The sequence below is a fragment of the Micropterus salmoides genome, unplaced genomic scaffold (genome assembly GCF_014851395.1).
Source record: "Micropterus salmoides isolate LMB-PRFRI ecotype aquatic unplaced genomic scaffold, ASM1485139v1 Ms_hic_scaffold_21, whole genome shotgun sequence".
Lineage (NCBI taxonomy): Eukaryota > Metazoa > Chordata > Actinopteri > Centrarchiformes > Centrarchidae > Micropterus > Micropterus salmoides.
The window spans coordinates 8,215,616-8,331,060 of NW_024041262.1; the positions used below are offsets into that span (position 1 = coordinate 8,215,616).

General features: G+C 40.2%; 3 protein-coding genes across 5 annotated transcripts; 2 read left to right on the forward strand and 1 right to left on the reverse strand.

Annotated features, from left to right (window-relative positions):
* The first annotated feature begins 3,765 nt into the window (after positions 1 to 3,765).
* On the forward strand, positions 3,766 to 34,833 carry si:dkey-191m6.4 (rho GTPase-activating protein 22). Its single transcript, XM_038735150.1, has 10 exons — positions 3,766 to 3,922; positions 12,916 to 13,115; positions 17,189 to 17,276; positions 27,026 to 27,154; positions 30,468 to 30,675; positions 30,762 to 30,894; positions 31,135 to 31,208; positions 31,291 to 31,412; positions 31,953 to 32,985; positions 33,826 to 34,833. The coding sequence occupies exons 1-10, from the start codon at positions 3,880 to 3,882 to the stop codon at positions 34,046 to 34,048; spliced, it is 2,253 nt and encodes a 750-aa protein (XP_038591078.1). The 5' UTR covers positions 3,766 to 3,879; the 3' UTR covers positions 34,049 to 34,833.
* Positions 34,834 to 39,551: 4,718 nt separating this feature from the next.
* mapk8b (mitogen-activated protein kinase 8b) lies at positions 39,552 to 77,489 on the reverse strand. 3 transcript variants are annotated; one of them, XM_038735151.1, is made up of 12 exons: positions 77,208 to 77,489; positions 67,987 to 68,162; positions 63,761 to 63,890; positions 62,972 to 63,030; positions 60,118 to 60,256; positions 56,679 to 56,844; positions 54,413 to 54,484; positions 51,613 to 51,795; positions 48,377 to 48,501; positions 47,203 to 47,266; positions 45,711 to 45,788; positions 39,552 to 44,544 (listed from the first exon to the last, which is right to left on the reverse strand). In XM_038735151.1, exons 2-12 carry the CDS (start codon positions 68,106 to 68,108, stop codon positions 44,342 to 44,344), a joined length of 1,341 nt encoding a protein of 446 aa, XP_038591079.1. In that variant the 5' UTR covers positions 68,109 to 68,162; positions 77,208 to 77,489; the 3' UTR covers positions 39,552 to 44,341. The 3 variants fall into 3 exon arrangements, with proteins under 3 accessions (XP_038591079.1, XP_038591080.1, XP_038591081.1); XM_038735152.1 differs by lacking the exon at positions 54,413 to 54,484 and adding an exon at positions 55,390 to 55,461; XM_038735153.1 differs by having other exon boundaries at positions 44,383 to 44,549; positions 77,208 to 77,488.
* A 5,688-nt stretch (positions 77,490 to 83,177) lies between these two features.
* On the forward strand, positions 83,178 to 106,337 carry frmpd2 (FERM and PDZ domain containing 2). The gene is made up of 28 exons (XM_038736341.1): positions 83,178 to 83,328; positions 83,521 to 83,678; positions 84,200 to 84,265; positions 84,364 to 84,543; positions 84,678 to 84,753; positions 86,022 to 86,109; positions 86,460 to 86,616; positions 86,715 to 86,786; positions 87,494 to 87,668; positions 88,179 to 88,314; positions 88,423 to 88,561; positions 89,142 to 89,294; positions 89,405 to 89,590; positions 89,707 to 89,866; positions 90,052 to 90,250; positions 90,423 to 90,523; positions 90,931 to 90,993; positions 91,429 to 91,536; positions 91,940 to 92,056; positions 93,975 to 94,156; positions 94,385 to 94,483; positions 94,979 to 95,072; positions 95,769 to 95,854; positions 100,392 to 100,590; positions 103,666 to 103,880; positions 104,380 to 104,446; positions 104,532 to 104,714; positions 105,404 to 106,337. Exons 1-27 carry the CDS (start codon positions 83,208 to 83,210, stop codon positions 104,567 to 104,569), a joined length of 3,435 nt encoding a protein of 1,144 aa, XP_038592269.1. The 5' UTR covers positions 83,178 to 83,207; the 3' UTR covers positions 104,570 to 104,714; positions 105,404 to 106,337.
* The last annotated feature ends 9,108 nt before the right edge of the window (positions 106,338 to 115,445 follow it).

The following is a 115,445-nucleotide window of genomic DNA, read 5'->3' on the forward strand; positions in this document are numbered from 1 at the left end:
GGACTGAGACCCCCTTTACACCTCACATTAAAATGTGTCTTATATCCAGATTGTTTGTAGATATGATTCTAACCTGACAGACTGCGACAAGTACATATTTCTACCTACATAGTTGTTGCAGGGCCAGCTCAAGCCATTTTGCAGCCCTAGCCCCACCCCTCCCCCATCATCCTGCATGCAAATTTGACTTAATTTATTGATATATTTCAATATTGCACTTCCTACTACGTGCTAAATGGCTCATGCCAGCCAGAAAGCTAATGTGCACAGTCACCATGACAATGGAATATTGGCCTCTTGCCTAAGTTATGACTTTACCTCCAAAAAGCTTCTGCCCCAAGTAATCATGTAAAACAGCTGATTTAGCCACATCCAAACGACTGTCTTCATTTTAAAATGGAGCTTTAAAACGAAAATGATCGTCGTCAATACAGTATTTTAGCTTCATATCCGATTTCATCTCGTCTGTACTAAAACGACTGAAAATGTCATCAAGACCATTCACACATAACACATGACCATTCATGTACACTGGGCATGCATGTGCCGATGTAAACAGGAAGCAGATTGTCTACTCCGCAGTTGCAGTAAAAGCTGCAAGCAAAGACATCAAGGTCAGTAACGCTTGTAATTCGTTATCCATTTTGCATTCGCTACTGTTAGTCCAGGCTTATGTTGTACGTTTTCTTCCCGGGGAGGGGTCATGTGAGAGGAGCCTGACGAATCAGGGTAGGATTCGGCATGACCCAATCAGGAAGCCAAATGTGAGTGTCCGCCTCATCGTTTTTAAAGTCTTTCAACAAAAACAGGGTCAGCAGTGTTTAGTAAACAACATAGCAAGAGAAGATGTAGTAGTGTGGATGTAGCCTTAGTTACAAATGAGCTAGAAGTTACTAAGCTTTAACTGTATTTTAGACCGTACACATAGCTGCAAGTAAACACACTATTGATATAGTGTTACAGCCATTAACACTGACATTTGTCAGCATTGCCTTATATTCTAGGAAAGTACAGTTATCCAGACAGCTGGCTAGCCATTGAGATTCCTATCATTCAATATCATCTGAGTCTAGCAGATGCCAGAGATGGAAAGAGTAACTTATTATTAGGCTATCCTCAAGTAAATGCTCCGTATTTGTATAGCGCCTTTCTAGTCTTTTCGATCACTCAAAGTGCTTTTTACACCAGTCACACACATCCAGGGGCAACATCTTGCCCACTTCAACATGCAACGACTGCCGGGGATTGAACCGCCGACCTTCCAATTAACAGCCAACGCGCTCTATCTCCTGAGCCGCCTGTACTGTTACTTTTACTCTAAGTACTAATTTTACTCAAGTAAAAGTATAGTACTATTTGTGTAAAAAAACTCAGATAAAAGTTAAAATGTACTCTGAGTAAACTTTACTGTGTTGCATTTTGGAAATTATTTGTGATATATATGATTCTACTGTTAAATTGAAGAACACAGCATACCACTGCATTAAATCCCAATCCAAAAACACTGGTGGAACAACATCACAGCCACCTTCCGATTGCAATCCAATCATGCAAGATGCATTTTTAGTAGGAAATTTCTACATCAGATATGGAAAATGCAAATTAACAGTAGAATTTCATGCAGGAAACTTATGCCAGGAAATACTCAGATTTGAAAACTGAACATCCCCAGGACAAAATATTATTTTATCTTAAAAGGTGGTGTATGGTTGTTACAATAAAGACATGTAAACATCTAAACCAGTACTGGTGTGATAACAGTTCACATTTTCTGGTTCGCCCTCTTTTTTAAAAAAACAATTTGATATTCTGGATTTGGACTGTTAATTTTGTCAATGAAAAATGTGACAAAAAATGTGATGACGACCTAAAAACAACAACTATGACTAAATGTAGGCTATTATATTTTTGCCAACAAATAAAAATGAAACAATAATGTGAAAGATGGACGGGTAACAAATTAGTACAGTCTTATACAACAACCTTGTGTGGATTCACTGTAGATCTTGATTAACATTAGCTAATCTTACTCACTCTTGGAATGAAAAAGGGAGCAGATATGCAGACAGCGGTATCTACAGAAGTAGAGAAAGAAAGTATTTAAGTTTTAAGTCAAGTGTGTAACATTTGTTTAAGTTGCAAAACCTTGATTTAGTGGCTTGTTAGTTAGATTAGTTAGACAGTGTACTCGATGTTTGGATAATCTAAAGGACATCTTTAGGAAGCTAGGCTAGTTATCTTTTAGCAAGGCTGTTGTATCTATGTTAACTTATTTTCAACATTATGCTTTGATTTAACTACTGCCTTATTTATGTGGTATAAAAAACACAGTTACTAACATGTTGGTGCATCATAATAGATTTTTCAATTTCGGGTCCGAAAAAATCTGAAAATTAGCTTCAGGCTAGTTGAGGCTAGCTGGAGCGCAGTTAAAGATAGCACATGCTCACAGCTAGTGCATGCCAACATGATCAAAGGCTGTGGATGTAATGTTAACGTTGCTATCCTATCATCTGTTGGCTATCATCAGTGTTTCTATCTTGAGTTCAGGATTCATGTAGGCTGGCAACCAAAGTAAATGTTTGCTAATGGAATATCACTGGGTTAATGTTAACCAATATCTTAGCTGCTCCTCCCAAGCTAAACCCACACAGTAAACAATATTTTGGTGAACGATCAGGCTTTGCAAAAGACAACACGTGTAACCATGGTGAAAGCACAACAAACATGGTGACAGCTGGAGTCTTGGGATTCTCAGAAGACATCCACATTTAAAATGACCAAAAATTTACTTACACGAATTCCACAAAAGTAGCAACAACCTAAAATGTGGCTAAAACAAATCACAGTTGTGCAACTAAATCAAAATCAGGTGCCAAAATGAACACTGGTGACATTTTTCCTCTTAAATTTAAATTTCCCTTGCCACCAGTGACACACTCCTACACACTTTATTGTGTTAATTGCAGGCCACTGTAGCTCGGGGCATCATGACATTGTCTGTTCGATAGGGAATAGTATTTTTTCTCCCCTGTGTTTTTGAGTTGTGCCACTGGAATGCCTAGAGGATGTAATTACGACCTACTGTACGAGCTGGGAATTTCCCACGTCTGATTTGAATTGAAGACAGCATCGTTCTTAGACAGCCAAGAGTGGCAAAGACAAAAATGGTTAAGGAAAGTAATTAAGGGGAAAAGAAAAGAGAGCAGAGACTGACGGATGTGTAGCAGAATTAGAAGGGAATTGTGGTGAGAGAGGTGGAAGGACAGGGAAGAGAAGAGATTTTTTTAAATGAGTTGATGCAGCAAAGGAGGCAGGAAGAAAATAAGAAAGAAAGCAGAGGAAGGATGGAGAGAAAAGAGTGATTAAGGAAAGGAAGTGGAGACAAGCTGAGGACCTCTACAGCTTAATTATATGCAGAACACCCAACCCCCCCTCCTTATTTTTTTTTCTCCTTTACGAACATGCAGATCCTTATTAAAAATCACTCAGTGCAGAACAGGACACTTAAAACCAGGCATCTGTTAGCTGGTCAGGTCTGTGCTCTGCCGGTGAGAGACCCTGCCCAAAAACCTTGTCATCCATCTACCCTAGGCTGATGTACCGCTATGAATAATGTAACAGGGACGGGTGGAGGCCACTGGGCGTGTGCGCAGGAAAAGAAAAGGGGTAGTTCCTCCTCCTCCTTCACCACCCTCATCTCTTTCCATTCTCCTCCCCTCCCCTGTTCACCCAACCCCCTAGCTGCCGGCTGCACTGCAGAAGGTCAGAAGGAGAAGAAGAGGAGAGAGGCAAAGACCCAGAAAGGCAGAGGGAAAGACAGGGGTGGGGTGCTTGGATGTTCATGAACATGCCGAGAGGAGAGCGTGTGGATGAGCGATGACAGCCATGCTAAGCCCAAAGATCAGACAGACCAGGAGAGGTAGGACACGTTTTTTTTTGCTCTGCCTTCACATCTACAATACCTGCCAGCTGCACTAGCCCCTTATTCATCTATAAACTATGTGGTGACATATTATGTCATATCTGACAGGGACTATGATGGGAGTTTATCAGATCAGAGGATGTATTAGTGATGTAGTGGCTTTATCTGGACATTTTCCTACACTTTCTCAAATACATTGCATTTTTAAAAGTTCTTTTTTTTGCCTATAATTCAGATTTTACTCAAGAAGATGTCTATAGAAACACTTTTTTCTCCACTCCATCTATTTTTCTGCTGCAGCCGCATATTACTGAATGAAACGGAAAGTCTGCCCACGCAGGGAAGCTCTCGCGTACATTAGCATTCTACTACAGCTGGCCGATGCTGCCAGTGTGAATTCTATTAAGAGGAGCAAGCAGCATCTCTAGTTTCATCACTGTAACGCTCAGCATTATCACGCTGCCGTCAGCTGCTGCTGCCGAGTGTGTGTATGTGTGTGTGCTCACACTATTACATGTACTGTATGTGTGTGTGTCTTCGTGGGTGGATGTATTAATATGTCCATGTGTACCAGTGTGTGTCCTTCCTTCCTTGGCACTAATCTCCATGACTGCAATTATACAGCTGGATCTGATTAAGAGGAAATGAATAGCTCCCAAGAATGGGAGAGTGATGTGTATGAAATTGGCAGCAAAGTGGATTAAATCTGTGTTCGCATATATTAAAACAGCAGAACAGATTCAACTGGCCTGAGGAGTAAAGTGTGATTCACTGTACATCTTGTCAACTATATCTTAATTGATTACATACCGTTTAGGCAAAATCAAGTAATTTTAACCAACGTGATGTTTTAGCACTAGTAGCATGAAGTGAGAAAGGAGGACTCAAATACAGAAAACTTAATAAAAATGCAAAATGCAGCAGTCTTGTTACATTTGAGGAGGTGGAAATACCACTCGTCCTTGCGTTTCTGTTAAGACAGTGGAAAATTGAAGAGATTAAAGCGACTGTGTGATTCTGCGTGAGAAGCATTCTCTGCATGTCCTCTGTAAATCAGCGCTCCGCCGCTGACGGCATCACATTTGTTGCATGAAGCCCATGAATAAACGGGTATGTGACAGATGTAGCAGTGTAGTACAGGGTCAGCTGAGGTTAAAGTAGGTTGAGAAGGCGACACCACGCTAACAAGTGAACAAATCTGACTGGCAAGCTAGAATGTCAAGGATGACACTCAAAATATGAATCAATAATATAAACGTGATTGACTTATATTCTATTGATCATTCATGGCTGCTGCATTCATGATGCGAGAAGGTCAGTCGACAAGCTAACTAGCAAGATATAAGCTGGCACGTTTGACTTTGGAAGGTCATTTAACAACTTCTTCTAATCTAAAATGGCTAAATTGCATTGACTATTCAATTAATAGACCACAAAGTTAACAAGGTCTCACTAAGTTGTCCTCCTCTTCTCTTGCCTCTTTAGTCAAAGAGCTCCACTTAAAAGAATTCTTCAATATTCTGGGAAATACTTTCTTAGCATTAAGAGTTAGATGAGAAGATTGTCTGTACGCTAAATATGAAGCTAGAGCCAGGAGACGGTTAACTTAGCTTAACATAAAGACTGGAAGTTGGGGGCACCTCTAAAGCTCCCTGATTGGCACATTGTATTTTGTTTATTTTTTCCATGCAAAACTTGTACTTTAATTTTTCTTTGGATAGGGTCCAGTGAGGTTCTCCAATCATAGACCGTAATGCAATACAATCAAGCTCACTAACATCTCCCCATTGCTCCTAACTGCCTTCTTATGATGAACTCAGAAAGATACAATAAATGAGATCTCTTCCATTTCTCCTATTGTAATCTCAATTCAGTATCCATTTGTCTTACCCAAGTCTCAAAAACTCAATCTCTCCTTATCTCATCTTTTCTCCAAAGGGGGTTTTAGGAGCAACAATTCAAACTGAAGTGATCTCAAAAAAAGATACAGTTGAGATATAAGTGCTTTCTCAAGAGTTAAAAAAAAAACTATTCTGAGCAAAAGATTTTTCCTTTGGGTAGCTGTTTCCACCTATGCGCTGTCTTTGTGCAAATCTAAGCTAATCCTCTGCTGGCTCTAGCCTCATATTCAATGTACAGACGTGAGAGTAGAATAAATTTTCCCATTTAACAAATAAAAGGCAAAAAAGCTTATTTCCCAAAATGTCTTCTTAAACATTATTCACCCAACTAATTATTTGGATCTGCCCCCTGAGGTCTAATTAAATCAGTGCTTTGGCTTCTTTCAGAGCGACTCTTAGCTCTTAATAGGAAATGCTCAAGTAAAAACTTAATGCCGATATTGCTACCAATCTAGGATGCCAGTGGCCACATTTATTAGAATCAACAATATCTGCTGCATAAAAGAAAAGTCTGACTGCTGTGCTTCAGCAACTGCTACAACGAACGACATATTATAGCTGCAACGGGGTGATTTTTTCTTTGGCTGGCACCAAGAATCTACTAGCAGCTTTAATTGCCCACATATCAGCTGCTTCATTCTCTTGCTGTGTCTTTTTTTATCTGCGTTACCATGGTTTTTATGATCAAAGTCCTGCAGTGTAGCAACACTCTGACGTCCTGCCTTTTCGAGGCATATGAATGAACACCATCACGACTGTGAGCAAGAGCATGCTGCATAGATAAAAAATTCATACACTGACACACTCGGGTAATGAGCATGTGGAGATGATCACATGCGCAGAAATGCACAGATACGCTCACACACCCGCTGCTGCAGATCAGTTCCGCTCCACTGCAGCTTTCACATATGGGCTTTATAGTACTGGCCACACCTCCAGCTTGTCAGGGAAGGCTGGCACACGTGCACACACACACACACATTAATCAGCAGCGATAGGCTAACTGGAAGTTACACACTGATGCACCTGTATCTCTCTTTGTCATTTTCCACGAGCCATAAATCACTACACAACAAGCAGATTAATGAAATTGAATTCCTCCAACATGCCTGCGCGCGTTCTTGTGTGTATGCGCGTGTGTGTATGTGATTTAGCCATCAGTGTAGTATGTCTAGCTATTGGGGAGTACATGCTAATGGATGGGCTCCTCTATGATGTATCCATTTCCTGACGATGATAAATATACCACTGCAAACTGCATTAAGTGACACCATAGGGGCCTAGAGTGTGTGTGCGTGTGTGAATGTGGCATCAAAGTGTCCCTTCATGTGCTACACTGTACCACTTGTGTTTTGATCTTTCAGTCTGCAGACAAGCATTTGTTCACATTGTAACATTTGTCCTTAGATGTAATAGACATAAACTGTTTATGGACGGAGTGCTTTATTTGCATTTCTCATTTGATTTGTCAATTACTGTGACAGGACACCCACCAAAGACAAATGCTGATAGTGTTGGCTCTATTTGCCAAGGTTTTGAGATATTTGTCTTTGATGTTTCATCCTCCACCTGAAGACAGTGGGCGTGAATAGAATTGAGAAGTTCAAATTCAACAGAAAAAATCTTTCCACAGCCAAGTATCTCTAGGAATTACGCATATTGGATGATTCCTCTGCTCACTATTTACATCCAGTGCCCACATTCAGTGACAATGCAGGAAGTTTTGTTCTCTTATGGAGCGAGGCGGACAGTAAGGATTTGGAGGTCAGGGTGGTGGGGGAGAGCACTTTAATTGAACTGCATTAAAAAAATCAGCTGTTCGAGTGAATACACATATGCTGTGGAGACAGTTGCCACAATAAGCTACCGGTTAAAGTGATGGTTTCACCAGAAAGTGGCAGTAGTGAAATTCAACCACACGTCTTTGCGAAATAGGCATTGCTACAGACTTGATTAACAGCCACTACTGTCAGGGCTCATTGGTAAACAACTGTAACTGGCAGGCTAACCCCTAACACACTAGCAAGCAGGTAACATGCTAGTGCTAGTCAGTCACAATAGCTCTCAGAGCTTCTTTCTATTTTCTCTGTACTGTGCCGTTTTACTCTCTTTGTTCGTGAGATTGTATACGAATTAGCTAGCTTAACTGTCACTCAGCCAGCTCTTTAGCCCAGTCTCTAATGGGACATTACATTTTATCAGTTTATTTAAAATATATATTAGTACCACCGACTCTTGTATCATAACTGTCTAAAAAACATGCCTCTTTTGTGGAGCACTTTATGCTCAGGCAGAGGAGATTAAATCAGTCCGAGTTGTGTAACAAGCTTTGATAGCTTCCTCCATTTTGGACTCTCCGGCTCCTTGTTCCCTCAAAGGTCAGCACTGTGAAGATGGCTCACCATCGATAAATAAAGTTCACCAAAGTTTAACTCCATGTGAAAAATTTACAGATTTACTTCGCCCTTATAAGCAATTCTACTGATTACCTATAATTCCTTTCAAAATGTTGCCGTTTTAAATGCTGGGTGTCTGGGCCTGAAATCTGTTTCTCTGTTAGTTCAGCTTTGGCTGTAACATGTAGGTTACATAGTTTTATAAAAACGGTCATCAGAATAGGCGACAGTCTGCTTAGCACAACCCCCTTCCCACCAACACACACACACATTACTGTATGAGCTCATGACTGAATGAGTCACCAATCCATCTGGTACCTGGATATTCAGTTCCGTACACTGAATTGATCATCACTGACTTGAAATAACATGACACATGGACAAATTTACATAAATTACCATTTACCGTTGGGGTTCACGTCATGGTAAAAAAAAATGTGGCCATACTGTACATCAGTGCATGGAGTCGGGCATGATGTTGAATCCCTATTATTTGACTTAGCCCTTCTCCAACTACTAGTCATGTCACAAGATCTTGCAAGATTAAATTGTGACGAGAATTCTCGTTAGTTAAAAAGCTGTCTCGCAAGATTCACGCAAATGACACTTTTCACACGCTGTCAAGCCACACATTCATTTACTCATGCAGTGAAATACAAATGTATAACTGATAAGATAGACTCACAGAGCTAATCAACTCCGCCCAGCTGATGCCCTGATAGTAATAAACCACACCGCTCGCACTGAGTCCAGACAGCTGTGATGAGCGGTAACCTAACCGGTAGAGTTTTGCAAGATAAACATCTAAAAACTGAAGCACAGCCTTGCTCTGTTTGGGACTGTGAGCTGCAATTTGTCAGAGCTGCTGAAGTTAACATGTGTGGATTTGTGGTGAGATTTCTGCCTGATCAGAAGTGTTTCAGTTGCTTTCGGTTTCACATGCAACATGCAGTCCCAAACTGTGTCGGTCAAACAGTCTGAATGGGATAACATTACTACCAGCGGATCAAAAATGTAATGCAAAGCAGAGTATCGGGCAGGTAGACTTCTCATTAAATGATGACGTTAGTCTGGTAATATTATGACTTTTCTCTGGACATGTCAGAGAACACAGATAGCCTATGTGGGAGAGATTCTGAATGTGCAGAAAGTTTTGAACATGAGATGAAAAGCTGCTGAAACACAGGAGCTAAAGTCCAGGAGTTTATAACTAAATTAAATTTATGGTGAAAAGGTGCCACAGTCACATTTAAAGGGTAACTTCCCCAAACAAAAACACAAAGAGGAGGGAAGACTAAATCATGAATCAGCAGTGATGATATAACAGGAGAAAAGTTGATCTACAGGAGAAACAGATCTGACAGCAACACAGAATGACTGAGAGCTGCACTGACTTATATTCTGTTACAGTTATGTTATAGATTTTGAATTGTCACCTGCCTCCTGAATTTTGTGTTTCTCTTTATATTTTCATATAATTCAGCACTAAAGATTTCTTAAAAATAGTGTTAAAATCTTGTCTCGTCTCGTAAACCCAATCTCGAATCTCGAATCTCAATCTCGTCTCGTGGGTTATGTGTCTCGTCACACCCCTACTAACTGCTGTCCACTGTAAATGAATGATCCACAATTACACTCTGTTTGAGTGAGAAAACTCTTTTTAGAATTGTAGTTGATAGTCCAATAGACCACAGAGCAGCCCCACCCAAGCCAAGGAAGTTCTGATTCACTCTGAGCAGAAGGTCCAAATTGGCGCAGTGGGTAGTCGTGCTTGGCGAGCGCACACTCTAAAATCAGTTGTTGTGACTCAGGCGTGAATCATCGGCCAGTATATGTTCCACTCCTGTGATCCAGACAGCTGATGTGTTAAACAGTGGTGCTCTTTTATGCGAACACTGGCAGGGTGATGGTAAGACATGATGGACGTGGTGAGGAAAAATAGAGGGATGAAGGAGGACATGGCAGCGAGGGCTATTTTTAGCTAGCAATTTGATTGAAGGAGTAAGACAGCAAGTCTGGTTTTCTCTGTTGATCACACACACTTTGCATCCATGATGTTAACCAATTAATCTGTACCTGGTGGGTGTTCTCAAACTGGGGAGAAACAGGGTGGTAGGACTTAGATATTGATGGTGATCACACAAGTACAATCTTTAAACTAATTCTAAATTTATGAAGGAGCTGCTTGACAGACACAGGAGTTGGGAAGCCAAGAATAGTATCTTGACAGAAGGTAAAGAGACTAGGGTTTTCTAGTGAAAGACATACACTGTCTGAGCATGATACAGTATATGATGTGATTTGATTGGAGTGTTAAAGTTAGTAATACTCGTGATCGTAGCCGTTGATTGGAGGCAGGAGAGAAGAAATAAACATGAGTGACTCGTACCTTGAAAATTTTACATGGCGAAGTTTGATGCTGTTTTTATTTAAACATACTGTAAGCTGAAATAAACAACTGTAAAGCATTATCCAATTGCAAAAAGCAAATAAGACAGCTTTGCAATGCTTAAAGTGACTCTCAACGACAATGGAAATAGTTATATTTTAAGAATAGCTAATGAAAATATGCATCTAATCCAAGACTGTTTAAATGAGGTGCCTGCCAGTACTGAGAACAAGGATCCCCTTTTGTGTGTGTGTGTGTGTGTGTGTGTGTGTGTGTGTGTGTGTGTGTGTGTGTGTGTGTGTGTGTGTGTGTGTAACGTGCTCTGTATTAACAGAGCTTTGATTCAACAGGACCAGCGGTGCTGAACGTAAGGAGGGAGAGATGAATTAGAGCGAGTCAAAGTAAGAAACATGGAGGGAGATGGGGGGGTGAAAATACACAGCTGGAAAATGGCTGAAGAGAAAGAGAGCATGAGAGGGTAACAATAAAAGGGAGCTTAAAAGCGGTAGGTTTGTCGTGTTTGGTTTTATTAACAGAGCTTTAGCATATGCCACTCAGCCAACCAACTTCTACCATGTTGCAGGTTTTAAACATATGACAAGATGGCCCTAAGTAGCAGGGTCATTAAAGCTGACACTGTAATTGTAGGTTTATTTAATAACCTTTGATTTCTGATGTGAGCAGTTAACAGAGTTCACATTGACACAGTCAGATGAAACCATAATATCAGCCTGGGACCAAGGAATAAAATACAGGTGTGAAAAGACGCATTTTGAGTATGTGTTATGTTTTCATCGCCATTCATTTCACGACAAACCCGGTGACCATTTTCACTTGAAGTATTGAAATGTTCACTGTGATATTTGTTTCACACGTGAAAACTTATTTTCATAAGTCAAAAGGCACAGTTAAATAAACGTTTCACGTATGAAAATCCCACACACAAAAACATGCTTTGGATAAACATGTAGGTTACATAAAAAATTTTAAAAATCTACACCTTTTCTTTAAGAAATAATCAGTCCATCAGTCATTCAACACATCTCAACAGGCTTTACGGACTGCCAGGAAAGGCTGTGATGTGAAATCAAAGTGACGTGAGCCCTGTCCTTTAAGCTATATGTATGCTGGAAAGAGAGAGATGAGACAATAAAAAAGAATAAACATTGATTTTCTCCCCCCCCCCTCATTCATCCATGCCCTTCTTCCCTCTGCACCATTGATCATTTCTGTGTGTGTGTGTGTGTGTGTGTGTGTGTGTGTGTGTGTGTGTGTGTGTGTGTGTGTATGGCACAAGAAAAACACCAGCAGGGAGGATGTCTGCACAATTGATTTCTATAAATTATACATGATCATCAAATAGCATTGCCTTGTTTGCCTGAGCAGAATATAGCCCTCGTGCTAGCTGTGTGGCCCTGTGGGTTTTTCTCATCTGTGTAAGACCCTGAAATCTTCAGTCAGATTTTAACTGTGTAACATAATTTATCCTCAACTGATGACACATGCTTGTATTTCTTGTAGGGAGATATCTCTTGGTAATAGAAAATACCACACCAGAGTCAACATGATACTTGCCAATGGTCTTTTATGTTTACACACATCATGCTTACTGTCATGCTGTCAGTGTAATGCTGATGTAATATTATGAATCATTTTCAAAAATGAAACACGTCACACTTGCATCTATTTTTCTCCCCCCCACAGCTGATGTCATACAAATGGTCCCATCCTATGCCTTTAAATCTGTCCTTGACTGAGCTCAGGTTACACACGTTTGTTGCGAATGATTCAGGCAGCCAGCCAGTCAGTCCCATGAGGTCCTATTATCTCCACTCAAAAGCCTCTGCTATTCTGTTGGGTTGTAGCAACCCACAATAAGTCTCTTCCAAAGACCTCTGAAATGGAAGGGGGGGGGGGGGGTCCCTGTCACCTGAGGCTGTATGTGTGTGTGTGTACTCACTCCCCACCCCCACACCCCTCCGCAGTCTCTATTTCATCTGCTTTCTGTTATTATTTGTGCCTGCTGCCTCTCTGCAGTCCCACTCCCCCTTCCTCTAAAGAAGAGGTGCAGCCTGGGGCAGAAGGTTGTGCGCGTTTGTGAATGAAGAGCCTGGCGGATCATGTGTGCGCATACAGTGTACAGAATGAGGGATAAGACAAGCTTCTGTTGGGAAAAAAAATGAAAAGACATGAGCCAATGAAATGGAGGGAATGTAGTAAAACCTCTTTCACCCACCCGACCCCACACTGTGTGCCTGCTTGTGTATATGCAATATAAATAAAATGCTTTATATGTGTTTGCAGCCAGGTCCAAGAGCATGGTGATGGGCGAGGTGTCGCGGGGTCCGTGCCGTCCGGCCTCCCCCAGCCTCCAGGAGGGGGCGCTGAAGGCTGGTTGGCTGAAGAAGCAGCGCAGTATCATGAAGAACTGGCAGCTTCGCTGGTTTGTGCTGCGCTCAGACCAGCTCTTCTTCTACAAAGACGAGGAAGAAACCAAACCACAGGTAACACTTCAGCCAACATGACGGTGAAAATCAACCCAAGCTGAGTCACTTTTACATAAATACATCACGAGTTCCCTCTCTCCAGAGGATTTTTCTTGGTTGACAACACTAAAAACACATATTTTTGTTCATGTGAGGCTGAGGCATCATTAGCAGCTATGTGTGATGAAAGAAGAAAGAAGATAAATTATCATCTATCAAAAGGAGAATGTGAGAACGTTGGCTGTAGCTCATCAGGTTGGCCATTAATCACAGGAATTGGTGGCTGGCTTGTCAAAGTGCCCTCAAACATGACGCTGAGCCACAGATTTCTCCTGGTGTATTTGTGGACAACAGACATCTGCCAAATACATCCCATTTTGTGATAGCATTATTTCACTGTTAATTGTCTTCTCCCAAATATTTTCCTGTTTTGTAGCGTCCATAACTGCAGTTAAAAGTGAACTCCACTGATTTTACACTTCCAAGTCTGTTTACAGGTTTTAAGAGGGTGTTACTGCATGTGGCATCAATTGCCTAACATGTTAGAAACCTGCAAATAAAGAAAATCTGGGGAAGTGGAGATGTGGATGCTCTGTTGCATGCTTTAAAATAATTCTCTGTGTCACTTTTGCGAAGATGAAAATGATTTGCTGTACATTTTGGGTAAAGTCAGCAGGTTTCCACTAATAGGCCTTTAGCACAGCAGACATTGTGACTTATCACAAGTGTTAGTAATTGCTTAATGATGTTAACTCGAGTGTAAGTCATGACCACAAAAGCAGCACAATATAACAAACGTGACAGCAATGGTACAATTTTAACAGACTAAATATTATCTTAAGTAAGAAACAAATATTGTGAAGTCTAGAAAAGTCACACTTACATAACAGTCAATGGAAGAGCCCAAATTCCATTTCCTACATCAGCAGTTCTCCATGTACAGTAGCTGTTGATATCAGGGCCTCCATTGAAAAGCATTTGAAAAAAAATAAAATTTTAGATGGCGTGCATTGCAAAATGATCCCGGATGAAAATGGCTTAGAGCAAATAGACTAACTACAAATAATACCAGTATTGTTCTTTAAGTAAACTCTACCAACATGGCAATGGTGACTCACCGCACAAACAGGACATTTTAGTGCATTAGTACAAACAGCCGAGCCGCATGTGACGCCTGGTTTCTTCCTCCATTAGTGCACCATCATAAAAATATTTACAGAGTAAACCTTTAATTGATCCAATTGCTTCTTTGACAAGGGAATTCTATTGTGGCCAGGTGCTGACTCACATTTTCCCATTATAATTATCCCATCACTGAAGAGTTCACAGCGCGGTAGCTGGTCTGGACAGACCTCACACACCCACACACACGCAGTCATATAAACAATGCTGGGATGGACAGTCAACATAGCTGACAGGCTTCCATTTATTGTAACATGAGGAAATGATGTAATCCAACAACAAAAGGCATAATAATCATCTCTTTTCATTCCTGGCTTAAATCTCAACACTTTTATTGATTTCTTCAGGCTTCACTCTGGGTGCGCAGCGCACGACTGAAGGCTTTGACAGACTGTCTTTAATCAGAGCTTGCCAATACCCATCCAGCCTACATTGATTGGAAACTCCCAATAGATTCAAGTCACACACGTGGCCTGATGCATACACGCCCACACATATTCACTCAGAGGAATGCACACTCACACACACACATATCCACCAACTCAATGAGCAGGATGTGTTAGAAAGTGTGTCACTCAGGCCCTTTTTTTTTCTCCCTCTCATCTTCTAATCGATAGGAAATCCAACACTGGGAGTGATGGGGTTTTTTGATGGGGGGGGGGGGGGGTGGGGGGGGGGGGGGTGTAGGCAAATTGCAGACCATCCCCCATACCAAGATAAAAAGACTGACACTGAATCTATACAGGTTTTCTTTTCCTTTTCATCATGAGGGGATAAAAATCCACCAGAGAACAAATGAACTTCACTTATTGGACAATAGATTTCTGTTGCTCCAAGACAAATCCATGGGTGGTGGTGGTGGAGGAGGAGGGGATCATTAGTGAACTGAATGCAAAATGAGTTGTCAGCTGCAATTAAATGACCTCAAAAAGGAGCAAAACATAGCTGAGGGGGACTGTAGAGTTGGTTAAATTTCACTTTGGGTTCATCACCGTGAGCGACCCTTTTCACATTACACATATCATTTAATCCATGTTTAATATGAAAATATTAATTAATGCAGGTTTAAATTTGTTGTAAGACTTGGTGTCTTGGGCTGAATATTGCTACATGAAAATTTCTAATGGAAATGTTTTTATTGATGGATCTACAAAGTACATTCAGTCCAAGGGAAAACATTTCCAACTAGGTCCCAGACTTGTATGATGCTTATGATTATGGACTACAATTATAAATAAAGTTCTGTGGGATTGAACGGCTGGTGATGGACATTAACGTTCTCACAGGATAGTGCTTCTGAGCATTGAGTCTGATGTGGTCAGGTTTTGTCAATGATTTACTGCAGCAGCTTTGACCCGGGATCCAGTCTCAGCCCGGGTTTATATGTGAGGAGGCAGCTGTTGCAAGACTCGGTCAGAGCTTCATTGCACGTGTTAAACAAGAGGAGTCTGAGGTGTTTATGTGCCTCAATTTAAGACCTACGCACATGGTACCAATCAATGGACAGTGTGTGATGTTTGTGTGCTTTGGCACTGGTGGACGACGTTGCCAAGGTGAGATGAAAGTGAGAACGAGTCTTCAGAGGCCAGGGCTGGTGTTCTGGTCCAGGACCATGATTGGCATTTATGTGCAAACCAGGTTAAACTGGGCGTGTCCACATCTGTTTGTGGCTAGTTGAAGGCTTATGCCTGCACAGTTTCATATTGATAGCAACAAAACATGAGCTCTACTTCAAAGTTATTCTTCTGCCAAGCTAAGAGGTAAGAAAGGACAATCTGTGGTGTCTGTGCTGCATTTTCGGTTTACACTGCTTGACTGTGTGATTTGTGTTCTTGCATTACGTGTTACCTCTTCTTATTCATTCATCCCTGGCTAGCTACTCCTGTTATTCCGAGCACATAGCTCCCTTGGGAGTACACCCCCCCAACAGTTCCTGCCCTGCCCCTGTACTCCATCCATCCACAGCTCCCACCCCTTCCATTTGTTACCAAGGCGACTAATGTTGGCGACAGCCCGGCCCTCTGGCTGAGGCAATTTGGCGGACTCCTCTCCCCGTGTGATGTAGGATGCCAGTGTGCAGATTAACGGGGCCGACCCACAGATGCTGGCATCTCTTCACAGCTCTCTTGGCCTCAGTTGGGTCTAAATGGGTATTGATTGGGATAATGTATTCTGATAATCTGTGTGGGTCCCTGTTCAATCACAGGAGTAGCTGCTTAACATTTTAGATGGGTTAAAAGTGGAGCCATTGGAAGGAAGGAACAAGGGCAAGAGGAGGACTGGAAGGAAGAAAGGCCAGAAGACACTAAGTGAGAAGGAAGGCAGATTGGCAATATCTAATTGGATTTTTCTGGCCAATATTGCAATTATGATTTAAATTTTAATTATTTTCCAATAATTAAACTAGAGGTCTGCATTTATGGTATACATGGTATTAAACAAGATTACTTTATCTACAAACGTATCTAGCCGCATACTACTCATTGCCACCATACATGGAGATCTTTCGGAACAGCTCATAAAACTTAATACAGATTACTATGTTGAACGCACAAACTCACAGGATGGTACGAAAGCCGGGAAAATAACATCAGGTGGCTATAAATGAACCAAAAACCTGATTTATTCCGATAAAGAAATGTCTGCTATTTTAAAGTCAATACATGTGAAATCCAACATGGCACAGGACATTGCACACTTTAAAACTGTCGTTTTCATGTAAAAAGGTTGTTCAGCCCGAGAACAATGTAAGAAGAGACAAAGGATGAACAGATGATGTCATGAAGAAGCAAAAGAAGAGCCAGGAACATAGATTAAGAGGACAGGGAAGGAGTGGAAAGAAGGAAGGACACAATTACATCTATTTCAGCCCAATATTCAATATTTGAACGCCTCTCTCTCTGTTTCAGGGCTGTATACTTCTGCAGGGATGCCAGGTCAACGAGCTCACAGCTAATCCGGACGAACCAGGAAGACACCTTTTTGAGATTGTACCAGGTGAGAGATCCATTAGCTCTTCCCGTTCCTCCTCCTCCTCTACCACCTTCACTTACCCCTGGTTCAACTGCACTTCTATCTCAAAACACGCACAAATCACATGACTGGCTACAGTGAACATTTCAGTACTTTTTATTTACTTTGATGTTGGTGGTGCACTTGTAAAATCCAGTTAGTATTAGATATTAGATGGATTAGATATTGTCTAGTTGTTATTGTATGCATTACAGTTTTCCGGCTCCTCCTCTTCATCTTTCATTATAGCATATGTTTCAAGTGTACACGTTGCTATGATTATGAATAATCCGGCTCGTGAACTTGATAGCTTCCATGTCTGATGTGAAACATCAATGTGGAAGTGGTGTTTATAAATACAGATCAAATGTGAGTTAAATCAAATGTATCCTAGTATGGTTGGTCATCATATATGACATTACAAAGAACATGTAAGTATGTGTGTAACCGTACTTTCTGGATTGGTAGTGTTCTCCTGTCCTTTGAGCATATAAGCGGCTACAATTTCTTCTTGAATAATCTTCTTTAATCAACACCAAGAGTAGCACTTTTCACTATATTCTGACATCTTGTAACACACTTCTCTGCCCCCCACCCGGAAACACAGCAGGTAGGGACCAAAATAGTCTGCTCTGAACAAAGGGGGAATGCAATAGCATTACACACATAAATTAAATTAATAATATAAGAGTTCAGTGCTACAAATGAAAATGGAATAATGAGTGTCTGTAATATAAACTTCATTCTGTCAACACGTCCAACCAACATTTTGGGATTACTCCTAGTAAAACACAAATCCTACCACGGTCTTATAAGCAACATAGATTAGTATCATTAACTGAAGTAACCCAAATCTATAATGTGTACAGTAACTAAGGTTTCATGAGTATGAAAGAACATTTAGTTAGTAGAAGTTAAAAAATGTAAGAGTCAATCAGTCATACTGTAGGGGTGGTGATGGCACATAGATAAGATGCTTGCCTTTGGTGTGGGAGACCTGGGTTTGATTCCCACACATCCACCATTGTGTCCCTGAGCAAGACACTTAACCCCTAGTTGCTCCAGAGGTGTGCGACCTCTGACATGTATAGCAATTGTAAGTTGCTTTGGATAAAAGCGTCAGCTAAATGAATAAATGTTAATATAAATACATATCAGCCAGTGGTGTTTAATCACAAATGTATGGTTTTCGGTAAATGGTCATGTGGTTTAAGGTCAATCTGTTCCTAAACTGGCCGGGGTGGGCCTAATAATGGATATGGGTGACACCATATTTGATCCAAAAACAGGACAAGTGCTGTATGGTGGGGTACTTTAGCTGTTATAGGAGGCCTTTTCCCACAGTGTGCCTCTTAACTGAGGCATACTTAAAGAAGCACTTTGTGAAGTGCAATATTTATTCACTGGAAGTGTCTAAAAACACACAAAAGCAAATATTAAAATCATACTAGCAATGAGAAATATTATACATCATGTGTTTTCTGATTTGTGATCATGTTCTGTAATCAATCAATTTTTGTGCCTTATCCAACACTGATCTCTGTTTCTAATTACCTTTGTTCTCTGGCTGCTATCCTGTATCCAGACAGCAGAGAGCACTGTTAGCCAAGGATTAGTTGCTGTAGTGGTCGATCTCATTATCTCACGGGACATGACCTCAGAGCTGCTGACATGTGAGGTGCCGGTATTAAATTTCTAGCTCCAATAAAAGAAGCACCAGAAAATAAATAGAAAAGAAAATGGCCTCTTCCATCATCTCAAGCTGCTCTGTGGCCACAGATCTCAGGAGCCCGTCATGCTCCACATGTTGTTGAACCCATACAAAGGGTATGGTTAGATTAACCTCAAATAGCTTTTCGAGTTTTTACTTTATCAATACAACACCTACTTTCATGTGTCTTGATGTGTGTCAGTATGTGTGTAGATGTGGTGTTTTACCCTGACACCACTATTCACCAGCGACATAAGTATAATAGTAAAAGTATAGTTTAAGCTTAAAATCTAGTCCTACAACGGAAACTGCAAGAAGGCAGCTGAGCTCAGTAGGGTCCATCCCTCTGGCTCCCTGTATCACTCTGTCATTCCGCAAGTGTTTGCTTGGAGGTTTCTCCTTGTGTTTAGAATGGCCGACAGGCTCATGAGTCGCTTGTGTGTTTTGTTTATGGCCAGTTAACATAGCAGAGCAGTGAGAACCGCAATGAGTGTGAGTGAGGAAAGCAGTCGTGGAAGTTGGGGCGGGGGTTGCAAAGAGACAGGTAGGACAAAGAGGAGGAGGAAGGTCGAAGGAGGCCAGCACATATGCTTGACATGGAGAGAGATGTGTTTCAGATAAATCTAGTTAGTAAAAGGCTCTAGAGTGGGAAGTTTATTAGTTAGGATCAACAGTAAGAGTCTGATTGTACTTTAGTATGATCCAGATCAGTCTGTATGAGTTACATTCTTCCCCTTTTCAACCCCCCGTGCTGACTATATCTTCTGTTTACGATGGTGTAAATTAGATTTGTTGGCTCCTTGTGGAGAAACACACAAGTTCCTCTGCTCTTTCTCCATTCTGTAATCGGCTTAGATTGATGAAGGCTTTGTCCCCTCCTGAGATTTTAGACTTCACATTGTGTAAAAAAAAAATTAACACTTCACGGAGGATAAGTCTTCCTCCCGTTCTTAAAACATTCATTATGGCATCCAGTCATGAGCTTTTCCTCATGACAGCAGCCGCTTTTTACCGAGGAGTACAAACCGAACTGTTTGGAGGAGAAACATGAACACTCTCTGCCCACTCTGCCAAAACACTTACCAACAATGAGCTCAATAAGCACTGATTATCTATTACACATATTCCTTCCACTTTTTTATGCTTCTGTTCACTCCTTAAAGGGGTAAACACCACAACACAAATTAAGTAAACACTACTGTTAACCACTGAAAAAACTGACACGGCGATGTCTCAGCCATCATTGATAAATAATGCTATTTTGACCATCACATTAGGTTAAGCTGTAATTTCTTGCCAGAAGGTCTGAGAAACCAATTTGAGCCACTAGAAAGGCTTACCATTTTGCGTGTAGCGCACCGTATATGTGTGCAACAGGGTGTCATGAGCAGTGGTAGCTTGGCTTTTGCTACCACACAAATGGAAGAAAACCACACATATAAGAGGCAAGACTGATAACAGACTGATAAAGCCTCGATTGGAGGTCAGAGCTGCTGGTTTTCTCTCACTTTCAGCACTCTTTTGTCCAATGTAATAGTAGCCTTGTCCTTCAAGGGAGCCCAGGGACCTTGGCTGGTAATCTGGGTCATGTCATTGACTGATGGGCTGTTAGAGTGTGTGTGTGTGTGTGTGTGTGTGTGTGTGTGTGTGTGTGCGTGCGTGTGTGTGTGTGTGTGTCCAGCCGCCGGGTAAATGCATTGGTCATGTTTATTGTGGAGATATGGAGTATACCCAGCCCAGTTGGAAAAGGTAGATACAAGACAGATAGCAGCCACATGATGTTGAACCATGTGTACATTCATCCTGCATCGACACGTTCAACACAATACAGTTATCCTGGCTGTTCTTTCCTGTATCTTAACTCAGTGGAAGGGCAAGAGACTCCACCCGCTACTCCTTGTAATTTCCTCTTGGCATTTGAGTGAAATAACAGCAGTAGTTAAGCATGCATGCAATTAAAAATTGGATTCCCACCATGTTTTTTTTTATCTGTATGAGCTCCAGACAGAGCGAGCAGTGCACCCAAACAAAGCCGATTGAACAGTCATGTGCTTTAGTCTGAAGTGAGCTTGTCTCAAAGCCCTATAGGCATGAAGGAAATGGGCAAATAACTGGATATTTTTAAATATTCTTTGTATTTAACAGCTGGCTCGAGGCTATAAGCCCTCTGTTGTGGCAGTGTTGAAGCAATTAAACCATCTAGAAAACACCACACACTTACAAAACGTGCCTGTCCAAATGTGACAGCTTCAGGTCATTATTGTGGACTGGACACACACTTGCACCCCGTCCATGCATGCACAAACACACAAAGGATTTTTCAGAACAGAAATACCATTTTCCCAAGAAGCAACAACAAACCCATGTCAGAGTCCACACAGTTACTGTTACCTTTACCCTGTGACCTCTGGAACATTAACACAACTGTAGCCTATATGTTGGCCATAATGTTAATCCTCACTGAGCCTGATTTTTAGCCTGGTTTTGTTTACTGGCATTAACAAAGAATTGCAAGATCCATATAGGGACAAGTAAGGTTTAAAGGAAAATGTCACACTTTTTCAGAGATACATATATTTCCTTTCTTGCCAGGAATTAGATGAAAAGCTTGATAGCTTATGTCTTTATGCTAATTAGCTATTAAAATATGCAATTACCTTAGACTGGAAACTGGGAGAAATAGCTAACTGCATCTTACATTTCAATTTGTGTATGAATTAAACCAACAAAATATAAAGTGTTAATTAGTAAAACTTAGAGTTGGTGGTAGGACGATTTTAGCTTTGGACGAAGCCAGGCTAGCAGTTTCTCCCTGCTAGCATGCTGACTAGCCGTAGATTCATATTTACTGTACATGCGTGAGAGTGGTACCAATCCTCTCTTCTAATTCTCAGCAAGAAAGCAAATACTCTTTTTTCCCACAATATTGTACTATTATTTTAATTTTCTTGGTGTAACCTCAGCATGCCTTAAACACTTCAGTTAGCGAATCCCTTATTCACAAAATGCCTTTCTAAACACTGTCCGTGGGAACAATGATGGTGATGTGATAACGTAGTCGAAGTAGGGAGGTTTTATGGTCAAGCCACATAAAAATCATCAAAAGCCAAACCTTTTCCAAAACGCAGCTTGTCTTGTAGCTGCACTACTTTCTGAACTCAGTTTTGTAACTGTAGGTGAAGAATCTGGTTTCCACTGGTGGCTAATATTAGACTAAATGACTAAATATGTTTTAGCACAGTCATGCTTTAACCACCCACAGGTAGCAACCTTACACTCAAAGTATGGGTTGGTAAGATAATTAACTACTGTAAATACAAAAAATTCCAAGAATGTCCACTAAGGATGCTAGTGAGTAACCAAACCAAAAGCACATTTATATTGACCTCAGTTATATTCTTGGGATTTAAAGTATGATGTAGAATACAGGTAACTAAATAAGATATGCCTAATGTATTTTTATATTATGTGAGCTTGCTTTTCTATGTTTAATTTAGTGTTAGGCAACTTCCCTGAGATTACCTGTCAGTCCAACAGAGAAGGCTTGGCTGTCATGGCTTTTCTTGAACCTTGAATTGATACAATATTTATAGGTGGAACATGCAGCATTTTGTTTGTCTGCCACAACCTGTAGTACATTTTGAGTCATTAAATTTGCTAAGAGTAACTGCGGTCTGCAGTATATTCTCATTGTAGGTTACTTAATAAGAACCAATTACAACCGCCAGCTCTTGCTCGGTTAATATTTAGAAAGGTATGTCTGTGCTTGTTAATCAGTTTAGATGAAGATATGGTGCCTGGAGAGTACACTTGTCTTTAACCATGTCTCATGTGTTGTTACCATGTCTCATTTTGTCTTTTAAAGAAAAAAGCTTTTCAGAATATGCAGTTGCATTGAAACACACATTAAAGATGCTTGTACTCCATTAGATTAAGTGGCATTTTCAAGAAATAGACAGAGTCACACACACTTGCTGTGGACCACAGTGTTTTACCTTGTCAAATATATTTAGAACAGCAAATGGAAACGTTTTCACAAACTGGTCACAGTAATAGAAAGTGGCATAACTGATTTTGCACAGATTGTTACTTTCAAACAATCTGACAAGACATCCAAAGTCTGTACACCTTGTGTCTCACAAAGATTGATTGGTCCTGTGTGTTTTCCTGCTGTGTGTGTGTAGACAAGTTTGTTTGGCAAAGACTGAAGGACAGCCCATCTCCCTGCTATTGCACAGACACACTCAGAGAGAGAGAGAGGAGAACAGAGAGAGAGAGAGCCTTGTTACACTCCTCCTCAGGGATTTGCTTCTCCCCAGGGGGGCTGAGGAAATGAACCTGCTGCCCACACTGCTGAATGAAAGAAACAGGAAGAAAAAGAGTGAATGAATGGACAGAGTAAATGAGTGAAGGGCAAGAAGTGGGACTCGTTTGACAGATTTTGTTAGCACTGGCATCGAGCATGCCTCACTGGCAGGTTCTGGCAGGCAGTGCTACCTGCGTACTGATCTGCTTCCAGGCGGACTTAGTTGTGGCGGAGAAGCCGCTTCATGCTGCAGCTTTAGACCAGAGCCAGTCCCAGTTCCAGCCTGCGCCGCTCACTCAGACATGGGCCCTGTCTGCTGCAAGCCGGACAGACTGAAGAAACAACATCTCCAAGGTAACTGGAAATGCTGGAGATTTTTAACTAGGCTTAGTGGAGCGCTTGAGCAGCTTTGAGACTGATGGAAACGGAAATATACAGTATGTTTGGAACAAAGTCTTATTTATGGCTTTTTTGCATAATATTTAAAAGATACTGACTCCTGTTCCTGCCCTATTAGCTGATGCTCATAGCAAGGTGCATCATATATTAAGATTATTACATATTTAAACAAAATCTCAAAAAGATTATTTACTACTGATCAGCTTGGCACAGATAGATAGCAGACCTACTTCTGCAAAATGTTTTTCTTTTTTTAATATGTTGAGTTACTGATACAGTATGACTGTGGGAGCTTGTTGTGTCCACAACAGTGCATGCTGGATGAAAAACATGAAAAGTGGCTGTAAAGGCCAGGTGGTAATGTGTCTTTGGTTGTGGTTTAGTATTGCTGCACTCACTGGGAGGTTATACATACAGTAGGGACCTTTAGTCAGCCCAATATTGCGTGTGTAATTTTCATTGTTTATCACAGGTATTCTTTATGATTTCTTCTTCTTTCTTGTTGTTCCTTGCAGCATGGTGACACAGTGACTTGTGATCTTGCATGTATAAGTGTTACTGATTCTTGTAAAGTGATCATCAGGGAGATTATGTGTATTTGACAATTGTGCGTGAGTGCAGGGTTCAATGTGCTTTGCCATTATCCTGAAATGTTGATTGTCTATTGACCATGCATGAGGTTGAACATATATAGGTACATCATGTAGTTATATGTGACTGCATTCCATGTGATAGTTGATAATTATCATTTAGTAGAACCTGCGCTGTAAAATATAATGCTATTGGCTGCGCAAATAGCAACACACCGTGCAGTGTATAAACTGCATGACTGTTTGCTAGGCTAGAAGAGTGGTTAGAGACACTGCTGTATAGTTGCTGAGTGGTCACAGCTTTCTGCATGGCTGCCACCAGCTTGAGTACTTAAGTAAGTGCTTAAGGCCCCTCTGAGAAATCAACATTAAAAGAATTGTTCAGCATTTTAAACATTTTGAAATATGCCAGGAGTTAGATGAGAACATCAATATTTAGTGTCCATTCATTATTTTTGAGGTGGATTTTTCCCCTCAGGTATAAAAGTGCTGACAGAAATCACAGTAGCAATCACAGTTACTTATTCCAGCAACACTCGCTGGTATTTCAGCTGGTTTTCTTTTTTTAGGAGGTTTGGTATTAACTCCGTCTCTTGTTCGTTCAGTGATGTAAGTAAGTAAAGACAGACTGATCCGGAATATGTTAGCTTGGCCCATGGGCTGGAGATGTGGGGAGGCAGCTATCTTCTGTCAAAGAGGAGGGAGGAGGAATGCCCAGCAAACTATCTCAAACGTCATGGCTGCTGAATGTTAACAAAATAATTAGTTCATTTTTATTAAATAACAAGGTTGGCAAACATTCAAAGCAGCTAACTGAAAACAGGAAGAGGTAAACAATTACCCACAATGAACCTGTTCATGTTCAAAGGTGCATTACATTACCTGAGTCTCTTCTGATGCTGAGTGCAGGTATCTCTCTTTATATTGACAGTTTAATAAGCATGACATCAGTAAATATTTTCAGCACAGTAAAAACACTTTCCTGTCTCTTTCCCGTCGTCATCTCCCATTCAACATTCAACAGCGTCTGCGAGCAGTCTGACATTTAAGAACCGATGCTGTAACTGTGAAGAATTGTAGCTTCGGTTCCTAAATGTCAGACACTTGAAAGGCATAAGCTTTTCTGCACGCATGCTGTAAACATTCAACTGTCTCGCAGGCTCAAATGTCAGCCTCCGTCTTATGATCGCCACGTGGAAATCAAATTGATCGCTGGGACTCTGAGAGGAAAACCCAGTTTAACGCGTGTCTCCGCAAACCCTGCAGTCAGTGTTATCTTAATTGGTTAATTGATCCAAAAGGGATCTTTGTACTCCTCATCCATACAGGCTTGGCTGTTCCAATAGTTTTGGGGTCTGTCAGCTATGTTGGGCTCGATTTTAAGTGGTTGTGTGTGTGTCTCATTAGGCCATGATTAATTGAAGAGAAAGTACTGGATATAGCAAGGCTTCTTAATATCTCTTCTCTATGTTTTTAATCACACTTTTAATTGGCCTCTTTTCCTGAGGGCAAACTGAAGCACTCATTTATTACTGTCATTATTAGATTACTCATTATTATTCACACAGACACTGCACGTGTGCATAAATGAGGGCAAAATATCAAATAACGCTATATCCTCATTTCACTATTTCCAAGACACTGGAGCACATCTGAAGAGAGACCACTGTGTGTTTTTCATCATGACAGTGTGAGTGTGCAAAGCTGGGTGACAATGGCACTTAGCTTTATGGCATCACTGTTATATTTGGATTCCCTTCTCGCAGCTAAATGACTGTGACAACAGTGACTGTGACTGTGGCAACAACCCCATCCATCACTCACGGCTCAGACAGTCGAAATATTCTCCAGATTATTTAAATGTGTAGAAGGAGAAAATAGTATATTCACAAAGGTGATCGGGTCAAGATAATAAGATGTATTCGCTGTCTGAGGTGGTTTTTATGTAGCAGCTGATCATGTTTCACTCTCAGATGGCCAGCATTCTGACATCAGCGATTATGAGGTAGAATTGCTGCATCACGGAAATATTTTGTCACAGCACTAGTGTTTATGAGGTAAAAAAAAAGGTAGAAAACGAAGGCACTATTTCTGCACTCACTAAAAGCTGCTGTGAGCCACACTGTCAGCCAGCTAAATACATCATATGGAACGGGAACTGGTGCCATTCATTGTTAGTGGCCAGAGAATGCAAAACAGGACAATTTTGCCATCTAGTGGTGAGAATTCTTCACAACTTTATTTTGATATAATTATCAAGCTTATGCAATGTTGACTGTCCATACAGACCTGGGATGTTGTCTTGGATTTGTTTTTATTTGTCCCAACTTGAAAATGGACTAGTTAGTACCATATTTTGAAACTTGCCTGCACAGCTCAGTTCAATATCTGCAAACCCAAATTAGCTGGCACAGTGGAAACCTGCTTGAGGGTGCCAATACAACGCCCTTTCAATAAGGTGGAAGCCTGAAAGAAACATAATCAATACCTGACAGTGAAGCTTAATGTATATTGTAAAGTAGAAATTAGGAACTATGGAATTTGGCAAATGGTTGAGAGTGGATGTATGGAAAAACTAAAACACATCTACTACACCAACATACCACTCGGTTAGTTCTATGATAAATGTCGGTGTTCTTGAGAAAAAACTTATATTTTTAATCTAAAATGTGCTCATCTCTACATTTCTACACTTTCTCTCCATCTTCCCCCTCATTTCTCAATACAGGTGGGACAGGAGAGAAGGACCGGGCGCCGATCAGCCATGAATCCTTCCTGCTCATGGCAAACTCCCAGACAGACATGGATGACTGGGTCAAAGCCATACGGCGGGTCATCTGGGCGCCATTTGGTGGAGGTAAAGCCAAACCTTTGAACTGAAACATGATCACTTTTAAAAAGACACTCAGATTTTTATCTTTTTTATCTTACCTCATGAAAACAGACAGATTAAGCCCACCTACAGAGCTTTGCTTGTTAAGAAAGAATAAAGATTCTGTTCATCACCTTTGTTGAAAAGACTGCAACCAGCAGTTCTACTAATATTTTACTTCACCAGTAAACACTGAAAGGACCGAGGCCTTTCCTACCAAGCAACACCCTAAACCAGGAAGTCCACATTTCCTTCACCCTGTTGGCACCAGAAATCTTGCAAGAGGCCTTGAAATAAGATATTGCTGCTGAAATTGGAAAAAACTATTATACTGTGTGAGCTACAAACTTGAGCCCAGTCATGAAAAGTGTCACCTAGCCCTTTCTTTAGCCTGCAGTTAATTCTCACCCTGGTGTCTCTATTCCTGGAGTCCAACTACTGTACCTGACTTGGGAAATGTGATCAGAGTTTGCTGTCAGTCTAAACCACTTCACCTTTGGTTTTTCAAATTCAAAAATAGAGGACAGGGTGCTTCTATTAAGTTTCTTACTGTGGCGAGTAATAATCATCAAAGAACAAATGTACTGGATGCAGTTTGGCCTGTGAACTTTAATCCAGTCAAGATGAGTTTCCTTTACTCCTAAAAAGTCCATTTGTCCTCTCCATGCAGCAGTGAGCCTGTGGTTAATTCTCACCCTGTCTGCTTTAGTCTGGCAGTCTAACTAGTGTACTTGACAGGGGGCCAGAAATATAACCAGAGTGTCTGGGTGTGAACTGGGACATAAGGAGCAGCTGAACAGCACAGTGTTGGGTTACAAAGTAGCGGTATATTAATAGGGGGATAAATGTAGGATAACACATCAATGATATAGTGTGTGACTTTAGTGGACTTCATTGTAAACTTCATTTTTAATTAGCCAGGTTAAAGCACTGTTGGAGGACCAAGGGCACCAAATACTGGTGCTGCAACTAATGATGACTAGTATTTCATTGCTAGTTTTGATCAATAAATGTCATAAGTCTAACAAATTTCCATCACAAGTTTTATTGGGCCAAAGTGATTTCGTTAAATTGCTTGTTATGTCTGGGTGGTGAGGGAACAGTGGATAAGACACACCATTGGTGTGAGAGTCCTGGGTTCAAATCCACTGTGAAACACCAGTGTGTCCCTGAGCAAGACACTTAACCCCTAGTTGCTCCAGAGGCGTGTGACCTCTGACATATATATATATATAGTAATTGTACGTCGCGCTGGATACAAGCGTCAGCTAAATGAATAAATGGAAACATTTGAGAAGGTGTAAGCTAAACATATTTGGTATTTTACTTAAAAATTTGCAGTTTCATAAAAAAGTTGTCAGCAAAGATTTTCTGTTGGTCAATTTATCAATAATAATAGAGAAACAGAATTCCAAGGTGAGAGACGATCCCCAAGGTGACAGGGATGAAATTTCATTTGAGGTCCTCGTGTTTAATACTTACTAAAACATTTTTGTATCAACACCGAATCAATTAACCGTTATACTACTGAACCCAAGAATTATCATCCGACATCAACTGTTTTGGTATTATGGCACATTTACTGTATGATTAGTCACGGCCCCAGTTTGTGCCTCGCATTTTACCGTTACATTCACAGAGCTAAGCATCCGACTTCCGAAAAATAAATGTCCAGCAATCTTTCAAAAATCCAGAGGGTTGTTTAACATCACTTCCTGCTGTACTGACGGCATTCTATTTTATTATTTACTGTATGAAACAAATGTTTTTGTTCATACACACAATTATATTTTTCTTGTGTCATACAAAATTATATACAGTACACATATAACGACTATGGATTTTTCAAAGATTGTCTGGTATTTATTGTTTAGAATAACTGACTCGAATGAAATGTTATATACATGTGATGCACATACAAGAAGTATATATCTGCATATCTGTCAGCTTTATACAGCAACAATTTGTCAGGACAGTGTGTCTGTTAGCGCCTTTTCTGCCCCCTGGTGGCCAAGACTTGGTTTGTGCAGCTTTAATTTAGAAAAGTGCTTCTGGTTCAGTTGTTGTGCATTTGGAGGGGATGGAGGATAAGGCACAGTGGGGACTAAGTCCTAACCTGATACCCCTATTCAGAGATGTAATGCATTTTCTCTCAGAGACTAGAAAACCATTAATATCAGCAACATTCATATGGAGGTAATCTGTTATTCGCTGGGTAACCTCATGCTGGCTCATGTGTCCAGCCGCCCTCTCAGATTCATGGGGTAGGGGTGTCTGTCTCTCGGCTCTCGGTCCAGAATAGATCTGTCGCCAACTTACAGACCTGTCGTTAACAGCAGCATTGCGGTCACAGCACACTGACCTCCGTCTGCTGCCGTTTGTCTGCACTCCTCAGTCGCTTTCATTCAGGAGTCTGTAAATGCAGGATTCATCTACCAGCTGAGTCAAATGCCTGAACCGGAATGGATGAACTTGGTGAAATGTGGGTTTGGGATGTATGAGAAACGCTCTATGCTGCTGTGCAGCTCCTGTTCTGTCAATTACTACGATTACTGCGAGCTGTCGGCCAGCTGCGACTGCTACAGCCAATCAACAGGTAATAATCAGCAGTGACCAATGAGCCAATCAACCGTGTTTAGCCATCAAGCTGTGTTGCCATTTAGCTACACCATCATTTTTCACTACTTTTAAAAAATTATTTATGAAGGGGTGTCTCCTATATACTGTTTACCAGTGGTGGAATGTAACTAAGTATGCTACATTTGGTACAATTTTGACATACTTGTACATTTTATGTTACTTTTAAATATGATGATTTATACTTTTTACTCCACTACATTTACTTGATACCTTAGTTACTTTTTACATAAAGAAAACCATCAGGCTTATATCATATGATGCAGAACTATATAACCAACCTCCTCAGTAGTATACTCAAATTGGCACAGTATCAGTTTCTAAAAATGACAAATTTGTTGTTAGTAAAAACAGAATAACATAATATTCTATAATTATATAACAATGTGAAAGGAGCTATTCTTTACTTTTGATGTATTAAATACATTGTGCTGATAATACTTGTGTAAATTTACTTAGGTACCCTTTGAATTCAGGACTTTTACTTGTATTTTTTATGCAGTATTTTTAGATCATGGCTTTTCTTTTTTTTCTTAAGTAAAAGATATAAGAACTTCTTCCATCATTGCTGTTTACATATTTTCAGTGGATGCATGAATGAATAATCTGATGGGCCTATACAGCACAAACAAGCAAGCATGTTTCCTCCATCTGTCCCCAGGGATATTTGGACAGCGTTTGGAGGACACAGTGCAGTATGAGAAGAAGTTTGGCCCCCGGCTGGCCCCCCTGCTGGTGGAGCAGTGTGTGGACTTCATCAGGGAGAGAGGTTTAGACGAGGAGGGTCTCTTTCGGATGCCAGGGCAGGCCAACCTGGTCAAAGAGCTGCAGGAGGCCTTCGACTGCGGCGACAAGCCTCTGTTTGACAGGTTTGATGAGTGTTGCTTGGAGCTTTTTAAGAATTAGATGATAGAACGTCCAGTAGACAGCTTTTTTTCTCTGTCCTCTCTTGCAGTAATACAGACATCCACACGGTGGCATCCTTGCTAAAGCTGTACCTGCGAGAGCTGCCAGAACCGGTCATTCCCTTCTCCAAATATGAAGACTTCCTAACGTGCGCACAGCTTTTGGCCAAAGATGAGGAGGAGGTATGTGCAGCATAAATCTCTCTGTGTGTTCATATGTGTTTGTGTCTTTAATGTTTTATCCCCACGGGTAGAGACTGCTTTTTGAGTGATAAGACTTGGTTTTAGAGTTCAGGTTACAAAAAGGTTAAGGCTGGGGTTAGGGTAAGGGGCTAGGGAATACATTATGTCAATGAGATGTCCCCACAGGGATAGAAGAACAAACACGTCTATCTAACAATTGTTCAATATGTCTTTTATCAGGGGGTCCAGGAGCTTGGAAATCAAGTTAGCACTCTACCTCTACCCAACTACAATCTTCTCAAGTATATATGCAAGTAAGTGAGGAAAAAATTTCATCAGTTTTAAAGAATGATGTCTGTTTCTGCTCTCGTTTTTAACTTTGATGCCTCACCTTAGATTCCTTGATGAGGTCCAGTCCCACTGTACTGAGAACAAGATGAGTGTCCAGAACCTCGCCACAGTATTTGGACCAAATATCCTTCGACCCAAGATGGAGGACCCAGTCACTATCATGGAAGGTACGAACGATGCTCACTGACGTAAGGTCCGACCAAAGTCCTGGGCTGGTGTGGTTACACATGGACTGCCAAATTCTCTGAAACGCCTATGGAGACAGCTTATGGTAGAGAAATGAGCATTCATTTCACGGGCAACAGCTCTGGTGGACATTCCTGCAGTCAGCATGCCAATTGCACGTTCCCTCAAAACGACATCTGTGGCGTTGTGCTGTGTGATGGAACTGCACATTGTCGAGTGGCCTTTTATCGTGGCCAGCCTGAGGCACACCTGTGCAATTCGCATGCTGTCTGATCAGCATCTTGATTTGCCACACCTGTGAGGTGGATGGATTATCTCTCTAAAGGAGAAGTGCTCACTAACACAGATTGAAACGGCCTTTTGTGTACATAGAGAAAGTCTTAGATGAGTTTAGCTCATGATGAATGGGGGCAAAAACAAAAGTGTTGTGTTTATAATTTTGTTCAGTGTAAAAACATATTAAACTTTGTATTTGCAGTCCCCTGTAAATTAATCACATCCTGTCTCACTGTATTCCATAGGCACCTCTCTGGTCCAGCACCTGATGACAATCCTCATTAGGGAACACAACCGTTTGTACTCAGGGAGGGAGCAGGAGGGACCCGTTTTACCCCAAACAGAGCTCCCTCTCCAGGGTCATCAGCTCCAGCATCGCAGCCTGGGAGCCTGGATCTCAGAGGAAGACCTACAGAGCTGCTCAGTCTCGGTCCCCGACCAAGAACTACACAGCAGCGCCTCATCTCTGGATGCCAAACTGTGTGCAGCCATCACTCCCACCCAGACACCTAACCTGAACCCTGGACCAAAACTGGGGTCTCCATCTGGGAAAGGGGAGACGGTGGTCAGTCCGAGTAAACAAGCAAAGGCCATTCCCTCCTGGAAATATACTTTTAAGAGCTCCTCGGCGCCTCGTTCCCAGCCGCAAGCCAAGCAAAGCAGCAGTGGCGGCTCTGTGGCTGAAATCACTAGTGTATCATCTGGTGGCGGAGGGGGAGGTGGAAGTGGAGGTAACTGGCTCATAAACGGTTTGTCCTCCTTGAGGGGACACCGGCGCACGTCGTCAGGTGAGCGTTCTGCTCGTGATCGTGACTCATCCGGCTCCTCGCAGAGACTGTCCACCTACGACAATGTCACCTCTTCCTCCAGCATGGGGAGCGTTCCAAGTGTAGCCAGCACACCTTGGTCCACTTCCTCCTGTGAAATCTCCGTCCCTGACTCAGGAAGTGAGCCCTCGGTGAGCCAGAACTGCGGAGCAGTGGGTGAAAGTGGGGAAAAGGGGGAATGGATGGAGAGCCGGAAAGAGATTGACAGAGGAAGGGTGGGAGGGATGACGACAGACCCGAGCTCTGAGCAGGACAGTTGTGAGGCCATGGAGCTGTGCAGCAGCAGCGCAGCCTGCAGCGAGAATGGAAACATGGCTGTGGCAGCCAGGGTGCCGTCCATTGTCATGTCTGAGGATGGAGACGGGACTAATCTAACATTGAGCACTCTGGTGGAAGGACTGAAGGACGAGTTGAGGAAACAGAAGACCGCATATGAGTCCAGAATCCAAAAGTAAGTCTGTGTTCTGGTGATCCCAAAATTTTGTGTGTAGATTCTCTTATGGTGCATGTTGTCTAGTAAATAAAACAGTCAATTCTAACTTTTACTAACTTTGGGGTCCCCAGTTTGGAACCACTCTGCTGTACAAAAACAACCAGCTAGCTTTCTTATCACGTGGTTAAACATGTAAGTGCTACTATGTATTATCTATTATATAGTTCTGGACCAGGAGTACATTTACATTCACAGGCAATGGGGAATACAAACAAAGTGGACCCAACCCAATCACGCTCTAGTCCCCTAATGGATCAAGCTTCAAAAACACTTTCCCCATGCTCCCTGTCTATCTCAACTGCAAAATATCCAAAAAAGGTCGAAATGTCAACAAAATGTTGCCAAACTGGCTAACTTGGTGGGACTGTGACATGATGACTTAGATTTGTATTATATCATCATTCATTTAGTGTAAATCTTCTCCTGTATGCTTGCTTGTGAGTGCTTGCTACCATACTTGCTGGCAGTTTTGTATTCCTCTTTGTATTTCCTGTAAGCTGAGGATATTATCTCAATAGCACAATTTATTTTTGGGCAACCAGGTAACTGAAATATACCCACCCACTATATACCCAACTTGAACCAAAACTATTACAATGATTAGATTTCAGTAAAGGTAAGTGAGTGAATTTTTTGGGGTGAACCGGCCTTTAAGATGGTTGCATTTCTATGTGAAAAAACTTGCCTAGTGCAGCTTTAAATTTTGTTGTACTGCCACCAAAGCAATTCATAATGTAGCAAAAGGCTAAAGGTGATTCAATGACCTTTGCTTTCTGTCTGTGATGTGTCTCCCCTCAGACTGGAGCAGTCGAGTGCTGCTCTGAGTGCACAGATGGAGCGTTTGGAACAAGAGATGGAGCAGGAAAGGAAGAAGCAACGCATGCTGGAGATCAAACTACGAAACTCGGAACGGGCACGGGAGGATGCAGAGAACCGCAACCGGCTTCTAGAGAAAGAAATGGAGGATTTCTTTTCCACACTGGGAGATCTGGCCCTGGGTGCAAGGACTAGTGACATTTGATATGCCAAAGCCACTTTGTCAGTGGCCAAAATTGTCAGGGTTTATATTTCAATTGTTGGGTGTCTTTCAAGGGCTTGCGCCCTCTTTGGTGCATGAGGGTAGTCCTTCAAAAGAATAATAATATTTGTGTACATTTAAACCCAAAAGAAAATGGAATATGGAGATGACAGAGGAAATTCTTAAGGAAGCAAATATCAAATTGGGACTGTCTGTGTGGTCCTTGTCAGAATCATGTCCAGTGAGCACTGAGGGGTGTTTGGCTTTCTTACGCATGCTTGAAATGGAACATTAAGATAAAAAGATGGCGCTTTAGTGATTACACTCTCTTAATGAGTCCAGGGTTTGTCTTGTCAAGGCAGTATTTTGACAGTTCAGGTGCCTGACTAGTGGAACATAAAGTAATTTCTCTGACATTCTCTATACTGGAGAGCACTGACTTCTTCAACCACTACTTTACAAGGACATTATGTGAATGAATTTCTTTCTGAGGCTGCAATACTTGTTAGAGATGTTAATGTTACATGCAGACAGCTGACTGATATTTATCTTTATCTAATACTTATCTTGAAGTAATAGTGCTGCTGCATTTTGGGAAATATACTTATTTGCTTTGTTGCCAAGAGTTAGATGAAAAGTTTGATCCTACTCTCATGTCTGTAGGACACAGGTGTCATTTACACTGGGGATGCTGGGGACAGGTCCCCACCACTTTTTAAAGCATAATTTGTTTAAAAAAAAAACAGGTTCTGAAATATAGCTTGAAGTTAAATAGCAAATGAAAATGCCTTTAGACAGGTTTATTTTCACATTAAGAAAACATGCAATGCAATTAAAATATAGAAGAAACAAATGAAAAAAAAGTAACTTAAGCTTAAAAAAACAAGCCACCGATTATAAAATGACCCAGGAACGTGCACGCACCAATCAGTAACTTTAACAACTTCTTGACACAGTTTCTTTTTGACCAAGTTTTCTGTTCTCTTCCTTTGAACATGAAAAAAGAGGAGGGAAGACTAAATCATGCCTACATACGTGTTGCTGCAATAAGGATATTACATGAGAAAAGTTGATCTACAGGAGAAACTGATCTGAAAGCAACACAGAATGCCTGAGAGCTGCACTACATTATATTCTATTATATATTTTGAAATGTCACGTGCCACCTGAATTTTGTGTTTCCTTTTACATAAATAAAATATTTCCACCATAAATCGGTGCAGGAAACGTTCACCAGAATGCAGGAAATTAAGTGTTTAAAGATCAAAATTTCCTGGGGGAGGTCCCCCCAGATCCAGATATCTCGGCATTGAGGAACACTTAAGGATGTTTTCGTCTCCTTCTTGAGAACCTAATATCGCCTATCGTGATGTCTCGTGAGATAATTGTCTCTTCGTACCCCTAATCTGAGCCCCTATGTCCCCACCACTTTTCAAGACAAGCCCTTGCTGTAGGATACATACTGTACAGTAAAGGTACAGCTAGCAGCCGGTTAGCCTAGCTTAACACAGAAGAGACAGAAAACAAGGGGAAAGAGCTAGGCTGGCATTGTCCAGGGTATCTTGTTTGTTTAATTCTTAAAGAGAACAAAGTGTAAAAATTACAAGCTATGGTTTTAATGTGAGTTCCACTCTTAAAAATAAATAACTTTTTCACTTTGGCAGTACTAGGCTAAGTTTTCTCACTGGATTGTATCTTTATGTTAAGCTAGGCTCACCAACAACTTGCTGTAGTAAAATAATGTTATATTCACATTTATCTTACAGACATGAGTTTGGTACCAATCTTCTCATCTAACACTAAGCAAGAAAGAAGATAAAACTGTTTCTCAAAATGTTAGCTATTTCTTTAACTGTAGGGTCAGTTCAACTAAATTTAAAAATCACATATTTTCTCACTTGCCTGTAGAAATTGCTTTTGGCCAGGTTTTGAAGTTGTTTGAAGTTCTGCAGGTTATCCAGAGTAACAGGTTTACTTATTCTGAATAATGTAGTTTTTAATGCTGTGAGCACCAGCATCAAAATCCAAATCACCTCCATTTTATTAGGTTCGGTGGCTGAAAACTTAGGGGGATATCTCAAAACCTGCGCAAATAAAACCAAAAATGTTTGCATGGCTAGACAACATTAGGGGTAATTAATAAAATCTGTTGTTGTTGGGTTTTTTTTAAATCAAAACTGTACAACTGAACAACTGAACTTTAGCATTAGTTCCTCCATTTGCATTTATCTGTGTCATGTGTTTGTACCACAGATGTGTTTCATTGTGGAATCAAATGTGTATATCACACAAAAATAGGTTCAGAAAACTTGTCCAAAAGTTCCTTTTAGAGCAAAACTGGAGCAGTAATAGGTGGAACCTCCGCAATAGCTGCCTCTGTACTTTCCTTTTCCTCAGGCCCTTCCAGTGCCTCTCTTGTCACCATCTACATGGTTTCCATTTGATGGCAAAGCCTCAGTCTGCGGTTCACTCCGATCCTCACAGATGTCAATATACCTTTAATGTACAGATAATACAACATAACAAGTATTCAAGCATTTACAACTTAGCGCATGCTGCCTAGGACACAGGACACGTGGCTCAGTAGGTGAAGGCCATTTGCAGTACACAGTAAATACCAAAGCTGGACCACCTCAGCTGTTCGCTCACTAAAGATCAGAATGGCCTGCCTGGAAGCCATGGTGATTTTGGCACATGAAGCTGAACACTGCCCTCAAAGAAACAATGGAATTTCCTGGTTGTGCCTTCAGGGAAGTGTTTTTAAATAGGAAAAATGTAGTGTTGCTTGCTTGTCCAGAGATGTAGAGATGTAGTGCATATATTCGCGCATAGTACACACAGTGGCTGCATTATTTTTATTTTTATTATATGGCAACAAACTGCTGAAGATAAATAACTTGATCTCCCTAGAAGGTGCCAACACTCGTGAAAGTGATTTGTGAATTGAATGGAAGTTCTGAATTAAGAATGTATTCTTGTAGTGAATGTAATGTGTTGTTGATGAAACCAGCCCTATGAAAAAAAACGACTACCAGAGGGGGAAAAATATATCATCACTGGTGGTGTTCAGTTCATCTGGTTCTGCAACCCACATTTTGACCCCAGTTGTCTTACTTTTAATTCAAATCTTGGTAATACTGGACAGGTGATGTATTATGCGATGCATCACACAGACCTACATCAAATTTCCAAAATGAAGAGTTGCAGTTATCTTTTGTTGAGAATTGCATGTGATTACATTGTTTAAAATGTCTTTTTTAGAATTTCCAAAAGTGGTTTAGGTGACACTTACTTCTTAAAGGGCCTGACAAACAGTATAATTACAAGTGAAAGTGTGCTTTTGGTTAGACAATGTGACTGTATTTTTCTTTTTTATATTTTATAAAGAAACATAAAGCCAATGTTATTGTAACCCTCTTTAATTGCACAGGTTTACAAGATAATTGTCCTTTACGGCCTTTTGACTACCACTACTAGAGTTAACAATATGATGGTCTAAATCTATTGCAGGTTCTTTTATTTCATCAGTGTCATTTACTTCCCTTTATGTATGTCTCATGACTAAAGCTAAATGTTTCTTGCTCTGCTGATCATCTATGGTGCTTATTTATTATGGATTTCCACTATTGTAATGAATGGACATGTATGGGAATAAAGGTGACAAAGATCATCTGTAAGACTTTAGTGAACCTGTGTTCTTGGAATTTTTGATCTGAAAAAGGAACACCAAACTATAACTCGACAGTAAAAAGGACAAAGGGACATTTGTTCTTACTGAAGAATAAATCATTAAAGGTGCCGTAGAATACTAATTTTCAGGTTCATTCTTGTATATAAGGTTTCTACTATAAAATGTTTACATTTTTAATGTAAAAAACCCCCACAATTTTCTCATACTGTCCATTCCTTCAGTACCTCTTTTCACCCTCTGCTTGAACACACTGTTTTAGCTCCTGTCTCTTTAAGGCCCCCCTCCCTGAAAGCCTACTTGCTTCTGATTTGGCCAGCTTTCACGAGCACTGCAGAGGGGTGGGGCCTAGTAGCACAGAGCTGAATCAGTGTGAAGGAAAGACCTGCTATGCGACACTAGGCCTCACTGATAACTGTACAAAAACACAACTTTAAACTTTATACACTGGTTTTGGTGAAACTGGAGAAAATTTGATGGAGAAAATATTGTCTGGGTTTCCCTCTGATGTCCTCCGGCTGCTCTGCCTCCACTTTTGGTGATTCAGAGTTTGTACGCTGCTGGTTACTTTAGCCGCTAACTACTATCAATAGTCCTGCTAGCTACTCAGTTAGCCGTGCAGCTAGCTGTCCTATTGCTGATTCTGCCTGGACTGGAAGCTTGGTGCTCCTGGGTTGTGTTGGTGTTTATATCTCTAACATTAGTACAGAAGCTTTGGACCGCAGGTTCAGAGACAATTGATAGCAGCTACCATTAGCACCAGCTAGCAGTTACTGTAGTGTTAGCAACAAGTAAAGCTATCTGTCTATCAAGAAACTTTATAAATCACAGAGCTGAGGCATGCGCAAGATTTATATGAAGGAGGAAACAATGGAGATTGAGGCTCACAGTATGTCAGTTCCATGTACTGAACTATTTTTATTTAACTATACCAAGGTAAATACATTTTTCCATTCTATGGTACCTTTAAAACAGGGTCAGAAATAGACAGTCATTAAGTAATTTTTAAAACAGCTGGGCACTGAAAACATTACTCAAACAGGAGTAAATGCATGTGTAAGGGACTGTTTCAGTGGTGGACTAATACACATTTGTGCTAAACTACAGTGCAAGTGTTCATTGTAATGACGAAGTATGTCCTCCCAGTGCAACAGTGTCTCTTCGATGTTCTTTTACACAACAATGAGGCACTTTGGCACAGAGCAAAAAGCTTGTCAGGCTTTGGCAAAACAGCCAATACTAGTTAAATGCATTCACTGCTGGTTTATTTTGTTGAATTTAAACAAAAAAAAAAAAGAAAAATATTGATAACCACCCTTATCCTTTAACCTGGACCAGCAAAAAAGCTATTTCAGGGTGTAAATAACCATTTTAAGCAATGAACTCTGCTTTTTTAAATAGATATTTACTAATGACCTGACACACTGTCATCAATCAAGTGTTTAAGTGAAATGGCACACCGGTTCACCGTAGTATTTAACACTTTGGCAGCTTCCATACATTAAAAAAAAATGATGCGTGTTTCAGGTACACCCTTCAGCTTCTTTGAAAGAAACGCTTCTGGTTGTCAGATTGTCCTTTGGCGGATCTAGCCTCTGTATTGTGTCAGTGCTGACTTCATCTTGCATAAGCAGGTTTAAAACAAAACAAACCCTCATAACCACTAAAGACATCACAAAGGTTCCCAAATCAAAAGTGGAGCCATTAAATGTATGAATTACCTCCTTTATGCAACCTACTGGATTAGTCAATGTTAATGTTGTTGGTTAATGTTGATGACTTGTTACTACAGGAAAGAAGACGACATACAACCATAAATCAAACTGAATTTCTTTTATTTGCATTACATTTTTTATTTATTTATTTTTTAAGATGTGGCATCATCAGATCCCAGTGCATGTATTCTAGTAGTGCACTTCTTCGTTGCGGTTTTTCGGAACTCGCAGATCCAGGAATTCTTAAAACTACTTGCATGGCTGGATTCACTAGCAAACATTACAAACCAGCACCATACATATAATGATTTCTTGTAGGTATTTACTAATTTTTTGTGTTTATTAACATTATTGTCCTTACCACATTCCAAATCAAAATCTGTTAGTCATGTTGTGACTCAAAGCACTTTCTGTCTCTGCGTCAAACCTTGGCCAATAGATTTGTTTGGTGGGTAAGACTGATTACGTAACATCATGACTATAAACAAGTCACAGAAATAAAAACTGATCTTATTCATAAAAAAAAAGAAAACATGGATTGACAGTACCAAACATTTTCTTTACCTTCAGGAGAAAGCTAACAAAGGCTAGGCCCATCACATACTACTAGCACAGTTTGCTGAAGGTATTGCACATTTAGTTTAAAAACAAAACAAAAATGAACAAAAAATACATATAACAATTCTCTTACTTCTAGGTGAAGTATACATAATGTACAAAACTAGAAGTCTGTTGAAACCGACAGTACACTTTCAAATAAATAAATAATGGAATCTGTTATTCACACGTCTTCGATAGCTAATTCTGCAGGCGACTAAGTATATGCAAGAACTGGCAGAAATTCAGCGTGAGGTAGTTCATCAAAGCAGACTTAAATCAGAATGACATTTTTGGAGAGATGCAGTAATTATAAAAAAGCAACAACAACCTAAAAAGAAAACAAAAATACTCCAATTAAAGTCCCTAATGTTGGGCTAAGAAAATTAAGAGCACTTTAGACAACAGTGTTTTTCTGATTAGTTTAGCTAATATGACAAATGGGCTAATATAACAAATGGATACATACCACTTACTTTCCCTCTGCTATTACTGCCTTCTTACAGATCTGACACTGCTTGAGTTCAAGTTTTTACTTGTCTGTCAAAATACTCCTATACTCCTGACTGCAGATTGAATTTAGTGTGGTGATGTACTAACCTGGCTCTGCAGTTGCTACCACTGCATTTTACTAGCAAATTCGTGATTCTCAGTGATTACCAAACCTTTCCTTTTAAATTCTGGTGACTGCAAAGAGAGCAGGGGCCACTGGCACCAGCTGTTCGTAACTTCAAACTTAGCCTAGTACATACGTGTTTCTAAGGTGGAGATTTATGGATCACAAAATTAAAATGGGTTGCACCAAATAAACTACATCATACATAGAGTTAATAAATATTTGCACCCAGCAACCACCAGGTTTAACTGTTGCATAAGTGACAAAGCTAACATTACCTTGCTAATATATAAATTTTTAACTGTTGCCTAGCTCAGTGACAAAGCTAACATTTGCTTGCTAATATATTAAATGTTGAGTAGCTCAGTGACAAAGCTAACGTTTGCTTGCTAATATATTAAATGTTAACTGTTGTGTAACTCGGTGAAAAAGCTAACATTTGTTTGCTAATAAATTAAATCTTAACGGTCGTGTAAGTGACAAAGCTAATGATTTCTTGCTAATATATTACCTGTTTAAAGCGAACTGAAGAGTAAAAGACAAACAAGACATATGGTCAACACTGACCATACACTTGATAAAATGCTGTTTAATAATGATGTAAATTGGGAAGGGTTTTACAAATTAAAGATTAATTCTACAAATAAACACAAATTACCTCAAATTACGAAACATTATGCTAATAATGATAGACTTAATGACCACATAAATTGAGTGTAAGTGACGTATTTCTTGTTTTGAAACACATTGTCGCACTTTCTGTATGCATTTATAAATAAAACAAAAACAAAGTCATACCTACATTTACAAAAAGGACTGGCTGTTACATTTAGTATATAAATATGGTTAAGCCTACTATAACTGTAAATTTTGGAATTTACGCATTGCCAAGGTTTCTACTCACTAAGACATTCCTTAGGTTTTAATGGTGCAACACGATTTACTAAATCTCTAGTTTGAAACTAGCAAGCTGTTACTAATAACTTGGGCGCACACACACACTCTCTCACACACACACACACACACACACACACAGTAATGGATTTGCGAACTGCTGGTGCAAGTCCAGAACAGAGAAGGAGACATAATACAGGATAAATTTAGAAATCATGCCGTTAAATAAATGGTTACGTCTGTGGTTAGCCTTACATATTTGGCGCACCATAACATGCTGCGTAAGTACAGTACAGCACAGAGCAACAGTACAAAGACAACCTTTCTTGCAAACTTTCTAGAAAAATGTCTTTATCAAAGACCAAGACATTGTTAACTTGTTTGGACAGTACAATACATCCTAACTCTGCCTCTTGTAGAAAGGAAGTTTGGTTATGCAAACATTTCTATCAGGCAGAATGCGCTGCGTTAAACCTCAACAGGCTGAGCAAAAATTTTAAATTGAATATAGCACGGACTCTTGTTTTATTAATTTATGACCATGACATTCATGATCGTCAGCAAACATTCACACAACTTGCCTGGATAGCTAATATGGCTCGTTTAAACTTGAATAACTATGGTTCAAGCGATTTTTCAGCTAGTACCACAAGTGTTACATAACTTTAAACTTAAAACCGCATTTGCCAGAAACACAGTGGTTGTGTGGCTCTGCCTCTCGGATATGTCTTCATAATTGAAGCATCAACTTGCCTTCCAACAGGAAACAGTATCCAAAAACACCACAAAATACTGACAATAATTCAGTTCACTCATTAAGTTTCAGCCAGTAGTTGAATTTTAAAATACCTATTCTGTTCATTCTTCTTTCTTACTATCATAACATTAAATTAGTACTCAAAGAAAAGCCAGAAAACTGTTATTAACCTATATTTTGGTTGCTGTCACTGCAAAGAAACACTTCTTTTTACTTTGATGAAAGACCTTGATAAAACTGCCTTTTCTTCTGAAATTACTTAAACACATGCTTAAGCATCTTAACGTATACGCATATCACCTTCTTGCCCTGCAAAGACACCACAGTCTCTTGCTCAAGGGTCAAAAATCAAAACAAGTAGAAAAATATACAATACATTTGTGAGAACTACAACCCCATCATACATCATTGGTTTGATATGGAAACTACTGTTGTTATCCAGACGCCATAAAACCCAAGACTAATGAAGACACTTCCTCCCAGGTACTCAGGAATGAATGACAAACAACAGGCACTTTTCCTTTCAAAGCAAAATCAAAAACAGTCAAAAAGGGCACTATTATTGCATACCATAAGAATATTTTGTTTTCTTTTGACTCTGGTTGTTTGTGCTGCTGTTTAACATGCTAAGTTTCAGGTGCTTTGAGTTTTATTCATAATTGCAGGCAAGTCTGGTACACAAAGTGTTTTGCCATCTTTTAGAAAAACCACTTTCAAATTTCCAGATTCACAAAAGCACATTACTAATAACAGGATCTGGTAGTAGGAGGCAGACATCTTTTCACACTGTTCCATCAGGCTGCAGAATCACTATCGCTCCAAGAAACCCAATATCAACACGTTCACATGCGTTCTGAATATCACAATTCCCTACTTGACTGAAGCACATTCGACATAACACCGTCACCGATTTTACAACCTCACACAACTTTACATCTCAAAAGAAAAAACTCCCAAAGCGCGACAAAAAACATTCTCAAGTCCAAAACTTGTAGCAATACCTCGCTGTCAGAGCAAGCCAGTGGAGAACGTAAAAGAGCTCCGTGTATCCAGTCCTCCAAAGCAACTACCACTCAGTTTCATGTCACACAGCCTGTTGCAGACAAGAGGAAGAGGTACTTCACAGGACTTAAAAATACAGAAGACAGAAATTTCCATGTTATCTTGCAGGACTTAACTTTGCCATTATCATATCCATTATCAATCCCTTAGCTTAAATGTTGAAGGTAAAATTAATCATATGGTGAGTGAAAATCATTTTAAAAAATCCTATCACGTCTAGAACAGGAAGTGAAGAATGAGCAAAAAATTAAAAATCTGTAGGAAGTAGGAAGTAGTAGTGACTCACAAGAAAAAAACATTTTTACAAGTAAATCTACATGATCTTAGTTTAAAAAAATTGGATATGTCGTATGCATTTAAACCAATATCCATATTAGGCAAGACAAAATATATAAGGGGAGTACTAAGACCATACATTTGTCAAATCAATTATGTTTCAATGGCTCACTGCAAACTTGTATCGAAGATAAAACTACATCTACCATAAAATCTGTACAAACTCAATCTACATTTATATGGCAAGTTGTAAAAGCCGTAGCTTACAGGTGAAACAAATGACTTTCAACAGAAAAAATAGATCACATTAAAACATTTTACAGATATTTCTTTATATTCTCACTGTCGGTCAATATAAACCGGAACATAGTGAAATCATAAAAATTCTCGTCATCTTCTTAGGTTTATGAAAAATTAAGAAATGCCACAATAAATTACAGCTAGGACTCAAACAAAAAGAAATCCTAAAATCCAAAAAAAGACTAACTGTAATTCAAAAAAGACAAAATGTCTGTCCTTTCAGAAACCAAAATATTTCTCAAACAGCTAGCTGGCTAATCGCTACACTACTGAAGACAAGCACAGAGAGGAGGTTGGGGGACGCAAATGCAAGGGGCGGGGCTAGGAGCCAGTGTCGGCATGTGGTCGGGCGAGGCCCAGGACCAGGGCCACGGGGAGGTGTAGATGATAGTCATCTGCAGCAGCCCAGGGGGCCGGTGGCTGTAGAAGCAGCAGCAGCGGCGGCAGCGGCGGCAACAGCGTCGGGGCCGGCCGTCTCCAGGCTGCTGTCGGTGTCGGTCAGGGTCGGGTCGGTGGACATGGAGGAGACGTCGTTGATGGAAGTGTAGGAGGGCGTGGAGGTGTGGTGCTGGGGGCTGCTGCTCACGGTTGCACCTGTGCTATGTGAAACAGGAAAAGGCCCAAGGTCAGCCATCGAAGTGAACGCGCTGCTGAACTTTTGTCAAATTGTGGTTAAGTTAACTAAGTCTAGGTAATGCAAGTGAGATGGTGCTCTTTTACCTTGTATTCAATGATGCGTGTGCTACGTTTCACAGTATAATCTAAGCTGTAATGTACATTTTACCTGCAACCACAGTGAGTTAACAAGATCGTTTTCCGTGTTAGGTGTTCAAGACAAGGAAAGATTAGACAGTGGTAGGCATGGCCCCATTTACTGTTATTTTCTTCATGAGCTCTCTGGTGTTTCACAAGATCCACATTTTGAACTCACATCAATGTAATAATATCACAGCCAATGAATGACTCCCACAGTTCATCCTCATTTATACAGCTCATGAAAATGTGTCAAGGTGCACTTGTTTTTTATTTATGGGAGATTTGGGGTCTCAAGTCCAACCCACTTGCATGTCTTTGGACTGTGAAAACTAAAGGAATGCACAAGACATTTTATTAAATAAGGATTGGCTTCTTGTATTGATGTCACTGAGCAGACATGGTGCACCACATCAGGATAATATTTGGGGTAAAAAAATTATTTAAAACAATACATTTGGCAACTACTTCTCTTTACTGTTTTCACATACCAAATTAAAAGTAATGAAATTAAAACAATGTAAACAGGCCAGAGTCTCAGAGGACTGGTTTGGCAATTACATAGATCAGAGACAGTTTATTGTGCAATTATATTATGCCATATATGTTATGCTGTATAAATATTCTGCTTAATAATGCTGCGTCACTTGTAGATTTATGCCAAACCTAAGCAGGGTCATAACAAACCATGTAATACATGTCTAACTAGACACATAAGTATGCTAATTTAGTCACTCTCCAGCCCACGTACAGTATGACTCCATTAGAGGAATTACCAAAATTTAGTAAGCACAAAGATGAGCGTGAGTGTAAAACACCTTTTCGACAGAAAAGTTATAACCACATGAAATGCAGAGCTGTAACAGTGCACTGGTGATTGTTTTATGGGCACAGGGTGTGCTGCATGTCACAATCTTGACTGTTTCCACATCTTCAAGAGGTAAAAAGCTCCCTTTAACATGCAATCTCTCTCACACATACCCACAGACACACAAAACTCCACTAACCTATGGACGCCGGCTGTCCCCTGATGACACCATTCTTTGTCCTCTCTTCCCAATCCAACACTTCTTTGTATATCAACTCTGTAACAAACACCACACAATCATCACAGTAAGGAGGAGAGAAGAAAAGAGGGTGACAGAAGCATCACACAGCGACCTCATTAGAAAACATCTGATTTTTTTCAGATTAATTTTGAAGTTTACTCATTACGACTACTCTATTATGGCAAAAATCCTAATCACGATAATTTGGTCAACACTGATTACTGATTGACTATCGGAAACATCATGCATTTTTTTAACTTTCCAACATCATTAACTTAAAACAGCATGTCAATATTTTACAAGCACAGCCCAGGTAGAGCAACTACACCTGGTGTTGTATAAGAATAAATAATGTCTAACTTGTTAAGCTATCACTACAGGAAAAGTCCACAAGCTGCTAGGCTAATTGTGTAAAGTGCCACAGGCTTAAGATAATAATGGTGACTAGCAAGTTGTAGCAGTTAAAACCCCTGCCATAGCTGTAAAGGAAAGGTGTGCACTAGATTTATGACACAAGACAAAATAAGTGTCATTGCAAACTGGCATGTGGAACAATTGTCGTTTTATATCGATTATCTTGTTTTTATGATCACTGTAAGCCAAAATCATAAACTCAGATTAAAATTTGATTAATTGCAAAGCCCTACTACTCATCACCATTTTGTTCTTCAGTCATTTTCTATAACTATGATCTGTTTTCTACTACTTTGGGAACTTAAAAAACTGCCAATTACTAAGATCTAAGAAGAGGAAGATATGTGTGTGTGGAATCCAGAAACACCAACACGTCACACTCCAGGTGTGAATCTCCTGCCTTTGTTAACACTCTGTCAGCACTGAGGAGGAGGAGGAAGAGGTTTAAATGGAGCATCTGCATGAAGGAGGCACTTCTTCTTCGTAAGTAATTTTCAGTTTACATGTTTCATTTAAGTAACATTATTTGTAATCCAAACGGCATCTGTGAGATGCAGTTCTATGCTGATGATACTCCACTATATGCTCCACTGAAATCCAGTAATAATCACATATCCCATACTTTGCCTGTTTTTGAGCTGTTAAGTGTTATCTCTTCCACAAGCACAGATAAACAAGTTAGCATATGTATATAAAAATACCACTGATTAACTTTACAGTATAATATTTGATTTTCTACAAGATTTTTTACAGATAATCTGTAATTACAACTAAAATGTCACATTTCAGGCAGGACATGTATGCAACATGTGCCTCAATCCTAGTGTAACATTAGGACTGGCCATCAGACATTAGTGCATTTATGAATTCAGACTATGCAGAGGAAAACATGCATATGAGTTAGAGAGTGAAGATTCAATGTCCTGCAGGCTACAAAGTACGAGCATAAACCAAACATTATGCAACACACTGCAAAAAGCTAAGTACTTGTGACAGCTTATCAAAGAGGAGAGGAGTAACAGAGGATGTTTCCTACCTTTCCACTCCTCCACTGTGTGCTCTCTCTCATCCAGCTGCTTGTCTGTGATCGCGGGTGGTGGCTGGAAATACAGACAGACACGTGTTATCTATATATTTCAACAGATGCTCATTATTAACACACACAGACACACACACACACACACACACACACACACACACACACACAGACACACACACTAAATGATGTTAAGAATCAAATTTAAAAAGGTCCATTTTGTATTCTTTACTGATACTGCCATTTACACAACCTGTAGCTTTTGCATGTCTGTTTGTAACTATGTCTAAATACCAGATCTGAGCTTTCAGTAATTTGCCACTGTGAGCTTAATGCACATTTTCATTCAAACTAAGCACTACAGCAGGAGAAACTCAGCAGTAGCACCCAGCTCACACTGAAAACCTACTGACTCAGCTAACTGATGCCACAAACCTCTAAATTCAGGTGTATAGCACATACTGAGCTAGAATAACCCAACTCAAAGCCGGCCGTGGGATAAAGTTAACCGTCAATGGAGATTTGATGCATTTATACAGTGTACAAATCTGCACTTTCCAAGGCTGTGCTGTCAGTTCTAAAGAGTCCTTTCATGCCAGAGAGGGGATGGGAGGGAAGAAAGCAACAATTCACCTCATCTCCCAATCTGCCTGATAACAGGAAAAATCAATTTGCACTGGCTGAGTTATTGTGTTTCCAAGGAGAATGTGGTGGATTGACACCAAACCATCTAGACAACATAGCAGTGGGGTATTACAGTTTGTAGTCCTTATACCTAGATGGGAGTTTAAGACATTGATTCTTTTAACATCTTAACAGGGGATTTAGTAGCTGAGCAACATTAGCTTTCTACTTCTTTTTCATGTGTGCGTGTGGTGAGAAATTATAGGAGAGATGTTCGTACTTTTCCAAAATGTACCTACATTTCAAACCTTAAAAGCCTCCTTCATGAACACAACATTTTCTGCTAAAGTTCGAACTGTTTTGGTTATTTCACTACAGAGATTTTTGTATTTGTGTTTTTGTCTGTGCTCTTCTGACTGGATTTGAAGTGGGCGGAACTCAGCTGGAAAAAGGTGATGTCAAATATGTTGGTGAACTAGACATTTGTGCGGCTGTTTGCTTCTGTCGAGCAAATTAAATTCTCATTTGGTATTAATTAGAGAGTACTTACTGCCTCTACTTCAGTCGGGTCATACCACACGTTGATATAAGGGTGCTGGAGAGCCTCGTCCACCGAGATCCGCTTTGACGCGTCTATTACCAGCATCTTGGATAGTAGGTCTCGGGCTTGACTTGCTGAAAAGAATTTGTGCCAGTAAAAGAGAAAATGAGTGGGAAATGTCACATTTTAAACCAACCAGATTTCCATTCCATAGTCACTTGCTAATGTGATGCATGTTCTGCTGAATCAGGACACAATGCAGGGAAGGTCCATTCAAAAGTGTTAAAGTCCCCCTCTACTCAAAAATGTGTTTTCATTACTGTTCCTCGACTGTGATGTGTGCACTTCACTATGCAGAATGATGCATGTGTGGAGTTTGATACTAATCTCTCTAATAAAGGCCGGAATACTGTGAGTGTGTGTGTTTATATTTCGATTATGTCGAGAACTGTTCATCCAATTGACCTCACACGTGGCGGTTGTGTGTTGCTGCGGACCCAATGGGGGTGCATTTGGTGCAATTAGGTCACATGACACATTCAGAATTAATAAACTATCGAATAAACTACAGTACAGCGTGAGCTGCTCTGCAACAGCGAGGGTGGGGTACACTCGTAGGGGCGGGGCTTATATGCTCCGATGTGATAGTGAGTTGTTGAAACGGAGTTACCACACAGGTTTGATATTCGTTAGAAACAAATGTGTTGAGAATTTGATTTGATGGATTGAGGGAGGAGTTGCAACTGTTAAAAAATCTAAACTGTTACATCGTACCAGCTGGTACGGGACAACGTCACGAAGAAGGGTGCAGTTCTCCAAAAAGTAATGGGAGCTTATTTAACTCTGTGTAATTTTCTCATTAATAACATTATGTTCTCATAAAAGCATTTTATGTGCAACTCAGATGCATAACAAACATCTTGCTTTCTTGTGCATCCTCATGCATGATACAAAGAAAACGGGGACCCACTCGTACGAACACTAAAAGCTACACAAAAACATTAACCTTGTGTATCATATGTTCTGTCTGGAAGCCTTGCCAGCATTGGCTATCAAAGCTTTCACAGCCAAATGTGAACATTCAATGCATGCAGTTTAACAGGAGTACTTCAGGAGAACACACTGTTGTCACATATTCCTTCCTCAGTAAATTAATGAGGACAGAAAAAGATGAGCTCCTTTTTTCCCCCCGCTCCACATCTTGCAACAGCTCCACAGCACTTGCTGCAAGTGTTCCCGTCATCTTCTCTCCATTTACACATGAACACGCTTGAGGTAAATTCCGCTTCACAGTAAACAACTTGGTCCTGAACTGTCAGCCTCCATAATAAGTGTTTAATCTAAGGCAGCAACTGAAAAGTGATTTGTCACTTGGGCTTTGCTGTCAGCAGATGTTTGTGAGGCAGCAAATGCAGAGTGCCGCTATATGGACGAAAAATTCATCTTTATGCTTTGCAAGTGCGTGCTTACATTCTCGCTGAGCCATCTTGGACCTATTATATTAACAGTACCAGCTTTAAAAAGTATTTTGTTCACATTTCAAGCAGTAAAACTGAAGCATATTGTGGCATAAAAGCCGTGGCTCTTATTCCTTGCACCTTCGGGCATGTGATAAAACAAGAGTTACGAATCTAACTACAGTTCTATGAAATCTCGATGACTGCCAGGGACAGTGCTAAACACTGGATGTCATCAGTCTTGCGCAGGTCGTATTTAATGTCAGTCACATGTGACCTGGGATGATGTAGGGCGTAGCGTATTTAAGCCCATAAGTAGTCATAATGAAAGATGTAACTTCAGAATGTTGCCAGCATTGACAAAGAACTCTGGCTGTCATCCAAAATTCATAGAACCGTAGTTACATATGTAACCACCAGAGGCAGTGTTTCAAACTGCATGACTATTACCAACATAGTCACGAGGAATCCCACCTTACTGGGAATAGCCTGAGTGTTCCTGAAGGACAGCTGCCGCTACTGTATGTGGAGCGACATCGACTTGAAATGGGCAAGGTGCATGGTGGCTGCAGTGCAAATCTCACTCAGAGGCGTGACACTCCTGGTAGAGCGTCCACTAATATTAAGGGGCAAAAGCAGTCCTCTTGAGCTGTATGCCTCCTCAAATACCTCAACAATCCACATGGAAAGCCTCTGTTTAGATAGGGTCTGCCCTCCATCGCAATCTAACCAAGTCCAGCAGTTACTTTTTATAAAAATGCAATTGCCAGAAGAAAAGCAACTTTTTCTAATAACCACTTCAGCCTCACCTGCTCCAGAGGGTCAAAGGTGGGGAGATGAAGGGCTATGTCTTAGGCAGCCTCCAAGGATGCCCTTGACGCGCTTCCCATCCGCTGGGAACATGCGTCGAAGCCTCTACGTATCCAGGTCTGTCCTCACAGAACTGTCATACATAGGGCACCCTCATCCCATCCTTGCATAGTAAAGATCCTATCCGGTTGATCTACCCCAGTTGCAGCCACCTTGCCAGGAGCAAATATTTAAATTCAGCAAACTCTGAGGCTAGCGTGTCAACTTTAGCTGCAAAACAATCCACTTTCTTGGCCTTTTTCCTAGGTAGGGAGCTTCAAGTGGTGGCCAACTATGCCCAATCGTCACATTTGAAGCTACACAGATGGAGTCAGCTGGCCTTCAAGCTGCAGTCCTTCTACCTCAGCTAGCTTCAGGTCCTGCAGCTTGAAACTGCAGTTTCAGACTTTCAGACAGCCCCTCATTTGGGTGTGTAACACAGACATGTGGGGCGTTCATCATGGCCATTTAGCAGTGGACACATGCAGGAGCAACAAACATGTATCCCCAACATGGTGGGGCTGCTTATTTTTGTGTTTTAATACTGAAACTCAAATTAAAACAACTCCCTCACTTAACAACAATACAATAGCTTGGATAACCTTCTGCAATAAAACCCGCCCACAGGACACCTGACGCCTATTTGTAACTTCTGGTGAGAGTACTGGAGAAAACACCTGCCTAACATCCAGTGTTAGGCACTGCCTCTGACAGTCTGAAAGAATTAAATAGAACCACAATTTAAATTTGCAAGTGGTTCCACTTCAGGCTGGATGCACCTGTAGTAGATAAACTAAGCACCAAAATGGTTTTAACTCACTAAATGCTAAATAGCAGGCACTAAATTTATATCCTCACACCCACCTTCTTGTGCCTTAATAAACCTTTACAAGATTATTTTCACATCATGGTCATTAAAAGAGGCGACAGCATCTTTACCTTTCAGTTTGTTGTGTTCAGAGTCTGCAGGAAACAGAACATCAGGGAAGAGCTTCTCGAAGCTGTAACCAGCATACCGTGGCCTGTTCTCCACGTAGGTCCTCACTGACTGGTTGAGCTTCATCAGGAACTCCTGAGACGGTGTCCCCAGCTGTTCAATCACCTTATTCCACTGGTCGATATCTTAAGGTTACAGTGTTAAGAAAAGCACTGGGCCGGGTTTGGAAAAAAGATCTGCGGTTCCAGAGTTGGGCTGGGTCATTTTGAGAAATATTTTGTACTAATGAACAATAAAAAGAGAGCCAACTGTAGTTTCTATGTCTCGTATTACATTGTTCTGCTTGGATATGTTCCTAAAATACTATTATATTACTTAACAAGGGATGTAGAAAAAAGCACACCAGACCAGCTGTGAAGTGATGGCTTAAGATTAGAGTACATTATTGGATGAACTGTGGGAACATTCTTTACACGAAAAAATGTACATCTTATATTATCATCCAGCTACATCTGGGCTGGGAAAAAAACCCTACAACTTACAGCTAATTAAGGGGCTTTAGCTCTCCCAGTAATGAAAGACAGTTATAAGGCAGTATTAGCCGGTAACTTGATACAGATGTGTTTTCTTGCTGGTAGATCATGAACATGAACTCATAGATATTGCTTTTTTCACAGTTTTATTGGCTACACGAAGGGCAGTCATCGGCACAATTGGTTGCAATTGGCTTGGCCTACCCACGAAATAATAGGGGCTAGCCCTTCCTTACAGCGCGGGCTCTTGTTGGCTATTGTAGGCTGTAAAAGGGACACGTGAGCTCCTTTTGGGTCAAATAAGGTGTCAGTCAAAAGGTCAGAGTTCAGCAGCTAATTTTAATACAAGATATCGCATTTGTTTACATCCAAATCGGAGTTATTACAGTTATAATGACATACTAGCCACGCCTGCCAGCAAATATGAAACGATGCAGCAGCAATCCCTGGGGGTTTATTGATTGAATAATGTGTTTTGGACTAAATGTTTTTAATGGATTAGATCGTCTGGAATTTTCGACAATCGTCACAAGACCATTTTTGTTGGAATATAATCGATCGGTAAATTACAATGAGGCTTCATAAGTGAGTCGCGTCAATTTTGATTGTACTGGTTGGTCTGACAGGATTGTACCCGCTGTGGTGATCTTGAAATAGTTTGCATTGGTCAAATCACAAGGATTTAAGCTTCCAAAGAGCGTATCATATGAGTATGAAGTTAACATAGCAGTTGTGTGCACATACTGAAAGCTGCCGTCAGCATGATGGCCCGTGGGCGGGCCGCTGGAATGTTAAGAGGTGCAATGACTGGTAATCACTCACATGACAAAAGGCTGAATGGCTGATAAAAGAAATGCCTAGCATTTATGAATGTACAATATTTATGTATTGGGGAAAACTGCTTGCAACTTGAGAACCTAGAGGGATACATTTGTTCAGAACTGGACATAATGTGTATGTTTTATTTATGCTTTAAACGTCTTCATGTTCACATAAAGGTAATTTTATGTAGTTATTGTTTATTCTTTAAAAGTCAATTAAAAGAGATTTTTTTTTATAAAATAATAATAGAGGCAATCAATGTTTTGAAGAGGGGATTATCTTCCTGTTCCCGTGCAAGAAATATAGCAACAGAACCCCCCTGGCTGATAATTTAATTTTTTCACACCACAGCCAATTTATGATTTTAATAGATTTTCCCACCTTCCTTACATATAGGATACTACGGGAAATTAATTAACTTACAGTGCCACAACTACGGAAGGTCAGGGAAGCGGTGGCACCCAACCATAATTACCCAAGGTAAAGTGAAAATTAATTTCATTTATAAACATCATCCTAAACCATAAATTCTATTAAATGAGTTTCCCTGCCAGTCAGTCACAACTGAAGAAGTCCTTTGGATGAGGGACAAAACGTCTTCCAGTATCTTCAACTAAGTCCAGTTGCCCTTGACTTTAACCTTCGCTGGATAACTATGACCTGGATGACTGAGAATCTTCATAGACATCTAATAAATAATATAAATTTATCACCAAGCTCTAACTAACACTGCAAACAAAGCGCAACACCCAACATAAAGTTTACTTTTTCAAGCTAATGCTTCACCAAGCTTAGCTAACCAACATCATCCATTAGCATATTAGAGTATTAAGCATCTCAAAGCTGCTTAATGTAAAGTAATAAATTAGTATTTACATTTACAACACACTGATCATGTTGAGAAACATAGATATACACTGTGTTCTATGCTGATTTACCCCACCCCCCCCAAAAAAAACACACGGCCGTATTTGTTTCAGGATACATGCAAACCAACTATAAACACTAAATAAAGCACCTACATAATGTAAAATATTGTTTTCATTCATGTACAAAGAAAAGGTTTTAAAAAGTGGGAGAGACCGTTTTCATGACAAACGTTTTTACATGTGACAGCAGGTAAACCACACGTGTCATTAACTAAACCTGTTATTGTGGTCATTAGCTCACTAATGCGGCTTAATGTGTGACTTCTAATGGAATACAGCAATCATTAGTGCTGTTAATAATAAAACTGCCTGCCCTGAAAAAGGTCTTTTCCTCTTCAACTCAGTCACTGAAACAAATGAAAGTCACCTCTGAATACGATCACGCCATCACACATTGAACAGGCACAGTAGATGGGCAGGTTTTCCCATTGTGTGCAAAGATATGAACAACATGTCAAACAAAAGGATGAGACAAGACGGCCTTTTGGGGTTTGGATGGAGGTTCAACTTAAGGATACGATCAGTGCCTGGAAACAACACACTACCCCGGACCATTTCAGCCATGATGCAGCCAACAGACCAGACATCAACTGAAAAATGAGATGACAACCACCAAATTAGCATGCAGGACTGAAAGACGAACAGAAAAACAACTGTAACAACAAATGAACAAAAGGGAAAAATAAAAGAAACATGACGTGGTACCAGGTGATGTGTGTGATACATGACAAAAATGGATTGCATGCAGTTGAGTGCACTCTCAAACCCAGGTCTGTGTCCCACAGGGATAAGGGAAATGATTATTACTCTTTTTGGCTAGAGTGGCAGCAAGATCATTTCTGCATCAGGTGCACTAAATTGTGAATCACAAGCTTTGAAAAGTGAGACACTGACTCTCAAGGTCTTCTGAAAATGTTATGTCTTAACACCCTCAGTATCCGCACTGAAATTCATGTTGTACTTGTTAAACTGGAATAATGTTATCTGTAAGGCCAAAATTATCATTTGTTAGCTTTTTTTGTTATACCCACATGTGCGACGTTGCAGATTACAAGTCTCACAAATATTTCTGTAACAGAGCACCAATATATCAGAATTATATTAAGGAAAAATTCATTTTTTCTGTGACTGCTGCTTTGGCATCTACAAAGACATAGAAAGCAGTCTGAGGACAGACAAGGGTATTGTTTGCACTTAAGTTCTCAACAATGGAAGCAAGAGCAAACTATTAAATTCTATTTCGGGTTTTTCATGTGACTGTCATGCTTTAAGCAAGAGTGCTGCTGCTTCGGTGAGTGAGGAGGCAGCGGTGTGAGTTTGAGTACCTGTAGGAAGAGCAGGTGGGTGGTTGCAAGTCAGGGTGTCAGGCAAAGCTGAGAAATAGAATTTCTATAGTTGCTCACGGGATATGAGACTGAAAAGATGAAAGACGTTTGTGTGCTATGTTTTGTTTCACAAGAAACGCCAGACACTGCTGCAAGCAGCTCAAGGATACAATCCCTTCCTGGAAAAAGGATTTTGTGGCGAACCATTTCTGCCATAATGCAGCCCACAGCCCAAATATCCACTACATATGCGCAGCATAAAAAGGAGGAAGAAGAGAATAAGCAAAAAAAAAAAAAAAGAATGCAACATGTCAGCAGGAAAATTTAGGGTTTATGTTTTTGGTCAAGAGGATTAAGGGTGGGAGACTATTAGTATAAACAAGATTCTCCTCAGTTTTATTATAGTGGGAGCATTATTGCTATGTATTCACCTCATGATACCTGTACAAAAGGGAACATTTTATTCTACGAGTGCTTTAAAAACTGAGATTTGCTTAACTGGCTGTTACGCATCCCATTTTATACCTAAAAGTCAGAGTATCTGCTACGCTAAAGAACACTAGTTACCTTTCTAGCAAAGGAATGTTTCAACACCTTTGGGAAAGGCACTTGTTAGCTTAATGCTCTGAGAATTACATGGATTGATACCACTATCATGTCTGTACGCTAAATACAAAGCCAGAACCAGGAAACAGTAAGCCTAGCTCTGTCCAAAGGTAGAAAAATCAGCCTGCCAGCACTGCCAATGCTCAACGATTAGCACATTATATTTCCTGAAAATCCCCCCACCAAGACAAAGTCTTAACCCTGTAAAACCCCAGCTTGTGGTTTTTGCACTTTGTTTTGTGTACGGATTAAACAAACAAGATATAAGTAATTAATAGTAAGTAATTAGTGAGGTTTAGAGGTGCTGGTAGGTGGATTTTGATTTTGTTATCCTCTGCTACCAGTCTTTATGCTAAGATAATCATCTCCTGGCTCTAGCTTCATATGTAATGGACAGATATGAGAGTGGTATCCCATCTTACATGTGGCGAATAAGTATATTTCCCAAAATGTTGAACTATTCCTTTAAGACCATCTTGCAGAAACTGTGACACATTCCAAGCAGGAGCACCAAGTGAAACTGCTGAAGCATGCACAAGTGGCATACTGGCTTTATTAGCCAGGCTATAAGGAGCTCAGGACAAGCAACCTCTTAATAAAACATCAAACGCATGCTAAAGCACTGCTGGGAAATGGAGGCCCTAGACAAGAAGTTTCCCAAAAAGCAACGCTGCCCAACATGCCAACTTCCCCCCCACTGAGTGTGACCTTAACAAGAATAGGGAGTGTGTGTGTATTTGGGAGGTGCTGTCAAAAAACATCCCAGGGGGGAGGGCCATGCAGCAGGCCAGGCAGCAGCTTCTTAGCTCCTCATTGGCCGGTCGCTGTCAAGATGCTGCTTTCCTCCACTCACCATTGGCCTGATAGCCCATGCCCAGGATGACTTCAGGTGCACGGTAGTAGCGGGTGACAACATAGGGAGTCATGAGGAGGCCTGTGGCAGCTGTCCTGGCCAGGCCAAAGTCTAGGATCTTCAGCGTGCAGTCAGACTTCACCACAATGTTGCTGGGCTTAAGGTCCTGTACAAAAAACACAACAAGGAGAGCCTGATTAAGACTGACGTGCTACAGTTGTGGTATGATCTGTTGGTGTCCTGCTCTGAAAGGGGCAAAAAAAGAAAGTTTGATGTTGAGACAAATTGTATAAAAAGACAGTTGAGAAAAAAAGTAAGAAATATCAAATACCACATACAAAATCATTTTCTTTGGGGGTGGGAACAACTTCAAATAAATTCTGTATATGTGAAACACTGTATGTGGTGTAGTTGGGGCTTGGATACTGGTATTTGTTCTCCTCGAGAAGAAACGTGTACAATATGGAAAACAAATACCAATGAGTTGATGTATCACAGTAAACAGGGCCGGATTTACTAACACCCCGAATAAAGAGTACTAAATGTGTCTGCATTCTAAAATATTGCACGTGCAATTGTAGTACCTGTTATAGGTGATAAACTAAGAACTATTGCGTATATAACAACAGGTGCAAACACAATGGTGATGACCGTATTTAAAATAGGGTTGTGTGTTAAATACAGATGCTTTTAGGCTTTTTAGCACATGGCATTTAGTAAATAAATGTATTTGCATGTTACCCTCCCATTATTTTTCACAATAAAATTGACACGTCCCAAATTGCATATTCATCAAGGCAAAAGTAATAAATGAACAACAGGTGCTATCTTGCACTTCTGGAAGATCAACTTACATGTTAATTTGCTGGTGATATGAAGTTTGCACACATTTTTACTCACGCAAACATTTAGTAAATCTGGCCCAAAGTGTTTTTTTTGTCCAACTTTTTATTTGATCCTCATTTAACTGTTCACTGAGTTCTGTGTGCTGCATTATATTCTTCACTGTTTCATGTCAATCACCTGACACCTACAGAAAGAAAGTGAAGAAATATGACATGTACTGAGCCACAATTGTTAATGGTAGGTGTCCTTTCAAGTGTCCTGACAAAAACAAAGAGCTTTTGAAAAACGGTTTAACTTGCAGAGAAAGCTGTTCCTCTCTTCTGAAGCTAATCCTGACAAATTAAACTGACATTAATATCTGTCTAGCACTTCAAATTTCCATCCGGTGAGGTGACATGTCATAAACAAGACTAACTGCCTGTGGCTATAATCTACTGATTGGCCGTCTGCCAGTACAGTTAATGCAACAATGTCAGCAGGTATATTTCCCTTTTATACAAACCTTCAGGAATAAATCAGGGAAACAAAGAGAAAAACAACACTGAAGTACTGAAGCCCCAATTCTCTACCAATAACTAGAATGTGCAGACACGGTCCACTTGATCCACACTCCCTCCGCAAGAGCACTCGGTCCTAGTTAGTTTGGATTAATGCTTATAGGTTATAAAATAACCAAATTAAAATTTTCCTCCAGGTCAATAAACAGGTGGAGGTACACAAAACTTCCCAGCTCCTCAGGATTGGGATATCTATGCTCTTTTAGGGAAAAAAAAAAAGGAGGACTTGTTAGTAACTATTAAAATCTCAGTGATTCCCACAGGTTTTTAAGAGACTATGGTGGGTGGGCCTCGGACTCTCTTGGGGGATGCGGGGTTCGAGGCTATCTATGAAGAACTTTGCACTCTTGTAAACAACCTTGTGCTCTAGTAAACTATTTAATCATAAACCCATTGTATAGCTATACATGGTGATGAATCAGCAACAAAAGTCAACAAATTTATTTAATGTTTTTCCAACAAAATACTTTTTTTTATTGTTGTTTTTTTTGTTTTTTTTACTTTTAATGGACACATGTAATACGTTTTTTACTTTCTGTGAATATAATCCAATTCATCTTATTTCCATAATCTATAGATACCTTATTTTGAAAAACGGACCTTGTCATCACAAGTGAATCCTCGTGCTAAATTCATTCAGTCCAACCCAACTTGAAAAATAATGTTGTATGTGGTTCTCGTATCGCGTAACATGAAGACATCACAGCATCTCTTCAGGTAGGCCTCTCATACTGCAACACTTGTCTTTGTAAAGAGAGAAACTGACAGGATAAAGTCGCTAACCTGTCAGCTCGCACTGGTCCGTTACAGTGGCTTTACCGTAAAGGCTTTAATACGTGTGCACTACAAATATAGGTGCGTCTAGCTTAATCGCCTTCTCACAAACAAGTGACAGAAACAGGCCGCTAATGTTACCGTAGTTACCTCAAAAGAAAAGTGGTTGTCTCGAGTCAGATGCCAAAGTGTGTGAACGTGCGAGCTTAAAGCAGCGCGGAGCAGTTCCCACAAAACATAACTTTAGAGGTTTGTAATGTTATTATGAGAGGTGTAAAAAAATGTAGGTTCATTTTGAAACTATGCTGCTATGAAGCATGGATCGAGCTGGCCAACTCAATACCCTCACCTCTCTATGAAGCTGGATCACATTGTCCTTCTCATGATCACCACCTGGTTTGCACAGAATACTACAAAACCTGCCATCAAGGTAGCCAAAAATGTCCAGGAGGCAGCTCACTAGCAAACAATAAAACACTAATTTCATCATCATAATCATTATCACTTCTTGGCAATGAGACCATCAAATTGTGTGGCTAACGCCTTGAAAAGGTAGAAAAACATATTCTTTAGGTAGTGCTTAGCAACTCCGAGCATCTTCAAAAGAACAAGAGAGCTCTCTCATCACAGACATAAAGCCCGCAAGAACGAGAGAGCTGAATCTTTGGCGATCCATGACTCATACTGCATCTGTTGCACTTTATGAAAGCTTTGCGTGCCGAACCGCGCTGATGCGAGTGGCGCTGGTTAGCTCCGCCTGTGGCTCAATTAGTTCTGGCTGGCAGAGCAAGAGGAGCTCTGCTAATCTACTGCTGCGCCTCTTACTGAGGGTGATTGACAGAGTGCCGTCAGAGTGTGTGTGTGTGTGTGTGTGTGTGTGTGTGTGTGTGCATATAAGAGCGACCCTTTGTTTATAGCTGCTGGTGCTTCAGGGTGTGTGTGTGTGTGTGTGTGTGTGTGTCATCCTGTGTGTGTGTTGTTTCAAAGTGAACAAGCACCTGAGTGTATGTGTGTGCAACCTACGTCATCTCTTCTGTATGACAACCTGTTTATGTTTGCTTGTGTTATCTGGTGATTTCATTTATCACTAAAGTGTCACTAGATGGATACACATTTTCACTGTCTTCACACGCCATGTGCCCCTGGCTACAGCTGTATATCAAGTTGAGCGTGCCTATGTGTGCCAACATTACAACATTTGGGCCTACTATCTGCATCTGATGCATGCAAATCTGTTATGCATGTATATTAGAGTGCCTGACCCTGTGTATGATGCCGGCGGCGTGTAGGTGTTTGATCCCACACAGCATCTGGTAGAGCAGGTAGGACAGCCTCTCGTGGTCCAGCTCCATCTGAATCACCTGGCACAGGTTTGCATCCATCAGCTCCATCACTAGATACCTGCAGGGAAAGAGAGGCAAAATAATCACACAGGCAGGCGGACACACAAACAGAGCTTTCATACATTCACCGGTTATTATTTCACATGGGATGCAGCATATTCTTGACTTGTGTGACTATATAATACACATCAAAAATAAAATGAAATATTAGATGCTGAAGGCTGAAGTTTCTTGGCTATTTCAAGCAAACCATTTACTATATAATTAAACCATAACTATGTAACCTACTACCTAAATTTATCGTAAAACTACATTTTACATCTCCTCACCCACACTGCACTTTTTTTCTGTGGCATTTAGGAAGTGACAGTAAGGGTTCTCCTTCTCAAAACTGTGATGATAATATGTTATCTGGCAGCTGTTACATCATCAGTCCCTAAAATGCTCCTACACTGAGGAAGGCCCTTCTGACAGACTTTTATACAAAAAGAAACATCTTGGTGACAGAGTGTGCAGCTCTACGCCATAAAAAGTAGGACTTGGGACTGCTTGGATGATAATTTGTATACACAACATGTAGTCAAGTGAAAATGGCTAAAATCCACTGTCAAAGGATGTTTATGTGTAAGGCTGAGTGTGTGTACACATATGCACATACATATATGCTGAAATTCATATTTTTAGAAAACCGTGCGCTCTGCAATACAAGTATGCACTCAGGTATACAAACACACAGGCAAATGGAGTGCTCATCCTTCATCCTCTAACTGTGTGTTTGCGCCGCAACCCTCTGGCTATGATTTGTCCAGTTTCCTTTTTAGCTCCAATCAGGCAGACACAGCACTGCACGCACGCATGCACGCACGCATGCACGCACGCACACACACAGAGCTTCTAGAGGATGGCATTAATCATGTTTGTTCCCGTCATACTCTACAAAACCATCACTTCCCCCACATTTCAGTTTAGTATTCCCCTCTGTGAGATTCCACAGCAAGTTTCCACTCGCACGGATGTCTTGCAGACTTGCAAACACATCCCATCCAGGACGCTGCATAATATACCCTGATGTTGGTCTTATTAAGGAAACCGTCCAGCCAAATGTGGAATATATAAAAGTTGGACTTTGCAAATGGTTAAAAATGATTATTTGGTAGTTTCTATGTTACTTTTGTGACTTGTCAGTGTTCAGTTATTTTACCACGAAACATTTCCACCTGATGATCCACTGAATGAATCTAGCTTAAACATTTAACCTGTCCATTTGCTGTGATTGCAGGTGTTTATATGTATTCCTTGAAATAAATCTTCCTGTACTATGCACCAGGGCTGAACGATTAATTGCATTCGCGATATCGCGATGTAATAAAACGAGATTTTCTAATCGCAAAAGCTGGTCACATGACACGCGAGATTAAACCAGTCTGCAGAGAAAGCATCAACTTTGCACGTTACCCTGTACCTTGTCTTCTTGTGGTACAATGGCCTTAATCTTGACAGAAGCTGACACAACATAAACTTTAGTGTCACACAGGGAATGAAAGTAGCACCCGCCACCCGAGGGTAACTTGGTGGTGGGTGAAATCGTCAGGCCATCCGCAGCTTTGATGGACAGGAAAAATGCACAACAGATAGACATATGTAGTAAGGTGGGGTGGTGATGGCACAATGAATAAGACGCCTGCCTCACCTTTGGTGTGAGAGACCCGGGTTCAATCCCCCACTGTGACCCATCCACCATTGTGTCCCTGAAGACACTTAACCCCTCGTTGCTCCAGAGGCGTGCGACCTCTGACACGTATAGCAATTGTAAGTTGCTTTGGATAAAAGCGTCAGCTAAATTAATAAATGTAAGGTCACACACACAGCCACCAGTCAGCTCAGGAAATATCTGTGAAACGGCGTTTCAAACCAAACTTTCAAGTCCGAAAGAGGCGCAGTCTGACCCGAGTTACAGCCTGGTTACAGCCAGTGCGCCTCTTAGCAGCATTGCAAGCTGGTGATGTCAGAGAATTTCTAAGCTTGTCTATTAAACACGAGAGGCGTCACGTGGTTTTATTTTCGTTGGCCAACTTTTGAATTGAACCTCAAACTGAGTTTTTTTTTTTTTGCTTACTGGGATAGAGAAAGATGGACTCCTAGGAGATTTGAACTGAGATAAGGACGCATTAATTGGTGGTTTAACTGTGGGTTTTGTTTTGAGCACTTACTGTATAACACACTGTGGTGAACTTAGTTTTTCTTGTGGTCTGTAGGTAGGCCGACCTGATGATATTATATCATATTATTTAATACCATGACTTGACTCAAATTATCTTTCTCATATTATTATAATTTAATAATATCTTCTCCACCATTGCTCATAATAATAATTCTACTAAATTCATCATAACACAGGCCTGACCCACAAGAAAGAACAGTGTGGTTGTGATATGTATATTATATGTATATTGTGTTGGTCATACTATACACTGATTTACTGCTTGTCCATTTTGAATAATACTGAAGGTACAGAGCTTAGAAATTAGATATCATATTAAATCGCAATATTGGTAAAAAAAATAAAATAAAAAAAAAAGCGCAATTAGATTATTTTCCAAAATTGTTCAGCCCTACAATCAACCTGTAGTAAGGCAGGATTAAACACTAACCATGGATCTAGCTATGCTGCACAAGCACCCTAAAAAGTAATCTAAACCCCCAGCATGCTACATCCTGTATTGATTTTACAAAGACATGACGAGCAGATGTTATCTGGCTCAGTAATACTCACACATCTTGGAATTCTTCCAGTGTCTTCTGTGGCGTGAACACGTTTAACAGGCCGATTATCTGCCGGGGAAAAAAAGCACCAGTTATTACTCTGCGAATCCGGAGGGGAGATGATGGGTCGTAATGAATGACATCACTGCCACCACCTCGGCATCCCTGAACCAAGCAGGGTTCATCTGAAAGGCTCTGACTGCGGCAGCTGGATTGTCAACAGTGAACAACAACAGGACAGTCCCCAATTTAAAGCACTACATAAAAAACAAACACGGAGCAGCAGTAGGGAGGATCAACAAGACCTCTGTTTTAAGGTCACCTATCAAACAAGGTGGGCAGCTTCTTGGATCATTATGACTCTGCAGTAAAAGGGTCGTAAGATGAAGATGAATCTCTACAGAAATGTCACTGATTAACTTTACATTATTTTGAATAACAGATGACCCAATATAAATATTTAATCACCTGCAATGCGGCCTGATGCGGCCCCTTCACAGGAAAATTATGTTCAAACTGATTTAAAGATTAAACATGTTGAACTTTCCTTTTGCTCCGTCCAAGTGTCTTCTGTTATTTATATTGTAAATTCACTGCTCCCACATGCTTGTTCATCACATTACTTCTTGACTGATCTCAACTCTGAAACAACCCCATGCATTTGAACCAGCTGCGAGCCTCTATCCGCAGGAAACACACAACAGGGAAGGTGTCACGGCCCAAAATTTGCCACCCCCTAATGGTCACATTGATGTAGCTATACATGCTTAAAAAGAAAAGAAGCTGTCTGAGCGCTTACGTTCTTGTGGTTGACACATTTCATGAGCACCAGTTCTCTGTAGGCCCGTTTTGCGTGAGTTTGATTCTGAAACGGCCGGCTCAGCTTCTTGATGGCGACGTTCCTCTCAAAGTTGTGGTCATACGCTGAACTGGGGTGGAGAACAAAAGCAAAAACTTACAACAACAATAATATATAAGTCTTCGCACTCTTTTTTTTGGCTATGTTGAAGATGGAATGAAATTACAGGTTGTACTCTCACCAAGTCTTGTTGGGACAATTTAGTCAAAGGTTAAGAACATGCAGACTACACTTTGTCTAGGAGTAGGAGTCAGACATTTTCAATTCCTACACACAGGGGCTTTAAAATGGTATACATTTTTGAGGACACTACTTACTAAGGCTATGGCTAACATGTTAGCAAACAGCTGCACATCCAGCAGACATGGAGCAACATTAGAATTGATTTGGACTGACCTAAAAGTCGAATATTCACTCTGTGTTTAGCTCAGTTTCCACTGTCTCTCATGGAAATATGTGGCTCTTCAGCTGCTAAATGCTGTTCACCAGCTAGTCGCTAACTTTTAGTTTGCCGTTTGGTGCTGGGCAGATAGAGTACAGTTGGCTTTTAGAGGGTTTTCCCTATTAACACTGATCAGACTGAAGAATGAATCACTAAAGTGAAGCTGCGGCCATCGAGTCAACAATAATCTGTGGGCTCATCACTAAAAGTGACCCCTTTCACATAGCAAACTGTACTTTACGGTGTTGCAGAAAATATTATATATCACAATATATATCAATAATAGGGCTGTGCGATATGAAGATATATACACACACACACACACACACGTGCTGGCCATATAATTAGAATATCATCAAAAAGTTGATTTATTTCAGTAATTCCATTCAAAAAGTGAAACAGCCTGATATATTTCAAGTGTTCATTCCTTTTAATTTTGATGATTATAACTGACAACGAATGAAAACCCCAAAATCAGTATCTAAGAAAATTAGAATATTGTGAAAAGGTTCAATATTGAAGACACCTGGTGCCACACTCTAATCAGCTAATTAACTCAAAACACCTGCAAAGGCCTTTAAATGGTCTCTCAGTCTAGTTCTGTAGGCTACACAATCATGGGGAAGACTGCTGACTTGACAGCTGTCCAAAAGACGACCATTGACACCTTGCACAAGGAGGGCAAGACACAAAAGGTCATTGCTAAAGAGGCTGGCTGTTCACAGAGCTCTGTGTCCAAGCACATTAATAGAGAGGCGAAGGGAAGGAAAAGATGTGGTAGGAAAAAAGTGTACAAGCAATAGGGATAACCGCACCCTGGAGAGGATTGTGAAACAAGAGATTCACAAAGAGTGGACTGCAGCTGGAGTCAGTGCTTCAAGAACCACCACGCACAGACGTATGCAAGACATGGGTTTCAGCTGTCACATTCCTTGTGTCAAGCCACTCTTGAACAAGACACAGCGTCAGAAGCGTCTCGCCTGGGCTAAAGACAAAAAGGACTGGACTGCTGCTGAGTGGTCCAAAGTTATGTTCTCTGATGAAAGTAAATTTTGCATTTCCTGTGGAAATCAAGGTCCCAGAGTCTGGAGGAAGAGAGGAGAGGCACAGAATCCACGTTGCTGCAAGTCCAGTGTAAAGTTTCCACAGTCAGTGATGGTTTGGGGTGCCATGTCATCTGCTGGTGTTGGTCCACTGTGTTTTCTGAGGTCCAAGGTCAACGCAGCCGTCTACCAGGAAGTTTTAGAGCACTTCATGCTTCCTGTTACTGACCAACTTTATGGAGATGCAGATTTCATTTTCCAACAGGATTTGGCACCTGCACACAGTGCCAAAGTACCAGTACCTGGTTTAAGGACCATGGTATCCCTGTTCTTAATTGGCCAGCAAACTCGCCTGACCTTAACCCTATAGAAAATCTATGGGGTATTGTGAAGAGGAAGATGCGATACGCCAGACCCAACAATGCAGAAGAGCTGAAGGCCACTATCAGAGCAACCTGGGCTCTCATAACACCTGAGCAGTGCCACAGACTGATCGACTCCATGCCACGCCGCATTGCAGCAGTAATTCAGGCAAAAGGAGCCCCAACTAAGTATTGAGTGCTGTACATGCTCATACTTTTCATGTTCATACTTTTCAGTTGGCCAGCATTTCTAGAAATCCTTTTTATGTATTGGTCTTAAGTAATAGTCTAATTTTCTGAGATCCTGAATTTGGGATTTTCATTAGTTGTCAGTTTTAATCATCACAATTAAATGAAATAAACATTTGAAATATCAGTCTGTGTGTAATTAATGAATATAATATCCAAGTTTCACTTTTTGAATGAAATTAATGAAATAAATCTACTTTGATGATATTCTAATTATATGACCAGCACCTGCATATTGTTTGACAATAGAAAAACATCTATTGTTTACATTTACACTATCGTTTGTTTCATTACGTAGCAAATTCCACACTCTACACTAATATTTTTGCAAGGGGGATGACGCTTTGCACCACAGTGAAGTTTTATGTTGGATATTCGACAGACATCTGTCCACGGTACATTCTTCCACAGGTGCAGGTGTTGCAGGAAAGAAATTCACATTCAGAATAAACAAATGTGCAGGAGAGAACCGGTCAATACTGAACAGGCGGACTGAGGCCATGCAAACAAGGAGGAGCTCATACCTAACAGAGAAGTCTGTTGTATGGGTGAGCCACACAATTATACATTCCTGAAGATCCAGCCATGATTTGTGTGTCAGGTAACGTTTAATAACTTGCCCACGGACGCTCAGCTTACTTTCTACTGCCCCAAGACATTCTGTTGTTGTGATGTTAGCTATAGCAGCAGGAGAGCTGTGAGTGTCGCAGTCTGGAGCCTGCTGTGCTACTCTGGGACCGTCTTGTCTTCTAATGTTAGCTTTGCAGCAGCAAGTAGGGACGGCTTGCTAAACCACAATCTAGCTAACATTAGTTACATAATTTGCTGTTTCTCACTGTATATCATAGAATATGTCACAGTATTGGATTTCTCCAGAATCACTTACCACACCATTATGATGCAGAGAAATATCATGAGTTGCTGCTGGAAATTATGTCGTAACAGTATGTTGTGATATTTCATTGAATTTACAAAACAAATCTCCATATCAGAATACATATCATTATTTGGATATGAAATGACCTGTATTGGATATTAAGATTTTAGTCATATCACACAGCCCTAATCAATAATGTGATAAAAAAAAATATTTTATCTAATTTTATCTACATTGCTAAGTCCAACAAAAAAGGTTAGAAACATCTTGCAACACTGCAGCGTTGTTGTATTGGACTGTATTTCACTGTACAGACAAGATTAATGATGGCAACTTAGGTGAGTTCATCCAGCTTAGCTTCTGGTATAAGAACTTCACCTTTTTTGGCATAAAAAATTTGATCAATCAACCACCGACACCGATGCCATCGTGGCACAACTGTTGATAAGATAGAATATCATCATATACAGGAACTAATCCTGGGTTTCAGATTAAAATGTGTTTCAGCACTGACACTTCCCCTAATCCTCTCACGTCTACAGAGATCCACAGGGAACACAATACCATAATGCACTGTCAACAAACATTACAATTTGCATCTATTCCCTTGTCGTATGCAACGTATGCTGATATAACATCTGATCTCGTCAACTTTTGGAGGCGACAGCTGCCAAAGACTGCACACTGCACCAGTAGCTTCCATCAAATGTTTTCTCAGGTGACAGTGTCAATGGGGAAAGTTCAATTCTGCAGGTTCTACCCTCTCTGACTGATAAATAGATGAACTGATTATTTTGGCTGACACAACAGTCACACATAAATAAGGCTGCAGAATCACATGTTTAATTCTGAGTGTCTGATTCATTTCTATCCAGGTTTGTAGGTTTCATACTGAAATGACACGTGAAATCTTACTTTAGTTTCAAGAGACGTCAGAGGTAAGATGAAACTGAAAATGCAAATAGTGGGACTTCCAACTATATCTCATGAGTTTGCCTTGTTGTCATGGTAATGCCTTGGCTGTCTAACCCAGCTCTATGACAACCAAGCAAACACCATACACTGATGAAGACCATGTAATAAAGTGGATCAGTGGAACATGAGCTGATTTTATCTTGTCAAACTACTATTTCCAAGACCAACACATTTCAACAACAACACGTGATATATTTGGATTCCCCCCTTAGACTCACCAGACAATTCCCTGTGCTCCGGATCCGATGGGTCTGAGGTTCTGGTAGCGCTTCAAAACCATAAAAGTTGAATCGCCCACATCTATACTGTAGTACTCCTTTTCACGCTTGTTCCGGTTCATGGTGAAGCCTTGGACAAACGCCGTGATTGGGCATTCAAGTGGAGCTCTCAAGACCTGCAAAGAGACAGACGGGTTGTAATTTTTTTGTAGAATGACATATTAACACAATCAGGAGACATGGAGCAACATTAGAATTGATTTGGACTATTCACTCCAAGGGGTAATTTTTTCCAAATTAAAAATTAATAACTGAATTTCGGAGCAAATGTCCTAACTTATGGCAGTATAACACTTCACACTGTGCATCAGGTGGCCACATTATTAGTATAGACTTGTGGCAAACTAACATTTAATATGGTGGGTAATCAGGAGCTACCAGACTTCGAGGAACTGCTGATAAACTGCTCATACTGTAGATCACTCTATGAAAAAGCCCCACCCTGCGGACTGTCTGACTCGGAAACAGCCAACAGTTAATTTAATTAAACACTACTAGGCTTTGTCTTGGATGTAAGACACCCTTATCTGCATTTCCTAAAATGAAAACAAGTCTTATTTATTCCTTTAAAGAATTACTGACTCACTAGTAGCGATGAAGTACACTGCTCAAAAAAATAAAAGGGAACACTTAAACAACACAATGTAACTCCAAGTCAATCACACTCCTGTGAAATCAAACTGTCCACTTAGGAAGCAACACGGATTGACAGTTAATTTCACATGCTGTTGTGCAAATGGAATAGACAACAGGTGGAAATTATAGGCAATTAGCAAGACACCCCCCAATAAAGAAGTGGTTCTGCAGGTGGTGACCACAGACCACTTCTCAGTTACTGTGCTTCCTGGCTGATGTTTTGGTCACTTTTGAATGCTGGCGGTGCTTTCACTCTAGTGGTAGCATGAGACGGAGTCTACAAGCCACACAAGTGGCTCAGGTAGTGCAGCTCATCCAGGATGGCACATCAATGCGAGCTGTGGCAAGAAGGTTTGCTGTGTCTGTCAGCGTAGTGTCCAGAGCATGGAGGCACTACCAGGAGACAGGCCAGTACATCAGGAGAGAGACGTGGAACTGAGACCCCTTTTGTGAGACCATATGCTGGTGCAGTTGGCTCTGGGTTCCTCCTAATGCAAGACAATGCTAGACCTCATGTGGTTGGAGTGTGTCAGCAGTTCCTGCAAGAGGAGGGCATTGATGCTATGGACTGGCCCTCCCGTTCAGACCTGAATCCAATTGAGCACATCTGGGACATCATGTCTCGCTCCATCCACCAACGCCACGTTGCACCACAGACTGTCCAGGAGTTGGCGGATGCTTTAGTCCAGATCTGGGAGGAGATCCCTCAGGAGACCATCCGCCACCTCATCAGGAGCATGCCCAGGTGTTGTAGGGAGGTCATACAGGCACGTGGAGGCCACACACACTACTGAGCCTCATTTTGACTTGTTTTAAGGACATTACATCAAAGTTGGATCGGCCTGTAGTGTGGTTTTCCACTTTGATTTTGAGTGTGACTCCAAATCCAGACCTCCTGGATTTGATTTCCATTGATAATTTTTGTGTGATTTTGTTGTCAGCACATTCAGTATTAATGAGATTATTTCATTCATTCAGATCTACAATGTGTTATTTTAGTGTTCCCTTTATTTTTTTGAGCAGTGTACATAAATGCTCATGTGTGCACTGTTTACTGCCCCTTTAACCTAATAAAAACCTGGAATAATTCTTTAATATTAGAAACTCAAACCAGCCACCTTTTAAGTCCTCAAGTGAGGTTCGTCATTTATAATGACTACTATAAAACTTAGAGGTGTGGGTGGTGGGAATGATGATCCAGGCAGAGAGGCAGAGAGGAAGCAGGGTTTCATGCTGGCTCTGAAGACGACAAATCATTAGTGGAATTTGGAACATTGCGCTGAGGAGGTCCGCTTTGTGATGATAGCTGTGCGTTCTGCGGACCGTGACATGAACTCTAGATTTCTCAGACTACCGCTAACCCTCCCCTCCTTTCCTTTCAGTGTCCGCTAGCCTGCGAGCCCCCTCTCTTCTCCACTCCACTACACTCATCTTCCTTTTCTTGGGTACGCGGCTCATCAAACCTTCGCTCTTTATCTTCTGTTTTGCTTTCTCTTGTGTACAGGGCTGCAAACGCAAGTCACCACCTGAGTTAAATTCAACTCATTTTCCGGAGACAAGGTTCAGAAAATAGACACGCAGGCAAGACCAAGGCAATTCAAATCCTATTCAAAGATCAATTAACACATCAGCTGCTTGCTCTGTAATGAAGCACGCTTAGTGGTAAGAAGACAAAGATACAAAGGACATCAAATCAAACTCAAAAAGTGGCTTAAAGTGACCACTACGCCAGAAGAGCGATCTTTAAATTAAACTCAAATGCGGCGTGTCTTCCCCTGTGCCTCCTCCTCTCCTACACTCGTGTTTTATCCTTCCTGCTTCTGATCTTTGTCTCCTCTCTCTCCCCTTCTTCTCTCCCCTTCTTCTCTATGACTCTGATCGTCTTCTCTCTCCCGCCGAAGAACCTTGACAGCAGTCTGCAGCAGAGCCACGCGCTGCAGAGGTACAGGGATGAATAAAATTGTTCACAAAAGAGTCTGAACTCTGTGATTTTATCTCACAGACATACTGCCACATGCAGGTACACAAACATGTCGCTTCCGTAGATTGAAAAGCTTAGTAAACAAAGTCACTCAAACAAACAATTCATTCAGTCAGATTTGTCTTGTGATGACAGCCACTGTCACATCACATGGCACTACGCGATTATGTTTGTATGTTTCCATGTCCATACGTACTTCCCTCTCAGATTAACCTGCACCCGGACTTATGAGGTCAGACCCCACAAACCAGTTATCTCTGCTACGTATTCCCAACCTAAAGGGACTGCATTTATATGACAGTTTTCACTCTATTTGAATTCAGCACACACAACGGTACATGCAACTCAATTATTAAATTAAAAGTGCCCTCGCGTTTGAGTGGAAAAAAACAAGTTCTTCTTCTTAACAAGGCTTTTATTGTGAAACATTTGCAGGAACGTGTTGTGGAAAACTTACTGACTTGCAACTTCACTCTCATTGTGCGTTCCAGTTATACTGGGAAGTCCGAATTCCCAGTCGGAAATTTCAACTGGAACACTTAATTTCAAAGCAGTTTAAACATTTTTACATGGGCCCAACCCTAATCTCCACCACCTCTGCTGTTCGATTAACATCTGAGAGAGATCCACAGTCATACCTACCACCTCACCTGTTGCCCGCATTCCATTCAACAAAATTCCATTCGTAAAATACGGCACGCCGGCACGATCAAATGAAGCCAAGCCGTGTCACTGCAGTTAACGGTTTGGTTAAAGGTGTGCAAACAATGTAAATCACACTGTGTTTAGCTTTCGTAGCTCCTGAATAATGAATGTCACCAACAGTATGTTTCTTCCACTAGGGGTCTCCAAAATAAGGCATTTTCTTGTAACAACAAGCGTGTCAATCTTTTTAGGCAGAATTTTGACCAACTGTGGGATCACTTCCCAACTGTAGCAAATATGCAAGAATTTATTTGCACAATTATGAAAGCTTTAATTATCTTGATACATAATAATGTTGCATCCCGTCAAAGTGATGTTGCCACACCCAATTTAATTGACTCTTGCTTACTGACAGGCACCCTCACAGGACATGACTTAAACCCCTTTTACAAAATGCTCAGACTGATCCAGAGCAGCAAAAATGTCAGCTTCATTTGTCGGTGGGTTCTGGTTGCAAAGGCACCAGAAATAACACATAAGCCGCATGTAGCTTGCTTTTCATTTGGTAAATCAAATACAGGCTTCGTGTCATGTTCTACCAGTTACAGGTTGGCCTGTTCAAACACTGCAGAGTACGTCTAAGCTGATGTTAGGCTTCAGCGTGCGGTGTGACATGGTTTTCTCTCCTATTTGAACAGAGAACAGCACATATCAGGGTTACTGTGAGACGAGAGGATCTGTGGCTGCATGTGAAAATGGGGCTGTGTGATATGACAGTGTGTGTCAGGCTGTCAACCCTGTTCAACTGTTAGGAGGCAGATTCATGTGTAGCCCCACAGTACACAATGTTATACAAGCAGGGGCGCACACAAATGAATTAATGAAAGCCTTTGGTTTAGTGATCAATTGTGTGCATGTTTATATTTAGATATAACAAAATATTACAACTACATTTTATCTATTTGACCACCTTCCGAAATCAAAGGTCTATTGATAATCCTTCAATCATGCTCCGACTGAACAAAAATAAACATATTGAGGCATTAAAGGTGCAGCTTTATCACAGATTTCCCAGCAACCACAGCTGGTATACTGCCATTCATTGAAAATCACTGGCTCTGAGGAAATGATGTCTCTGACAACAGACAAAAAAGGAAAGATAATGCATTAACAAGTGTCAGATGTGGCGTTTGCACAGGTGAACACACATTCGCTTGGCAGTCCTGTCCAGATTCACACTGTCTAAACAGTCTCCCGGTGATTGGCCTCACGTTGGCCATTAGAGGTCTGCTCTTGTTCACCCCGAACGCAGTGACTTCACCGTCCAGATTCTTGAAAATCAACAAGGTTATCTGGAGGTTATCTGGAAGTTATCTGGGAGACCGAGATTTAGTCCACCAGCAATTTGGGAGTTACAATTTGTCTTTGAACTGCTCACATTCAGCCAAAGCAATGGCTGTCGATAAGAGCCCATACAGGCGCGCTGAACTGAACCACATTCCTGTTTGTCTGGAGGGGACAATTTGGGGATCACCAAATACCAAACCAATAATCTGAGCCCAACATTAGCCAACGTGCCGATCATAATAGGAAATATTGAAGAGGCGCACTTTACAATACTCCAGCCAAACCACGTTCACTCGGTTGTGTCTTGTCTTGTAAGTTGATTATTGTAATCTTGTAATGAGCACCATGGGCCTTGAGAAACAGCATTTCGTTCATTGTGTACTCGAGGTGTGGATGAGTGACAACAAATTTGAAATGGCAGCAAAAAGTTATCCTGCTCAGCTTCCAGAACACAGCCTGGAGAGGAGATGTTAGCTAGCGCTAACCGCCTTAACTTTCCCAGCAGTTGGAAAACGACAGACAGACTTTAATAAACGGACACACAGTGACCTACACTCCACACTCACTTATTGCCGCCTGTCATGTAGCTGTCCTATGAAGAATGAGGAGAGGACGCTAGCTAAGTGCTACCGTTCTGCACAGTGTGCGGGTGAAAATCATTAACATTAGTTGTGCATTGATTTTATTGATCCTGTGAAAGTTTTGTAGCGGCAGTCATTCAATCAACAGCTGCCAGAGCTGCACTTCAGCTTTTCCGAGTTCCGCCTTCCGTTATCAATTAACCTCTAGATAATCGATTATTAACATTTGTGAATCGATTCATAATCGTCCAAGTCCGCATTGCGATGCATCTAAAAATCAATTATTTTCCACACCCCTACTGATTATGTCTATTCATTTCTGTTATTAAAACAGTTATACACTCAGCTGTGTATCTGCGGCTGCCTGGTTTGGGTTTGGCTGGTCATCTAGCTGTATCGGGTGCCTTAAAACATGTTCAACTACATATAAAGCCTATGCACTCATCAATGTCACTTTCTGTGACCGTTAGAACTCACTGTAATGCATGAATGGTTATGATTACTAAATAGTTAGTTCTTAGCATTACAGGGTTGGGTGATGTCTATCAAATATGGCACTCAACAATGTCTACAGTGAAACATCAGGATGTACAATGATATTTGGGGGGGGGTGTGTGTGTGGGTTGTTCAGTGATCTTGTTCACGTAAAGAGTGCCGTGGGTTTTGTGGGTGGTGCTGGTGTATCGCGTATTCGTCCGTGATTCAAAACTACAAGTCCCACATGCGACAAGCCGCAATTCACCACTCAGAGCAGAGTTGTGTGTGAAAAGCTGTGTCCATGTTTTAAAAGCTGTGTCGCACATTTTTTTTTTTTTTAAATTCAATGTTTTAAAAAGCATTTTAAGGCCCCTCCCGAGGGTCCAGATAACGGGGTCTTCACTTCCATAGTCCTCCACTGGCTTTCACATCATAATTACACACAAGGAGAAGGAGCACACACAGTTTTCATAACGAAGTGCATTGACATGCACCAAAATATAAATTCTTGGCCGAAGCCGAAACCAAATATAACGAAAAAACTTGCAGAATAACACCGAACAACTACATTCACATTTTTTCCGCCTTTTTTTTTTTTTTTTACCATAGCATAAATTAAAAAGTCAAAATGTGTTTTTTACTCAGTGTTTCCCACAGGATGTGGAGCGACATGTGTCCATTTACTTTTAATGGACACATGTAATATATGTTTTATTCTTTCTGTGAATATAATCCAATTAATCTTATTTCCATCCTGTACAGACAGTTTTTATTTTGAAAAACGGATGTTGTCACATGCGTTTCCTCGCGCTAAATTCATTTAAGTGACCCAATTTGATAAATAATGTTGTATGTGGTTCTCGTATCGCGCAACATGAACACTTCCCAGCATCTCTTCAGGTAGGACTCTAATACTAATACAACTGCAACACTTGTCTTTTGTCTTTGTAAAGAGAGAAACTGACAGGATAAAGTCGCTAACCTGTCAGCTCGCACTGGTCCGTTACAGTGGCTTTACCATAAAGGCTTGAATATGTGTGCAATCCAAATTTAGGTGCGGCTAGCTTAATCGCCTTCTTAAAAACGAGTGACAAACACTCAAAGCGGGTCAGACCATTTGTTGCCTTTTCTAAGAAGTCAGCCACAGATGGAGTGGATGTGCTAGGAGATGATTCAGCAGAACAGTGTCTGCAAACCGTGATTTTTGCATCTTTCTCAGACACTTTAAAATGCTTCCACACTGCCGACATGTCAGCATAATTGTTAGTTAAAATTTCTTCAGTCTTTTGACATATTAGGCCGAACACGGAAAGTGCTTTTTGCTATTTTTGGCTGATTAATTTCCGTGGCCGAACATTCAGTGGGTCCCTAAAAGTGGAGAATTTTTACAAACAATCAATCGATTAATGGAAAAAATAATTATAAGTTGCAGTTGAATGCACCTCAACAACTACAGCAGTAAAATGCGGCTTTACATGAATGCATGAGCAATAATAATCTCATGATGTAATAGTACAAAAGTCACAGGGGACATTTTTCTGCATTGAGTATTTTTACTTTTAATACTTTAAGTACATTTTCCTTATTATATTTATATACTTCTACTAAAATAAAATTTTCAATGCAGTGCTTTTACTTGTAACAGAGTATTTTTACAGTGCGGTATGATCCTGATGGGAAAATTTTAAATGGCAAAAGACATGGTGCCGATACACAACAGCTTGGAAATTAGGAATTTTAACTGATGAAAAAATAACTGACCTTAGCTTTAAATGCTTCGCATGCGGGTATCTTTATATATTTGACATCACTGTGGAATCTTGTACAATTTACTAATTAAAGTCGATTTTCTGTGTGCAGCTGAATCTAGTGCTAGGGAATTTTAAGTTTAGGGGGCTGTGAAATAAATATGGACTGCTATGCTGTGTGAAGTGTAGGCACAAAACATATTTGCACAAAGATAGGAAAAACAGCAAATGAAATATTACATCTTGAACAGAATTTGAACATCATCCAAAAGATTTGGAATAACATGAGATGATGTGGTGATTCTTTCTCAGGTAAACTATGTTTGCCCTTACCCATGACTGTTTAAACTGTGGCCTGCTGTATTTGTGTCAGGGCTGGTTCTGGCCGCCAGGTTAGAGAGGGACAACCAGCATCAAATATTGACTCCACCTAACTACACTAATTATGGTGTATATACCTTTGGGTACTATACACTGACCTGTTAACAGAGTTTGAATACAAAGACTGTGGATCGACCACTGAGCAAAAAAGAAAATTATTTAATATTCACAAGTCAATAGGCCCCAAATACTGGATCAGTTTCAAACAACAGAACCCCCAGGTATGAATGTGAGCTCATCTTGTGTTAGCCAGGAGCCATAAGCCCATCTCTGCAGGCTACCTTGCTCCTTTGGTGCAGGAATCAGATTTCTTGGTGCTTTTGGCTGACCACTGCTGTTCTCTTGGCACAGGTTCTTTAGAAAACCTCGTTAGCCGTGTGCAGTGCAGTGTGGGAGCTATACCACCCAAACAGGGCTATAGGAATGTGCGAGATATAAAGCTTAACCAAGACATATAACATTAGACACACTCGCGCGCACACACACGCACGCACTGTAACAATCTCAGCTTCACCTACCTTTGATCAGACAATTTTAATGAACCAGATAATTAACAACACAGATAATTTGACAAATTACAAAAGCTTTTCTTACTAGATAGAGTCGGATACACGTTCACAATTTGATTGTTGTAACAAAGATAAAACCAACTGCAACATTATGCAATTGCCAAGTTAGAGGATTTGCATTCACCTTTCAGTTTGCAGGTCAGTGAGGACATTATCATATAAAAACACATAAACACACGGACTTAACCCGTGCATATAGCCAGATATTGATATACACCATCTTCTCAGGATGTGAATAAATAGAGATGCTGCAATAATAACCAGTGTAAACTGATTTCTGCTCAGTTTACAGTGCAGGAATTGAGTTTGCACACCAAACTAATAGAAATGTGATTTACCAGCAATAAATATCAGCAAACTGATGTTACTTTTAAAAATAGGGTGTATTCAAAAGCGTCGATACGGATTACTGTTTACACAGAAGATGTTACCGTCTTTAGTTGACCACAGACTGGAGGGTCACGGCGTTTTGGTTGAACCTTTTACTAGTCCTGTGGCAGGCAACACCAGGACCCGGCTCTCAGTTTACAGTGTAAGCAGCACTAATGTGTGTACAGCACTGACACGGAGAGGTTGCCGTAGTGTGCTTCCCAATGTAGCCACTCAGTCTGGTTGCCTTTTACCAGTTAGGCCAGACCTGTCCTGCCTGCTGTGGTGGTCACTATAAAAACGTACTGTTAACACCTATTCACAATAACGTATGTGGCCAGATTTTCTGTTCCCATCCCCCAACAGTTGACAATAACACGTCCAACATGTCTCATAGGAAGAAAAACTCCTCATATGTCGAGCTCACCCCTCTCCGGTTAATTCCAAGTGTCGACCCGCAGTCGCCGTTTGCTGCCTGCTGGAGACACAACCCGAACGTTTTGCGGAGAAAAACAGCTCTTCAGTCCCTTATTCCCTCCGGATACGCTCTCGTTTCCGTCACACTAGCAGACCAGGATCATCGCAAAATACATGTGTAGCTTCTACGTAACCTAATCTGTGTGCTTCCGTGACACAAGCAGTTTCTGCCATTTCATACCAACGTCGTCGAAAGCTTGCGATGTTTCCTCGGCTGCACAATGAGAAGCAGGGGGCCGTTCAAGATCGCCTGCGCGTTCCCGGCAGCCGCTTTGAGAAAGCGGAAGCGACCTTTTTGCAACGTTTTCAAATCACACAAGCGGGTGATGAGATATTTAGCAAAGATTTATAGGTGTGTTCAAAAATGTCTTACAATACATACATAAATATATACAACCTAATCAAATGTTATACAAACGACTTTTTATGTAGCATATAAGATAGCAAGTATGTTTTTTTTCTATTTGCTGTTAAAATTGCAATAAAAGTGGGAACTCACATTCTTGTATACATACACATTCTTGTATACATACATTTTAATAAGTTATAGGTTGGCTAATGTACCCTACAACCTTTGTATGTAGTACAATTTCATTTGGTACATACATTCAGTTGCCAGTTTATTGAACTAGCAAAAAGTAATGCAGTTTTATACAACAATCATGCAGTAATTTAGGCTAAAACAGGCTAAACATTATAAACTTCATGAAGGTGGAATTTATTGCAGAGCTGCGGCATTAGACTGCAATACTTTATTATTATATTAGATTTGAATGAACATTATTTGCATTGTGATGCCGACCACAATAATCAACATGGGTTATTTCAAACCCAATAATCAGCACAGACACCATTGATAAAGGAGCGTGCAAGCATAATCATCCTGCACATACCTGTTAGTGTCAGTCACAGAAATGAGACATTTATTTATGAGACTTTATTCAAGTCAAAAGGCATAAAGGTACAAATAAATCAAAATTATTCTCTGTGGGTCCTTTGTTCATGATATGCTGGACCACTTTAAAACCCACAATACTTGTTAATGTTGTGATTATAAGCATTGAAATGTCAGGATGCTCAATTTTTACAGTGGTGGAAAGTTACTTGATGCATTTACCTAGGTGCAAGTAGTGTACTTCCATTTTATGCGACTTAATAGTATATACTGCTCCACTGCAGTTACCAGACAGCTAAGGTTAGTAGCTACTTTTCAGATTTTATATTAAAAAAAAAATCAATCCTGTCCTGTTAATGAACCTCTCCTGTACCAGTGTTTAAATTTTATCACAGGTGTGAAATCCAACCCTTAAGAAAGCTTGTGCTGGCGGCAGGAGGTCACATGCAGGCGTCACCTTGACATATCTTCCACAGGTCAGTGTGTTAATTATTCCTTGGGCTGTAAAGGGCAGAGGCGTAAATCCTGGTTACATTACAAGGCCTCTCTTGAGGATGTGGCTGAGGATGAAATGGTGTGTAAGCATATTCTGTGTGGTATGTGGACAAGAAAACAGTACAGTACTGTAACATTTAAGGATGTGAATTCATGAGACTTTATACTCATAGACCACTACATTACATTTCAGAAGTCACTTTTTACTTCACGTCTAGTTACACACACCTGTAAGACCTAGAAAAGTAATGTGGTAATTTTTCAATTTTCCAAAAGTCACATTTTTAGATGGATAACTTCTGAATATTTCTACATTGTGTTTTTCTAACTTTTTTTAATTCCTTAATCATCAGGCCACGTGGATGGATACATGGCATGTTCCCTAACATCTGGTTATTCACCAAGCCGTGTGTACTTGCCAGTCGAATGTGTGTTAATCTATGTAATCTAATAGAAAGTGGGACAAATAATGTGTCACTTGTGGTTGAAACATCAGATTAACACAGTGCCGCCTACAGTGGATTGGTCCTTTGCTGCCCCATCTGCTGTTAGCTTGCCCTGCAAATCCAATTATGTTCTTATGCTCCCTCATCTAAAAATAGTTGAAAATGAAGGAAAACGCAGAAACAACACATCAATAGTTGTGAGCGCGGAGCAAGTGATGTTATGAAGCTGATGTGTCCTTTCTGTGGAGACAAATGATCTGTCATGAGGAAGTGAGGGCGTGTGACAAGCTGCCATGACGGACAGTAGCACTTGGACGAGGGAGAGACGTGTTGAATGGCAGCAGTGGATGCATAAGAGGAAGAAGGATTAGGTGCAGAGTGGCTGGATGTCTGAAGGAACATAAGAGGAATCTCTTCAGCTACCAGATGAAATAAGGTAGGCTACATAATGTGTGAAAACTAAATGATAATATTTGAAAATTACTCATCAAAGCACCTGTTCAGACATCTGTGTTTGCAGACACAGTGGTGACAGGGGCACGAGGTACAGCGTACTTTATGTACGCTGCTGCTGCTGCAACAATACAGTTTCCGTCTAGAAACATTGAATGAAACTGAATGGTGGCTCTTTGCAACAAAGCGTTTACTCAAATTTACGCAGAGTAACTTTGAAGCAGGAGGAAAAGAGCCTGCATGTTCATTCAGGATTCCTCTGGAGAAATCAAGGTATCAAAACAGCCCAAAGTAACAAACACTTAAACCTGGTTAATAACATTTAACACGCTACAAATACAAAGACTTTTTATTATCTGGTGGGGTAAAAATACTTTTTATGAATTTAAAACACAGTTCTCATGATTAGTTTTTATAATCAAAGCATTTTTTTCATTATTGCCAAATTAACTGTTACACGTTGGTATAATTTACTTATATTAAAGTAATAGGTCTAGCCATTTTGACATGTCACAGTAGGAAAAGCACAATAATAAAACAAATGTTGGCAGAATTCCATTTAGCTGCTTCAGTTTCAGGATCCTTGTGTTGTTTATGCTGGTTCACTGTCACACTGTCACGGCTCACTGGGACACATGAACAGATCAGAGTCATCTTTCTGCTATGAACTCAAAATGTTTGCTGTGAAAAAGGTCTATACAGATTGTTGACCTTTAGGGTTGGCCATCTTGAATTAAATCATAGTACCTGATTAACAGAGCAGGGTCACTTGGCAATCTGCCATGTGACCTGACATGCCACAATAAGCAGGTCTGCTTTCAGTAAGTGTTTTAATTCTATTAATGTGTCAGAAAGGTCACAGAGTGAAATGTGTGCAAAGCTGTGTGCCTACACAGTGTTAACAGCAGAAACGCTAGCAGCACTGGTTGCAATATTACATTCAATTCAATTAAAATGAATGAAAGGAAGTAAAGTGATCAAGGCAGAAAACACCAACAACGTGCTTCCGTTCTGACTCCTCTTATCCTCTAATATGAGAAAGAACAAGATAATTACAATGAGATGCTTCCTGGAGGCTACCACACCAACATCCGGACGTTAATCTGATTGTCAGACAAATAATGAAACTCAGGTTGCTGGGGTTACGGAGAACCACGTTAATACCTCAAAGCGTTATTTTAATCTGGTTATTCACGTTAGCAATTACCAATCAAATTAATACCACAATGGCTTGATGCTGCAAGAAAATCTTCAGTCAAAAGTTTTCTTTCTGTCATTGAGAGGACAATTAGCCGTCAGCCTACATTTTATCCACCGTCTTCCATCCGCCATCATGAAAGAGTTCCCTCAATTTGCAAACTTTCTTTTTTGTGCCATAAAGAAATAATACTGAGTTCCCTTCTAATCATCGAATACAGAAAACAGGGCTGGTGTTGTATTTGTTTATGGTGATAATAGTAATTCTTATACAGACAAATACTAATATAAAAACTCTAATCTACAGCTAATAGTTGCTCTCAGGTTAAGTGTGTTGTGCATAACACTGCTGAAGTGATGAAACACTGCAGACCTCCCTTGAATTTAACATTAAAAGATTGACACTATGGTCCATTACAAATCAATACTGTTTGGCTATTTCAAAAGAAAATGTGTGTAATATTACATCTGGTAAGCCTTAATCTCCTTTGTCTGTTACATATGCATTCAAAGTCTTCTATTTTCCCCTTGGCGACTTTGTCTGTGTCGTTATGCTGCTTATGTTATGAACTACACCACCGTATTTGGAGGTACAGCCTACACTACTACAACTCAATTTGCTACCAACTTATGTCAGTTGTAAGTTGTAAGCCAACTATGGCCAAAACTGTTATCACGATAAAAAAAGTTGATATCATTCAATATCGATAATTATCATGATTTTTATGATTTTTAGTTTACATTTTTAGTTTAAGAAACAAGATGGCTATTGTGTTTTAAACTATTATTTATGGTCAAACGCTTGATGTGAAACAATGGATCACTTTACACATCTGAGGTAGAACATTCAAAACAATTTTAATGATAACCACTTTTTTTAAGTTCAATCTTTTTTCAGTTCTTTTTCTCAACAAAATAAATATCTTAATAGAAAAATTAAGTGCTGATTTATGTGAGATTCAAATTAAAAAAAATCAAACTTGAACATTTATTATAATGTTATTGAGGAAAATTGTGATTATTGGCACATTAAGACACATGCCTTTGGTGTGAGAGACCCGGGTTCTAATCCACTGTGAGACACCAATGTGTCCCTGAGCAAATCAATTAACGCCTCCATATATAACAATTGTAAGTCCCTTTGGATAAAAGCGTCAGCTAAATGTTTTATCGTTATTGTTATAATGCCCAGCCCATAACTCAACCATTGCGAATATCTACTATTTTCATCAGTAGTAAGAGATTTACAAGAACAAGCAAATGAAACCATTACTTATGATCTAAGAATGATACAAGCCCATGTTTTGTTTTACTCAAAAGCTATACTGTCACATTTATTCTTTATTACCTGGTTATGTTAGATTTTGATTCTCTTCTTTAGATAAAGCCTATTTAATCACTATTCATTATACTTATATACTAAACACCAGGCTCAACCGAACATACCGAAAAAATATCCAACATAACAAACAACAAAAAACAAATTGTGTGTGTATTTTTCTCAAGCTTTAAAAACTAAAACTGCAGCTTTCTGTGATCTCATAGTTATTAATATGGTAAAGACAAAATGTGAAACTAGTTTTTGATAGGAAAAGTATAAAAAACAAATAACAGACAGTTAATTTCACTAATCCTTAATCTTATCTGTCCTCAACAATGCCAACTTCTGACCTTAACGTTCACTGAGTCTGACGTACTACTCAGTAGGATTCTAGTCCATTAGGGCAGTCAGTCCGTCTGTTAAGAAATGACGCTATAGGTGACCTTTTATTTAATCAGGGGAAAGCCAATTGAGAGCCAAGCTCTCATTCACAATGGTGCCCTGCTAATACAGACAAAATAAGATACACAAAACAGTGTAAAACCAACCTTCTTAGACAAAACATAAAAATATAGGAGCAGTCATTAATTAAAGCATCGTTAAACAGACGCTTAAAATGTTTCTATCTTAAAGAAGTCCTTAAGCATATTAATATAACAATATTATAACTTTCTGTATTCCGTATTCATAAATTATATATCCACGATAATGCATTTTTGTGAACGATTATGGTATCCCATATTAGTTAAAAGTGATGATAAATAAAATGGTAGCTTATTACAGACAGCTATGTAAAAAGAAAAAAGGCTGTGTTGTTCCCTTAAAGTGGTAAATGATGGCCACCCTACCTTCTCATAGAGGATACAATGATGGGTTCTACACCTGTAATGTCACCTGTACTAAGAGAAACGTGATAAATAGTATCAAGCGATCATTTTTCAACTCCTCCTGTATTGTACCGTAACAGTGTTATTCCTATTAACAGGCATTATTGATTAAAACATTCTGTGATTGAAAGCAGATACATACTGCAGCAATAGCACATTACAGGAACACATAACCTTTTCCCTCATGCATTATACAGCAGTACAGTCTGTTGACCTGCGGCTTTGAGTCTCTGTTGTGTGTGTGTCTCCCAGCAGGATGGGTACATTTGTGACCCTGGCAGAAGTGCTGGAGGCCCGGGGTTCACCACTGGATGAGGATGAGGTCTGGTGTCTGCTGCTTGCCGCCACTGAGGCCTTACTGGACATTTCCCAAAAAGGTAACACCTTACCAGTTCCCATTTCCCCCCCTGTTCCACCTGATATCTGGGTTCAGGGCTCTTTTCTCAGACAAGCATTCAAGAGCATCCAGACGGACTCATTTTGAAACAAAATGCTTACCTTAACAGCGCAAGAGGACGTAATACCAACCCTCTGAGTTGGTAAATGTCACAAGTTTCTGTTCTGTTCAGGTAACATGTGCAGTGTGCTGAGCCCAGGCTCAGTGCTGCTGTCAGCCAATGGGAGTCTGGCCTTCAAGAGCTGTGCCCGCTATGAAGACGTGGCCTCCTTTACAGCTCCCGAGGTCCAGCAGGGTCACGCTGCCTCCACCAGGACTGCAGCCGAAAAGGTCAAAAAGCTCGAACTGGTTGTGAGGACTCCGACTGCAAAATATCATGATGCAGACATGTGGTTCTGAAGCTGGGGGTTGGGACCCTCACTAAAGGTCGCAAGATAAATCTGAGGGGTTATTTGATTATTAACGGATAGGAAAAAATCAAAAACACAAAACTATGTTTATGTTTATTCTACATATTACTGCTGTTTTGTTGTGAAACGCTACTTTTATCACTTCACACTTTTAAAAAGTATTCAAATAAACTATCTCACAGAGAAAAACACTCATAGGTAAAAAAGAACCACAGCATCATAAAATATGACATTTTTTAAATTATCCAACCAATAAACCGTAAATTTTTTTCAGAACCATTTTCGCTTTTTATTTTATCTGTGAGTGCATAGTGCTGTGTTTGTTTTTAGTTAAAAGGCAAAACTTGTTAAGAATCAGGTAATAGCATAACCTCCAAACAAACAGTAGCACTGGACCACAAAAACGGATTCTAAATAATTTCCATGTTCTGCTGTTCTCAGATGGTTGTGTACTCACTGGGGATGACTCTTTATTGGTGCGTTGATTATCATCTACCTCAAAACCAGGTACTTACTTCCCTCTTCTGTCTCTTGCTAAAACTCATTCTTGCGTGTTCTTAGTACTTGCGCATCATCCATCTTTGCTGTCACCTCGTTCCTCCCAGCCGGTCCAGCTGAGTGCAGAGCTGGAGGGTTTGCTGCTGAGCATGTGCGAGGACATGGTGGTCAGGCGGACTGACCTGCTGACGGTGCTAGAAAACTGTGAGCTTCACCACAAGGCCTCAGTGCTGCCTCCTGCTGAACGGCTCATCAGGCAGCTGGTAGAGGATGTCTACAGAAACTCAGTGAGTGTTTTATTTGAGCTCCTTAAATGAGGTCATGTTTGGTTTTAAGTTAGTTTTTGTTGTTGTTGTTGTTGTTTACTGATAGCACCAACTCCCTGCTTGTTTCCTTGAGCTGGACAGTGATGTCTTTGCAGGTTGATCATGTGTCCATGGCTGAAAATGGATCCCACCTAACAGACCGCAGTCAAGCGGTCAGGGAAAGATTACATAGTAAGAAACAGATCTCTTTGTGTCAGATTTAAAGTCCAATTGACACTTGTTTTTTTGTCTGCTACAGCATACATATCTGTAAATTACTTGTCATGTGTCTTCTGTTCTGTTCTGCCACTGTCAGCAGCTAGTTAGCTTAGCTTAGCTTAAAGACAGGAAGCAAGGGGAAACCGCTAAACTGGCTTTGTCCAGATGTGATGAAATTAATAAACATCTCGTTTTATTTCCGTACAAAACTCTAAATGTGTAAATTTGTGAGATTGACAGGTGATGGTTTCCTTTTTTAACTTTTGGCTAACTGCTGGCTGTGGCTTCATGTGCCATTTCTGTAAAATAAATATGTAGCAACTGCCAGCAGCCATTAAATGTCATGTAAAAACTAGAAACAAAGGGAAACAGCTAGCCTAACTCTGTCCACAGCTAATGAAATCTCATTAATTTACACATTTTGACTTTTGTACTGATTTAAAAACCGAGGACCATTGGACAGAGCCAGCCCCAGCCCCGATATTTTGTAGCAAAACGTTTATTTGAACCGAATTGGTGGTGCCTTGAACACCCTGTTGTATATGGAAGCGCACTGCAGTTCACTGCCTTTTTAATAGGGCTGTGTTTATACGCATGTCACTACTGACAGGGTAACACCTTCCGACACACCCACAAAATAAGAGAAAATATACCTCAAAACCCGTTACACATTTTCAAGGAAACATGTCAGTCAACCCCGAAACTGGAGCAAAGCGGAGCAATATGTTTTGAGATTGAACTAGAACAGTCTCGTAAATCTTCACAAATTAATACGTAACTTGAAAAATACATTGAGTGATTTGTATCTCTCTATCTGTATCTGTGCCAGAGTGACTTGTATCTGTAAAAAAAAATGAAGTGCAAGGATGACCAAGCTTTTACAGTATGTGGCGGTAATGCAACATTGACAACATTTACAAATCACTCTACATGTATTTGTGCATTGTGTTTTACCAGTTACGTATCTTGTTTGTCAATACTTATGAGACTGTTCTAATCCCATAATTACCCCCTGCTTACAGCCTTTATGCCTCCCTAAGCTTACTGACTGCTGATTCTAGCTCCATATAGCATACACACAAGAGTAGTATCAATCTTCTCATCGAATTCTCATGAAAAAAACAGAATAAATGAATTTTCCAAAATGTCAGAAAGATGTTTTAGACATTTTACCACACCAAATGTGAAAGCTATAATATAAGCACTTGGACATGAGGATTACATTCCAATTTGTTTTTCAGGTGGCTCTTTTAGTAACTCAACATGGGCGCTGAAGAAGAAGATTTCTAGAACATTCTTCGGAACATCTTATCCATGCGAGGCCGCAGGGTCTGTGTCCAAACATATTTTACACACCTTATAACAGAAGTTTTTAATCACACACTTCACTGTCATAAACCTGTTTACAGGTTTGAAGCACAGTAAGAAGACAGAAAAAAACATGTTGTTTACTTCAAAATAAACTAAATTAAAAGTTTGATCAGTTGCTTAAATGACAAAAACAACGAGGAAAGAGAGACAAGTAAAAAGACAGTGTTGGGAAGACAAAACCCCCAGAGGAGGTTTCTGCCATGAAATGAGTGATGTTTCTTTGAATCATCTTTGATCTTTGATCTTTGTCATGAGTGACAGATCTCACCTCCCCTCAGACTGAGAACGGAAAAACTAATTTTCCCCAGGATTCTCTCGGGAGGTCGACACAGGGAGAGTTACGGCACCTGGCAGCAGCTGAATCACAGCCCCAGCACTCCGTACATGGATGGCAATCGAAACGCCAACTCAAGATCCCTAACACAGTTCGAGTCCACAATGAGTCTGAATGACAAGAAAGCGAAGGTAAGCAAGATTATTATATAATGTTACATTATATAATAATAACATAATATCTTGTGGTGGGGAGTTGATAGTTTCTTTTTCCTTGTCCTCTGTTGCAGGACATGGGTCCTGAGTTTATTAGGATGTTAGATGAGCCGCTGGTTGTCTTGGAGCTGCCTGGATCCATTGTGGTGAGTTCTTGAAAAAAATATATATATTCTGTCATTGTGAGAGTTTGATTATCTCTGCTTCTTGAAACTCTGGAACTTTGTTAACAAACATTTACACAACCCCTAATACAAACAGAATAAAGCACTACTCTGCAACTGCATGGGTAACTTCAAACCCTAAACATATTCAGAAAAGAATTTCCTAAAAATAGTAATACCACAATGTAAAAATACTTTGTTACAAGTAAAAGGCCTGCATTGTAACCTTGTACAACAGCTATACCATGAATATATAAGTACCAAAAGTAAAAGTATTCATTATGCAGAATGGTCCATTTCAGAATAATGCACATGATTTTTTGAATTAGCGATTGTAAGAAAGTAAACAGCAGTCCATCCATCCATCCATCCATCATCAACCGCTTATCCGGCGTACAGTGTTGCAGGAAGTAAACAGCAGTAAGACAGATAAAAAAAAGTCTTATCTAACCTTAACCTATACTAATAGATGATAATTTATTTGATTCATTGATTATATAATGTATCATTATCATTATCTGAATCTACCAAGTCACTAGTAAATGAAGTTACAAAATAAATGTAGGGGTGTAAAAAGCTCTGTAAGTATATTGCCTCTAAGGTCACTCCCATTAGATTTTTAAAAGTATTTGTTTATTATTGTCATTAGTTATTCATTAATCCCTAAATGTCTTTTCTCCATCTCGCAGTCAAAGAAAGGGAAGTCTCCAATCACTCAGAGAGAGCTGAGTGTGGTGATGCCAAATGGTCAGAGCATTCTGGTCAAGTGTGAGGTGAAAACCAGAGGAGGAGACGTCTTCGACATGATTGTGGCTCACTCCAACCTGATGGAACATTTCTACTTTGGCCTTGCTTATTTAGACGGTAAAGAGCTTTGAGGATAACAAGTTAGTGAGCGTGTAGTCACTGGCAGATTGACCTACTGAGACGCTGAAGGAATGACTGCCTGTCTTTCTGAAGGGCTGTCTGAGTTTTCACGCAATGCGTGTGTAGTACAAAGTGGGTTATAATCCAGTTGCCCTTAATTTGAACCCACCTTGGATAACTATGACTTGGATGACATCATGTGTGGTTTATTTGAACACTAGATCATTTTGAGGTCATTTATTCAGGTGTATGTAATTTACATCCTGGTGGGAAAACATGCACACACAGAAATCATAGGGAGATGAACACCTTCAGTTCGACATGCAGTATTTACAGTGAATTACCAGCAAAAACACAAATAATCTACAAACATGAGCATGTAGCCAGGTCAGCAACTTTTTGGTGTGACCACATCTGTTGTATGGGGCTTGTGTCGTGTAGGTAGATTAGAAGTCGTAAATTATTCGTATCATCTCACAATTTTTCCTTGTTCTTTTCTCTGATCAGATAACGAGTTTTTCTTTGTGGACAACGATACCAAGATTTCCAAAGTTGCTCCGGATAGCTGGAAGAAAGTGCCTACAACCACCTTTGTCCTTTTCTTCAGGATCAAATTCTTTGTCAATGACATTTCTCTTCTTTTGTAAGTATTTCTTCGTGTGTTGATACCAAAAAAAACCCTCCAAAAAGACATGAGCATCTCGTGAAGTCGGGTTGAATCCTTTTGAATGTGTGCGGTCTTCTCTATCAGGCACAAACAGACCCGCCACCAGTATTACCTCCAGCTCAGGAGAGACCTTCTGGAAAACAAGCTGTCCTGCCATGAGGAGACTGCTCTGTACCTGGGAGCTCTGGCCCTGCAGACAGAGTGTGGAGACTGCATGCCCGAGGTTGTGAACCACGGATTTGAAGAAAAATTTGTTGTTATAATCACGCTGATGTTGTGGAAACATCAGCATCTAAGGTCCAACTAGAAATTGATTTAAAGGTACCACATACAGCATTTTTAAACATCAACATATTAATGATTCACAGTAAGTGTCATAGAAATGGTGTATGGTATAGTATAATTATTGGAAAGTACACTTGTGCAATTTTCCCTTAAGACAAGACACTACAGTTAAAAACACTGTTTTTAAATGCACTGGTCGACATGTCTTCTTTCAGACTAGTGGCAAGAAAAAGCCTAAAATAGTCTATTTGTCTATTTGCATCTGTAGATTTCCTAAACTCACCAAAAGTTAACATTAGATGGTGCCTCATTTGCATATTTAAACAAACACATCAGAAAACTTGTAATACAAAAAATTTATTGTCATAATGTAAGTAATTAATTGGGAAGTTTCATGGTGATATTAGTTCAAATATTTAAACATTTCACCTTTAAAAAAACTATAGCTTTTTGCATGTATAATTAAGTTTCTACTGCATTCATTGTCTAAATAAAAGCTTTTGATCTGTTGTGTTTAGGTGTACGGTAGGACCTACTACCGCCCTGACCAGTATGTCTCCAAGAGCGTGATGGAGAAACGTGCCCTGCCTTACATACAGGGGGAGCTGCTTCGACTTCACACCAACAACGCTCAGATGCTCGCCGACGAATCAGAGCTTGAGTTTCTCAAGGTAGCAAGATATTTCATAATGGAAATGAATATCTAGTGGTTTGCACCTATACCACTATGACTGCTCTAGTATCATATGAAGTATGGTTACCACTCTATTTATGCCTGTAGGTGTGTCAGCAGTTGCCTGAATACGGCGTGTTGTTCCACCGTGTGATGCGTGAGAAAAAGCCTTTAGAAGGGGAGATTATTCTCGGGGTTTGTGCCAAAGGAGTCATCGTCTATGAGGTTAAAGATGGCTGCCGATCCACTAGTCAGAATTTCCACTGGAGGGAGACAGCTACGATCTCCTCTAATGTGAGTGCAGTCATTCTTTTATCATTTAATCAAATCAAATTTAAATGACAATGAAATTGTTGTAGTGGCATTTGTTATTTTTCTGCACGTCTTATCTTTCCTTTGTGTTCCTGCAGAGGCGTAAATTTGTAGTAGAGTGCCGGGGCAGCAAGAAGAAGTACACCTTCATCACAGAGAGATCCAAGATAGCCAAATATCTGTGTAACCTCTGCTCAGCCCAGCACAAGTTTAACAATGAGATGAACTCTCGCCAGCTCAGCCACAGCCTGGTCTCAGGTCAGTTTCCGACTATTGCCCAAGTTGGCTTTTGAGTTGTGGAACTCGTCAAGGCTTATTGCCATTTTCTGTGGACCTCAGAAGACGTTAGTGAAAAGATGAAACTGAAACCCACTCTGCTGTTTGGTGACTTTTCTTGCTGACCATTTCCACTCCTGTGTGTGTTTCTTTGCGTTCACCTCCAGAGGACAACATCGTGCAGTATGCGGCAGCGTGTCGTGCTCAGAGCAGCCGGCTCAAGTCCATCTCCTGTTCAGAGATGCCACGGGATGACAGCGGTCTGACCACGCCTCAGGACGAGTCCCTGAACAAGCTGTGTGATGACGTCGCAGCCAGGCTCGAGACCCGCATTAAACAGAAGTACCTGTGCCTCAATGAGCAGAAGTACTTTGTTTATCCTCCAAAGCTAGCTCATGCTAATTTCAACCACTTCTTCTTCTGCTTATTCCAAACAAACCACCTCAGCAGACAAATCACTTCCTATTCTCAGAGGACAGAATTGTGTAAGATCAGTCAAGCTCTACTATCACTATCGTTTTCTGTTTTTCTTCTGCAGTACCTGCTCCAGCAGTCAGCGCAGCAGCACTGGCATGCGTTCCCCAGCCTGCTTTCAAAGGAGTGGCTCTGAAGCGCCTTCCGGCTCCCCAGCAGCCAAAGGTATGATCAAACATACTGCTCACGCTTTCTATCTAATGGCAAACATGTGACAGATGTTCTACGTCAAGTCCACCACTCCAACAAAAATTATGTTAGTTGTTAGGAGATTGCCACTAGTTGACCTCTTTACACTTTTTGTGGCCATCAAATGTCCTTCTTTGCCTGCAGATGGGATTTTGTTTCATGAATAATTCAATGTTGACCATAATTGTGGAATGGTGCACTTACAAATATTATATAATATATATATATTATTGCCACCCCACAGTGTGATTTTGATTAAATGTGGACAAATGATGCGTCTTCTTATTGATTTATTGTATATGTTAGGAAGAAGCCAAGTTTTCCTTTTAAATGAGTTGTTGAGTTTTAAATGTGTTATTCTACTTTGTGTCTTACAAAACTAGGGCCACCATCAGAGAGAGAGGTCATATGTGTTTCTTTAAAGAAAGACCCTAAGATTGGCCTCGGTAAGCATCAACAGAGTGTTATTAAGGTATTTTCTGACCCCAAGAAGAATTGGATTCAACTGTTGGATGCTCTTTTTCATTTCATGTACAGCAGACGTGCACTAATCTACCGCCAACAATGGCTATTACTATCATCCCATTACCTTTATTTTCAGTATGTTTAAACTATGTTCTGGTACACATTCATGCTACTGTGTCTGTTTGAATTTGAGTGCCTGTGGTGTTTTCCCATCACAGCACTTTAAAACTTTCCAAGCAGAATACATTGACAAACCTCATAGGATAAATGTTTAAAATGTTTTAGACCATGTAAGTGAATGAATAAATGTTTTAGACCATGTCAGCACACTCACAGTAGGTATGTGAATTGATGAATAAGTCATACACTTACTGAAAGCTGTCTTCTTGACACATCTGTGGGATGTGTTGATACAGGTATAGTGATAGTGGGAGAGGACGCTGTGGGGCATTATGACTTGGGCATCTTTGTTGCTTCCATTGTGCCTGGTGGACCTGCTGATAAGGATGGACGCATCCGACCAGGTGGAGGATTTTATTTTATCCTTATGAAACTAATAAACTTTGTATGTGAATGTTTCCTTTCACATTTAGAAATCAAAATCATTTCAATTTTCCTCCTTAAAAAAGCCATTGATTGGTTCTGTTTAAGTGCTTTCAATTATTTTGCAAGGGTAGGTGTAACCTTTCAAATGTTGGATACCTCATTTTGAAGAACACTGCATGTATGTCCAGTCATCTGGTGATAGGTGTTTTGCTTTTGAATTCACTCAGCATCTTCCTCCATTTTAAGAAAATGGATGCAGGGAATGTGTAGTGCAAAGGTGGACAGTGAGGGCCTTTTGGGTCACACAGAGGTGGTGGGGAGGTCTTCAAATTCCACTGTTACCGGACACCAGCACCATTTCACAGTGACCTTTGCCTGCAGGTGGTCGCCTGATCTCTCTGAACCACATCAGCCTGGAGGGCGTCACCTTCAGTGAGGCAGCAGAGGTCATTCAAAGCTGCCCCGAAGAGGTGCAGCTCATTATCTCACAGCCAAAAGGTGCTTGTGTGTGTGTGTGTGTGTGTGTGTGTGTGTGTGTGTGTGTAATGACCCTGTGGCTTTAACCCCTGCCCTCTTTTGTTTGCGTGTAATGTTAGCGATTTAGTAATTCATCAACATGCAAAAATTAGATTTGTATCTTTCGTTTCGTTTCTTTGTATTGCATAGTGCCTTTTTGTACCTGGGTGTTCTGTTTTGGTCTGTTATATGCAATAATATGTCAAAAATGTGTATATTTATATTACCATCCCACTTTTTTGTCTTCGGGCAGTGTCAGTTTATGTTGACTCATTTTGCTCTTAAGGGCATAAACAAATTCCATCCTCCAACTCTCATCCTACAATGTAAGGCTTCAAGTTCTGATGTTAAAACACATTATGGTCCATCTGTCCTTTCGTTACATTTTCAATGCTAAAACAGCACACGTCACAGTGATGTAGCTACTTGGGCAAGAGTAAAGTTTGTATTCTTTCAGATTCAGATCAATTAAAATACACTTATTTGCATTCTTGCTGAGAGTTAGATTGATACCGCTCTTGTGTCTTTTCGTCACATATGAAGCTATAGCCAGCAGCCGTTAGCTTAGCACAAAGACTGGAAACATTGGGAAACAGCTAGCCTATTAAAAACAACCTACCTGCATCTCTAAAGCCAAGTCCTTATAGGCAAGTCATGCCACTCGTCAGCCATCTTGGTAACGCCTCCAGGCAGTTATAACGGACTAACAAGACCAAGCCCCTATCTGAATGAATGGAGAGAGAGCCATAACTGCATTTTCACTGGTTACAGGACATAAAAACTGATAAATATCGCTGAAAAAATTTGATGACTTTGCCCCAAAATAAGGTGGATCACTATATTTGACCGTCACAACCCAAGCGAAATTACTCGTTTCACTATCAGAATATTATTCATTCGGTTGATAACATTTGAAAAGTCTATAACAGCCGCACATATACAACTTTACCCCCATTCAAGTTAGCAGAGGGATAAACCTGAAGATAGCCTCCTTGGCTGGCAAAAGTCAACACAGTGGACGGGGACACCTGTATGGCCGACGCAGGAGTATAAGCTTAATCAAGCTTAACAGGCTTTCCCTATAGTTTAATTGAGGATTCTTTAAGTGGCATGTCTCCTCTATTAAACATTTCTAGTAAAGCTCACTAAATAAGACATTATATCTAATTAAAAAAAAATCTGTATTATAAAAAGGAAGTGTACAGTAAAAACGCTGTTTTACTGGGGATCATGTGCCTGATTATTTCTTGGTGGGAACCAGTGTAATGTCATGTCTCGTTTGTTTTATCCACACAAAAACAACAACTAGCTTGTTTCCCCCCTTCAGTTTTTATGCTAAGCTTAGCTAACTGGCTACTGACTCTAAGGGAGCAGTATACTACAAAGAAGTGCTTGTCAGAAATCCACATACACACTTTCAGATTACGGGGGTCTGTGTCTGACCATTTACTTTGGGACAGCTTTGCGGAGACGACGAGTCAGGGTTTGACCTTCTATCTCTGGCTATTTTTTTTTTCATTCTCGACACAGCTATTTTAGTCACTTTGACTGCAAACAACTGACACTGAAAATGTGTGGGGTTATTCGCATATTTAAACAATATCACGTCTCCCCTCTCTCAATAACCGCCGGCTTTGAGTGTAGCCGTTCAGAACAGCTATAAAACCATTTGACAGCACACAGTACAGACATGATGTCTGTACAGTAAAGTGAGATATTGATCTACTCATCTATCTCTGGGCAAGAGAGTGAATAAAGGTATTTCCCAAAACTATAAATTCAACACGTTCAAACAAGGAAAACCTGAGATGAATAGTTGGTTACTCTCATGGTGAATGAACATTTTCAAAATGTTCAACTTCAGTATTTTGGGATATAATCTTGTCGTTGTTTTCCACAGTGCCCCTCAGTCCCATCAGTGTGCGCTCTTCCATGTTGAGGAATTACGAGTCCCAGACCATGTTGATGACAGACAGCCGATCAGGAGACGATAGCTTGGATGGGACTGATTCGGTCACGATGACGCGGAAAACCGGCAACAGGCTTCACGTCCCACGAGAAGTACGAGTCCTCAGTGCACAGGTAAAATCATGGTGATGGTATCTTTTTTAATCTGTTAAAGGGTATTTTTCTAGGCTCTACATGGTAAACTAACAGCTTAGCTGCTTAGTTTTTACTTGTGATAATATCTGACCTATTGCCCCTTGTGTACTGCCAATCATCTTTAGGGATGCATGGATCAGTGAGTAGGTGTGAATGCAGTCAGACACATGGTGAAGTGAGCGTTGTTTCTGTCTGCGTTGCTTTCAGGACAGCTGCTCTTCGTCTCCATCTCTAAACTGTGTGGGGCAGGGGGAGATCACTGTGGAGCTCAGAAAGATATCAGGAAGTCTGGGCATCAGCATCTCTGTGAGTTTATGACAAATTTTGTAAAAGATGTCATTGTGAATGGTGGAGCCTGAATGTTACATTACTGTACACTAAACTACTGATGTTGACAGCATATAAAGTTGTCTTAAAAAAGTGTTTTAATAAAAATTCTGGTTGCATCCAAAAACAGTGGTTGTGGTGTCAGTCTGCAAAACTCAGTACCAATCTAATTAATGTGTCTACAATGTAGGAGTTTGATCAAAAACATTAGGTTAAGGAGGGTAATTAATACAGTATCTCATTCTTCAGTCTGCTCCACCCAAATTTAATTAACAGCTGACAAAATTATAGAGAGAGAGAGGTTGGTCCATGCTACCTCACTCACACTGACCACCGCTGCATTATAAAATGTGCTGCAACAAACTGAAATAACAACCTTAGGCAAAACAGGTTATTTGCACATTGTTTTCCCTCCTACTCATCAGTACAGCACCGATATGTTCTGAATGAAAGTTTGTGTCATGAATCATTAAGGGTGGTGTCAACACTAACCTTCGTAATGGAGGAGTCTACATCAGAAGCCTTGTTCCAGGAGGGGCTGCTGAGAGAGACGGACGTGTACATACAGGTATTACAGCTTAATAGCAAATCAAAACAATGCTAAGGCCTTATGTGCTTGTGAAGAATAACCTTTTTAACCTGGTTATGGATCTGTGGGCAGTCATTTGAAGCATCTCCATTGTAGTCATTTATTGCATTTATTGATTTCTTACAACAATGAAGCTCCTTCATACAGATCTGCGTATTTGCTACAGACTCACTCTGCATGGAAAGCTCCAGTAGTTTCCATCAGAGTCGTTTAGCTCTTCTTGAGTGTGATTATTGGATTGCAGGTTTATAGTCCACCCATCTAAAATTAAAAAGTCTGATGGGAACCTAGAAGTTCATATAAAGAAAAGTAAACACAGGCATACAGTACCAATAATGACTAGCATGTTAGACATCACACTCAGATGAAATTGTAAATAGGAAGACAAAGAACACAATGTAGGGTACAAATTATGTTAAGTTGTCTGAATTGCTTTATTGTTAAATCAGAGCACACAGCAAATTACTATATTTAACAGTACCCCCGAACTTAGCTTGTGTGAACCAATGAAGCACTCACTGAAATTCAACACATTTATTATTTCAAGATTGATATTACAATGTGGAAATACAACACAAACACAAACATCTGATGTAGCAATGTAAAGAACTGAAACAAGTAGAGGAGGAAAATATAATTAACCTGTTTATTTGTCCCAAACATTCTCTATTATAGGTGACAGACTGTTGCAGGTGAATGGGATTAGCTTCCGGGGCTTCACCTACAATCAGGCTGTGGAGTGTCTGAGTAAAACTGGGGAGGTAAAGGACAATATGTAGCTGATTATGTTAGCAGCATGGCTAAAAAAACACATTTTAATTTGTCCAATGCTTTGCTTTCAGGTGTACTTTGTGAGTAGCGCTACTTAGCAAATGCTAGCATGCTAACATTTTAAACTAAGATTGTCAACATGGTAAACATTATACCCATTACATGTTAGCATTGTCATTGTAAGCATGTTAGCATGCTGACATTAGCATTTAGCTAAAAGTTCCACTGCGTGTAAGGACAGCCTCACAGGGGCCCTAACATGGCTGGAGATTCTTAAACTGTGTCTAATTTCAGATACTTGTGTTAGTACCAATCGGGAACCTCCCGGTCTGAAAAGTGAAGCTAATGCAGAAGTGCCTTAAACTTGTATTCTTTCCAACGGCCAGCATGGGCAACTCCACTGGTTACAAAAAGATTTCCAGTTCCATAAGAAATAATGTGACCCTACTTCTCACTTGATTTATTCAGTAAACACTTTCCTAATGAGTTTATGGTCTCAATCGCTAGTATTAAGTCTTCTTCAATCCAACATAATGTTCATTTAGTAAATGATGGTCCCATTTAGAGGAAAATTAACATTAAAGCAGGGGATAATTTAGCGGGACTACTTGTTTTTGACAAGTCACAACCACGGCGACATGTCAATCAGGCGAGAATGACTTCATTCCACTTCACTGTGTACATTGACCAGCGCTGTTGAAATAGTTAATCAGGAGTTGGTTGTTCATTTTTCCAGTAAGTACGTTTTGTTTTAAGCCTGTTTTGCGTTAGCCAAAATTAGCATCCTGGTGTAACTCACAACTAATGTAAATTACGGATGCACCTTGCTAACCAAGCTAGCTAGCGCCACCGTCTCGTCCCAATATCGTCGCATCTGGTGCCTGGTAACAAAAAATCTAAATGGCAAAGGCCAAAATGCCAAATTCGAGGCTTTAAAACAGCAGTCCACAAACCAATATGTGACGTCACGCTGACTACGTCTACTTCTATTATACAGTCACATACATGTACTACACTGTGTACACTATGTACTTACTTTCGTAGTGCATGAATATCAACAGGGTGTTGACTGTGCAGTGTGCCCATTTCAGAGTATTGTCTTCAACATTTGACTGCAATTGCCGCCTGCCAAAACATATGCCAGCTTGTTTGCCTATTTGACTTCAATTAAATTTGATTAAAAATGAATAACAATAACATACTTTTTACTTGCGTTTGTGTGCAACTGTCACCGCTGCAGCTTCCTTGGCCGCCATTTTCACAAGTTTTTTTGCTCTGTAGCCAAGGTGGCAGCCATTAAAGGTGAGAAGTGTCCAGCTTTTTGACTGTGGAAGTGTCAGTGCCAAATCCGTACTGTCTGCCGGATCGGTTCTGTACATGGGCAAAAGTGCTTCTGTCAGTCAAAGAAGGTTACTGCAAATCAGAGAAACGCAAGCAGAGAAACGTACAGAGATAACGTGGATTCGTCTACTGCAACAAGAGAAAGATACATTGCACACAATTTCTATAGATCACACTACATTACAACATACAAAAAACTAAACTTATTTTGGCCTCAACATTACATACACAGGGAACTTTAACATGGCTGTGAAAGATGTGAGGGACAAAGCAAGGAGAGCTTTCTATGCAATGAAAATAATTAAAATCTATATTCCAATTGACATCTGGCTTAAAATTTTCCAATTTGTACTACAGCCAATAATTCTATATGGTAGCGAAATTTGGGGGCCAAAACTTAATAATGAATTTGACAAATGGGACAAAGCAATCATAGAATCTTTCCATACCGAGTTCTGTAAGAGCATAATGCAGGTGCAGAGAAAAACACCAAGTAACCTGTGCAGAGCAGAGCTCGGCCAATACCCCCTCTTACTAAAAATACAGAAAAGATCAATTAAATTTTACAATCATTTAAAATCAGTTAACCCCCGGACAAACCATCACAAAGCCCTAACATGCCAGGAGCTGAAACCAGAGAAGAGTCCCCTAAGCCAGCTGGTCCTGAAGCTCTCTGCAGTAACAAGTCCCCAACAGCCTCAGGACAGCAACACCAACTCAAACAGACCAAACCAAATTATCAACAAGCAGAAAAAAAAAAATTGAATACTGGAAAGAAACGACAAAGTAAATTACAATGTTCTCTGATCTGATCCTAAAAAGAGAATTCACACTGGCAAATTACCTGAGCACAATAAAATGTCCTAAACTAAGAAAAATGTTGACAACATACAGACTGAGTGAACACAGCCTGGCCATAGAAAAGGGTCACCACAGACAGAGCTAGCTACCACAAGAGGAGACTCTGCTCCCAGTGTGACAGAGGACAGGTTGAGACAGAACTGCACTTTCTAACCTCATGCCCTAAATATAAAACACTAAGACAAAAAAAATTTGCTACCATTTCCCAAATATACCCAAAATAAGTCTGGAAACTCAGACTGATAAATAATTTTACAAATTTTCAAATTCTTATTATTTTTATTGTTTGATATTTTAGTAATTGTTTTGTTTTTACATTTGACACTGATTTATTTTTATTTATTTATTTATTATTTAATTTTACAATTATCAATTATAATCAATTAATATATTTTTTTATTCTTTGTCTATTAATATACACACACACACACATATGCTTTAATTACTTATGGACAAATGTATGGGGTTGATTGTTCTTATGTAGTTTCTATGATGCTTTGGCAATATTGTTGTTATACATTCATGCCAATAAAGCTAATTAAATTGAATTGAAAAGATACCGACATGCAAGGGTAATGGCGTCACTTTGTGTTAAAAAGTGGTGGGGACATAAGGGCTCAGTTTAGGGATGTGAAGAGACACTTAGCTGGCAAGATATCACGATAAACAATATTATGTTCACGAAAACTAAACAAAAAGATCCTTAAACAGTGTTTTAACATATCCTTAATGCCAAGATATATGAGCTGGGTGTCTGGGGGGACCTCTCGCAGGAAATTTTGATTATGAAACACTTCATTTTCTTCAACAATTTATGGTGGAAATGTTTTTATTTATGTAAAAGGAAACACAAAATTCAGGAAGCATTTGACATTTTAAAATATATAAATATAACAGAATCTAAGTCAGTGCAGCTCTCAGTCATTCTGTGTTGCTTTCAGATCTGTTTCTCCAGTAGATCGACTTTTCATGTAATATCATCCCTGCTGAGGCAACACACATGCAGGCATGATTTAGTCTTCCCTCCTCTTTTGTCATTTTCGAAGGGAGAGAACGGAAAACTTGGCCAAAAAGAAACTGTGACAAGAAGTTGTTAAAGTTAGGTTACTGGTTGTTTTTTTTTAGCTTAAGTTACTTTTTTGTTTTGGACATTGCACATTTGTTTCTTCTATATTTTAATTGCATTGCATGTTTTCTTAATGTGCAAATAAACATTTCTAAAGGTATTTTCATTTGTTATTTAACTACAAGCTATATTTCAGAATTTTTTTAAAACAAATTATGTTTTTAAAAAGTGATGGGGACAAAATCAGCCATTTCAAAAAGTGGTGGGTACATGTCCCCAGCGTCTCCAAATAAATAAAACGGGTGGCCTAAATGCTCTCTTTGCAATGACCGACAGCCCGCCCACACATCTCATCGGATCTGCACAAATCAACAGCGAATTTTGCCGAAAGGTGAGGGGTTTGCATGCCTGTAATATACACCAGAGTCCATTTGGTATACTACTAATTATGATTTACACCAGGGTCAATATGAAAACTACTATAGTTTGCCAAATATTATGTATTATAATATATTAAAATATAGACCCCAAATATTTTCTCATCAAATCCGCACAAATCACGTAGGTGACCCATTTTGGTTTCAAAACGGCAAATTTTGCTGAAAGGTGAGGAGTTTGCATGCCTGTAATATACACCAGAGTCCATTTGGTATACTACTAATTATGATTTACACCAGGGTCAATATGAAAACTACTATAGTTTGCCAAATATTATGTATTATAATATATTAAAATATAGACCCCAAATATTTTCTCATCAAATCCGCACAAATCACGTAGGTGACCCATTTTGGTTTCAAAACGGCAAATTTTGCTGAAAGGTGAGGAGTTTGCATGCCTGTAATATACACCAGAGTCCATTTGGTATACTACTAATTATGATTTACACCAGGGTCAATATGAAAACTACTATAGTTTGCCAAATATTATGTATTATATATATATATTAAAATATAGACCCCAAATATTTTCTCATCAAATCCGCACAAATCACGTAGGTGACCCATTTTGGTTTCAAAACGGCAAATTTTGCTGAAAGGTAAGGAGTTTGCATGCCTGAGATAGAGATCTGGCAGGCAGCAGGGATTTGGAACCTACAACAAGTACACCGTTCGGGTAGCCTTATGGTGCGCTTGCATTCCACTCTCATTCTTCTTCTCCCCTTTCATGCGGTTTTCTTGTCCTCTCCCTCTCCTTCCTAAAAGTTTTATCTCATTTGTGTTCCTCTCAATTACATTATTCCCTCTTTTCTCCTCTAGGTGGTAAACCTGGTTTTAGAGAGGGACTTGATGAGCCTACCCAGGGTTTCTCTCAGTGCAGACACCAGCAGCAGCAGTGTTTCCAATCAAAGCATCAGTCCAGCTACCAGCCCACTAAGGATCAACAGCCACTCGACCATCAGTACTCCTGCAAACACGATTTCTGACCGGCCTAGGGACTACAGCTTTGTCAATGATGGTAGGAAAACTCAGCATAGGTTTACACCAATGGACTTGAACTAAAATGCATAAAAGTGCTCCAACAAGCTAAGAAAGGCCAGGATGTCTTTCTGGGAACTGCTCAGAAAAAAATTGCAGAGCATTTGTGCTTTTGCATTCTTTCCATAATAAATACAATTTTGCCAATAGATCGATCTGCAGTTCTCTAAGAGAAACAGAACATTATGTCTCAAAACTTTTCTGAGGAAGAACCTGCGTGAAGTACTCTTAAGCTGTTTTGTGCTTCAATAGTCAATCATGCTAGTCTGGCTGCTTCAAGGCAAACTTTCACACACTTCCTTCTCTTCATCCTGATCTTCATTATTGACCCTGACCTTTTTCCTCTTCTTATCCAACTGGCCTCACCTAATTCTTCGGTCTGTCCTTCTATATCTGGCAGGCATCACAGACAGGATGATCCTGTTTTAATACAGAGTCAATGGTGTCCCTTTTAGAAGTTATCATCTTGGCAACCATTAACCGAAGACATCTGATGGCAAAATAGCCAATGTCCATTGACATCTAAACCTTCAAAATGTCCCTCCTACCCATTTCTGTACAGACCTGTATTGCTGCTCATTGTATGTACCTTTATGTATATATCTGTCACTGAATAAAGTTACTGAACTGAATTTTTAATTCTATCAAAATGGTTTTATAAGTGATAAATTTTTCTGTTGCCTTTCATCATGTCTACAGAAGGCTGACGAGGACATGCAAGTAATACTTCTTTTATATTGAAATAACAAGCCTTTATTTCCAGTGATGAAAAAAATACTATTCTGTGATCAAGAGAATCTGTTCTGACCATATTTGAGTTGACACCTATGGTTGACACATTTGTATTTGAAATCAAAAGAACTTTTAAAATCCGAACCGAAAAAATAACTCCTGAATGAATCCAACTGTTGCAAAAACTATAGTCTGCTTTAAGGAAAAGTTTTTAATTTTGGGAAATGTTTTTCTTGTTGAGGGTACATGAAAATACTGATACGACTCTCATATCTGTGTGGTAAATATACAGCTACAACCAGCAGGGGGTTAGCTTAGTTTTGCACAAAGGCTGAAAACCGGCTCTGTCCAAAGGTAACAAAATCCGCCTACTAAAACCTCTAAAGATCACGTATAAACTCGTAATATCTTCTTCTTATCTTTCTTTAATTTTTTTTACCGGTGGACAGAGCCAGGCTAGCTGTTTTAGCATGTTTCCAGTCTTTATGCTAACCAGCTGTTTGCTGTAGCGTTATATTTTATGAGATATTACAGAGGTAGCCCTAAGCAAGAATGGGTATGGGAATATATATTTTGGATAGTCCGTCTAGAAATAGTTTATAGAGAATTTGTAACAATTGTTTTACTTTGTCTGTAGATGTTTAACAGATTATCAGTAGAGTTCACATGACAATTCATGAGCATACCCTTGACAAGATGGGTCATTTTGTGCCGAAACCTAATCAAACCTAGAAAACGGTTTTATTTGTGAAACAGTTGAATTGTTGACTCTCAACCAGTATGCTATTGAAATGTTACAAATACTCTAATACTCTGTAGTCAGACAATCCAAAAGAAGTGTATTCTGTATTTCCCAAAATGACAAACTATTGTTTTTTTTAATTACTGAAAGTAATGTGTGAAATGTAGAACAAAGAAAAACTGTCCGTCCTTTCTAGTATACCTGCACCAGATTGAAGCGACGCCTGCAAGCTAGTTCAGACAGACGACTATTGTCTGCTGCAACTGACATAACCTTCTCAGTGAAACATGCTGCATGTCCAACACAAGACCCAACCTTGCACCATATCATCCACCTGTAGGTTCTGAATCTTATTTTCCCTGTCAGAAAGTTACTATTGTCACTCCCCCATCCCAGTGACCCTGCCTTGTATTGCTCTTGGCTAGTAGAACGCAGTTGTTAGTTTTACACAGGGGTTAATTCTCTTATGGCTCTTACTAGTATCTATGGTCACTTGTAGATCTCTTACTGTATTGATGCTTTATTGATGCTTAGTATGTTATTCCTCAAATTTAAGTCGCTTTGGATAAAAGTGTCTGCCATATGAGTACATGTAAATTGAGACAGCAGCCTACAACACCCCCCCAGCCTACGACAGAAATACACTCATCAGTGTCGGAAAAGGAAGGGATTTGATTAGGTGCAGCAGACCTTGAGACGATCACTGCCTGCGGCATCTTCTGACCACCTTGCCAGACCAAACACCACCGCAAGCAGTGCAGTCTTCCTGCGAAAAGCTAAACAAATTTCAGAGAGAGATTTTGATTATGCACTCAGAGAGTATTTTGCTAGTGATAACATTAGTACGCCGCCACAACACCAGCCGATAAAGCAACCTGCAGGCTAGCCAATCTACCAGCAGATCAGCCCCATGAGTCTGGATGAATTAGCTTATGTTTTACACTCAAGGCTCAAGCTTCATTAGCTAGCTTTCTCTGTGTTAGCAAGCAAGCTAACGTTTGCTAACATTAGCCAGCTAAAACTACAATATCCCAATATGTTTCACATGCTTTGCAGTAATGTTAGTTTTGACTTTGGACTTTTGAACTGTGTTGGACTGTGTTATTGGCAGTGCCAGTAGTTTGTTGTTGTTAGTTGACTCAGTTTCTAAGCTAACATTAGCTAGTGTTGCACACTGTTGAGGCTGTAGGGGAGTGGACGAGAAAGCACTCGGGAGTGCGCATAAACGTCACACCCTCTGGCAACCAAGAAAGTCAGGGAAGTTCTCCTTTTTAATTTGCATTACAATCTGTTCACACATTGGCAATACAAGGTTATTGATACATGTAAATTGCTTCACGTTCTTACCTATGGCACCTTTAAGTTTCAGTCTCAACAAGACAAAAAAAAATTTTAATAAAAAATTTAAAAAAATAAACATTGTCCAATGAATTTTCTAAAATAAAAAAGATGATGAGCTCTATCTTTTCTCTTCCCTTCCCTCTGTTCACCCTTCCACTTCCAATTCCTTTTCATCCCTGATCGTTTTTCACCTCATCATTATTCCGTTACTGCCTCCGTCTTCCTCCTCCAAATCCTCAGACAACACCCAGGAAGTGACTCTAACTAAGAGTGCCAACGGCCTGGGCTTCAGCTTCATAATGTGCGAGCTGGATCCCCCAACTCAGGACTTCAGCAGGCTGGTCCGAATAAAGCAGCTTTTCCCCGGCCAGCCAGCTCAGCAGTGCGGCAGGATCCAGGAGGGAGACGTCATGTTGGCCATCAATGGGCAGTCACTGAAGGAGCTATCCTATCCAGTATGTGCAGATTTCAAATTAAGTTTTTTTTTCCATTTGTGTTTACTAATCTTATCAGTAACCCTTGATTTGCTTGATGTGATGGGACTTTTCTTTAATTTACTTTGCATGATGATGATGTTGTTATTGCCCTTTCATTAAAATCATATTGTCGTCTATCTCTAATATGATGCATTTTATGGCTACATGTAATTTTTGCAGGGTAGATCAGCACGGCACTGGATCTATATGACGAGCCTTTAACCAAAGCCGGTTCAATAGTCTGACCATATTGCACATAAATATGCAGGCATAAATATTAATTTGACTATTGTGGGTTATTTTTCTCTCATGTGATGGTCTAAAATGTTGTTTTAATAGGATAGGTTTCTTCACCCTGACAGGAAATACTGATACACCTTTTTGTAGTTACGTGGCATGGAATTGATACTTTTTAAAATTATTGAAGATCTGCAGCGTCATTATCATATATTATAAAAGTTCTCTATTCTTTCTGTAGAAGGTGCTAAAGCTGTTCAAGACTTCACCACATGAGGTTCGACTGACTCTCTGTCGGCCTGCACCAGGTACACACACATACACTAACATTCAGATGTACACATTTGCACCCATCAAACCTAATGTCCTCACCTGTTTGTCTGTTTTCTGTAGGGATCCTTCCTTCCATTGATCAGTTTACTGGGACATGAGTGATGTTGCAGTGTTACACAGCAACACTGTGCTCTCTGATCAGTCAGGAAGTGGTGATGGAGACTGAGGACAGAATGAACACTACGGGTGTTCTGATCAATGCATTAAGCTGATTTTATCGATGACCTACAAAGCTGCAGAAAGGTCAGTGATCTTTCAAAGTATGACAGGATGATCTGACACGTCATGACCTTCTTCATTATTATTATTATTATTATTGACAGTCCTGAAGCTGTTGCTAAACCAAATCTTCTTATGTGCCATCAAGAGTGAGGACTCTCCAGGGGTTTTACATAAACAAAAAAGCTGTTGATTTTACTGAGTATTTGATAAATTTTTTGAAGAAATGTGCAATATGATCATATATCAATAGCAATGGCTCTTTTCGTGGCTGGTTATGCCTTGTTGGTTCATGGCAATGCTTCACAGGATCATATCAAATTCAAGGGCAGAGAGAAATTCTGCTGACATGAACTTTTACATGATCTCAACAATCTTTCGTCTAAACCCAACCACTTTCTAAATTAAATCTAAAGCCTTGGATCCAAACATTTTTTAATCTAATGTCTTTTCAACATATCGGGACAAAGAACCTCTACTTCTAAACCCAGTTTGATCCATGATTATGTGAAACCACAAGCAACCCTGACCAACTTTTAGTGCCTGTTCCTCTTGTAGCCACAAGGTGGCAGCATAGTGCTGCAAGTGACAACGCTTGTCCTCTTTGTACTGTAAACAGTAATCATCCCTGCTGCAGGTCTCACTTCTCAGTTAAGAGCATTTCATGAAAACACTAGGGAAGCTAATTGCGTGATTTTTTTGCTCCTCCACAGGAAATCCAGAAGAGTCATTTTGTTGACACCAACAGAAGAAGCCGTAAAATAATCATTGGTATACATTTTGTTGAGAATATGTTGCATCTTGAAATCACTAAGAAAATGGTGAACTGTACGTTTTCTGTGTGTTGGAAACTTCTGCTTTTGACCCCCCCCCCCCCCCCCAAGTTAATTCAAGTTCACTGTTCAGAAATACAATGAATACAAACCCTCATTTTCCCACAAATACAAAAGCTATTAAACTGAGTTTGACCTAATATGGATGATCCACCCCCAAACACTCATTTAGTATCCTGACAAACCGGGTAGTATGTGCACACTCACACACACACACCTCCCTGGGTGAGGAGCCAGTAATGGCCCCTCGTAAATAAGGGTTCCTGTATTTCAGTGAAACCCAGTAGTGCATCTGGATCCCATCAGAGCTCGTGTTCCCTTTGCAAATGATCCCAAATGTTTCTAATTATGCCAGTGGAGTCGGCACGAGGCTGTGTGAGCGCTTGTGTGTGTTTCCGTGTTCGTGTAATCGCCCTGACGGACACGCACACCCGTACACTGGCCTCTGTTTATTCATGAACAGAGTAACAGAGATGGACAGCGTGGTCTTGACCTCTACAGCCTTTCACATAGGACACTGCATGTGGTGATGACTGATGAGTGAAAGATGGGGTGGAGATGGTGGTGGCTCGTGGAATGTGCAAAGAAATTTAAAATATAAAATCAAACAACTATATGTGGAGCATATGAAGTGAGAGAAAGCTTTTGTTGAAATCCATAGTTGTACAGGACCTTCCTTACATTTGGATTCAGGACATTTACATATTGTAAGACAAGCACTCGGTATGTAAGACCTGCATCATGTTAAATATATGTAAATTGTTTGAATTTCATCCAATTTTGAATACAAACCAAGTAAATGTGACTGTTTGCACTTGCATTGTGTTGTTACAACTTGTAGGTGCGTGACTGCACACACCAGGGAACATTTTATTAAGCGCTACCAGAGTATTTACGGTGGACTTTTTCTATGGTACTTCACCGTAGACGAATATGCTGGAATTGAGCCACTGTTAACTATGCCAAGTGCTGTGTGCGACTGTAATGGAGGGCAACAAAAAACATGATTTTGTGGGAAAAACTTACCAGGGTAGCTTTTTCAGAGGCAGGTCATTTTATCACTTTCCTCTTGTCCTGTGGATAATTTTTGAAAAGTGTACAGGAGCCGCGTGTTCACACCACACACTACCACATTTTGATTTGATTTGTGTGATTGTTTGTGTAGAGAAAGAAACTAATAAAATGTTAATGTAAAATTTCTGTTTGTTTACAGTGTAGGTTCACTGGGTGTATATATATAAAGAGAGTATATTTATTAATGTAAAATAATTTCTATATGGTCTACATTTAATGTAGACAGCATTTAATTCTGTGCTGTGCAGACATATCTTACTGCAGTGTGGGACTAATATTTATTAGAACAAATATAGTGCCATTATTTACATTATTACAACTTTCTATAGATATGTAGTAGATATTTTAATATTACAATACCAGATAGATTTTTTAATTTCGATTTTTAATATAGTCAATATATTAAGGTTGACAGTGACCAATCTGTACACAAGCTTTTAGATGTTAAATTTTATTAGATGTAGATCTCTTTGTCTAGACAAACACAAACACGATCAAAATTTGGTAGTACGTCATGAACACACTATGAACACTTAACAGCCAATCATAGTGTGTTACATCATCTGTAAATGAAGGACTCAGCCGAGCAGAGTAGATCTACAGGCAGAGCTTATATGGTACCTACACCGGTTCCCTTACAGTCAAAATGACTGCAGACATAAAAATAAAACAAAAACTTGGATTTATTCATTTCGTAATCTCGTGCCTAACTTTAGTGGATCATAACATACTGGAGCCCGGTCTCATCTTAGGGAGTAAAATACAGATGCTTTAAGAAAGCCTGACAAAGTACCCTTCAGCGTCAGTGTGAGATGATAAGGGTTTTTCAAGTAACTCCAATGCAACCCATCAGCCTTAACATAATTTGCTTATTTCATTCCAAACCTAATCAAAAGCATGATGTTTCCCTAAAACTAACCAAGTAGTTTTTTTTGCCTAAACATAACCAAACTGTATACCACATATTAACTCAATAATTATCTCATACGGCCGATGAAGTGTACCTTGTAGATTGATTATGACTTCAAACTTGGAAACTGTGTGATGTTAAGCCTCATTTGAAGCCAATTATAGCAACATTATGTAAGATTTGTTTTTTTGCGCAATTTGGTGTGCCGACCGTTTCAGAGTGTAATTCATCCCTGTCATACAGAATGACAGCTGCACACATGCATTTATTATGATGACATTACCATGAAGTATTAGCAAGTTCCCAACACAGCCAAACATCAAGCAAGTGCAACAACACAATACACTGCAGTATCACTTACTATTCCAACAGCAAGCAAGCCAGATCACCATCTGTCTTGCATCCTTTCAGCTCTTTCTGTCACGATCCTGTGTGTCTTGTTGGGGAGTCTGGGTTTTGGTTCCATATCATGTCAATGCTTCTAGTTCATTGTCTGTATTATTTTTGTTTAGTCTGCTCTGTATTCTGGGTTCTAGTTATGGGTTCTCGTTTAGGTTTTGACTGTTATGATCCCTGTATCATGGTTTGTCTAATTTCAATGTGTTTCTGTTATTGTCTGAATTTAGATTCTTGTCTGGTATTTTGTAACATGTGTTCTGTCTGTGCTGGTTGTTAATTTTGCCCCATGTCAGCCTGTCAAATGTTCTGTCTGTTCCCCCAGTAATTCCTCTGCCTGCTTCTCCGCTAAGTACTTTGAGTTCCAGTTAGTGTATGGTGTGTTTTGCACCTGTTAGTAACTCTCGGTTTCCCCCTGCTCTCTGTCTGCCTGCCTGTGTCTCGTTAGCCTCATGTCCCTCACCTGTGTGTCTCCTCCCAGCTCGTTATCCCTGTGTATATATCCTTTCCCTCAGTCTTTGTCTGGTCATTGTAGTGTGTTACACTCCGTCATCTTTTGCCTGCCTGCCTGCCTGCCTGCCTGCCTGCCTGCCTGCCTGCCTGCCTGCCAGCCAGATTTTCCTGTCTACTGTCCGTAAGCTAGTTAACCTGTTTTCATTTGGATTAAAAACCTTGAACTGAGTCACTGCTCCAGTGTTGTGCGTTTAGACTCCCTCCTCTGCGCTCACCCACGAAATCCTGACACTTTCAGCTCATTTCAACAAGTAAAAGCTAGTCCAATACTTACACTTGTCCCGGTCTCTTGCTCGGTCACTCTCGTTTTCTCTTCCTCGCTTCCTCCTTCCAACGTCTTTTACGGTCTCTTTGCAGCCTCTGCCATGATATGCTTAATGAGAATACCAAGCTAGCTTCTTCATAAGAACTTACTTTGTACATTGCATTTTTGCTTCTTCTTATAGCTTGCTTGCTGAAGAGTTGTGTTGGCACCGTAAACCATTACGCTGTTGTCGTGAAGCGTTTGTGCACGGGATTCCAACGTTACATAGTGCCAATAATCAGTGTCCTGAGTGGCAATGACAGAAACCAATCGCAAGTCTATGTACCATCAAAATAATTATGAAGCAGTTATTTTAAGTCTACATAATGTAGAAGTAGGATAGATGTGGGAAATGTTGCTTTTTGTGGAACTTCATTCATTGCAATGCTAGCTCAGCTGGCTTTGTTGTTAAACAAACGACAACCTCCTCCAATCCAAACTACAACATTAACCACCCTCCGAATACGACACACATGACTGTACCCTAAAATAGCACCCCTATCGGTGATGTTTGTCCATGCCTCCCAAAACGGCAATTTAGAACTCCGTTTCCCAACCAGACCTTTTGTTTTGGAAATCACGTAGCCTACCTCACATGGCATAAACACGTGGAGACCGGAGCTACAAAAAGAAGGTGAGCTATCAGCCGTGAGCCAATCTGCACAGTTGTTGGGTTCACCGGTTGACATGCATAAAATCACTGACTTAAGTTTAGGCGCACACCCCTGTGAAGTTTGTGTGAGGGTAAGGGGCTACAGGGGGCTGTCGACGCATTTAACGCTAACATAGTTAGCTAGCTAGATAATGATATGAAGCTAACGTAGCTAATGCTACTATGAAACGTCATTAAAAAAATCAATCTTGTTTCACACGGTAACTGAATGCCGGTCTCCTGAGTGAAAAGCGACTACCTTTCTATCATTCCACCCACTACTAAAACACAACTTCCTGGCTATTGATAATACGCAACTGTTGTTGTCATGTGTTTGGGTTGTAAGGCCAATAGAGGTCGCTGCCACAAGAAACGTCTCACTGTGACGTGTGTGGCACTGAGCAAGACACTTAACCCATAGTTGCTCCAGAGGCTTGCAATCTTTGACATAAGTCGCTTTAAATGTGTAAATGTAAAAGTGAATTGGTTCTTGATGTGAAATCTCCAGTCTATATTCTGCTGCACACTTTTTGGCCCACTACTGAAATGAACCCAGCACCCTTGGTGAGGCGTCAGCAGTCAAAGGAGGTACCACCAACACAACTGTACTACTTGTGTCGCAAGTACAATTTTGAGTCTTTCCATAATATGCTACTTTGTAATTATACTTCTCTACATTTTAGAGAGAAATATTGTACTTATGTCATTACATTTGCTTCACAGATAGTTTAGACTACCAACTTTAATTAAACTTTAAAATCCTGCTTACATGTACACATCAATTAATCAGTATTAATATTCCAATAATGCATGAAAAATATAACTTTAAATGGGGACAGTTTGATACTCTTGAGTAAATTTTGCTGCCAGTACTTGTTTACTTTTACTTAAGCAATTTTTTAAAAGCAGGACTTTTACCTGTGAGTGAGACGTAATGGAATATCTTTACATTGTTGTATTGCTACTTTTACTTAAGTACAATATCTCAGTACCATTGGTTATAGGGTACACAGTGCCAACATGCACACATACATACAATGATGTCTTACTGTCTTTGTAGGGATATCTCATTGACATAATGAATTCCCTAGCCACTTACCCTAACCTTAACCCTTACCTAATTCAAACCTGAACCTTAAAATCAAGTATTTAAACATTAAACAGCACTTTGAACTTTTTGGGTCCTTTTTGCTTCCCACAAAGCTGGTGGAACCCCACAAGAATAGTAAATACACGTGTACACAGACGCACACGCGCACACACACCAGTTGTTTCCAGCAAAAAAGCTTGTCAGAGCCTGTGGTGGGGAAAGTAGAGCATTAGCAGCTAAAGAGCAAGCTTGTTTTCTCAGAAGCTGGTGGAGAGCCAAACCGAGCTACAAGGAGAGTGAATATTGAACTTTAATTCATTGAATAATGAATACAACTTTGCTCTGTGTCTACAGTGTTTAAATAGGCAACAGCTTACTAACAGCCAATTTAACTTTATAAGGTAATAATGTGCCAGAATTGTCCAAAAATATATTAGTACAAAATTTAAGGTTTAACCTAATCAATTATTTCTGGGTCAATATCAGCTTTGCTGTAAAAAGCTCTTGATTCCACTCACAGACAAACGCAGGGTGTGACAATTCCCTACCCATATACTGTTTTACATGGTAACATTTACAAAGAACAGCATTATACAGTGACTGGAAGTCAAACAAGTGGTCTGGTCTGACCTTGTCCTTACCTTGATGTAAGCAAGGAGAAAGTGACATATAAGAATCTGGCTCCTAAAACCATAAAAGTTGCTGATTGTTTCATACTGTGTCCAACACAAGGATGTGGATAAATATCTCTCCCCATGATGTGAAGTCACATGCCAGAGCTCCATGACCCCCAAAAGTAACTTAAAAAACACCACCCAGACAAATGGGCACAGTGATGCAGTCTGGCAGGCCTCACAGACCTCTCTCTCTTGCTGCATTACAAGGAATTGTGAACGATTCACATTTTCCACTGTATCCACTGTGACGCACGGCCCCGTCCAGGGGCAGCAATGGATGCTGGGTGATTGCATGCGTTGGGCCATTTGCCTCCGTCTTTGATGTCACCTCTCGTTCAGCCATTTCCCCAATTAAATTGATTGTGCTAATGTGTAAAGTGGACCGCCACGATTAAAGGTAAGCCGTGTTGTTTTTGAGAAGGGCCTCAAATCCATCACCATGGCTGCAATGCCAAGCATCCAATGACACAACCTCTGGGCTTGGAAAAAGCCCTCCAATTCAGTTTGAAACGTGAAGGGGAAATCATCAAATGTGACTTATTACTGGTGAGTGGAAAAGGATATCCTAATTATAATTATATCCTGACCAAGATGGTCGATGTTTAAAAATGAAAACAATGGTAATTGCACATTTTGAGGGAGCAGTCAGCCAAAGAATTCCGCCTTTCTCGGGAAGTCAAAAAGGCAGAGGACATTGAAAAGGTAAGCGAGGGGACGACAGTGAAAAGGAAGCAGTCAATAGAGAATGAAAGTTCAATACATTGAATAGATAAATAGAGGGTGAAGGAGTAATTGGATGTGTATTTGTACAGAATGTGCACACACATACACTTTTAGGGAAAGTGAGAGAATCAAAGGAAATATGAGAGTTATAAATTTAACTCATAATGTGTCAACATTGCGCAGTGTGGGAGGTCGCCCCGGGGAATGATGCCTAACACACAAGGGAGAAATTCAACAGCTCTTTCAACGGAAATCCTCATTATACATCTCCACTGCTTTAGGAAAGCAAAACAACCTGACAAGAGGACCGTGGAGCCCTGAGTCAGAGCCTGGGCTGTGGCTGTCTCAGTCCATGAGGTGGAAAGGATCTTGAAAGATTTCCTCATTTTAACGACAGGAATCCGATACTTCGTGTGTCAAAACTTCCCCATAGCACAACAAAATGTAACAATAACGTAATATGTCTGTCGGGGGCCGATAAGGTTTCTGATTGATGCCAAATGTCCGACTAGTACTTCATTAAATGAGATTTACAGCTTTCCTGGTCTCTTTGAAACAAATACCCAGTTCGCCCCAGTATAAAACATATTGTTAGGATCCACCTATCCTGGGAAAGGTGACTGTAATGTATCTCATGCATATGCTCTATGTCAGAAACACCCTTTTTCACACTTGGTTACACCCATTTACATCTGGCAGGCACACACTTCTACTGCGAACTGAGGACCTCCAATTAATGTCGTGGTTGAGAGACAATCGACAAGTAAATTTTGCCAACAAACCTATTTATCTTTGACACTCTGCAGCAAACAAGCTTATCACATTCAAAAAATATAATCTCTGTCGCAATTATAATAAGTTGTTACAGGGAATGCCCTTGTCACCCCTGAAACGTTCCCGTTGGGGTATGAAGCCATGCAGAGGACAGAACAAATCCACTCAGCAGACGCGATGTCATAGAGCGTAAGAGACAAGTAGATTACAGAGATTTCATTACAGCACCTAATTTTACCATAGCCTGGAGGCAGACAGGTGCCTCTCCGTTCTTGTCCTGATACGCTTATAAAGTCTTATGCAGGGTTCTGCACTCAGTGAGCCAGTGGAGGGAATGCATCGATGTATGTGACTGTGTGTGCAGGTTGAAGACCACGTGAGTTACTGCTTTCTTGATCAGTTGGATGGGGCTGACTGCTTGTATAACAAGATCAGCCAGTGGGGCAATGCAGCAATTTGATGTGTGGACATGACCGCCTCCTGCACTAGCATCTGGGCTGCATCTTGGATAAATGTGGTTGAATGAGTTGACATCTGATTTGAGACTCAGGTGATTATTTATGAACACACCAAGGTTTCTTGTAGTTCTGGAGGATGACACCATGACATCTTCCATCAAGTATACAGCTATTAAGCTGTCACATTCAGCTCTTCACTGCCAGGCATGTGGTCAATATGTGAGCTGTAGAGGAAGGAAAAGAAGTTGAGTGTCGTCAGGATTATGACTTCTTTCCACATCACTCGGTACTCGGTAAGTGCAAGCCCCCCACACTCCAGCAAAAGTGGATTTCATGTTTATCAGTCATTAACAACACAAGCGAAAACAAAAGATCCAGGTTAACAAAATAGCCTTGCTCGCATCAAGGTCCTTTTTTTTTGTTTATGCCACCACATGAATCACATTCATTCAACTTTATGTCTGCTCCACATTCAGTACAGACCCACTGTAGTGTGCTGTATCCTCAAAACTGTGTTAACTTTCCAAGTTCAAACCCATAATCACCAATAGCTACCTACGTAACGTAAGCTGGCTAGCTTGCCAGCCAGTGTGATGAATTTCACTTTTATGTATTAAAAAAATCAGCAAGTATTCAGTGGAACACACTATGGTATTTGACTCCACTCAGTGATGTTTGTTCACCCAATGAGATTATAGTATTGTAGTATAGCTAACGTTTAGCTATAATTTCTTTAAATCAGACTTAAAGGTAATGACTTATGTCAATATATCAAAATATCGGAACATCTTTTTTCAGAATTATAAAATGCAGAACCTGCAGTTCCTCGAATGGTCACTTGAGGCTGGCTCCAAATTCCCTATAGTTGCCCATGTTAAAATGCCCAACTTTAGAGCAGAAGTAAACATGTTTACAGCCTGTTACAGAAATGGGTTTGAGGGATTACATGTTTTTGACATGAAGTCACATGACCATTTACTACAACTAAACTACAAATCTGCCTGTACTCTTGCCATCCCTGCAAGTAGCATTCAGAAAATTTCAAGCTTGTAAATTACACAAAAATAATTTCATATTATGGCTCAGATCTCTCAAGCCTTTTGGTTTGCTCATTCCTGTTAGCCTGAGCCATTCTTGGCAGGACTGTACCAACGGTCAATATTCTTGGGTTCTTTTGAAACCATAAACCTGGTTTTTCAGCTCTCACTCAGCACCTTTTCCTGAAGAAAACCATCTGTGCAAAGGCTCAAACAGCCAAAAGTAAAGAGGCTCAGTCTCCCTGCAGCGGAGGTTAGGCCTGAGCCTGATGTTGTGTATAGTTCAAGGCCAAGAATTTTGGTTATGGACTTACAATGAGGGAGGAATGGTACTTGTAGCAGAGGAGTGATGGGACTTTAATTTCCCTGAATCCCTTTACAGTGATGATAAGACCAGAAGGATGAGGTATTGTGTGACAAATTAACTCATTTTTCCTAGAGCCTTAATGAGGCTTACATAAGGGGAAGAGACTCAATAATGCCAAATATTAGAAACGCACAGGAAGCTGCCACTGTTTTAGATATAGAAATACATTTCAGTTAAAGTAATAATGTGCTGAATTCCATACAAATAGATGCCAGTTTTTCATCTTTCTGTCGCCAGCAGCTGTCATATGATTAATCAACTGTATAACCTGTAGCTTTTATGTCTGAAGGGTTTCATTTTTAAAACACCACATACTTATACTAATTTTTGCCAGTTGAAATAAAGGGAGCGAAAGCAATTAACTCCGTGTAATAAATACATTCAAGATTTCTCTTTCTCTGCAGGTTAAAGCAGTGTGCTGGACAGGAAAATGCAGGAGAGAGATAGAGCAAAGGGCCACGGGTTGAATTTGAACACCTGTTGTTGTAGCAAAGACTGAGGCTACATCCTCACTACATTTTCAACCATTTGTACCTCCCGTCCAGTCTAAAACTACTAACACTACGTTAAATAAAGGTGAAAACAGAAGACTTTAACAATGACACTCACATTTGGTTTCCTAATTGGGTCTTATCAGTCATGCAAAGTAAGAACTAAGGCTACTGACTTTTTTTGCTTTGGTATTTTTGTTAACACTTGTATTGTACATGTCGTGATATTTACTTTGCAGCGACTCCCAGCCTTTTTTCAGCCGCCATAGTCGCTTTGGACTCAGTTACAGTTCCACCTCGTTATCAATCCATGCAAAAAAATATCTGGTGTGGTTCTTTGTCTGCAGAAGTACTTTCTTCTTTTGCCAGATCTTCTGAAAGTGCAGAGTAGACAATCTGCTTCTTGTTTACACCGGCATGGTCAGTGTCTGTGAATGGCCACTAGATGTGCGTTTT

Excerpts from the sequence above, each read along its gene's own strand:
- si:dkey-191m6.4 (XM_038735150.1), top strand. The coding sequence starts at position 3,880 with ATGACAGCCATGCTAAGCCCAAAGATCAGACAGACCAGGAGAG. Across the intron at positions 31,209-31,290 it reads CTTCTCAAGTATATATGCAA|ATTCCTTGATGAGGTCCAGT; the intron begins GTAAGTGAGGAA and ends GCCTCACCTTAG. Across the intron at positions 32,986-33,825 it reads TATGAGTCCAGAATCCAAAA|ACTGGAGCAGTCGAGTGCTG; the intron begins GTAAGTCTGTGT and ends GTCTCCCCTCAG.
- mapk8b (XM_038735151.1), bottom strand. The coding sequence starts at position 68,108 with ATGAACCGGAACAAGCGTGAAAAGGAGTACTACAGTATAGATGTGGGC. Across the intron at positions 45,789-47,202 it reads CACAGTGGAGGAGTGGAAAG|AGTTGATATACAAAGAAGTG; the intron begins GTAGGAAACATC and ends TGTTTGTTACAG. Across the intron at positions 44,545-45,710 it reads GGGACAGCCGGCGTCCATAG|GTGCAACCGTGAGCAGCAGC; the intron begins GTTAGTGGAGTT and ends CACATAGCACAG.
- frmpd2 (XM_038736341.1), top strand. The coding sequence starts at position 83,208 with ATGGGTACATTTGTGACCCTGGCAGAAGTGCTGGAGGCCCGGGGTTCA. Across the intron at positions 88,562-89,141 it reads GTGGAGACTGCATGCCCGAG|GTGTACGGTAGGACCTACTA; the intron begins GTTGTGAACCAC and ends TGTTGTGTTTAG. Across the intron at positions 90,994-91,428 it reads AGACCCTAAGATTGGCCTCG|GTATAGTGATAGTGGGAGAG; the intron begins GTAAGCATCAAC and ends GTGTTGATACAG.